The following is a 143,167-nucleotide window of genomic DNA, read 5'->3' on the forward strand; positions in this document are numbered from 1 at the left end:
GCATGCTTGTTCCGAGTGTGACTGCTGGCCGCATGCTTGTTCCGAGTGTGACTGCTGGCCGCATGCTTGTTACGGATGTGACTGCTGGCGCATGCTTGTTCCGGGTGTGACTCCGCTGGCCGCATGCTTGTTCCGGGTGTGACTGCTGGCCGCATGCTTGTTCCGGGTGTGACTGCTGGCTGCATGCTTGTTCCGGGCGTGACTGCTGGCCGCATGCTTGTTCCGGGCGTGACTGTTGGCCGCATGCTTGTTCCGGGCGTGACTGTTGGCCGCATGCTTGTTCCCGGGCGTGACTGCTGGCCGCATGCTTGTTCCGGGCGTGACTGCTGGCCGCATGCTTGTTCCGGGCGTGACTGCTGGCCGCATGCTTGTTCTGGGTGTGACTCCGCTGGCTGCATGCTTGTTCTGGGTGTGACTCCGCTGGCTGCATGCTTGTTCCGGGTGTGACTGGCTGCATGCTTGTTCCGGGTGTGACTGCTGGCCGCATGCTTGTTCCGGGTGTGACTGCTGGCTGCATGCTTGTTCCGGGTGTGACTGCTGGCCGCATGCTTGTTCCGGGCGTGACTGTTGGCCGCATGCTTGTTCCGGGTGTGACTGCTGGCCGCATGCTTGTTCCGGGCGTGACTGCTGGCCGCATGCTTGTTCCGGGCGTGACTGCTGGCTGCATGCTTGGCGGCTTGTTCCGGGTGTGACTGCTGGCTGCCTGCTTGTTCCGGGTGTGACTGCAGGCTGCATGCTTGTTCCTGGTGTGACTGCTGGCTGCATGCTTGTTCTGGGTGTGACTCCGCTGGCTGCATGCTTGTTCTGGGTGTGACTCCGCTGGCTGCATGCTTGTTCCGGGTGTGACTGGCTGCATGCTTGTTCCGGGTGTGACTGCTGGCCGCATGCTTGTTCCGGGTGTGACTGCTGGCCGCATGCTTGTTCCGGGTGTGACTGCTGGCCGCATGCTTGTTCCGGGCGTGACTGCTGGCCGCATGCTTGTTCCGGGCGTGACTGCTGGCCGCATGCTTGTTCCGGGCGTGACTGCTGGCCGCATGCTTGTTCCGGGCGTGACTGCTGGCCGCATGCTTGTTCCGGGCGTGACTGCTGGCCGCATGCTTGTTCCGGGCGTGACTGCTGGCCGCATGCTTGTTCCGGGCGTGACTGCTGGCCGCATGCTTGTTCCGGGCGTGACTGCTGGCCGCATGCTTGTTCCGAGCGTGACTGCTGGCCGCATGCTTGTTCCGAGTGTGACTGCTGGCCGCATGCTTGTTCCGGGTGTGACTGCTGGCCGCATGCTTGTTCCGGACGTGACTGCTGGCCGCATGCTTGTTCCGGGCGTGACTGCTGGCCGCATGCTTGTTCCGGGCGTGACTCCGCTGGCCGCATGCTTGTTCCGGGCGTGACTGCTGGCCGCATGCTTGTTCCGGGCGTGACTGCTGGCCGCATGCTTGTTCCGGGCGTGACTGCTGGCCGCATGCTTGTTCCGGGCGTGACTGTTGGCCGCATGCTTGTTCCGGGTGTGACTGCTGGCCGCATGCTTGTTCCGGGTGTGACTGCTGGCTGCATGCTTGTTCCGGGTGTGACTGCTGGCTGCATGCTTGTTCTGAGTGAGACTCCGCTGGCTGCATGCTTGTTCCGGGGGTGACTGCTGGCTGCATGCTTGTTCCGGGGGTGACTGCTGGCTGCATGCTTGTTCCGGGGGTGACTGCTGGCTGCATGCTTGTTCCGGGGGTGACTGCTGGCCGCATGCTTGTTCCGGGGGTGACTGCTGGCCGCATGCTTGTTCCGGGGGTGACTGCTGGCTGCATGCTTGTTCTGGGGGTGACTGCTGGCTGCATGCTTGTTCCGGGGGTGACTGCTGGCTGCATGCTTGTTCCGGGTGTGACTGGCTGCCCCGCCCTCCCTTCCCCCACCATAGTGGTTATAGGACCCCCTGGAGCTGTTGAAAAAACTTCTCAGATACAATCTCCCAGCAACGAAAGGGTAAAGTAAATGGGGAGGGGCTGAGCAGAACTCCTAGCCAATGGGAGGAAAGCAGCCAATATAGCAGAAGTTGGAGGGATTGTCCATATATGGAGCTGTGGGCGGGGCCTGCAGATCACAGCTGCCAAGTTTGTAAAGAAAAGAAGAAGATTGTGTCAGTTGTGCTGGAGATCCTCTGTGATGGTAAATATATACATTGTGTGTGGGGGAGGGGGGAACTGTCTGTGGGGGGAGGGGGGCACTGTGTGTGTGGGGGGGATGGGGGGGGGGAGAGTGCCAGGACTAAAGATGTAAAAAGTTCTTTTTGTTGCAGTTGTTTTACTATGAACGTATTTAGGGAAATCCTAGCAGCAGAAAATTGTGCTGGGTCATATCAGAACCTCCCACTGCCATAGGTCTTCCCCTCCTCCTGTATCCTGTGTTCCCTCACCTCTTAGATTGTAAGCCTGTTGGGACAGGTCCTCTTCCCTCCCCCTGTATCCTCTCACCTCTTAGATTGTAAGCCTGATGGGACAGGTCGTCTTCCCTCCTCCTGTATCCTGTGTTCCCTCACCTCTTAGATTGTAAGCCTGATGGGACAGGTCCTCTTCCCTCCTCCTGTATCCTGTGTTCCCTCACCTCTTAGATTGTAAGCCTGATGGGACAGGTCCTCTTCCCTCCTACTGTATCCTGTGTTCCCCCATCTCTTAGATTGTAAGCCTGATGGGACAGGTCCTCTTCCCTCCTACTGTATCCTGTGTCCCCTCACCTCTTAGATTGTAAGCCTGATGGGACAGGTCCTCTTCCCTCCTCCTGTATCCTGTGTTCCCTCACCTCTTAGATTGTAAGCCTGATGGGACAGGTCCTCTTCCCTCCTCCTGTATCCTGTGTTCCCTCACCTCTTAGATTGTAAGCCTGATGGGACAGGTCCTCTTCCCTCCTCCTGTATCCTGTGTTCCCTCACCTCTTAGATTGTAAGCCTGATGGGACAGGTCCTCTTCCCTCCTACTGTATCCTGTGTTCCCTCACCTCTTAGATTGTAAGCCTGATGGGACAGGTCCTCTTCCCTCCTACTGTATCCTGTGTTCCCTCACCTCTTAGATTGTAAGCCTGATGGGACTGGTCCTCTTCCCTCCTCCAGTATCCTGTGTCCCCTCACCTCTTAGATTATAAGCCTGATGGGACAGGTCCTCTTCCCTCCTCCTGTATCCTGTGTTCCCTCACCTCTTAGATTGTAAGCCTGATGGGACAGGTCCTCTTCCCTCCTACTGTATCCTGTGTTCCCTCACCTCTTAGATTGTAAGCCTGATGGGACAGGTCCTCTTCCCTCCTACTGTATCCTGTGTCCCCTCACCTCTTATATTGTAAGCCTAATGGGACAGGTCCTCTTCCCTCCTACTGTATCCTTTGTCCTCTCACTTCTTAGATTGTAAGCCTGACGGGACAGGTCCTCTTCCCTCCTACTGTATCCTGCGCCCTTCTCACCTTAATACCTAGTACACACCATACAATTTTCTGTGAGATTTTTCTCTTAGATTTTTTGTAATTAGATTATTTTCTGGAAAGTCCTAGTAGAGACTGGTCATCATAGGCCCATACACACGTCGGATCCTGGTGGATTGTTCAAAACTAGTCTTATCAGCTGAACGACGGACTGTACACGCCCAATTTGGCGTCCGAACGACTGAACGACAGGACGTCCAAAATCTGACGTGTGTATGGGCCTTATGTCTGGTGCATTGTCTTCTGGTTATCTCCTGCTCCGTAGAACAATGCCTAATTGCTCGGCAGATAGATGGTTAGATAGATAATTTCCAACATGTTGGACTGTATCTATCTGGCAGGTAAATCTAAAGCCTCATCTACACGCGTAGATGAGGCTCCGATCCGCCTCTTCCACGTCCTCGCCGCGTACCCGCCGCGTCCCCCGGATTCGATACCCTCTCGTCCCCGCGCCGCGCCGCTTATCTTCCGCTTGATTCCCTGCCATTGTCCTCTCGCGGGGAACGACCAGGGAACCGGTGGTAGCAAGATCCGACCTGTCGGATCTTATCAATCGAGCCGCATCAGCGTGTAGATGAGGCTTAACAGAAAATCTAACAGAAAATTGTATGGTGTGTATCTAGCATATCTTATAGAATAATGGCGGCGCACATAATATTCACACTGTGGGCAGAGTTCTTCACTTAGGGGTGTACTCACTTTTGTTGCCAGCAGGTTAGATATTAATGGCTGTGTGGTGAGTTATTTTGATGGGACAGTAAATTTACACTGTTATACATGCTGTACACTGACTGCTTTACACAGTGTCACATCTGCAGTGCTGTTCCATGAGAAGATCTATATATATAACTAGCTGATTGCCCGGCGTTGCCCGGGTATGTATTTGGCTGGTGTTGGCTCCGCCTACTTTTTCTAACCCTAACACATAATTACTCACTGACCAAGTTTGTGAGCTTTGCGGTCTTTGGTATCAATGATCTGCTTTGAAATGAAACAAATCTGATTGGCTGTGTGTGGCTCCACCCCTTTTCTGAATTTGAACCCCAGTCACACAATAACCAACTGTACCAGGTTTGAGGCCTGTGCCATTAACAGTTCAAGAATGGTAGCAATTAAATATTCCCCTTGAAAAGCAACAGATGAAGTTTGATTCACTTTTGTAGGCTCCACCCACTTTTCTGAATATTAATCCCAGTAACCAACTGTGCAAAGTTTAAAAACCCTGCCATTAACAGTGTAAGAATGGCTGCAGTGTACATTTTCCCAGTGAAATGTGTAATTGTCTCCACCCACTGATGACCCGGTGTTGCCCGGGTATGTATTTGACTGGTGTTAGCTCCGCCCACTTTCTAACCCTAACACACAAACACTCAATGACCAAGTTTGTGAGCTTTGGGGTCCTTGGCATCAATAATTTGCATATTCCCATAGAAATGAAACAAATCAGATTGGCTGTTTGTGGCTCCACCCCTCTCCAGCATTTGAACCCCAGTCACCCAATGACCAACTGTAGCAGGTTTGAGGCATCTGCTATTAACAGTGTAAAAATGGCAGCAATTTAAATATTCCACTTGAAAATCAACAGGTGAATTTTGATTGGCTATTATAGGCTCCACCCACTTCCCTGAATATCTCAGTCACTCAGTGACCATCTGGGCAAAGATTGGGAACCCTAAAATAAACAGTGTAAGAAGGGCTGCAGTTTACACTTTCCCAGTGAAATTTGGTTTTGGTTCCGCCCACTATTTGTAACCTGGACACACAGTCACTACTCAATGCCCAATTTTGTGAGCTTTGGGGTCCTTGGCATCAATAATTTGTATTTTCCCATGAAATTAAACAAATGTGATTCACTGTTTGTGGCTCTGTCCCCTTTTCTGAATTTGAACCCCAGTGACCCAATGACCAACTGTACCAGGTTTTAGGCTTGTGCCATTAACAGTGCAAGAATTGCAGCAATTTTAATATTCTCCTTGAAAAGTGACATGTGATTTTTGATTGGCATTTTTAGGCTCCACCCACTTTTCTGAATATTAATCCCAGTCACCCAGTAACCAGCTATGCTAAGTTTGAGAACCCTGCCATTAACAGTGAAGAAGGGCTGCAGTTTACAATTTCCCAGAAAAATCTGTTTTTAACTCCACCCACTTTTTATAACCTTGACACACAGTCACTACTCAATGACCAAGTTTGTGAGCTTTTGGGTTCCTGGCATCAAAATTGTGCTAATGGAAGCAGTTTATCCAGCAAAGAAATCTGGTTCTTTTTGGCTCCGCCCCTTTACTGAATTTGAACCCCAAACACTTAACGACCGACTGTAGCAGGTTTGAGGCCTCTGCTATTAACAGTGTGAGAATGGCTGCAGTTTCAATATTCCCCTTGAAAATCAATAGGTGAATTTTGATTGGCTCTTGTAGGCTCCACCTACTTTTCCGAATATTAATCCTAGTCACCCAGTGACCAACTGTGTGAAGTTTGAGGACCCGGCCATTAACAGTGTAAGAAAAGCTGCAGTTTACATTTCCCCATGTAAAAAGTTAGTTGTTTTTGGCTCCGCCCACTATTTCTAATCTTGGCATACAGTCACTTAATGACCAAGTTTATGAGCTTTGGGGTCTTTGGCATCAATAAGTTGCATTTTACCTTTGAAATTAAACAAATCTGATTGGCTGTTTTTGGCCCGCTCCCTTCAGAATTTAAATCCCAGTCTCCCAGTGACTGACTGTAGCAAATGTTAGGCCTCTGCTATTAAGAGTGTATGAATGGCAGCAATGTAAATATTCCCCTTGAAAATCAAAAGGTGAATTTTGATTGGCTGCTGTAGGCTCCACCCACTTTTCTGAACATTAGTCCCAGCCACCCAGTGGCCAACTGTGTCACGTTTGAGAACCCTGCCAATAACAGAATGGCTGAAATCAATCTAACAAATCTGATTGGCTGTTTGTGGCTCCACCCCTTTAGTGCATTTGGACCCCAGTCAGCCAATGACTGACTGTATCAGGTTTGAGGCCTCTGCCACTAACAGTGTAAGAATGGTAGCAATGTGAATATTCCCCTTGAAAATCAATAGGTACATTTTGATTGGCTGTTGTAGGCTCCACCCACATTTCTGAATGTTCATCCCAGTCACCCAGTGGCCAATTGTGTAAAGTATGAGAACCCTGCAATGTAAAAAATGAAGTTGTTGGCACCGCCCACTTTTTCTAACCTTGACATACAGTCACTCAATTATCAAGTTTATCAGCTTTGGGTTCCTTGGTATCAATACTTTGTATATTCCCATTGAAAAATAAACAAATCTGGCTGTTTGTGGCTCTGCCCCCTTCCTGAATTTGGGCCCCAGTCACCCAGTGACCAACTGTACCAGGTTTGAGGCATCTGCTTTTACCAGTATAAGAGAATGGTAGCAGATGAAATATTCCCTTTGAAAATCAAATGGGGAATTTTTATTGGCTGTTGTAGGCTCCACCCACCTTCCAAAATCTTAATCTGTCACCCAATGACCAACTGTGCAAAGTTTGAGAACCCTGCCATTAACGGTGTAAGAATGGCTGCAGTTTATATTTTCCCAGTAAAAGTTGTTTTGGCTCCGCCCACTTTTTGTAACCTCTACACACAGTCACTCAATGACCAAGTTTGTGAGCTGTCAGGTTCCTGGCATCAAAAATGTGTGAATGGAAGCAGTTTATCCACCAAGGAAATCTGATTGGCTGTATGTGGCCCCGCCCCTTTAGTGAATTTGGACCCCAGTCACCCAATGACCGGCTGTAGCAAGTTTGAAGCCTCTGCAATTAAAAGTGTAAGAATAGCAGCAGTTTAAATATTCCCCTTGAAAATCAATAGGTGAATTTTGATTGGCTGTTGTAGGCTCCACCCATTTTCTTGAATCTTAATCGCATTCACCCAGTGACCAAGTGTGGCAAGTTTGAGAACTCTGTGATTAACAGTCTAAGAATGGCTGCAGTTTACATTTTCCCATTTAAAATGAACGGCTGAAATTTGATTGGCTGTTTTATGATCCACCCACTTTTCCTGGATTTGTAACCTCGGTCACCAAGTGACCAACTGTGCCATGTGTGGGGACTCTGGCTTGATTACTGTGAGAATGGCAGCCTTTTACATTTTTTCCATTGACTTGAATGGGTGGAATCTGATTTGCTGTTTGTAGCTCCGCCCAGGTGTGCAGGGGGGCCGCGAGACCCCCAGAACATATCATCCCAGGTAGTAAGGGATCTGTGTACCAAGTTTCGTTCAAATCGGTCAAGCCGTTTTCGCGTGATCGCGGCACACACACACACACACACACACACACACACATACATACATCCGATTTTATATATATAGATAGACTAAGTGCCTCAACCTTCAAACAAGAAGAAGAAGTACTTTGCATAAGAAAATTTATGCGTGCTCAAACACCAAGTTTAAGGCCTCTTTTCCATGGACTGTTGAGCTGTGCTCAGCAAGCAGTTACCAGGCAGCAGCAAGCAGTTACCAGGCAGCAGCGAGCAGTTACCAGGCAGCAGCGAGCAGATACCAGGCAGCAGCGAGCAGATACCAGGCAGCAGCGAGCAGATACCAGGCAGCAGCGAGCAGATACCAGGCAGCAGCGAGCAGATACCAGGCAGCAGCGAGCAGATACCAGGCAGCAGCGAGCAGATACCAGGCAGCAGCGAGCAGATACCAGGCAGCAGCCAGCAGTTACCAGGCAGCAGCCAGCAGTTACCAGGCAGCAGCGGCAGCGAGCAGTTACCAGGCAGCAGCGAGCAGTTACCAGGCAGCAGCGAGCAGTTACCAGGCAGCAGTGAGCAGATGCCAGGCAGCAGCAAGCAGTTACCAGGCAGCAGTGAGCAGTTGTGAGAGTTTGAGAGGCATTTCACTGCCTATCAACAGTCCATGGAAAAGAGGCCTTACCCTAGCAAGTCTGACTTTGCAAATCTGGCCTAATTGGCTATTCATGAGGCAATGCTCATGCAAATGCATGCACAAACCAATACCACAAAGCAGTCACCCTGCTACACAGGGATGAGCAGAAATTACGCCAGTGCGAATTTACGCATCGTAGTTTGCATCTACGCATTGTAGTTCGTAGGTGAAGTTGCAGAACTACGCTTATGAATTTAGGCGTAGCGAAGTACCGCTACGCATAGCTTACGCTTACTATTCGCAGTTAACATGTGTATTGCGTAGTGAACTACGTATGCATTACTTGTGTCTATTTTTCCGCGTACGATTGTATGCTTACAAATTTACGCATTGCAAAGGGGAATGTACGCATAGAAGAGTTCCCGGGATAAGCATCTAAAGAGGAATTAATGCGTAACATTTCCTGCATACAGGCATAAGCATCTGCATATACTACGCTTCACACTACGCGTAATTGCGTATTTTAACGCGTATTCTACGAAATGCATACGAAGCGAATATTAGATTTCGAAGCCGTAGTTTGGCGAAGCGTAATTGCGTAAAACTACGCGTAGTTCCATCGTAGCGAAGTTGGCTGACTACGACCATCCCTGCTGCTACATGCTACATTAGCACTATCCAGGAGCACCACGGGGAGGATTCCCAATGCCCTCTTTATATACAACCCGGGGGATCGCAGGGTCCCAGGCTCTCTCACTGCCCGGAAACCACAGCGGCACCCCGGAGGGGGAGGCTGGGTGGCGCAGACAACCCCCCCCCCAAGTGTGGCCAGCGCCGGGGAGAGCCGTCCGCACCCACCTCCCAATATTAAAAACAGGCACTTACCTTGCGTTCTGCTACATGCGCATTAACTTGGGGGCACCACATGAGAAAGGAGTGAAGCATGGGTCACCCCGAGCTTTAGAGCTCAGGGCTGGCTCACATACAACACTCCAGAGGAGGGGGGGGGGGGGGGGGGGGAGGACAGGTGCACTCACTCCAGGGTTCACACCACCGGAGCAAGCCATCCACCACCTGCCTCCAAAGGATACAAACTGCACAAAATGCTTTCCATGAGAAAATTAATGCGCATGTTGCAGAACCCAATGGACGTTAAGGTAAGTGGCTGTTTTTAATATTAGGAGGTGGGTGCGGACGGCTCTCCCCAGCGCTGGCCACGCTTGGGGGGGGGGGGCAACTGCGCCACCCAGCCTCCCACTCCGGGGTGCCGCTGTGGTTCCCAGGCAGCGAGAGAGCACTTTGCGGTATTGGTTTTTTGACCCTGCATAGTTTGGCATGCGAAAGCAAATGCATATTTGCATGAGCATTGCCTCATGAATAGCCAATTAGGCCAGATTTGGAAAGCCAGACTTGCTAGGGTTAAACTTGGTTTTTGAGCACGCATAATTTTTCTCATGAAGGCCTAGTGCACACCAGAGCGTTTCCGCTGCGGTTTGCGGTTCGCTTGCGGGTGCGGATCCGCTTGGGTAATGTATTTCAATGGGCTGGTGCACACCAGAGCGGGAGGCGTTTTGCAGAAACGCATACTCCCGGGCTGCTGCAGATTTTGGATTGCGGATGCGTTTCTGCCTCAATGTTAAGTAAAGGAAAATTGCAAACCGCTCTGAAAAACGGCACTTCAGAGCGGTTTTGCAGGCGTTTTTGTTACAGAAGCTGTTCAGTAACAGCTTTACTGTAACAATACATGAAATCTACTACACCAAAACCGCTACACAAAACCGCAAAACGCTAGCTGAAACGCTGCAGAAAAAGAAGAAAAAGCGTTTCAAAATCTGCTAGCATTTTGCGGATCTGCTAGCGGTTTTTGGTGTGCACCAGGCCGGAAAGCATTTTTTGCAGTCGTATCCTCTGGAGGCAGGTGGTGGATGGCTTGCTCTGGTGGTGTGAGCCCTGGAGTGAGTTGTCTGCTCCTGTCTTCCCCCCCCCCCCCCCTCTGGAGTGCTGTATGTGAGCCAGCCCTGAGCTCTAAAGCTCGGGGTGACCCATGCTTCACTCCTTTCTCATGTGGTGCCCCCAAATTAATGTGCATGTTGCAGAATGCAATGGACGTTAAGGTAAGTGCCTGTTTTTAATATTGGGAGGTGGGTGCGGACGGCTCTCCCCGGTGCTGACCACACTTGGAGGGGGGGTTGTCCACGCCACCCAGCCTCCCCCTCCGGGGTGCCGCTGTGGTTCCCAGGCAGTGAGAGAGTCTGGGACCCCGCGTTCCCCCCCGGTTGTATGGGGGCATTGGGAAGCCTCCCCGTGGCGCTCCTGGATAGTGCTAATGTAGCAGGAACTAATTCCCGCAGGGCAATCGCTTTGCGGTATTGGTTTTTGGACCCTGCATAGTTTGGCATGCGAAAGCAAATGCATATTTGCATGAGCATTGCCTCATGAATAGCCAATTAGGCCGGATTTGCAAAGCCAGACTTGATAGGGTTAAACTTGGTGTTTGAGCACGCATACATTTTCTCATGGAAAGCCTACTTCTTCTTGCTTCAAGGTTGAGGCACGTACTCTATTAGATAGATAGATGCGGCGTATGCTACGACGCGGGTTGGCTAGTATACAATATTTACACTGTTATACAAGCTGTATACTGACTGCTTTACACAGTGTCACATCTGCAGTGCTGTCCCATGAGAAGATATCATACAATATTTACACTGTTATACAAGCTGTACACTGACTGCTTTACATTGTATCACAGCGTCACATCTGCAGTGCTGTCCCATGAGAAGATATCATACAATATTACACTGTTATACAAGCTGTACACTGACTGCTTTACATTGTATCACAGTGTCACATCTGCAGTGTTGTCCCATGAGAAGATATCATACAATATTTACACTGTTATACAAGCTGTACACTGACTGCTTTACATTGTATCACAGCGTCACATCTGCAGTGCTGTCCCATGAGAAGATATCATACAATATTTACACTGTTATACAAGCTGTACACTGACTGCTTTACATTGTATCACAGCGTCACATCTGCAGTGCTGTCCCATGAGAAGATATCATACAATATTTACACTGTTATACAAGCTGTACACTGACTGCTTTACATTGTATCACAGAGTCACATCTGGACTGCTGTCCCATGAGAAGGTATCATACAATATTTACACTGTTATACAAGCTGTACACTGACTGCTTTACATTGTATCACAGCGTCACATCTGCAGTGTTGTCCCATGAGAAGATATCATACAATATTTACACTGTTATACAAGCTGTGCACTGACTGCTTTACATTGTATCACAGCGTCCCATCTGCAGTGCTGTCCCATGAGAAGATATCATACAATATTTACACTGTTATACAAGCTGTGCACTGACTGCTTTACATTGTATCACAGTGTCACATGTGCAGTGCTGTCCCATGAGAAGATATCATACAATATTTACACTGTTATACAAGCTGTATACTGACTGCTTTACATTGTATCACAGCGTCACATGTGCAGTGTTGTCCCATGAGAAGATATCATACAATATTTACACTGTTATACAAGCTGTACACTGACTGCTTTACATTGTATCAGAGTGTCACATCTGCAGTGCTGTCCCATGAGAAGATATCATACAATATTTACACTGTTATACAAGCTGTACACTGACTGCTTTACATTGTATCACAGTGTCACATCTGCAGTGTTGTCCCATGAGAAGATACCATACAATATTACACTGTTATACAAGCTGTGCACTGACTGCTTTACATTGTATCACAGCGTCACATGTGCAGTGCTGTCCCATGAGAAGATATCATACAATATTTACACTGTTATACAAGCTGTACACTGACTGCTTTACATTGTATCACAGCGTCACATCTGCACTGCTGTCCCATGAGAAGATATCATACAATATTTACACTGTTATACAAGCTGTGCACTGACTGCTTTACATTGTATCACAGCGTCCCATCTGCAGTGCTGTCCCATGAGAAGATATCATACAATATTTACACTGTTATACAAGCTGTACACTGACTGCTTTACATTGTATCACAGCGTCACATCTGCACTGCTGTCCCATGAGAAGATATCATACAATATTTACACTGTTATACAAGCTGTGCACTGACTGCTTTACATTGTATCACAGCGTCCCATCTGCAGTGCTGTCCCATGAGAAGATATCATACAATATTTACACTGTTATACAAGCTGTACACTGACTGCTTTACATTGTGTCACAGCGTCACATCTGCAGTGCTGTCCCATGAGAAGATATCATACAATATTTACACTGTTATACAAGCTGTACACTGACTGCTTTACATTGTATCACAGCGTCACATGTGCTGTGCTGTCCCATGAGAAGATATCATACAATATTTACACTGTTATACAAGCTGTACACTGACTGCTTTACATTGTATCAGAGTGTCACATCTGCAGTGTTGTCCCATGAGAAGATATCATACAATATTACACTGTTATTATACAAGCTGTGCACTGACTGCTTTACATTGTATCACAGCGTCACATCTGGACTGATGTCCCATGAGAAGATATCATACAATATTTACACTGTTATACAAGCTGTACACTGACTGCTTTACATTGTATCACAGTGTCACATCTGCAGTGTTGTCCCATGAGAAGATACCATACAATATTACACTGTTATACAAGCTGTACACTGACTGCTTTACATTGTATCACAGTGTCACATCTGCAGTGTTGTCCCATGAGAAGATATCATACAATATTACACTGTTATACAAGCTGTGCACTGACTGCTTTACATTGTATCACAGCGTCACATCTACACTGCTGTCCCATGAGAAGATATCATACAATATTTACACTGTTATACAAGCTGTACACTGACTGCTTTACATTGTATCACAGCGTCACATCTGCACTGCTGTCCCATGAGAAGATATCATACAATATTTACACTGTTATACAAGCTGTGCACTGACTGCTTTACATTGTATCACAGCGTCCCATCTGCAGTGCTGTCCCATGAGAAGATATCATACAATATTTACACTGTTATACAAGCTGTGCACTGACTGCTTTACATTGTATCACAGCGTCCCATCTGCAGTGCTGTCCCATGAGAAGATATCATACAATATTACACAGTTGTACAAGCTGCACACTGACTGCTTTACATTGTATCACAGTGTCACATCTGCAGTGTTGTCCCATGAGAAGATATCATACTATATTTACACTGATAACAGTACACAAGCTGTACACTGACTGCTTTACATTGTGTCACAGTGTCACATCTGCAGTGTTGTCCCATGAGAAGATATCATACAATATTACACTGTTATACAAGCTGTACACTGACTGCTTTACATTGTATCACAGTGTAACATCTGCAGTGCTGTCCCATGAGAAGATATCATACAATATTACACTGTTATACAAGCTGTACACTGACTGCTTTACATTGTATCACAGTGTCACATCTGCAGTGCTGGCCCATGAGAAGATATCATACAATATTACACTGTTATACAAGCTGTACACTGACTACTTTACATTGTATCACAGCGTCACATGTGCAGTGTTGTCCCATGAGAAGATATCATACAATATTTACACTGTTATACTAGCTGTACACTCAGGGGTGCTCGGATACCACTTTTCAAAATCCGAATTGATCCGGATACCCAGATATCCGGAACCGGATCGGATATCCGAATCTGAACGTTCAGATATCCGGCAAGTGCCACTTGACTGGTGGCATGTGACACGTGGCAAGTGACACGTGCCGAGTGACAGTCAGACAGCAGAGGAGAAGACACTGTCACACTAGCACTGCTCACAGCACAGCAGTTCTGTAGAAAGCTAACACAGTAGTACTACTACTCTAACAACTACTACCGGTAGCACACTGACTGCAGTACTACAGTACTAACTACACAATAACACAGTAATCCTATCCCCTAATCCCTAACTTAAGGCTATTAGCTGGCCAGCAGGCAGCAGCTGGCCTGGTCTGTGCACAGCACAGACACATCGAAGCTGCCTGCAGAACACACTCTGACTTTCATACAATGACATTGTCACACTTACCATTCCAGTTCCCTGCGACAGTCTCGGGTTTGTCCCGGGGTCCTTAGGCCTTGTGTGTGCTTCCTGTTTGGTGGCGCGCGACGTTGCAGTGTGCGCGCATGCGCGCAAACTGTTGCGCGAGATTCTGCGCGCGCACTGCGCATGCGCAGGGTGTTAATTCCGGCACCAAAACTTTGTATATAAGCAGCACTGGCCACTACTCCAGTGCTGCTCATTCTGACAGCTTGGCGTAAGCCCCTTGGAAACTCTGTTTGCTGTACTTCTGATTGATCCCTGGTTTGACCTTGTGACCCCGACCTCTGCTGATTGCCCCGACTCTTGGATTGTGACTTTACTCTGCCTGTCTGCCCCCCTGCCCTGACTCTTGGATTGTGACCTCGCTCTGCTTGTCTGACGCCTGCCCCGACCCCTGGACTGTGACCCGACTACGCTGTTACCACTTGCCCTGGACCTCTGGCTACTGTCTGACTACGTCTGCCTCTTCTCACACATTAGCGTCGTTGTTCTCCTGACCACTAGCTGAGGTTATCCCAGTAGTGACCTGGTTGGGCACTAGGCAGCGAAATCCTGCACTCCTCTCAAGGGGTTGTGGGCGAAGACCCGTGGTCACTTAGATCCCACTACTGGGTAAACCCTCTTCCATCAGTGGAAAAGTCAACAGCGCCTGAAGATCACCGAAGTCGACGTTAACAGACATCAATCAAGCTAATTAACGATTTAACAATAGTGTAGTGATAGTGAAGGGGTTAATCACTGAACAGCTTATCACTGTGTACAGCCCTTGCTACTAGGCCCAGCAGCACTGCAGCACACACTCTGACTGTCACACTATGACATCAATCACGCTAATTAACGATTTCACAATAGTGTAGTGATAGTAGTGAAGCGGTTAATCACTGAACAGCTTTAGGTTTATAACCGTGTACAGCCCCCTTGCTAAGCCAGCAGCACTGGAGCATGTCTCTCTGAGCATTCAGCAAGCTAAAGGCCCATACTCACGAGTGACATTTGTCGCCGCAACACGCGGCGCGCGCGTGTTGCGGCGACAGGTCGCCCGTGAGTATGGGCCGCCGCACGCGCGCGCACCCCGAACTGTCGCCCGTCGCTCATGTTGGCGACAGTCGCCGCTGCCCCCCCGCCGCAACTGTCGCTAGTCCGCGTGAGTACGCGGACTAGCGACAGCAACCTCCATGTAGGTACATGGAGCTTCCGGCGGGGGGAGGAGGAACGTCAGCGACAGCTTCCGCCTTGCCGCTGGTCCCTCTTCCGCGTGTGTACGCGGAGGGACCTGGCGAGAAGCTGTCGCCGGCCTGTCGCCCACACGCTCACGTGTGCTGGCGACAGGCCACATTTCTCGCCCGTGAGTATGGGCCATAAGACGATATGTCTCATCATGGCAGCCCTCCTTATTATACAGGGGGGCTGGCCAGTATTCCTTTCTTTGATTGGGTGCCAGGGCTTAGGCTAGGAGGCCTCTGATTGGCTCAATGAGGTCAGGTGGGGCTGGTCAGGGTTCCCCTCTGTGATTGGTTGCTAGGGCTTCTGCTGGGAGCCCTCTGATTGGCTCCAGGACGTCATCTCCTTAGTTACAGTATTTCGGATCCGGATATCTGGGTTATGCAGCCTGATATCCGCAGATAGCAATCCGGATTTCTAGAGGAATCCGATCCGGATAGCGTAAAAATGTTCGGATATCCGGGTTACCCGGATAAGCATCCCTGTGTACACTGACTGCTTTACATTGTATCACAGCGTCACATCTGCAGTGCTGTCCCAGGAGAAGATATCATACAATATTACACTGTTATACAAGCTGTACACTGACTGCTTTATATTGTATCACAGCGTCACATCTGCAGTGTTGTCCCATGAGAAGAGATCATACAATATTACACTGTTATACAAGCTGTACACTGACTGCTTTACATTGTGTCACAGTGTCACATCTGCAGTGCTGTCCCATGAGAAGATATCATACAATATTACACTGTTATACAAGCTGTACACTGACTGCTTTACATTGTATCACAGCGTCACATCTGCAGTGCTGTCCCATGAGAAGATATCATACAATATTTACACTGTTATACAAGCTGTACACTGACTGCTTTACATTGTATCACAGTGTCACATCTGCAGTGTTGTCCCATGAGAAGGTATCATACAATATTTACACTGTTATACAAGCTGTACACTGACTGCTTTACATTGTATCACAGTGTCACATCTGCAGTGTTGTCCCATGAGAAGGTATCATACAATATTTACACTGTTATACAAGCTGTACACTGACTGCTTTACATTGTGTCACAGCGTCACATCTGCAGTGTTGTCCCATGAGAAGGTATCATACAATATTTACACTGTTATACAAGCTGTACACTGACTGCTTTACATTGTGTCACAGCGTCACATCTGCAGTGTTGTCCCATGAGAAGGTATCATACAATATTTACACTGTTATACAAGCTGTACACTGACTGCTTTACATTGTATCACAGTATCACATCTGCAGTGCTGTCCCATGAGAAGATATCATACAATATTACACTGTTATACAAGCTGTACACTGACTGCTTTACATTGTGTCACAGCGTCACATCTGCAGTGCTGTCCCAGGAGAAGATATCATACAATATTTACACTGTTATACAAGCTGTACACTGACTGCTTTACATTGTGTCACAGTGTCACATCTGCAGTGTTGTCCCATGAGAAGAGATCATACAATATTACACTGTTATACAAGCTGTACACTGACTGCATTACATTGTATCACAGCATCACATCTGCAGTGCTGTCCCATGAGAAGATATCATACAATATTACACTGTTATACAAGCTGTACACTGACTGCTTTACATTGTATCACAGCGTCACATGTGCAGTGCTGTCCCATGAGAAGATATCATACAATATTTACACTGTTATACAAGCTGTACACTGACTGCTTTACATTGTATCACAGTGTCACATCTGCAGTGCTGTCCCATGAGAAGATATCATACAATATTTACACTGTTATACAAGCTGCACACTGACTGCTTTACATTGTATCACAGTGTCACATCTGCAGTGCTGTCCCAGGAGAAGATATCATACAATATTTACACTGTTATACAAGCTGCACACTGACTGCTTTACATTGTATCACAGCGTCACATCTGCACTGCTGTCCCATGAGAAGATATCATACAATATTACACTGTTATACAAGCTGTACACTGACTGCTTTACATTGTATCACAGCGTCACATCTGCACTGCTGTCCCATGAGAAGATATCATACAATATTACACTGTTATACAAACTGTACACTGACTGCTTTACATTGTATCACAGCGTCACATCTGCAGTGTTGTCCCATGAGAAGATATCATACAATATTACACTGTTATATAAGCTGTACACTGACTGCTTTACATTGTATCACAGTGTCACATCTGCAGTGCTGTCCCAGGAGAAGATATCATACAATATTTACACTGTTATACAAGCTGCACACTGACTGCTTTACATTGTATCACAGCGTCACATCTGCACTGCTGTCCCATGAGAAGATATCATACAATATTACACTGTTATACAAGCTGTACACTGACTGCTTTACATTGTATCACAGCGTCACATCTGCACTGCTGTCCCATGAGAAGATATCATACAATATTACACTGTTATACAAGCTGTACACTGACTGCTTTACATTGTATCACAGTGTCACATCTGGAGTGCTGTCCCATGAGAAGATATCATACAATATTTACACTGTTATACAAGCTGTACACTGACTGCTTTACATTGTATCACAGCGTCACATCTGCAGTGCTGTCCCATGAGAAGATATCATACAATATTACACTGTTATACAAGCTGTACACTGACTGCTTTACATTGTGTCACAGCGTCACATCTGCAGTGCTGTCCCATGAGATGATATCATACAATATTACACTGTTATACAAGCTGTACACTGACTGCTTTACATTGTATCACAGTGTCACATCTGCAGTGCTGTCCCATGAAAAGATATCATACAATATTACACTGTTATACAAGCTGTACACTGACTGCTTTACATTGTATCACAGTGTCACATCTGCAGTGCTGTCCCATGAAAAGATATCATACAATATTTACACTGTTATACAAGCTGTACACTGACTGCCTTACATTGTGTCACAGTGTCACATCTGCAGTGTTGTCCTATGAGAAGATATCATACAATATTACACTGTTATACAAGCTGTACACTGACTGCCTTACATTGTGTCACAGTGTCACATCTGCAGTGTTGTCCTATGAGAAGATATCATACAATATTACACTGTTATACAAGCTGTACACTGACTGCCTTACATTGTATCACAGCGTCACCTCTGCAGCGTTGTCCCATGAGAAGATATCACACAATATTTACACTGTTATACAAGCTGTACACTGACTGCCTTACATTGTGTCACAGCGTCACATCTGCAGTGCTGTCCCATGAGAAGATATCATACAATATTACACTGTTATACAAGCTGTACACTGACTGCTTTACATTGTGTCACAGCGTCACATCTGCAGTGCTGTCCCATGAGATGATATCATACAATATTACACTGTTATACAAGCTGTACACTGACTGCTTTACATTGTATCACAGTGTCACATCTGCAGTGCTGTCCCATGAAAAGATATCATACAATATTACACTGTTATACAAGCTGTACACTGACTGCTTTACATTGTATCACAGTGTCACATCTGCAGTGTTGTCCCATGAGAAGATATCATACAATATTACACTGTTATACAAGCTGTACACTGACTGCTTTACATTGTATCACAGTGTCACATCTGCAGTGTTGTCCCATGAGAAGATATCATACAATATTACACTGTTATACAAGCTGTACACTGACTGCTTTACATTGTATCACAGTGTCACATCTGCCGTGCTATCCCATGAGAAGATATCATACAATATTACACTGTTATTATACAAGCTGTACACTGACTGCTTTACATTGTATCACAGCGTCACATCTGCAGTGCTGTCCCATGAGAAGATATGCAATATCTACACAAGGTTACCTCACTTTTGTGTGATACGGTAACATTAGCTTGTCAGCCTGATGAGAAAGGTCCTCTTGCTCTTGTCCCACGTTGTAATATGATGTATTCACTGTGTAATGAGTTGGTGGTGCATAATGTGCCACGCCCTCTGTGACAATGACTTCCCTCCAACCTCTGTAGGGGGCGTGTCCTTCACAGTCACATATGGTGGCGGTGTATAATGTTCCACGCCCTCAGTGACAATGACTTCCCTCCAGCCTCTGTAGTGGGCGTGTCCTCCACAGTCACATATGGAGGTGGTGTATAATGTGCCACGCCCTCAGTGACAATGACTTCCCTCCAGCCTCTGTAGGGGGCGTGTCCTTCACAGTCACATATGGAGGCGGTGTATAATGTGCCACGCCCTCAGTGACAATGACTTCCCTCCAGCCTCTGTAGGGGGCGTGTCCTTCACAGTCACATATGGTGGTGTATAATGTGCCACGCCCTCAGTGACAATGACTTCCCTCCAGCCTCTGTAGGGGGCGTGTCCTCCACAGTCACATATGTTGGTGGTGCATAATGTGCCACGCCCTCAGTGATGATGACTTCCCTCCAGCCTCTGTAGGGGGCGTGTCCTCCACAGTCACATATGGTGACAGTGTATAATGTGCCACGCCCTCAGTGACAATGACTTCCCTCCAGCCTCTGTAGGGGGCGTGTCCTCCACAGTCACATATGTTGGTGGTGCATAATGTGCCACGCCCTCAGTGATGATGACTTCCCTCCAGCCTCTGTAGGGGGCGTGTCCTCCACAGTCACATGTGGTGGCGGTGTATAATGTGCCACGCCCTCAGTGACAATGACTTCCCTCCAGCCTCTGTAGGGGGCGTGTCCTCCACAGTCACATATGGTGGCAGTGTATAATGTGCCACGCCCTCAGTGACAATGACTTCTCTCCAGCCTCTGTAGGGGGCGTGTCCTCCACAGTCACATATGGTGGCAGTGTATAATGTGCCACGCCCTCAGTGACAATGACTTCTCTCCAGCCTCTGTAGGGGGCGTGTCCTCCACAGTCACATATGGTGGTGGTGTATAATGTGCCGCGCCCTCAGTGACAATGACTTCTCTCCAGCCTCTGTAGGGGGCGTGTCCTTCACAGTCACATATGGTGGTGTATAATATGCCACGCCCTCTGTGACAATGACTTCCCTCCAGCCTCTGTAGGGGGCGTGTCCTCCACAGTCACATATGTTGGTGGTGCATAATGTGCCACGCCCTCAGTGATGATGACTTCCCTCCAGCCTCTGTAGGGGGCGTGTCCTCCACAGTCACATATGGTGGCAGTGTATAATGTGCCACGCCCTCTGTGACAATGACTTCCCTCCAGCCTCTGTAGGGGGCGTGTCCTCCACAGTCACATATGGTGGCGGTGTATAATGTGCCACGCCCTCAGTGACAATGACTTCCCTCCAGCCTCTGTAGGGGGCGTGTCCTCCAGTCACATATGGTGGCGGTGTATAATGTGCCACGCCCTCAGTGACAATGACTTCTCTCCAGCCTCTGTAGGGGGCGTGTCCTCCAGTCACATATGGTGGCGGTGTATAATGTGCCACACCCTCAGTGACAATGACTTCTCTCCAGCTTCTGTAGGGGGCGTGTCCTTCACAGTCACATATGGTGGTGTATAATATGCCACGCCCTCTGTGACAATGACTTCCCTCCAGCCTCTGTAGGGGGCGTGTCCTCCACAGTCACATATGTTGGCGGTGTATAATGTGCCACGCCCTCAGTGATGATGTCTTCCCTCCAGCCTCTGTAGGGGGCGTGTCCTCCACAGTCACATGTGGTGGCGGTGTATAATGTGCCACGCCCTCTGTGACAATGACTTCCCTCCATCCTCTGTAGGGGGCGTGTCCTCCACAGTCACATATGGAGGCGGTGTATAATGTGCCACGCCCTCAGTGACAATGACTTCCCTCCAGCCTCTGTAGGGGACGTGTCCTCCACAGTCACATATGGTGGCGGTGTATAATGTGCCACGCCCTCTGTGACATTGACTTCTCTCCAGTCTCTGTAGGGGGCGTGTCCTCCACAGTCACATATGTTGGCGGTGTATAATGTGCCACGCCCTCAGTGACAATGACTTCCCTCCAGCCTCTGTAGGGGGCGTGTCCTCCACAGTCACATATGGAGGCGGTGTATAATGTGCCACGCCCTCAGTGACAATGACTTCCCTCCAGCCTCTGTAGGGGGCGTGTCCTCCACAGTCACATATGTTGGCGGTGTATAATGTGCCACGCCCTCAGTGATGATGTCTTCCCTCCAGCCTCTGTAGGGGGCGTGTCCTCCAGTCACATATGGTGGCGGTGTATAATGTGCCACGCCCTCTGTGACAATGACTTCCCTCCAGCCTCTGTAGGGGGCGTGTCCTCCACAGTCACATATGGAGGCGGTGTATAATGTGCCACGCCCTCAGTGACAATGACTTCCCTCCAGCCTCTGTAGGGGGCGTGTCCTCCACAGTCACATATGTTGGCGGTGTATAATGTGCCACGCCCTCAGTGATGATGTCTTCCCTCCAGCCTCTGTAGGGGGCGTGTCCTCCAGTCACATATGGTGGCGGTGTATAATGTGCCACGCCCTCTGTGACAATGACTTCCCTCCAGCCTCTGTAGGGGGCGTGTCCTCCACAGTCACATATGGTGGCGGTGTATAATGTTCCACGCCCTCAGTGACAATGACTTCCCTCCAGCCTCTGTAGGGGGCGTGTCCTCCACAGTCACATATGGTGGCGGTGTATAATGTGCCACGCCCTCTGTGACAATGACTTCCCTCCAGCCTCTGTAGGGGACGTGTCCTCCACAGTCACATATGGTGGCGGTGTATAATGTGCCACGCCCTCTGTGACAATGACTTCCCTCCAGCCTCTGTAGGGGACGTGTCCTCCACAGTCACATATGTTGGCGGTGTATAATGTGCCACGCCCTCTGTGACATTGACTTCTCTCCAGCCTCTGTAGGGGGTGTGTCCTCTGCAGTCACATATGGTGGCGGTGTATAATGTGCCACGCCCTCTGTGACAATGACTTCCCTCCAGCCTCTGTAGGGGGCGTGTCCTCCACAGTCACATATGGTGGCGGTGTATAATGTGCCACGCCCTCAGTGACAATGACTTCCCTCCAGCCTCTGTAGGGGGTGTGTCCTCCAGTCACATATGTTGGCGGTGTATAATGTTCCACGCCCTCAGTGACAATGACTTCCCTCCAGCCTCTGTAGGGGGCGTGTCCTCCAGTCACATATGGAGGCGGTGTATAATGTGCCACACCCTCAGTGACAATTACTTCCCTCCAGCCTCTGTAGGGGGCGTGTCCTCCACAGTCACATGTGGTGGCGGTGTATAATATGCCACGCCCTCAGCGACAATGACTTCCCTCCAGCCTCTGTAGGGGGCGTGTCCTCCACAGTCACATGTGGTGGCGGTGTATAATGTGCCACGCCCTCAGTGACAATGACTTCCCTCCAGCCTCTGTAGGGGGCGTGTCCTCCACAGTCACATATGGTGGCGGTGTATAATGTGCCACGCCCTCAGTGACAATGACTTCCCTCCAGCCTCTGTAGGGGGCGTGTCCTCCACAGTCACATATGGTGGCAGTGTATAATGTGCCACGCCCTCAGTGACAATGACTTCCCTCCAGCCTCTGTAGGGGGCGTGTCCTCCAGTCACATATGGAGGCGGTGTATAATGTGCCACGCCCTCAGTGACAATGACTTCCCTCCAGCCTCTGTAGGGGGCGTGTCCTCCACAGTCACATATGTTGGCGGTGTATAATGTGCCACGCCCTCAGTGATGATGACTTCCCTCCAGCCTCTGTAGGGGGCGTGTCCTCCAGTCACATATGGTGGCGGTGTATAATGTGCCACACCCTCAGTGATGATGACTTCCCTCCAGCCTCTGTAGGGGGCGTGTCCTCCAGTCACATATGTTGGCGGTGTATAATGTGCCACGCCCTCAGTGATGATGACTTCCCTCCATCCTCTGTAGGGGGCGTGTCCTCCACAGTCACATATGGTGGCGGTGTATAATGTGCCACGCCCTCAGTGACAATGACTTCCCTCCAGCCTCTGTAGGGGGCGTGGCCTCCACAGTCACATATGGTGGCAGTGTATAATGTGCCACACCCTCAGTGACAATGACTTCCCTCCAGCCTCTGTAGGGGGCGTGTCCTCCAGTCACATATGGTGGCGGTGTATAATGTGCCACGCCCTCTGTGACAATGACTTCCCTCCAGCCTCTGTAGGGGGCGTGTCCTCCATAGTCACATATGTTGGCGGTGTATAATGTGCCACGCCCTCTGTGACATTGACTTCCCTCCAGCCTCTGTAGGGGGCGTGTCCTCCACAGTCACATATGTTGGTGGTGTATAATATTCCACGCCCTCAGTGACAATGACTTCCCTCCAGCCTCTGTAGGGGGTGTGTCCTCCAGTCACATATGTTGGCGGTGTATAATGTTCCACGCCCTCAGTGACAATGACTTCCCTCCAGCCTCTGTAGGGGGCGTGTCCTCCACAGTCACATATGGTGGCGGTGTATAATGTGCCACACCCTCAGTGACAATTACTTCCCTCCAGCCTCTGTAGGGGGCGTGTCCTCCACAGTCACATGTGGTGGCGGTGTATAATATGCCACGCCCTCAGCGACAATGACTTCCCTCCAGCCTCTGTAGGGGGCGTGTCCTCCACAGTCACATGTGGTGGCGGTGTATAATGTGCCACGCCCTCAGTGACAATGACTTCCCTCCAGCCTCTGTAGGGGGCGTGTCCTCCACAGTCACATATGGTGGTGGTGTATAATATGCCACGCCCTCAGTGACAATGACTTCCCTCCAACCTCTGTAGGGGGCGTGTCCTCCACAGTCACATATGATGGTGGTGTATAATGTGCCACGCCCTCAGTGACAATGACTTCCCTCCAGCCTCTGTAGGGGGCGTGTCCTCCACAGTCACATATGGTGGCGGTGTATAATGTGCCACGCCCTCAGTGACAATGACTTCCCTCCAGCCTCTGTAGGGGGCGTGTCCTCCAGTCACATATGGAGGCGGTGTATAATGTGCCACGCCCTCAGTGACAATGACTTCCCTCCAGCCTCTGTAGGGGGCGTGTCCTCCACAGTCACATATGTTGGTGGTGTATAATATGCCACGCCCTCAGTGACAATGACTTCCCTCCAGCCTCTGTAGGGGGCGTGTCCTCCACAGTCACATATGATGGTGGTGTATAATGTGCCACGCCCTCAGTGACAATGACTTCCCTCCAGCCTCTGTAGGGGGCGTGTCCTCCACAGTCACATATGGTGGCGGTGTATAATGTGCCACGCCCTCAGTGACAATGACTTCCCTCCAGCCTCTGTAGGGGGCGTGTCCTCCAGTCACATATGGAGGCGGTGTATAATGTGCCACGCCCTCAGTGACAATGACTTCCCTCCAGCCTCTGTAGGGGGCGTGTCCTCCACAGTCACATATGTTGGTGGTGTATAATATGCCACGCCCTCAGTGACAATGACTTCCCTCCAGCCTCTGTAGGGGGCGTGTCCTCCAGTCACATATGGAGGCGGTGTATAATGTGCCACGCCCTCAGTGACAATGACTTCCCTCCAGCCTCTGTAGGGGGCGTGTCCTCCACAGTCACATATGTTGGTGGTGTATAATATGCCACGCCCTCAGTGACAATGACTTCCCTCCAGCCTCTGTAGGGGGCGTGTCCTCCAGTCACATATGGAGGCGGTGTATAATGTGCCACGCCCTCAGTCACAATGACTTCCCTCCAGCCTCTGTAGGGGGCGTGTCCTCCAGTCACGTATGGTGGTGGTGAATAATGTGCCACGCCCTCAGTGATGATGACTTCCCTCCAGCCTCTGTAGGGGGCGTGTCCTCCACAGTCACATATGTTGGTGGTGCATAATGTGCCACGCCCTCAGTGATGATGACTTCCCTCCAGCCTCTGTAGGGGGCGTGTCCTCCACAGTCACATATGGTGGCGGTGTATAATGTGCCACGCCCTCAGTTACCATGACTTCCCTCCAACCTCTGTAGGGGGCGTGTCCTCCACAGTCACATATGATGGTGGTGTATAATTTGCCACGCCCTCAGTCACAATGACTTCTCTCCAGCCTCTGTAGGGGGTGTGTCCTCCAGTCACATATGGTGGCGGTGTATAATGTTCCACGCCCTCAGTGACAATGACTTCCCTCCAGCCTCTGTAGGGGGCGTGTCCTCCAGTCACATATGGTGGCGGTGTATAATGTGCCACGCCCTCAGTGATGACTTCTCTCCAGCCTCTGTAGGGGGCGTGTCCTCCACAGTCACATATGGTGGCGGTGTATAATGTGCCACGCCCTCAGTGACAATGACTTCCCTCCAGCCTCTGTAGGGGGCGTGTCCTCCACAGTCACATATGGTGGCGGTGTATAATGTGCCACGCCTTCAGTGATGATGACTTCCCTCCAGCCTCTGTAGGGGGTGTGTCCTCCACAGTCACATATGGTGGCAGTGTATAATGTGCCACGCCCTAAGTTACCATGACTTCCCTCCAGCCTCTGTAGGGGGCGTGTCCTCCACAGTCACATATGGTGGCGGTGTATAATGTGCCACGCCCTCAGTGACAATGACTTCCCTCCAACCTCTGTAGGGGGTGTGTCCTCCACAGTCACATATGGTGGCAGTGTATAATGTGCCACGCCTTCAGTGACAATGACTTCCCTCCAGCCTCTGTAGGGGGCGTGTCCTCTGTAGTCACATATGGTGGCGGTGCATATATGCCACGCCCTCAGTGACAATGACTTCCCTCCAGCCTCTGTAGGGGGCGTGTCCTCCAGTCACATATGGTGGCGGTGTATAATGTGCCACGCCCTCAGTGACAATGACTTCCCTCCAGTCTCTGTAGGGGGCGTGTCCTCCACAGTCACATATGGTGGTGGTGTATAATGTGCCACGCCCTCAGTGACAATGACTTCCCTCCAGCCTCTGTAGGGGGCGTGTCCTCCACAGTCACATATGGAGGTGGTGTATAATGTGCCATGCCCTCAGTGACAATGACTTCCCTCCAGCCTCTGTAGGGGGCGTGTCCTCTGTAGTCACATATGGTGGCGGTGCATAATATGCCACGCCCTCAGTGACAATGACTTCCCTCCAGCCTCTGTAGGGGGCGTGTCCTCCACAGTCACACATGGAGGCGGTGTATAATGTGCCACGCCCTCAGTGACAATGACTTCCCTCCAGCCTCTGTAGGGGGCGTGTCCTCCACAGTCACATATGGTGGCGGTGCATAATATGCCACGCCCTCAGTGACAATGACTTCCCTCCAGCCTCTGTAGGGGACGTGTCCTCCACAGTCACATATGGAGGCGGTGTATAATGTGCCACGCCCTCAGTGACAATGACTTCCCTCCAGCCTCTGTAGGGGGTGTGTCCTCTGCAGTCACATATGTTGGCGGTGTATAATGTGCCACTCCCTCAGTTACCATGACTTCCCTCCAGCCTCTGTAGGGGGTGTGTCCTCCACAGTCACAAATGGTGGCGGTGTATAATGTGCCACGCCTTCAGTGACAATGACTTCCCTCCAGCCTCTGTAGGGGGCGTGTCCTCCACAGTCACATATGGTGGCGGTGTATAATGTTCCACGCCCTCAGTGACAATGCCTTCCCTCCAGCCTCTGTGGGGGCGTGTCTTCTGCAGTCACATGTTTATGGGCATGTCCTCCGCAGACACAAGGTTGCTGCTTGACTTCGGTTCATTTGTATCTCTTTATCCCTTTTCTTCGCAGCCTCAAAGTGACCGAAGTTCCCTGATGGCCTCGAAGGGGCGTGTGAGGGGCGGAGCAGCAAACTGAAGACACGCCTCCCAGTGGAGTGCACAACAGAGGTATGTATCACCGAAACACCTCAGCTTCTGAGAGAGATCAGCTTACCACAGTCAGTTAGTCAGTGTGTGTCAGTGTGATGTTGCTGTCGCTTACAGTACGCAGTCAAAATCTGACCGGTTTTGGACTAGTCTAGCTCCTCATGGGGGATGTTTAGTATTTCCTTTATTTTTTACAAAGCACTCTATGGAAGGGATCTATACAAAGATGCCGGCCTCCTTACTCACTTGCACGCTATTCTGGCATTGACTAAGCAGTTCAGTGAGTGCTTCTTTAACTGCTTTGGGGACCGCCAGTAGTATAATCTATGTGGCATGTGGCTTCTGAGAACTGATGTGGCTGCTGAGGCCTGATGGGGCTCCTGTGTGGCTGCTGAGGCCTGATGGGGCTCCTGTGTGGCTGCTGAGGCCTGATGGGGCTCCCGTGTGGCTGCTGAGGCCTGATGGGGCTCCCGTGTGGCTGCTGAGGCCTGATGTGGCTCCCGTGTGGCAGCTGAGAACTGATGTGGCTGCTGAGGCCGGATGTGGCTCCCATGTGGCTGCTGAGGCCTGATGTGGCTCCAGTGTGGCTGCTGAGGCCTGATGTGGCTCGCATGTGGCTGCTGAGAACTGATGTGGCTGCTGAGGCCTGATGTGGTTCCCATGTGGCTGCTGATGCCTGATGTGGCTCCAGTGTGGCTGCTGAGGCCTGATGTGGCTCGCATGTGGCTGCTGAGAACTGATGTGGCTGCTGAGGCCTGATGTGGTTCCCATGTGGCTGCTGAGAACTGATGTGGCTGCTGAGGCCGGATGTGGCTCCCATGTGGCTGCTGATGCCTCATGTTGCTCCCATGTGGCTGCTGAGGCCTGATGTGGTTGCCATGTGGCTGCTGAGGACTGATGTGGCTCCCATGTGGCTTCTGATACCTGATGTGGCTCCCATGTGGCTGCTGAAGCCTGATGTGGCTCCCATGTGGCTGCTGATGCCTGATGTGGCTCCCATGTGGCTGCTGATGCCTGATATGGCTCCCATGTGGCTGCTGATGCCTGATGTGGCTGCTGAGGCTGGATGTGGCTCCCATGTGGCTGCTGAAGCCTGATGTGGCTCCCGTGTGACTGCTGAGGACTGATGTGGCTCCAGTGTGGCTGCTGAGGCCAGATGGGGCTGTTGAGGCCGGATGTGGCTCCCATGTGGCTGCTGAAGCCTGATGTGGCTCCCGTGTGACTGCTGAGGCCATATGTGGCTCCCGTGTGGCTGCTGAGGCCAGATGGGGCTCCCGTGTAGCTGCTGAGGCCTGATGTGGCCCCCATGTGGCTGCTGAGGCCTGATGTGGCTCCCATGTGGCTGCTGAGGCCTGATGTGGCTCCCATGTGGCTGCTGAGGCCTGATGTGGCTCCCATGTGGCTGCTGAGGCCTGATGTGGCTCCCGTGTGGCTGCTGAGGTCGGATGTGGCTCCCATGTTGCTGCTGAGAACTGATGTGGCTCCAGTGTGGCTATTGAGGCCTGATGTGGCTCCCATGTGGCTGCTGAGGCCTGATGTGGCTCCCGTGTGGCTATTGAGGCCTGATGTGGCTCCCGTGTGGCTGCTGAGGCCTGATGTGGCCCCCATGTGGCTGCTGAGGCCTGATGTGGCTCCCATGTGGCTGCTGAGGCCTGATGTGGCTCCCATGTGGCTATTGAGGCCTGATGTGGCTCCCATGTGGCTGCTGAGGACTGATGTGGCTCCCGTGTGGCTGCTGAGGCCTGATGTGGCCCCCATGTGGCTGCTGAGGCCTGATGTGGCTCCCATGTGGCTGCTGAGGCCTGATGTGGCCCCCATGTGGCTGCTGAGGCCTGATGTGGCTCCCATGTGGCTGCTGAGAACTGATGTGGCTGCTGAGGCCTGATGTGGTTCCCATGTGGCTGCTGAGAACTGATGTGGCTGCTGAGGCCGGATGTGGCTCCCATGTGGCTGCTGATGCCTCATGTTGCTCCCATGTGGCTGCTGAGGCCTGATGTGGTTGCCATGTGGCTGCTGAGGACTGATGTGGCTCCCATGTGGCTTCTGATACCTGATGTGGCTCCCATGTGGCTGCTGAAGCCTGATGTGGCTCCCATGTGGCTGCTGATGCCTGATGTGGCTCCCATGTGGCTGCTGATGCCTGATATGGCTCCCATGTGGCTGCTGATGCCTGATGTGGCTGCTGAGGCTGGATGTGGCTCCCATGTGGCTGCTGAAGCCTGATGTGGCTCCCGTGTGACTGCTGAGGACTGATGTGGCTCCAGTGTGGCTGCTGAGGCCAGATGGGGCTGTTGAGGCCGGATGTGGCTCCCATGTGGCTGCTGAAGCCTGATGTGGCTCCCGTGTGACTGCTGAGGCCATATGTGGCTCCCGTGTGGCTGCTGAGGCCAGATGGGGCTCCCGTGTAGCTGCTGAGGCCTGATGTGGCCCCCATGTGGCTGCTGAGACCTGATGTGGCTCCCATGTGGCTGCTGAGGCCTGATGTGGCTCCCATGTGGCTGCTGAGGCCTGATGTGGCTCCCATGTGGCTGCTGAGGCCTGATGTGGCTCCCGTGTGGCTGCTGAGGTCGGATGTGGCTCCCATGTAGCTGCTGAGAACTGATGTGGCTCCAGTGTGGCTATTGAGGCCTGATGTGGCTCCCATGTGGCTGCTGAGGCCTGATGTGGCTCCCGTGTGGCTATTGAGGCCTGATGTGGCTCCCGTGTGGCTGCTGAGGCCTGATGTGGCCCCCATGTGGCTGCTGAGGCCTGATGTGGCTCCCATGTGGCTGCTGAGGCCTGATGTGGCTCCCATGTGGCTATTGAGGCCTGATGTGGCTCCCATGTGGCTGCTGAGGACTGATGTGGCTCCCGTGTGGCTGCTGAGGCCTTATGTGGCCCCCATGTGGCTGCTGAGGCCTGATGTGGCTCCCATGTGGCTGCTGAGGCCTGATGTGGCTCCCATGTGGCTGCTGAGGCCTGATGTGGCTCCCATGTGGCTGCTGAGGCCTGATGTGGCTCCCGTGTGGCTGCTGAGGCCTGATGTGGCTCCCGTGTGGCTATTGAGGCCTGATGTGGCTCCCATGTGGCTGCTGAGGCCTGATGTGGCTCCCATGTGGCTGCTGAGGCCTGATGTGGCTCCCATGTGGCTGCTGAGGCCTGATGTGGCTCCCATGTGGCTGCTGAGGCCAGATGTGGCTCTCATGTGGCTGCTGAGGCCAGATGTGGCTGCTGAGAACTCATCTGGCTGCTGAGGCCTGATGTGGATCCCATGTGGCTGCTGAGAACTGATGTGGCTGCTGAGGCCTGATATGGCTCCCGTGTGGTTGCTGAGGCCCGGATGTGGCTCCTGTGTGTCTGCTGAGGCCGGATGTGGCTGCTGAGACCTGATGTGGCTCCCATGTGGCTGCTGAGGCCTGATGTGGTTCCCATGTGGCTGCTGAGGCCTGATGTGGCTGCTGAGGCCGGATGTGGCTCCCATGTGGCTGCTGAGGCCGGATGTGGCTCCCATGTGGCTGCTGAGGACAGATATGGCTCCCATGTGGCTGCTGATGCCTGATGTGGTTCCCATGTGGCTGCTGATACCTGATGTGGCTCCCATGTGGCTGCTGAAGCCTGATGTGGCTCCCATGTGGCTGCTGATGCCTGATGTGGCTCCCATGTGGCTGCTGATGCCTGATATGGCTCCCATGTGGCTGCTGATGCCTGATGTGGCTGCTGAGGCTGGATGTGGCTCCCATGTGGCTGCTGAAGCCTGATGTGGCTCCCGTGTGACTGCTGAGGACTGATGTGGCTCCAGTGTGGCTGCTGAGGCCAGATGGGGCTGTTGAGGCCGGATGTGGCTCCCATGTGGCTGCTGAAGCCTGATGTGGCTCCCGTGTGACTGCTGAGGCCATATGTGGCTCCCGTGTGGCTGCTGAGGCCAGATGGGGCTCCCGTGTAGCTGCTGAGGCCTGATGTGGCCCCCATGTGGCTGCTGAGGCCTGATGTGGCTCCCATGTGGCTGCTGAGGCCTGATGTGGCTCCCATGTGGCTGCTGAGGCCTGATGTGGCTCCCATGTGGCTGCTGAGGCCTGATGTGGCTCCCGTGTGGCTGCTGAGGTCGGATGTGGCTCCCATGTTGCTGCTGAGAACTGATGTGGCTCCAGTGTGGCTATTGAGGCCTGATGTGGCTCCCATGTGGCTGCTGAGGCCTGATGTGGCTCCCGTGTGGCTATTGAGGCCTGATGTGGCTCCCGTGTGGCTGCTGAGGCCTGATGTGGCCCCCATGTGGCTGCTGAGGCCTGATGTGGCTCCCATGTGGCTGCTGAGGCCTGATGTGGCTCCCATGTGGCTATTGAGGCCTGATGTGGCTCCCATGTGGCTGCTGAGGACTGATGTGGCTCCCGTGTGGCTGCTGAGGCCTTATGTGGCCCCCATGTGGCTGCTGAGGCCTGATGTGGCTCCCATGTGGCTGCTGAGGCCTGATGTGGCCCCCATGTGGCTGCTGAGGCCTGATGTGGCTCCCATGTGGCTGCTGAGGCCTGATGTGGCTCCCGTGTGGCTGCTGAGGCCTGATGTGGCTCCCGTGTGGCTATTGAGGCCTGATGTGGCTCCCGTGTGGCTGCTGAGGCCTGATGTGGCTCCCATGTGGCTGCTGAGGCCTGATGTGGCTCCCATGTGGCTGCTGAGGCCTGATGTGGCTCCCATGTGGCTGCTGAGGCCTGATGTGGCTCCCATGTGGCTGCTGAGGCCAGATGTGGCTCTCATGTGGCTGCTGAGGCCAGATGTGGCTGCTGAGAACTCATCTGGCTGCTGAGGCCTGATGTGGATCCCATGTGGCTGCTGAGAACTGATGTGGCTGCTGAGGCCTGATATGGCTCCCGTGTGTCTGCTGAGGCCGGATGTGGCTGCTGAGACCTGATGTGGCTCCCATGTGGCTGCTGAGGCCTGATGTGGTTCCCATGTGGCTGCTGAGGCCTGATGTGGCTGCTGAGGCCGGATGTGGCTCCCATGTGGCTGCTGAGGCCGGATGTGGCTCCCATGTGGCTGCTGAGGACAGATATGGCTCCCATGTGGCTGCTGATGCCTGATGTGGTTCCCATGTGTCTGCTGAGACCTGATGTGGCTGCTGATGCCTGATGTGGCTGCTGAGACCAGATGTGGTCCCCATGTGGCTGCTGAGGCTGGATGTGGCTCCCATGTTGCTGCTGAGGCTGGATGTGGCTCCCGTGTGGCTGCTGAAGCCTGATGTAGCTCCCGTGTGGCTGCTGAGGCCTGATGTGGATCTCATGTGGCTGCTGAGGCGGATGTGGCTCTCATGTGGCTGCTGAGGCCGGATGTGGCTGCTGAGGCCGGATGTGGCTGCTGAGGCCGGATGTGGCTCCCGTATGGCTGCTGAGACCAGATGTGGCCCCCATGTGGCTGCTGAGGCCGGATGTGGCTCTCATGTGGCTGCTGATGCCTGATGTGGTTCCCATGTAGCTGCTGAGACCAGATGTGGCCCCCATGTGGCTGCTGAGGCCGGATGTCGCTCTCGTGTGGCTGCTGAAGCCTGATGTGGCTCCCGTGTGGCTGCTGAGGCCAGATGGGGCTGTTGAGGCCTGATGTGGCTCTCATGTGGCTGCTGAGGACTGATGTGGCTCCTGTGTGGCTGCTGAGGACTGATGTGGCTCCCGTGTGGCTGCTGAGACCTGATGTGGCTCCTGTGTGGCTGCTGAGGACTGATGTGGCTCCAATGTGGCTGCTGAGGCCTGATATGGCTCCTGTGTGGTTGCTGAGGCCCGGATGTGGCTGCTGATGCCTGATGTGGCTCCCATGTGGCTGCTGAGGACTGATGTGGCTCCCGTGTGGCTGCTGAGGCCGTATGTGGCTCCCGTGTGGCTGCTGAGGCCGGATGTGGCTGCTGAGGCCGTATGTGGCTCCTGTGTGGCTGCTGAGGCCCGGATGTTGCTCCCGTGTGGTTGCTGAGGCCCGGATGTTGCTCCCGTGTGGTTGCTGAGGCCGGGGGTGCAGGCAGTGGTTTCTCTGGGTGCCGATGGGGGAAGGTGGGCGGGGTGCTACGAGTGCTGGGGGGGGGGGGGTGCAAGCAGTGGTTGCTCTGTGTGCCGATGGGGGGAAGGTGGGCAGGGTGCTGGCCGGGGGATACAGGCGGTGGTTCTCTGGGTGCCGATGAAGAAGGTGGGTGGGGTGCTACGGGTGCTGGCCGGGGTGGTGCAGGTGGTGGTTTCTCTGGGTGACGATGGAGGTAAGGTGGGCGGGGTGCTACGGGTGGTGCAGGCGGTGGGTGCTCTGGGTGGCGATGGAGGGAAGGTGGGTGGGGTGCTGGCTGGGGGGGGGGGGAGGGTGGTGCAGGCGGGGTTTGTTCTAGGTGCCGATGGGGGGAAGGTATGCAGGATACCCACACTGCTGGCCGGGGGAGAGGGAGACTTCAGGCCCAAACAGGTGCTATGTGGTGATCAGGTTTGGCTTTAATTGGCTGTAATTGTATCATGCGGGCAGCTCTGTCCACTGTCCAGCCATGCCTCTCCTCCCACTGTCCAGCCATGCCTCTCCTCCCACTGTCCAGCCACAACTCTCCTTCCACTGTCCAGCCACACCCACTGTCCAGCCACGCCTTTCCTCCCACTGTCCAGCCACAACTCTCCTTCTACTATCCAGCCACACCCACTGTCCAGCCACACCTCTCCTTCCACTGTCCAGCCACACCCACTGTCCAGCCACACCTCTCCTTCCACTGTCCAGTCACACCCACTGTCCAGCCACAACTCTCCTTCCACTGTCCAGACACACCTCTCCTTCCACTGTCCAGCCACACCCACTGTCCAGCCACACCCACTGTCCAGCCACACCTCTCCTTCCGCTGTCCAGCCACACCCACTGTCCAGACACACCTCTCCTTCCACTGTCCAGACACACCTCTCCTTCCACTGTCTAGCCACACCCACTGTCCAGCCACACCTCTCCTTCCACTGTCCAGCCACACCCACTGTCCAGCCACACCTCTCCTTCCACTGTCCAGACACACCCACTGTCCAGCCACACCTCTCCTTCCACTGTCCAGCCACACCCACTGTCCAGCCACACCTCTCCTTCCACTTTCCAGCCACACCTCTCCTTCCACTGTCCAGCCACACCCAATGTCCAGCCACATCTCTCCTTCCACTGTCCAGCCACATCTCTCCTTCCACTGTCCAGCCACACCTCTCCTTCCACTGTCCAGCCACACCTCTCCTTCCACTTTCCAGCCACACCTCTCCTTCCACTGTCCAGCCACACCTCTCCTTCCACTGTCCAGCCACACCCACTATCCAGCCACACCTCTCCTTCCACTGTCCAGCCACACTTCTGCTTTCACTGTCCAGCCACGCCTGTCCTTCCACTGTCCAGCCACACCTCTCCTTCCACTGTCTAGCCACACCCACTATCCAGCCACACCTCTCCTTCCACTGTCCAGCCACACTTCTCCTTTTACTGTCCAGCCACGCCTCTCCTTCCCCTGTCCAGCCACACCCACTATCCAGTCACACCTCTTTCCACTGTCCAGCCACATCTCTCCTTCTACTGTCCAGCCACACCTCTCCTTCCACTTTTTAGCCACACTTCTCCTTCCACTTTCCAGCCACACCTCTCCTTCCACTGTCCAGCCACACCTCTCCAGCTTGTGGCTGCGTGGTACCGGCACCATGCTTGTGGCCGCGTGGTATCGGCTCTGTGCTTGTGGCTGCGTGGTATCGGCTCTGTGCTTGTGGCCGCGTGGTATCGGCTCTGTGCTTGTGGCTGCGTGGTGTCGGCTCTGTGCTTGTGGCTGCGTGGTACTGGCTCTGTGCTTGTGGCTGCGTGGTACCGGCAGCGTGCTTGTGGCTGCGTGGTACCGGCAGCGTGCTTGTGGCTGCGTGGTACCGGCAGCGTGCTTGTGGCTGCGTGGTACCGGCACCGTGCTTGTGGCTGCGTGGTACTGGCACCGTGCTTGTGGCTGCGTGGAACTGGCTCTGTGCTTGTGGCTGCGTGGTACCGGCACCATGCTTGTGGCTGCATGGCACTGGCTCTACTTTTGGCTGGGTGGCACTGGCTCTGTGCTTGTGGCTGCGTGGCACTGGCTCTGTGCTTGTGGCCACGTGGTACTGGCTCTGTGCTTGTGGCCACGTGGTACTGGCTCTGTGCTTGTGGCTGTGTGGTACCGACACCGTGCTTGTGGCTGCGTGGTACTGGCTCTGTGCTTGTGGCTGCGTGGTACTGGCTCTGTGCTTGTGGCTGTGTGGTACTGGCTCTGTGCTTGTGGCTGCGTGGTACCGGCACCATGCTTGTGGCTGCGTGGCACTGGCTCTACTTTTGGCTGGGTGGCACTGGCTCTGTGCTTGTGGCTGCGTGGCACTGGCTCTGTGATTGTGGCTGCGTGGCACTGGCTCTGTGCTTGTGGCTGCGTGGTACCAGCATCGTGCTTGTGGCTGCGTGGCACTGGCTCTGTGCTTGTGGCTGCGTGGTACCGGCACCGTGCTTGTGGCTGCATGGCACTGGCTCTGTGCTTGTGGCTGCGTGGCACTGGCTCTGTGCTTGTGGCTGCATGGTACCGGCTCTGTGCTTGTGGCTGCGTGGTACTGGCTCTGTGCTTTTGGCCACGTGGCACTGGCTCTGTGCTTGTGGCTGCGTGGTACCGGCTCTGTGCTTGTGGCTGCGTGGTACCGGCACCGTGCTTGTGGCTGCGTGGCACTGGCTCTGTGCTTGTGGCTGCGTGGCACTGGCTCTGTGCTTGTGGCTGCGTGGCACTGGCTCTGTGCTTGTGGCTGCGTGGTACCGGCTCTGTGCTTGTGGCTGCGTGGTACTGGCTCTGTGCTTGTGGCTGTGTGGCACTGGCTCTGTGCTTGTGGCTGAGTGGTACTGGCTCTGTGCTTGTGGCTGTGTGGCACTGGCTCTGTGCTTGTGGCTGCGTGGTATCGGCTCTGTGCTTGTGGCTGCGTGGTACTGGCTCTGTGCTTGTGGCTGCGTGGTACCGGCTCTGTGCTTGTGGCTGCGTGGCACTGGCTCTGTGCTTTTGGCCGCGTGGCACTGGCTCTGTGCTTTTGGCCGCGTGGCACTGGCTCTGTGCTTGTGGCTGCGTGGTACCGGCTCTGTGCTTGTGGCTGCGTGGCACTGGCTCTGTGCTTGTGGCTGCGTGGCACTGGCTCTGTGCTTGTGGCTGCGTGGTACCGGCTCTGTGCTTGTGGCTGCATGGCACTGGCTCTGTGCTTGTGGCTGCGTGGTACTGGCTCTGTGCTTTTGGCCGCGTGGCACTGGCTCTGTGCTTGTGGCTGCGTGGTACTGGCTCTGTGCTTGTGGCTGCGTGGCACTGGCTCTGTGCTTGTGGCTGCATGGTACTGGCTCTGGGCTTGTGGCTGCGTGGTACTGGCTCTGTGCTTGTGGCTGCGTGGCACTGGCTCTGTGCTTGTGGCTGCGTGGCACTGGCTCTGTGCTTGTGGCTGCATGGTACTGGCTCTGTTGTGGCTGCGTGGTACTGGCACCGTGCTTGTGGCTGCGTGGCACTGGCTCTGTGCTTGTGGCTGCGTGGCACTGGCTCTGTGCTTGTGGCTGCGTGGTACTGGCTCTGTGCTTGTGGCTGCGTGGTACTGGCTCTGTGCTTGTGGCTGCGTGGCACTGGCTCTACTTGTGGCTGCGTGGCACTGGCTCTGTGCTTGTGGCTGGGTGGCACCGGCTCTGTGCTTGTGGCTGCGTGGTACCGGCACCGTGCTTGTGGCTTCGTGGTACTGGCTCTGTGCTTGTGGCTTTGTGGTACCGGCACCATGCTTGTGGCTGCGTGGCACTGGCTCTGTGCTTGTGGCTGCGTGGTACCGGCACCATGTTTGTGGCCGCGTGGTATCGGCTCTGTGCTTGTGGTTGCGTGGTACTGGCTCTGTGCTTGTGGCTGCGTGGTACTGGCTCTGTGCTTGTGGCTGCGTGGTACTGGCTCTGTGCTTGTGGCTGCGTGGTACTGGCTCTGTGCTTGTGGCTGCATGGTACCGGCACTGTGCTTGTGGCTGCGTGGCACTGGCTCTGTGCTTGTGGCTGCGTGGTACCGGCTCTGTGCTTGTGGCTGCGTGGCACTGGCTCTGTGCTTGTGGTTGCGTGGTACTGGCTCTGTGCTTGTGGTTGCGTGGTACTGGCTCTGGGCTTGTGGCTGGGTGGCACTGGCTCTGTGCTTGTGGCTGCGTGGTACTGGCTCTGTGCTTGTGGTTGCGTGGTACTGGCTCTGGGCTTGTGGCTGCGTGGTACTGGCTCTGTGCTTGTGGCTGCGTGGCACTGGCTCTGTGCTTGTGGCTGCGTGGCACTGGCTCTGTGCTTGTGGCTGCATGGTACTGGCTCTGTTGTGGCTGCGTGGTACTGGCACCGTGCTTGTGGCTGCGTGGCACTGGCTCTGTGCTTGTGGCTGCGTGGTACTGGCTCTGTGCTTGTGGCTGCGTGGCACTGGCTCTGTGCTTGTGGCTGCATGGCACTGACACTGTGCTTGTGGCTGCGTGGTACTGGCTCTGTGCTTGTGGCTGCGTGGCACTGGCTCTACTTGTGGCTGCGTGGCACTGGCTCTGTGCTTGTGGCTGGGTGGCACCGGCTCTGTGCTTGTGGCTGCGTGGTACCGGCACCGTGCTTGTGGCTTCGTGGTACTGGCTCTGTGCTTGTGGCTTTGTGGTACCGGCACCATGCTTGTGGCTGTGTGGCACTGGCTCTGTGCTTGTGGCTGCGTGGTACCGGCACCATGCTTGTGGCTGCGTGGCACTGGCTTTGTGCTTGTGGCTGCGTGGTACTGGCTCTGTGCTTGTGGCTGCGTGGTACTGGCTCTGTGCTTGTGGCTGCGTGGTACTGGCTCTGTGCTTGTGGCTGCGTGGTACTGGCTCTGTGCTTGTGGCTGCGTGGTACTGGCTCTGTGCTTGTGGCTGCGTGGCACTGGCTCTGTGCTTGTGGCTGCGTGGTACCGGCTCTGTGCTTGTGGCTGCGTGGCACTGGCTCTGTGCTTGTGGCTGCGTGGCACTGGCTCTGTGCTTGTGGCTGCGTTGTACCGGCTCTGTGCTTGTGGCTGCGTGGCACTGGCTCTGTGCTTGTGGCTGCATGGTACCGGCTCTGTGCTTGTGGCCGCGTGGTACTGGCTCTGTGCTTTTGGCCGCGTGGCACTGGCTCTGTGCTTGTGGCTGCGTGGTACCGGCTCTGTGCTTGTGGCTGCGTGGTACTGGCTCTGTGCTTTTGGCCGCGTGGCACTGGCTCTGTGCTTGTGGCTGGGTGGCACCGGCTCTGTGCTTGTGGCTGCGTGGTACCGGCACCGTGCTTGTGGCTTCGTGGTACCGGCACCGTGCTTGAGGCTGCGTGGCACTGGCTCTGTGCTTGTGGCTGGGTGGCACCGGCTCTGTGCTTGTGGCTGCGTGGTACCGGCACCATGCTTGTGGCTGCGTGGCACTGGCTCTGTGCTTGTGGCTGCGTGGTACCGGCACCATGTTTGTGGCCGCGTGGTATCGGCTCTGTGCTTGTGGTTGCGTGGTACTGGCTCTGTGCTTGTGGCTGCGTGGTACTGGCTCTGTGCTTGTGGCTGCGTGGTACTGGCTCTGTGCTTGTGGCTGCGTGGTACTGGCTCTGTGCTTGTGGCTGCGTGGTACTGGCTCTGTGCTTGTGGCTGCGTGGTACTGGCTCTGTGCTTGTGGCTGCGTGGTACTGGCTCTGTGCTTGTGGCTGCGTGGTACTGGCTCTGTGCTTGTGGCTGCGTGGTACCGGCACCGTGCTTGTGGCTGCGTGGCACTGGCTCTGGGCTTGTGGCTGCGTGGTACTGGCTCTGTGCTTGTGGCTGCATGGTACCGGCACTGTGCTTGTGGCTGCGTGGCACTGGCTCTGTGCTTGTGGCTGCGTGGTACCGGCTCTGTGCTTGTGGCTGCGTGGCACTGGCTCTGTGCTTGTGGCTGCGTGGTACCGGCTCTGTGCTTGTGGCTGCGTGGTACTGGCTCTGTGCTTGTGGCTGCGTGGCACTGGCTCTGTGCTTGTGGCTGCGTGGCACTGGCTCTGTGCTTGTGGCTGCGTGCTACCGGCTCTGTGCTTGTGGCTGCGTGGTACTGGCTCTGTGCTTTTGGCCGCGTGGCACTGGCTCTGTGCTTGTGGCTGCGTGGTACCGGCTCTGTGCTTGTGGCTGCGTGGTACTGGCTCTGTGCTTTTGGCCGCGTGGCACTGGCTCTGTGCTTGTGGCTGCGTGGTACTGGCTCTGTGCTTGTGGCCGCGTGGCACTGGCTCTGTGCTTTTGGCCGCGTGGCACTGGCTCTGTGCTTTTGGCCGCGTGGCACTGGCTCTGTGCTTGTGGCTGTGTGGCACTGGCTCTGTGCTTTTGGCCGCGTGGCACTGGCTCTGTGCTTGTGGCTGTGTGGCACTGGCTCTGTGCTTGTGGCTGCGTGGTACCGGCACCGTGCTTGTGGCTGCGTGGTACTGGCTCTGTGCTTGTGGCTGCGTGGTACTGGCTCTGTGCTTGTGGCTGCATGGTACTGGCTCTGTTGTGGCTGCGTGGTACTGGCTCTGTTGTGGCTGCGTGGTACTGGCTCTGTTGTGGCTGTGTGGTACCGGCTCTGTGCTTGTGGCTGCGTGGTACTGGCTCTGTGCTTTTGGCCGCGTGGCACTGGCTCTGTGCTTGTGGCTGCGTGGTACTGGCTCTGTGCTTGTGGCCGCGTGGCACTGGCTCTGTGCTTGTGGCCGCGTGGCACTGGCTCTGTGCTTTTGGCTGCGTGGTACCGGCACCGTGCTTGTGGCTGCGTGGTACTGGCTCTGTGCTTGTGGCTGCGTGGTACTGGCTCTGTGCTTGTGGCTGTGTGGCACTGGCTCTGTGCTTGTGGCTGCGTGGTACCGGCACCGTGCTTGTGGCTGCGTGGTACTGGCTCTGGGCTTGTGGCTGTGTGGTACTGGCTCTGTGCTTGTGGCTGCGTGGTACTGGCTCTGTGCTTGTGGCTGCATGGTACTGGCTCTGTGCTTGTGGCTGCGTGGTACTGGCTCTGTTGTGGCTGCGTGGTACTGGCTCTGTTGTGGCTGCGTGGTACTGGCTCTGTTGTGGCTGCATGGTACTGGCTCTGTTGTGGCTGCGTGGTACTGGCTCTGTGCTTGTGGCTGCGTGGTACTGGCTCTGTGCTTGTGGCTGCGTGGTACTGGCTCTGTGCTTGTGGCCGCGTGGCACTGGCTCTGTGCTTGTGGCTGCGTGGTACTGGCTCTGTGCTTGTGGCTGCGCGGTACTGGCTCTGTGCTTGTGGCTGCATGGTACTGGCTCTGTGCTTGTGGCTGCGTGGTACTGGCTCTGTTGTGGCTGCGTGGTACTGGCTCTGTTGTGGCTGCGTGGTACCGGCACCGTGCTTGTGGCTGCGTGGTACTGGCTCTGTGCTTGTGGCCGCGTGGCACTGGCTCTGTGCTTGTGGCTGCGTGGTACTGGCTCTGTGCTTGTGGCTGCGCGGTACTGGCTCTGTGCTTGTGGCTGCATGGTACTGGCTCTGTGCTTGTGGCTGCGTGGTACTGGCTCTGTTGTGGCTGCGTGGTACTGGCTCTGTTGTGGCTGCGTGGTACTGGCTCTGTTGTGGCTGCATGGTACTGGCTCTGTTGTGGCTGCGTGGTACTGGCTCTGTGCTTGTGGCTGCGTGGTACTGGCTCTGTGCTTGTGGCTGCGTGGTACTGGCTCTGTGCTTGTGGCTGCGTGGTACCGGCACCGTGCTTGTGGCTGCGTGGTACTGGCTCTGTGCTTTTGGCCGCGTGGCACTGGCTCTGTGCTTGTGGCTGTGTGGCACTGGCTCTGTGCTTGTGGCTGCGTGGTACCGGCACCGTGCTTGTGGCTGCATGGTACTGGCTCTGGGCTTGTGGCTGCGTGGCACTGGCTCTGTGCTTGTGGCTGCGTGGTACCGGCTCTGTGCTTGTGGCTGCGTGGTACCGGCTCTGTGCTTGTGGCTGCGTGGCACTGGCTCTGTGCTTGTGGCTGCGTGGTACCGGCTCTGTGCTTGTGGCTACGTGGTACCGGCACCATGTTTGTGGCCGCGTGGTATCGGCTCTGTGCTTGTGGTTGCGTGGTACTGGCTCTGTGCTTGTGGCTGTGTGGTACTGGCTCTGTGCTTGTGGCTGCGTGGTACCGGCACCGTGCTTGTGGCTGCGTGGCACCGGCTCTGTGCTTGGGGCTGCGTGGTACTGGCTCTGTGCTTGTGGCTGGGTGGCACCGGCTCTGTGCTTGTGGCTGCGTGGTACCGGCACCGTGCTTGTGGCTTCGTGGTACTGGCTCTGTGCTTGTGGCTTTGTGGTACCGGCACCATGCTTGTGGCTGCGTGGCACTGGCTCTGTGCTTGTGGCTGCGTGGTACCGGCACCATGTTTGTGGCCGCGTGGTATCGGCTCTGTGCTTGTGGTTGCGTGGTACTGGCTCTGTGCTTGTGGCTGCGTGGTACTGGCTCTGTGCTTGTGGCTGCGTGGTACTGGCTCTGTGCTTGTGGCTGCGTGGTACTGGCTCTGTGCTTGTGGCTGCGTGGTACTGGCTCTGTGCTTGTGGCTGCGTGGTACTGGCTCTGTGCTTGTGGCTGCGTGGTACTGGCTCTGTGCTTGAGGCTGCGTGGTGTACTGGCTCTGTGCTTGTGGCTGCATGGTACCGGCACTGTGCTTGTGGCTGCGTGGCACTGGCTCTGTGCTTGTGGCTGCGTGGTACCGGCTCTGTGCTTGTGGCTGCGTGGCACTGGCTCTGTGCTTGTGGCTGCGTGGTACCGGCTCTGTGCTTGTGGCTGCGTGGTACTGGCTGTGTGCTTTTGGCCGCGTGGCACTGGCTCTGTGCTTGTGGCTGCGTGGTACTGGCTCTGTGCTTGTGGCCGCGTGGCACTGGCTCTGTGCTTGTGGCTGCGTGGCACTGGCTCTGTGCTTGTGGCTGCGTGGTACTGGCTCTGTGCTTGTGGCTGCGTGGTACCGGCTCTGTGCTTGTGGCACTGGCTCTGTGCTTGTGGCTGCGTGGTACTGGCTCTGTGCTTGTGGCTGCGTGGTGTACTGGCTCTGTGCTTGTGGCTGCATGGTACCGGCACTGTGCTTGTGGCTGCGTGGCACTGGCTCTGTGCTTGTGGCTGTGTGGTACCGGCTCTGTGCTTGTGGCTGCGTGGCACTGGCTCTGTGCTTGTGGCTGCGTGGTACCGGCTCTGTGCTTGTGGCTGCGTGGTACTGGCTGTGTGCTTTTGGCCGCGTGGCACTGGCTCTGTGCTTGTGGCTGCGTGGTACTGGCTCTGTGCTTGTGGCTGCGTGGCACTGGCTCTGTGCTTGTGGCTGCGTGGCACTGGCTCTGTGCTTGTGGCTGCGTGGTACTGGCTCTGTGCTTGTGGCTGCGTGGCACTGGCTCTGTGCTTGTGGCTGCGTGGTACTGGCTCTGTGCTTGTGGCTGCGTGGTACTGGCTCTGTGCTTGTGGCTGCGTGGTACTGGCTCTGTGCTTGTGGCTGCGTGGTACTGGCTCTGTGCTTGTGGCTGCGTGGTACCGGCACCGTGCTTGTGGCTGCGTGGCACTGGCTCTGGGCTTGTGGCTGCGTGGTACTGGCTCTGTGCTTGTGGCTGCATGGTACTGGCACTGTGCTTGTGGCTGCGTGGCACTGGCTCTGTGCTTGTGGCTGCGTGGTACCGGCTCTGTGCTTGTGGCTGCGTGGCACTGGCTCTGTGCTTGTGGCTGCGTGGTACCGGCTCTGTGCTTGTGGCTGCGTGGTACTGGCTCTGTGCTTGTGGCTGCGTGGCACTGGCTCTGTGCTTGTGGCTGCGTGGTACCGGCTCTGTGCTTGTGGCTGCGTGGTACCGGCACCATGTTTGTGGCCGCGTGGTATCGGCTCTGTGCTTGTGGTTGCATGGTACTGGCTCTGTGCTTGTGGCTGTGTGGTACTGGCTCTGTGCTTGTGGCTGCGTGGTACCGGCACCGTGCTTGTGGCTGCGTGGCACCGGCTCTGTGCTTGTGGATGCGTGGTACTGGCTCTGTGCTTGTGGCTGGGTGGCACCGGCTCTGTGCTTGTGGCTGCGTGGTACCGGCACCGTGCTTGTGGCTTCGTGGTACTGGCTCTGTGCTTGTGGCTTTGTGGTACCGGCACCATGCTTGTGGCTGCGCGGCACTGGCTCTGTGCTTGTGGCTGCGTGGTACCGGCACCATGTTTGTGGCCGCGTGGTATCGGCTCTGTGCTTGTGGTTGCGTGGTACTGGCTCTGTGCTTGTGGCTGCGTGGTACTGGCTCTGTGCTTGTGGCTGCGTGGTACTGGCTCTGTGCTTGTGGCTGCGTGGTGTACTGGCTCTGTGCTTGTGGCTGCATGGTACCGGCACTGTGCTTGTGGCTGCGTGGCACTGGCTCTGTGCTTGTGGCTGCGTGGTACCGGCTCTGTGCTTGTGGCTGCGTGGCACTGGCTCTGTGCTTGTGGCTGCGTGGTACCGGCTCTGTGCTTGTGGCTGCGTGGTACTGGCTGTGTGCTTTTGGCCGCGTGGCACTGGCTCTGTGCTTGTGGCTGCGTGGTACTGGCTCTGTGCTTGTGGCTGCGTGGCACTGGCTCTGTGCTTGTGGCTGCGTGGCACTGGCTCTGTGCTTGTGGCTGCGTGGTACTGGCTCTGTGCTTGTGGCTGCGTGGTACCGGCTCTGTGCTTGTGGTACTGGCTCTGTGCTTGTGGCTGCGTGGTACTGGCTCTGTGCTTGTGGCTGCGTGGTGTACTGGCTCTGTGCTTGTGGCTGCATGGTACCGGCACTGTGCTTGTGGCTGCGTGGCACTGGCTCTGTGCTTGTGGCTGCGTGGTACCGGCTCTGTGCTTGTGGCTGCGTGGCACTGGCTCTGTGCTTGTGGCTGCGTGGTACCGGCTCTGTGCTTGTGGCTGCGTGGTACTGGCTGTGTGCTTTTGGCCGCGTGGCACTGGCTCTGTGCTTGTGGCTGCGTGGTACTGGCTCTGTGCTTGTGGCTGCGTGGCACTGGCTCTGTGCTTGTGGCTGCGTGGCACTGGCTCTGTGCTTGTGGCTGCGTGGTACTGGCTCTGTGCTTGTGGCTGCGTGGTACTGGCTCTGTGCTTGTGGCCGCGTGGTATCGGCTCTGTGCTTGTGGCTGCATGGTACTGGCTCTGTGCTTGTGGCTGCGTGGTACTGGCTCTGTGCTTGTGGCTGCGTGGTACCGGCACCGTGCTTGTGGCTGCGTGGTACCGGCACCATGTTTGTGGCCGCGTGGTATCAGCTCTGTGCTTGTGGTTGCGTGGTACCGGCACCGTGCTTGTGGCTGCGTGGTACCGGCACCATGTTTGTTGCCGCGTGGCATCGGCTCTGTGCTTGTGGTTGCGTGGTACTGGCTCTGGGCTTGTGGCTGCGTGGTACTGGCTCTGGGCTTGTGGCTGCGTGGTACCGGCACCATGCTTGTGGCTGCGTGGCACTGGATCTGTGCTTGTGGCTGCGTGGCACTGGCTCTGTGCTTGTGGCTGCGTTGTACTGGCTCTGTGCTTGTGGCTGCGTGGTACTGGCTCTGTGCTTGTGGCTGTGTGGCACTGGCTCTGTGCTTGTGGCTGCGTGGTACCGGCACCGTGCTTGTGGCTGCGTGGCACTGGCTCTGTGCTTGTGGCTGCGTGGTACCGGCACCATGTTTGTGGCCGCGTGGTATCGGCTCTGTGCTTGTGGTTGCGTGGTACTGGCTCTGTGCTTGTGGCTGCGTGGTACTGGCTCTGTGCTTGTGGCTGCGTGGTACTGGCTCTGTGCTTGTGGCTGCGTGGTACTGGCTCTGTGCTTGTGGCTGCGTGGTACTGGCTCTGTGCTTGTGGCTGCGTGGTACTGGCTCTGTGCTTGTGGCTGCGTGGTACTGGCTCTGTGCTTGTGGCTGCGTGGTACCGGCACCGTGCTTGTGGCTGCGTGGCACTGGCTCTGGGCTTGTGGCTGCGTGGTACTGGCTCTGTGCTTGTGGCTGCATGGTACCGGCACTGTGCTTGTGGCTGCGTGGCACTGGCTCTGTGCTTGTGGCTGCGTGGTACCGGCTCTGTGCTTGTGGCTGCGTGGCACTGGCTCTGTGCTTGTGGCTGCGTGGTACCGGCTCTGTGCTTGTGGCTGCGTGGTACTGGCTCTGTGCTTGTGGCTGCGTGGCACTGGCTCTGTGCTTGTGGCTGCGTGGCACTGGCTCTGTGCTTGTGGCTGCGTGGTACCGGCTCTGTGCTTGTGGCTGCGTGGTACTGGCTCTGTGCTTTTGGCTGCGTGGCACTGGCTCTGTGCTTGTGGCTGCGTGGTACCGGCTCTGTGCTTGTGGCTGCGTGGTACTGGCTCTGTGCTTTTGGCCGCGTGGCACTGGCTCTGTGCTTGTGGCTGCGTGGTACTGGCTCTGTGCTTGTGGCCGCGTGGCACTGTCTCTATGCTTGTGGCCGCGTGGCACTGGCTCTGTGCTTGTGGCTGCGTGGTACTGGCTCTGTGCTTGTGGCTGCGCGGTACTGGCTCTGTGCTTGTGGCTGCATGGTACTGGCTCTGTGCTTGTGGCTGCGTGGTACTGGCTCTGTTGTGGCTGCGTGGTACTGGCTCTGTTGTGGCTGCGTGGTACTGGCTCTGTTGTGGCTGCATGGTACTGGCTCTGTTGTGGCTGCGTGGTACTGGCTCTGTGCTTGTGGCTGCGTGGTACTGGCTCTGTGCTTGTGGCTGCGTGGTACTGGCTCTGTGCTTGTGGCTGCGTGGTACCGGCACCGTGCTTGTGGCTGCGTGGTACTGGCTCTGTGCTTTTGGCCGCGTGGCACTGGCTCTGTGCTTGTGGCTGTGTGGCACTGGCTCTGTGCTTGTGGCTGCGTGGTACCGGCACCGTGCTTGTGGCTGCGTGGTACTGGCTCTGGGCTTGTGGCTGTGTGGTACTGGCTCTGTGCTTGTGGCTGCGTGGTACTGGCTCTGTGCTTGTGGCTGCGTGGCACTGGCTCTGTGCTTGTGGCTGCGTGGTACTGGCTCTGTGCTTGTGGCTGCGTGGCACTGGCTCTGTGCTTGTGGCTGCGTGGCACTGGCTCTGTGCTTGTGGCTGCATGGCACTGACACTGTGCTTGTGGCTGCGTGGTACTGGCTCTGTGCTTGTGGCTGCGTGGCACTGGCTCTACTTGTGGCTGCGTGGCACTGGCTCTGTGCTTGTGGCTGGGTGGCACCGGCTCTGTGCTTGTGGCTGCGTGGTACCGGCACCGTGCTTGTGGCTTCGTGGTACTGGCTCTGTGCTTGTGGCTTTGTGGTACCGGCACCATGCTTGTGGCTGCGTGGCACTGGCTCTGTGCTTGTGGCTGCGTGGTACCGGCACCATGTTTGTGGCCGCGTGGTATCGGCTCTGTGCTTGTGGTTGCATGGTACCGGCACTGTGCTTGTGGCTGCGTGGTACTGGCTCTGTGCTTGTGGCTGTGTGGCACTGGCTCTGTGCTTGTGGCTGCGTGGTACTGGCTCTGTGCTTGTGGCTGCGTGGTACTGGCTCTGTGCTTGTGGCTGCGTGGTACTGGCTCTGTGCTTGTGGCTGCGTGGTACTGGCTCTGTGCTTGTGGCTGCGTGGTACCGGCACCGTGCTTGTGGCTGCGTGGCACTGGCTCTGGGCTTGTGGCTGCGTGGTACTGGCTCTGTGCTTGTGGCTGCATGGTACCGGCACTGTGCTTGTGGCTGCGTGGCACTGGCTCTGTGCTTGTGGCTGCGTGGTACCGGCTCTGTGCTTGTGGCTGCGTGGCACTGGCTCTGTGCTTGTGGCTGCGTGGTACCGGCTCTGTGCTTGTGGCTGCGTGGTACTGGCTCTGTGCTTGTGGCTGCGTGGCACTGGCTCTGTGCTTGTGGCTGCGTGGTACCGGCTCTGTGCTTGTGGCTGCGTGGTACCGGCACCATGTTTGTGGCCGCGTGGTATCGGCTCTGTGCTTGTGGTTGCGTGGTACTGGCTCTGTGCTTGTGGCTGTGTGGTACTGGCTCTGTGCTTGTGGCTGCGTGGTACCGGCACCGTGCTTGTGGCTGCGTGGCACCGGCTCTGTGCTTGTGGCTGCGTGGTACCGGCTCTGTGCTTGTGGCTGGGTGGCACCGGCTCTGTGCTTGTGGCTGCGTGGTACCGGCACCGTGCTTGTGGCTTCGTGGTACTGGCTCTGTGCTTGTGGCTTTGTGGTACCGGCACCATGCTTGTGGCTGTGTGGCACTGGCTCTGTGCTTGTGGCTGCGTGGTACCGGCACCATGTTTGTGGCCGTGTGGTATCGGCTCTGTGCTTGTGGTTGCGTGGTACTGGCTCTGTGCTTGTGGCTGCGTGGTACTGGCTCTGTGCTTGTGGCTGCGTGGTACTGGCTCTGTGCTTGTGGCTGCGTGGTACTGGCTCTGTGCTTGTGGCTGCGTGGTACTGGCTCTGTGCTTGTGGCTGCGTGGTACTGGCTCTGTGCTTGTGGCTGCGTGGTACTGGCTCTGTGCTTGTGGCTGCGTGGTACTGGCTCTGTGCTTGTGGCTGCGTGGTGTACTGGCTCTGTGCTTGTGGCTGCATGGTACCGGCACTGTGCTTGTGGCTGCGTGGCACTGGCTCTGTGCTTGTGGCTGCGTGGTACCGGCTCTGTGCTTGTGGCTGCGTGGCACTGGCTCTGTGCTTGTGGCTGCGTGGTACCGGCTCTGTGCTTGTGGCTGCGTGGTACTGGCTCTGTGCTTGTGGCTGCGTGGTACTGGCTCTGTGCTTGTGGCTGCGTGGTACTGGCTCTGTTGTGGCTGCATGGTACCGGCACTGTGCTTGTGGCTGCGTGGTACTGGCTCTGTGCTTGTGGCTGTGTGGCACTGGCTCTGTGCTTGTGGCTGCGTGGTACTGGCTCTGTGCTTGTGGCTGCGTGGTACTGGCTCTGTGCTTGTGGCTGCGTGGTACTGGCTCTGTGCTTGTGGCTGCGTGGTACTGGCTCTGTGCTTGTGGCTGCGTGGTACCGGCACCGTGCTTGTGGCTGCGTGGCACTGGCTCTGGGCTTGTGGCTGCGTGGTACTGGCTCTGTGCTTGTGGCTGCATGGTACCGGCACTGTGCTTGTGGCTGCGTGGCACTGGCTCTGTGCTTGTGGCTGCGTGGTACCGGCTCTGTGCTTGTGGCTGCGTGGCACTGGCTCTGTGCTTGTGGCTGCGTGGTACCGGCTCTGTGCTTGTGGCTGCGTGGTACTGGCTCTGTGCTTGTGGCTGCGTGGCACTGGCTCTGTGCTTGTGGCTGCGTGGTACCGGCTCTGTGCTTGTGGCTGCGTGGTACCGGCACCATGTTTGTGGCCGCGTGGTATCGGCTCTGTGCTTGTGGTTGCGTGGTACTGGCTCTGTGCTTGTGGCTGTGTGGTACTGGCTCTGTGCTTGTGGCTGCGTGGTACCGGCACCGTGCTTGTGGCTGCGTGGCACCGGCTCTGTGCTTGTGGCTGCGTGGTACCGGCTCTGTGCTTGTGGCTGGGTTGCACCGGCTCTGTGCTTGTGGCTGCGTGGTACCGGCACCGTGCTTGTGGCTTCGTGGTACTGGCTCTGTGCTTGTGGCTTTGTGGTACCGGCACCATGCTTGTGGCTGTGTGGCACTGGCTCTGTGCTTGTGGCTGCGTGGTACCGGCACCATGTTTGTGGCCGTGTGGTATCGGCTCTGTGCTTGTGGTTGTGTGGTACTGGCTCTGTGCTTGTGGCTGCGTGGTACTGGCTCTGTGCTTGTGGCTGCGTGGTACTGGCTCTGTGCTTGTGGCTGCGTGGTACTGGCTCTGTGCTTGTGGCTGCGTGGTACTGGCTCTGTGCTTGTGGCTGCGTGGTACTGGCTCTGTGCTTGTGGCTGCGTGGTACTGGCTCTGTGCTTGTGGCTGCGTGGTGTACTGGCTCTGTGCTTGTGGCTGCATGGTACCGGCACTGTGCTTGTGGCTGCGTGGCACTGGCTCTGTGCTTGTGGCTGCGTGGTACCGGCTCTGTGCTTGTGGCTGCGTGGCACTGGCTCTGTGCTTGTGGCTGCGTGGTACCGGCTCTGTGCTTGTGGCTGCGTGGTACTGGCTCTGTGCTTGTGGCTGCGTGGTACTGGCTCTGTGCTTGTGGCTGCGTGGTACTGGCTCTGTTGTGGCTGCATGGTACCGGCACTGTGCTTGTGGCTGCGTGGTACTGGCTCTGTGCTTGTGGCTGTGTGGCACTGGCTCTGTGCTTGTGGCTGCGTGGTACTGGCTCTGTGCTTGTGGCTGCGTGGTACTGGCTCTGTGCTTGTGGCTGCGTGGTACTGGCTCTGTGCTTGTGGCTGCGTGGTACTGGCTCTGTGCTTGTGGCTGCGTGGTACCGGCACCGTGCTTGTGGCTGCGTGGCACTGGCTCTGGGCTTGTGGCTGCGTGGTACTGGCTCTGTGCTTGTGGCTGCATGGTACCGGCACTGTGCTTGTGGCTGCGTGGCACTGGCTCTGTGCTTGTGGCTGCGTGGTACCGGCTCTGTGCTTGTGGCTGCGTGGCACTGGCTCTGTGCTTGTGGCTGCGTGGTACCGGCTCTGTGCTTGTGGCTGCGTGGTACTGGCTCTGTGCTTGTGGCTGCGTGGCACTGGCTCTGTGCTTGTGGCTGCGTGGTACTGGCTCTGTGCTTGTGGCTGCGTGGCACTGGCTCTGTGCTTGTGGCTGCGTGGTACCGGCTCTGTGCTTGTGGCTGCGTGGCACTGGCTCTGTGCTTGTGGCTGCATGGTACCGGCACTGTGCTTGTGGCTGCGTGGCACTGGCTCTGTGCTTGTGGCTGCGTGGTACCGGCTCTGTGCTTGTGGCTGCGTGGCACTGGCTCTGTGCTTGTGGCTGCGTGGTACCGGCTCTGTGCTTGTGGCTGCGTGGTACTGGCTCTGTGCTTGTGGCTGCGTGGCACTGGCTCTGTGCTTGTGGCTGCGTGGTACTGGCTCTGTGCTTGTGGCTGCGTGGCACTGGCTCTGTGCTTGTGGCTGCGTGGTACTGGCTCTGTGCTTGTGGCTGCGTGGCACTGGCTCTGTGCTTGTGGCTGCGCGGTACCGGCTCTGTGCTTGTGGCTGCGCGGTACTGGCTCTGTTGTGGCTGCATGGTACCGGCACTGTGCTTGTGGCTGCGTGGTACCGGCACTGTGCTTGTGGCTGCGTGGTACCGGCACTGTGCTTGTGGCTGCGTGGTACCGGCACTGTGCTTGTGGCTGCGTGGCACTGGCTCTGTGCTTGTGGCTGCGTGGTACCGGCTCTGTGCTTGTGGCTGCGTGGCACTGGCTCTGTGCTTGTGGCTGCATGGTACCGGCACTGTGCTTGTGGCTGCGTGGCACTGGCTCTGTGCTTGTGGCTGCGTGGTACCGGCTCTGTGCTTGTGGCTGCGTGGCACTGGCTCTGTGCTTGTGGCTGCGTGGTACCGGCTCTGTGCTTGTGGCTGCGTGGTACTGGCTCTGTGCTTGTGGCTGCGTGGCACTGGCTCTGTGCTTGTGGCTGCGTGGTACTGGCTCTGTGCTTGTGGCTGCGTGGCACTGGCTCTGTGCTTGTGGCTGCGTGGTACCGGCTCTGTGCTTGTGGCTGCGTGGTACTGGCTGTGTGCTTTTGGCCGCGTGGCACTGGCTCTGTGCTTGTGGCTGCGTGGTACTGGCTCTGTGCTTGTGGCTGCGTGGTACTGGCTCTGTGCTTGTGGCTGCGTGGTACTGGCTCTGTGCTTGTGGCTGCGTGGCACTGGCTCTGTGCTTGTGGCTGCGTGGCACTGGCTCTGTGCTTGTGGCTGCGTGGTACTGGCTCTGTGCTTGTGGCTGCGTGGCACTGGCTCTGTGCTTGTGGCTGCGTGGTACCGGCTCTGTGCTTGTGGCTGCGTGGCACTGGCTCTGTGCTTGTGGCTGCGTGGTACTGGCTCTGTGCTTGTGGCTGCGTGGCACTGGCTCTGTGCTTGTGGCTGCGTGGTACTGGCTCTGTGCTTGTGGCTGCGTGGCACTGGCTCTGTGCTTGTGGCTGCGTGGTACCGGCTCTGTGCTTGTGGCTGCGTGGTACTGGCTGTGTGCTTTTGGCCGCGTGGCACTGGCTCTGTGCTTGTGGCTGCGTGGTACTGGCTCTGTGCTTGTGGCTGCGTGGTACTGGCTCTGTGCTTGTGGCTGCGTGGTACTGGCTCTGTGCTTGTGGCTGCGTGGCACTGGCTCTGTGCTTGTGGCTGCGTGGCACTGGCTCTGTGCTTGTGGCTGCGTGGTACTGGCTCTGTGCTTGTGGCTGCGTGGCACTGGCTCTGTGCTTGTGGCTGCGTGGTACCGGCTCTGTGCTTGTGGCTGCGTGGTACTGGCTCTGTGCTTGTGGTTGCGTGGCACTGGCTCTGTGCTTGTGGCTGCGTGGTACCGGCTCTGTGCTTGTGGCTGCGTGGCACTGGCTCTGTGCTTGTGGCTGCGTGGTACTGGCTCTGTGCTTGTGGCTGCGTGGTACTGGCTCTGTGCTTGTGGCTGCGTGGTACCGGCTCTGTGCTTGTGGCTGCGTGGTACTGGCTCTGTGCTTGTGGCTGCGTGGTACTGGCTCTGTGCTTGTGGCTGCGTGGTACTGGCTCTGTGCTTGTGGCTGCGTGGTACTGGCTCTGTGCTTGTGGCTGCGTGGTACTGGCTCTGTGCTTGTGGCTGCGTGGTACTGGCTCTGTGGTTGTGGCTGCGTGGTACTGGCTCTGTGCTTGTGGCTGCGTGGTACTGGCTCTGTGCTTGTGGCTGCATGGTACCGGCACTGTGCTTGTGGCTGCGTGGTACTCGCTCTGTGCTTGTGGCTGCGTGGTACTGGCTCTGTGCTTGTGGCTGCGTGGTACCGGCACTGTGCTTGTGGCTGCATGGTACCGGCACTGTGCTTGTGGCTGCGCGGTACTGGCTCTGTTGTGGCTGCGTGGTACCGGCACTGTGCTTGTGGCTGCGTGGTACTGGCTCTGTGCTTGTGGCTGCGTGGTACCGGCTCTGTGCTTGTGGCTGCGTGGCACTGGCTCTGTGCTTGTGGCTGCGTGGTACTGGCTCTGTGCTTGTGGCTGCGTGGCACTGGCTCTGTGCTTGTGGCTGCGTGGTACCGGCTCTGTGCTTGTGGCTGCGTGGCACTGGCTCTGTGCTTGTGGCTGCGTGGTACCGGCTCTGTGCTTGTGGCTGCGTGGTACTGGCTCTGTGCTTGTGGCTGCGTGGCACTGGCTCTGTGCTTGTGGCTGCGTGGTACTGGCTCTGTGCTTGTGGCTGCGTGGCACTGGCTCTGTGCTTGTGGCTGCGTGGTACCGGCTCTGTGCTTGTGGCTGCGTGGCACTGGCTCTGTGCTTGTGGCTGCATGGTACCGGCACTGTGCTTGTGGCTGCGTGGCACTGGCTCTGTGCTTGTGGCTGCGTGGTACCGGCTCTGTGCTTGTGGCTGCGTGGCACTGGCTCTGTGCTTGTGGCTGCGTGGTACCGGCTCTGTGCTTGTGGCTGCGTGGTACTGGCTCTGTGCTTGTGGCTGCGTGGCACTGGCTCTGTGCTTGTGGCTGCGTGGTACTGGCTCTGTGCTTGTGGCTGCGTGGCACTGGCTCTGTGCTTGTGGCTGCGTGGTACTGGCTCTGTGCTTGTGGCTGCGTGGCACTGGCTCTGTGCTTGTGGCTGCGCGGTACCGGCTCTGTGCTTGTGGCTGCGCGGTACTGGCTCTGTTGTGGCTGCATGGTACCGGCACTGTGCTTGTGGCTGCGTGGTACCGGCACTGTGCTTGTGGCTGCGTGGTACCGGCACTGTGCTTGTGGCTGCGTGGTACCGGCACTGTGCTTGTGGCTGCGTGGCACTGGCTCTGTGCTTGTGGCTGCGTGGTACCGGCTCTGTGCTTGTGGCTGCGTGGCACTGGCTCTGTGCTTGTGGCTGCATGGTACCGGCACTGTGCTTGTGGCTGCGTGGCACTGGCTCTGTGCTTGTGGCTGCGTGGTACCGGCTCTGTGCTTGTGGCTGCGTGGCACTGGCTCTGTGCTTGTGGCTGCGTGGTACCGGCTCTGTGCTTGTGGCTGCGTGGTACTGGCTCTGTGCTTGTGGCTGCGTGGCACTGGCTCTGTGCTTGTGGCTGCGTGGCACTGGCTCTGTGCTTGTGGCTGCGTGGTACCGGCTCTGTGCTTGTGGCTGCGTGGTACTGGCTGTGTGCTTTTGGCCGCGTGGCACTGGCTCTGTGCTTGTGGCTGCGTGGTACTGGCTCTGTGCTTGTGGCTGCGTGGTACTGGCTCTGTGCTTGTGGCTGCGTGGTACTGGCTCTGTGCTTGTGGCTGCGTGGCACTGGCTCTGTGCTTGTGGCTGCGTGGCACTGGCTCTGTGCTTGTGGCTGCGTGGTACTGGCTCTGTGCTTGTGGCTGCGTGGCACTGGCTCTGTGCTTGTGGTTGCGTGGTACCGGCTCTGTGCTTGTGGCTGCGTGGCACTGGCTCTGTGCTTGTGGCTGCGTGGTACTGGCTCTGTGCTTGTGGCTGCGTGGCACTGGCTCTGTGCTTGTGGCTGCGTGGTACTGGCTCTGTTCTTGTGGCTGCGTGGCACTGGCTCTGTGCTTGTGGCTGCGTGGTACCGGCTCTGTGCTTGTGGCTGCGTGGTACTGGCTGTGTGCTTTTGGCCGCGTGGCACTGGCTCTGTGCTTGTGGCTGCGTGGTACTGGCTCTGTGCTTGTGGCTGCGTGGTACTGGCTCTGTGCTTGTGGCTGCGTGGTACTGGCTCTGTGCTTGTGGCTGCGTGGCACTGGCTCTGTGCTTGTGGCTGCGTGGCACTGGCTCTGTGCTTGTGGCTGCGTGGCACTGGCTCTGTGCTTGTGGCTGCGTGGTACTGGCTCTGTGCTTGTGGCTGCGTGGCACTGGCTCTGTGCTTGTGGCTGCGTGGTACCGGCTCTGTGCTTGTGGCTGCGTGGTACTGGCTCTGTGCTTGTGGTTGCGTGGCACTGGCTCTGTGCTTGTGGCTGCGTGGTACCGGCTCTGTGCTTGTGGCTGCGTGGCACTGGCTCTGTGCTTGTGGCTGCGTGGTACTGGCTCTGTGCTTGTGGCTGCGTGGTACTGGCTCTGTGCTTGTGGCTGCGTGGTACCGGCTCTGTGCTTGTGGCTGCGTGGTACTGGCTCTGTGCTTGTGGCTGCGTGGTACTGGCTCTGTGCTTGTGGCTGCGTGGTACTGGCTCTGTGCTTGTGGCTGCGTGGTACTGGCTCTGTGCTTGTGGCTGCGTGGTACTGGCTCTGTGCTTGTGGCTGCGTGGTACTGGCTCTGTGCTTGTGGCTGCGTGGTACTGGCTCTGTGCTTGTGGCTGCGTGGTACTGGCTCTGTGCTTGTGGCTGCATGGTACCGGCACTGTGCTTGTGGCTGCGTGGTACTGGCTCTGTGCTTGTGGCTGCGTGGTACTGGCTCTGTGCTTGTGGCTGCGTGGTACCGGCACTGTGCTTGTGGCTGCATGGTACCGGCACTGTGCTTGTGGCTGCGCGGTACTGGCTCTGTTGTGGCTGCGTGGTACCGGCACTGTGCTTGTGGCTGCGTGGTACTGGCTCTGGGCTTGTGGCTGCGTGGTACCGGCTCTGTGCTTGTGGCTGCGTGGCACTGGCTCTGTGCTTGTGGCTGCGTGGTACTGGCTCTGTGCTTGTGGCTGCGTGGCACTGGCTCTGTGCTTGTGGCTGCGTGGTACCGGCTCTGTGCTTGTGGCTGCGTGGCACTGGCTCTGTGCTTGTGGCTGCGTGGTACCGGCTCTGTGCTTGTGGCTGCGTGGTACTGGCTCTGTGCTTGTGGCTGCGTGGCACTGGCTCTGTGCTTGTGGCTGCGTGGTACTGGCTCTGTGCTTGTGGCTGCGTGGCACTGGCTCTGTGCTTGTGGCTGCGTGGTACCGGCTCTGTGCTTGTGGCTGCGTGGCACTGGCTCTGTGCTTGTGGCTGCATGGTACCGGCACTGTGCTTGTGGCTGCGTGGCACTGGCTCTGTGCTTGTGGCTGCGTGGTACCGGCTCTGTGCTTGTGGCTGCGTGGCACTGGCTCTGTGCTTGTGGCTGCGTGGTACCGGCTCTGTGCTTGTGGCTGCGTGGTACTGGCTCTGTGCTTGTGGCTGCGTGGCACTGGCTCTGTGCTTGTGGCTGCGTGGTACTGGCTCTGTGCTTGTGGCTGCGTGGCACTGGCTCTGTGCTTGTGGCTGCGTGGTACTGGCTCTGTGCTTGTGGCTGCGTGGCACTGGCTCTGTGCTTGTGGCTGCGCGGTACCGGCTCTGTGCTTGTGGCTGCGCGGTACTGGCTCTGTTGTGGCTGCATGGTACCGGCACTGTGCTTGTGGCTGCGTGGTACCGGCACTGTGCTTGTGGCTGCGTGGTACCGGCACTGTGCTTGTGGCTGCGTGGTACCGGCACTGTGCTTGTGGCTGCGTGGCACTGGCTCTGTGCTTGTGGCTGCGTGGTACCGGCTCTGTGCTTGTGGCTGCGTGGCACTGGCTCTGTGCTTGTGGCTGCATGGTACCGGCACTGTGCTTGTGGCTGCGTGGCACTGGCTCTGTGCTTGTGGCTGCGTGGTACCGGCTCTGTGCTTGTGGCTGCGTGGCACTGGCTCTGTGCTTGTGGCTGCGTGGTACCGGCTCTGTGCTTGTGGCTGCGTGGTACTGGCTCTGTGCTTGTGGCTGCGTGGCACTGGCTCTGTGCTTGTGGCTGCGTGGTACTGGCTCTGTGCTTGTGGCTGCGTGGCACTGGCTCTGTGCTTGTGGCTGCGTGGTACCGGCTCTGTGCTTGTGGCTGCGTGGTACTGGCTGTGTGCTTTTGGCCGCGTGGCACTGGCTCTGTGCTTGTGGCTGCGTGGTACTGGCTCTGTGCTTGTGGCTGCGTGGTACTGGCTCTGTGCTTGTGGCTGCGTGGTACTGGCTCTGTGCTTGTGGCTGCGTGGCACTGGCTCTGTGCTTGTGGCTGCGTGGCACTGGCTCTGTGCTTGTGGCTGCGTGGTACTGGCTCTGTGCTTGTGGCTGCGTGGCACTGGCTCTGTGCTTGTGGCTGCGTGGTACCGGCTCTGTGCTTGTGGCTGCGTGGCACTGGCTCTGTGCTTGTGGCTGCGTGGTACTGGCTCTGTGCTTGTGGCTGCGTGGCACTGGCTCTGTGCTTGTGGCTGCGTGGTACTGGCTCTGTGCTTGTGGCTGCGTGGCACTGGCTCTGTGCTTGTGGCTGCGTGGTACCGGCTCTGTGCTTGTGGCTGCGTGGTACTGGCTGTGTGCTTTTGGCCGCGTGGCACTGGCTCTGTGCTTGTGGCTGCGTGGTACTGGCTCTGTGCTTGTGGCTGCGTGGTACTGGCTCTGTGCTTGTGGCTGCGTGGTACTGGCTCTGTGCTTGTGGCTGCGTGGCACTGGCTCTGTGCTTGTGGCTGCGTGGCACTGGCTCTGTGCTTGTGGCTGCGTGGTACTGGCTCTGTGCTTGTGGCTGCGTGGCACTGGCTCTGTGCTTGTGGCTGCGTGGTACCGGCTCTGTGCTTGTGGCTGCGTGGTACTGGCTCTGTGCTTGTGGTTGCGTGGCACTGGCTCTGTGCTTGTGGCTGCGTGGTACCGGCTCTGTGCTTGTGGCTGCGTGGCACTGGCTCTGTGCTTGTGGCTGCGTGGTACTGGCTCTGTGCTTGTGGCTGCGTGGTACTGGCTCTGTGCTTGTGGCTGCGTGGTACCGGCTCTGTGCTTGTGGCTGCGTGGTACTGGCTCTGTGCTTGTGGCTGCGTGGTACTGGCTCTGTGCTTGTGGCTGCGTGGTACTGGCTCTGTGCTTGTGGCTGCGTGGTACTGGCTCTGTGCTTGTGGCTGCGTGGTACTGGCTCTGTGCTTGTGGCTGCGTGGTACTGGCTCTGTGCTTGTGGCTGCGTGGTACTGGCTCTGTGCTTGTGGCTGCGTGGTACTGGCTCTGTGCTTGTGGCTGCATGGTACCGGCACTGTGCTTGTGGCTGCGTGGTACTGGCTCTGTGCTTGTGGCTGCGTGGTACTGGCTCTGTGCTTGTGGCTGCGTGGTACCGGCACTGTGCTTGTGGCTGCATGGTACCGGCACTGTGCTTGTGGCTGCGCGGTACTGGCTCTGTTGTGGCTGCGTGGTACCGGCACTGTGCTTGTGGCTGCGTGGTACTGGCTCTGGGCTTGTGGCTGCGTGGTAACGGTTCTATACAGAGCTGGTACCACGCTGGCACCATGCAACCACAAACACAGAGCTGGTACCACACATCAGAATGTTGCTCATATAGTGTAGTTTTTGGCAATATTTGTATCTGATATTTCAGAAATGTGTAGTTTTTCTCTCTGGGATGTGGCAGGTTAGGGAGAGGGTGACGTTGGCCAGCTGAGGTGTAGCTTTTCTCCCAACTATACTCCGGTTATCGGTAACATTACTTATGCGTTATTAAACATTAACTTTTTATTTAGCTAGATTGCCAGATTGTTTAGCTTGTGCAACGGAGGTAGGAAAATCCTGGAAACTATCTGTATATTTCTTCAGTTTTTATCCACATCACAACCAAGGCTTGCATATACCTTCAGCTCCTCCAGACACACTGCGGCACCACCGGACACACTGCGGCACCACCGGACACACTGCGGCACCACCGGACACACGGCAGCACCTCCAGACACACTGCAGCTCCTCCAGACACACTGCAGCACCTCCAGACACACGGCAGCTCCTCCAGACACACGGCAGCACCTCCAGACACACTGCGGCACCACCGGACACACTGCGGCACCACCGGACACACTGCGGCACCACCGGACACACTGCGGCACCACCGGACACACGGCAGCACCTCCAGACACACGGCAGCTCCTCCAGACACACGGCAGCACCTCCAGACACACGGCAGCACCTCCAGACACACGGCAGCTCCTCCAGACACACGGCAGCACCTCCAGACACACGGCAGCTCCTCCAGACACACGGCAGCACCTCCAGACACACGGCAGCTCCTCCAGACACACGGCAGCACCTCCAGACACACGGCAGCACCTCCAGACACACGGCAGCTCCTCCAGACACACGGCAGCACCTCCAGACACACGGCAGCTCCTCCAGACACACGGCAGCACCTCCAGACACACGGCAGCTCCTCCAGACACACGGCAGCACCTCCAGACACACGGCAGCTCCTCCAGACACACGGCAGCACCTCCAGACACACGGCAGCACCTCCAGACACACGGCAGCACCTCCAGACACACGGCAGCTCCTCCAGACACACGGCAGCTCCTCCAGACACACGGCAGCACCTCCAGACACACGGCAGCACCTCCAGACACACGGCAGCACCTCCAGACACACGGCAGCTCCTCCAGACACACGGCAGCTCCTCCAGACACACGGCAGCTCCTCCAGACACACGGCAGCACCTCCAGACACACGGCAGCACCTCCAGACACACGGCAGCTCCTCCAGACACACTGCAGCTCCTCCAGACACACGGCAGCACCTCCAGACACACGGCAGCACCTCCAGACACACTGCGGCACCTCCAGACACGCTGCGGCACCACCGGACACACTGCGGCACCTCCAGACACACGGCAGCACCTCCAGACACACGGCAGCTCCTCCAGACACACGGCAGCTCCTCCAGACACACTGCGGCACCTCCAGACACACTGCGGCACCACCGGACACACTGCGGCACCACCGGACACACTGCGGCACCACCGGACACACTGCGGCACCACCGGACACACGGCAGCTCCTCCAGACACACGGCAGCACCTCCAGACACACGGCAGCTCCTCCAGACACACGGCAGCACCTCCAGACACACGGCAGCACCTCCAGACACACGGCAGCTCCTCCAGACACACGGCAGCTCCTCCAGACACACTGCGGCACCTCCAGACACACGGCAGCTCCTCCAGACACACTGCGGCACCTCCAGACACGCTGCGGCACCACCGGACACACTGCGGCACCACCGGACACACTGCAGCTCCTCCAGACACACGGCAGCTCCTCCAGACACACGGCAGCTCCTCCAGACACACTGCGGCACCTCCAGACACACTGCGGCACCACCGGACACACTGCGGCACCACCGGACACACTGCGGCACCACCGGACACACTGCGGCACCACCGGACACACGGCAGCTCCTCCAGACACACGGCAGCACCTCCAGACACACGGCAGCTCCTCCAGACACACGGCAGCACCTCCAGACACACGGCAGCACCTCCAGACACACGGCAGCTCCTCCAGACACACGGCAGCTCCTCCAGACACACGGCGGCACCTCCAGACACACTGCGGCACCTCCAGACACACTGCGGCACCACCGGACACACTGCGGCACCACCGGACACACTGCGGCACCACCGGACACACTGCGGCACCACCGGACACACGGCAGCTCCTCCAGACACACGGCAGCTCCTCCAGACACACTGCGGCACCTCCAGACACACTGCGGCACCACCGGACACACTGCGGCACCACCGGACACACTGCGGCACCACCGGACACACGGCAGCTCCTCCAGACACACGGCAGCACCTCCAGACACACGGCAGCTCCTCCAGACACACGGCAGCACCTCCAGACACACGGCAGCACCTCCAGACACACGGCAGCTCCTCCAGACACACGGCAGCTCCTCCAGACACACGGCAGCACCTCCAGACACACTGCGGCACCTCCAGACACACTGCGGCACCACCGGACACACTGCGGCACCACCGGACACACTGCGGCACCACCGGACACACTGCGGCACCACCGGACACACGGCAGCTCCTCCAGACACACGGCAGCTCCTCCAGACACACTGCGGCACCTCCAGACACACTGCGGCACCACCGGACACACTGCGGCACCACCGGACACACTGCGGCACCACCGGACACACTGCGGCACCACCGGACACACGGCAGCTCCTCCAAACACACGGCAGCACCTCCAGACACACGGCAGCTCCTCCAGACACACGGCAGCACCTCCAGACACACGGCAGCACCTCCAGACACACGGCAGCACCTCCAGACACACGGCAGCACCTCCAGACACACTGCAGCACCTCCAGACACACGGCAGCACCTCCAGACACACGGCAGCACCTCCAGACACACGGCAGCTCCTCCAGACACACGGCAGCTCCTCCAGACACGCTGCAGCACCTCCGGACACACGGCAGCACCTCCAGACACACGGCAGCACCTCCAGACACACTGCGGCACCTCCAGACACGCTGCGGCACCACCGGACACACTGCGGCACCACCGGACACACTGCAGCTCCTCCAGACACACGGCAGCTCCTCCAGACACACGGCAGCACCTCCAGACACACGGCAGCACCTCCAGACACACTGCGGCACCACCGGACACACGGCAGCACCTCCAGACACACGGCAGCACCTCCAGACACACGGCAGCACCTCCAGACACACTGCGGCACCACCGGACACACTGCGGCACCACCGGACACACTGCGGCACCACCGGACACACGGCAGCACCTCCAGACACACGGCAGCACCTCCAGACACACGGCAGCACCTCCAGACACACGGCAGCTCCTCCAGACACACGGCAGCACCTCCAGACACACGGCAGCTCCTCCAGACACACGGCAGCACCTCCAGACACACTGCGGCACCACCGGACACACTGCGGCACCACCGGACACACTGCGGCACCACCAGACACACGGCAGCACCTCCAGACACACTGCGGCACCTCCAGACACACGGCAGCACCTCCAGACACACGGCAGCACCTCCAGACACACTGCGGCACCTCCAGACACACTGCGGCACCACCGGACACACTGCGGCACCACCGGACACACTGCGGCACCACCGGACACACTGCAGCACCTCCAGACACACGGCAGCACCTCCAGACACACGGCAGCACCTCCAGACACACGGCAGCTCCTCCAGACACACTGCAGCACCTCCAGACACACTGCAGCTCCTCCAGACACACGGCAGCACCTCCAGACACACGGCAGCACCTCCAGACACACGGCAGCACCTCCAGACACACTGCAGCTCCTCCAGAAACACTTCAGCACCTCCAGACACGCTGCAGCACCTCCGGACACACTGCGGCACCTCCGGACACGCTGCGGCACCTCCGGACACGCTGCGGCACCTCCATGCAGCACCTCCGGACACACTGCGGCACCTCCAGACACGCTGCGGCACCTCCGGACACGCTGCGGCACCTCCAGACACGCTGCGGCACCTCCGGACACGCTGCGGCACCTCCAGACACGCTGCGGCACCTCCAGACACGCTGCGGCACCTCCAGACACGCTGCGGCACCTCCAGACACTCTGCGGCACCTCCAGACACGCTGCGGCACCTCCAGACACGCTGCGGCACCTCCGGACACGCTGCGGCACCTCCAGACACGCTGCGGCACCTCCAGACACGCTGCGGCACCTCCAGACATGGTGCAGCACCACCGGACACGCTGCAGCACCTCCAGACACGCTGCGGCACCTCCGGACACGCTGCGGCACCTCCAGACACGCTGCGGCACCTCCAGACACGCTGCGGCACCTCCAGACATGGTGCAGCACCACCGGACACATTTCAGCAGCTCCAGACACTCTGCGGCACCTCCGGACACTCTGCGGCACCTCCGGACACTCTGCGGCACCTCCGGACACTCTGCGGCACCTCCGGACACTCTGCGGCACCTCCGGACACTCTGCGGCACCTCCGGACACGCTGCGGCACCTCCGGACACGCTGCGGCACCTCCAGACACGCTGCGGCACCTCCAGACACGCTGCGGCACCTCCAGCCTTTGTGCGGCACCACCGGACACATTTCAGCAGCTCCAGACACACTGCGGCACCTCCAGACACACTGCGGCACCACCGGACACATTTCAGCAGCTCCAGACACACTTTCGGGGTGACGTAGATGTTCAGAAGTAGAAAAAAAACTGATGATTTCAAGTAATTTATATTTTGTGTCTTTCTCAGAATTCACAGGTAGACAATGGAGGTTTCAGAATACAGCCCCCAACGCCACTCCCTGCTGGACGCCATCCACCGCTTCAACACTGCCACAGCTGTCATGGATGAAACCATTATGCTTCCCAGCATGCTCCAGGATATTAGCCCCGCCCAGGAGGAGCAAGAAGACAATATGAATTCCAAAGATGTTCTGGAGAGCCGGAACTTGTATGATTCCTACCTTCTGCTGAAGTCTCTAAGGCACGATATGAAGTGGGGTGTTCACCCAGAAAACTACCCCGCCGAGGAACCCTGCCCTGCCAAAGGTGAGTCCACCTCGGAGGAGGAAACCGGAGACCTCGTGGACCAATTCCAGCATCACTTACAGGGACTTCTGTCTGTCCTGACAAAGCTAACCAAAAAGGCCAACCTCTTGACCAACTGCTACAAGAAGGAGGTTGAGGTCGGCAACTTGGCCAGTAGTCCGCACTCTAGAAGCATCTATTATTAGCCACGTTTATGTGGACTTTACGGGAAGACCTTCAGTGGATGATCTCAGCGGACATCTCTCGACCTCCACTGAAGGTTATTATTAGCAGAGAACTGCAGCTCGCAGATAAGCAAAGCCAACCTATATTGGTTTCTGGAGAATCTGTCTATTCCAAAACCAAAATGCCAAGTCTTTATCTAATGCCAGGTTTCATGATGTTATTATAAAATAAAACAAAATGTAACCTTTTTGTAGCTTTCTTTTTGGATAAATGTTCTGTTGCCCATGGCTGGTTCCCAGCCTAGACTGATGCATTCTGGGTTTGCAGCCAGGATGAATTGGCCCCGCCTCTTCCTTATGGACAGTTCAGCATTACTTCTGTTTCTTGTCAAGTCATTTTCACAAGGAAAGCCTTATTAGGTGTAGCCCAGGTGGCTGTCTATATTCAGCCAGTCAGAGGACTGGTGGGAGGGGCCTAGGAGAGGTCCAGTTATATGTAACATTGTCTGCCGACTCCTCTGCTTCTGGCTTTCCTGGCGACTGCAGCTCTTCAGCCAATCAGAGGAGCGGTAGGAGGGGCCTAGGAGACTGCAGCTCTTCAGCCAATCAGATGACTGGTGGGAGGGTCCTAGGAGACTGCAGCTCTTCAGCCAATCAGAGGACTGGTAGGAGTGGCCTAGGAGATGCCCAGTTATTGGCTGCCGGCTCCTCTGCTTCTGGCTTTTCTGGAGACTGTCTACCTTCAGCCAATAAGAGGACTGGTGGGAGGAGCCCAGGAGACTGCAGCTTTTCAGCCAATCAGAGGACTGGTGGGAGGAGCCCAGGAGACTGCAGCTTTTCAGCCAGAGGACTGGTGGGAGGGGCCCAGGAGAGGCCCAGTTAGGTGTAACATTGGCTGCCAGTTCCTCTGCTCCTGGCTTTTCTGGAGACTGTCTATATTCAGCCAATCAGAGGACTGGTGGGAGGGGCCAGTTAGGTGTAACATTGGCTGCCGGCTCCTCTGCTCCTGGCTTTCCTGGAGACTGTCTATATTCAGCCAATCAGAGGACTGGTGGGAGGGGCCAGTTAGGTGTAACATTGGCTGCCGGCTCCTCTGCTCCTGGCTTTCCTGGAGACTGTCTACCTTCAGCCAATCAGAGGACTGGTGGGAGGGGCCAGTTAGGTGTAACATTGGCTGCCGGCTCCTCTGCTCCTGGCTTTCCTGGAGACTGTCTATATTCAGCCAATCAGAGGACTGGTGGGAGTGGCCAGTTAGGTGTAACATTGGCTGCCGGCTCCTCTGCTCCTGGCTTTCCTGGAGACTGTCTACCTTCAGCCAATCAGAGGACTGGTGGGAGGGGCCAGTTAGGTGTAACATTGGCTGCCGGCTCCTCTGCTCCTGGCTTTCCTGGAGACTATTGAAGAAGTGAAAATGGGCCCGGCTGGATTTGGAGGCAGTGAGCTCTCAGGATTTGCCTCTCTTGGGAGTTTGGAGATTTTCCAGGCATGGGGCAGTTTATAGTCCCTCTGTCTGTGGGGACCGGTATATGGAGAGCTCCCACATAGTCCTCTCTGCTCCTGGCTGTGTCTTATCTGGGCTCTTGTTAGGGCCAGTGTATGCGGATTTAGGGGAGCAGAGAGCCGACCACTTCCTTAACCTTTTGGGGACCGACGTAGGTTGAATCTACATCCAGCAGGTGGTGCTGCCGCCCTGGGGACACCTGACCACCCAGGGGGACCAAAGCAAAGTGCCCACAGTAGGGTCCTGGCTGCCTGACCCCCCCCCCCCCCCCCTGCATGTAAAATACCTGGTCCTTAAGGAGGGGTAGACAGCCGGTCCCGAAGGGGTTAAAGGCACAAGGCGTTTCTTGGTCTTCATTGTGCAGCATGGCTTTACAGTGGGGTGAATCAGGGCTGCTGCTCTGTAGGTGGGTCCAGTAGGACAGCGCTCTCTTCTGTATCTCTGTAGTGGGAGGAGTCAGGGCTGCTGCTCGGTAGGTGGGCCCAGTAGGACAGCGCTCTCTTCTGTATCTCTGTAGTGGGAGGAGTCAGGGCTGCTGCTCTGTAGGTGGGCCCAGTAGGACAGCCCTCTCTTCTGTATCTTTGTAGTGGGGGAGTCAGGGCTGCTGCTCTGTAGGTGGGCCCAGTAGGACAGCGCTCTCTTCTGTATCTCTGTAGTGGGAGGAGTCAGGGCTGCTGCTCTGTAGGTGGGCCCAGTAGGACAGCGCTCTCTTCTGTATCTCTGTAGTGGGGGGCAGGGCTGCTGCTCTGTAGGTGGGTCCAGTAGGACAGCACTCTCTCTTCTGTGTCTCTGTAGTGGGGGGCAGGGCTGCTGCTCTGTAGGTGGGCCCAGTAGGACAGCGCTCTCTTCTGTATCTCTGTAGTGGGGGGCAGGGCTGCTGCTCGGTAGGTGGGCCCAGTAGGACAGCGCTCTCTTCTGTATCTCTGTAGTGGGAGGAGTCAGGGCTGCTGCTCGGTAGGTGGGCCCAGTAGGACAGCACTCTCTCTTCTGTGTCTCTGTAGTGGGGGGCAGGGCTGCTGCTCTGTAGGTGGGCCTAGTAGGACAGCGCTCTCTTCTGTATCTCTGTAGTGGGGGGCAGGGCTGCTGCTCTGTAGGTGGGCCCAGTAGGACAGCGCTCTCTTCCGTATCTCTGTAGTGGGGGGCAGGGCTGCTGCTCTGTAGGTGGGCCCAGTAGGACAGCGCTCTCTTCTGTATCTCTGTAATGGGAGGAGTCAGGGCTGCTGCTCTGTAGGTGGGCCCAGTAGGACAGCACTCTCTTCTGTATCTCTGTAGTGGGAGGAGTCAGGGCTGCTGCTCGGTAGGTGGGCCCAGTAGGACAGCGCTCTCTTCTGTATCTCTGTAGTGGGAGGAGTCAGGGCTGCTGCTCTGTAGGTGGGCCCAGTAGGACAGCACTCTCTTCTGTATCTCTGTAGTGGGAGGAGTCAGGGCTGCTGCTCTGTAGGTGGGCCCAGTAGGACAGCGCTCTCTTCTGTATCTCTGTAGTGGGGGGAGTCAGGGCTGCTGCTCTGTAGGTGGGCCCAGTAGGACAGCACTCTCTTCTGTATCTCTGTAGTGGGGGGAGTCAGGGCTGCTGCTCTGTAGGTGGGCCCAGTAGGACAGCACTCTCTTCTGTATCTCTGTAGTGGGAGGAGTCAGGGCTGCTGCTCGGTAGGTGGGCCAAGTAGGACAGCGCTCTCTTCTGTATCTCTGTAGTGGGAGGAGTCAGGGCTGCTGCTCTGCAGGTGGGCCAATAGGACAGCACTCTCTTCTGTATCTCTGTAGTGGGAGGAGTCAGGGCTGCTGCTCGGTAGGTGGGCCCAGTAGGACAGCGCTCTCTTCTGTATCTCTGTAGTGGGGGGAGTCAGGGCTGCTGCTCTGTAGGTGGGCCCAGTAGGACAGCACTCTCTTCTGTATCTCTGTAGTGGGAGGAGTCAGGGCTGCTGCTCGGTAGGTGGGCCCAGTAGGACAGCGCTCTCTTCTGTATCTCTGTAGTGGGAGGAGTCAGGGCTGCTGCTCTGCAGGTGGGCCAATAGGACAGCACTCTCTTCTGTATCTCTGTAGTGGGAGGAGTCAGGGCTGCTGCTCGGTAGGTGGGCCCAGTAGGACAGCACTCTCTCTTCTGTATCTCTGTAGTGGGAGGAGTCAGGGCTGCTGCTCGGTAGGTGGGCCCAGTAGGACAGCGCTCTCTTCTGTATCTCTGTAGTGGGGGGCAGGGCTGCTGCTCTGTAGGTGGGCCCAGTAGGACAGCACTCTCTTCTGTATCTCTGTAGTGGGAGGAGTCAGGGCTGCTGCTCTGTAGGTGGGCCCAGTAGGACAGCACTCTCTCTTCTGTATCTCTGTAGTGGGGGGCAGGGCTGCTGCTCTGTAGGTGGGCCCAGTAGGACAGCGCTCTCTTCTGTATCTCTGTAGTGGGGGGCAGGGCTGCTGCTCTGTAGGTGGGCCCAGTAGGACAGCGCTCTCTTCTGTATCTCTGTAGTGGGGGGCAGGGCTGCTGCTCTGTAGGTGGGCCCAGTAGGACAGCGCTCTCTTCTGTATCTCTGTAGTGGGGGGCAGGGCTGCTGCTCTGTAGGTGGGCCCAGTAGGACAGCGCTCTCTTCTGTATCTCTGTAGTGGGGGGCAGGGCTGCTGCTCTGTAGGTGGGCCCAGTAGGACAGCACTCTCTTCTGTATCTCTGTAGTGGGAGGAGTCAGGGCTGCTGCTCTGTAGATGGGCCCAGTAGGACAGCACTCTCTTCTGTATCTCTGTAGTGGGGGGCAGGGCTGCTGCTTTGTAGGTGGGCCCAGTAGGACAGCACTCTCTTCTGTATCTCTGTAGTGGGGGGCAGGGCTGCTGCTTTGTAGGTGGGCCCAGTAGGACAGCGCTCTCTTCTGTATCTCTGTAGTGGGGGGCAGGGCTGCTGCTCTGTAGGTGGGCCCAGTAGGACGGCGCTCTCTTCTGTATCTCTGTAGTGGGGGGCTGGGCTGCTGCTCTGCAGGTGGGCCCAGTAGGACAACACTCTCTCCTGTATCTCTGTAGTGGGAGGAGTCAGGGCTGCTGCTCTGTAGGTGGGCCCAGTAGGACAGCACTCTCTTCTGTATCTCTGTAGTGGGAGGAGTCAGGGCTGCTGCTCTGTAGGTGGGCCCAGTAGGACAGCGCTCTCTTCTGTATCTCTGTAGTGGGAGGAGTCAGGGCTGCTGCTCGGTAGGTGGGCCCAGTAGGACAGCGCTCTCTTCTGTATCACTGTAGTGGGGGGCAGGGCTCCTGCTCTGTAGGTGGGCCCAGTAGGACAGCGCTCTCTTCTGTATCTCTGTAGTGGGAGGAGTCAGGGCTGCTCTGTAGGTGGGCCCAGTAGGACAGCACTCTCTTCTGTATCTCTGTAGTGGGAGGAGTCAGGGCTGCTGCTCGGTAGGTGGGCCCAGTAGGACAGCACTCTCTCTTCTGTATCTCTGTAGTGGGAGGAGTCAGGGCTGCTGCTCTGTAGGTGGGCCCAGTAGGACAGCGCTCTCTTCTGTATCTCTGTAGTGGGAGGAGTCAGGGCTGCTGCTCTGTAGGTGGGCCCAGTAGGACAGCACTCTCTTCTGTATCTCTGTAGTGGGGGGCAGGGCTGCTGCTCGGTAGGTGGGCCCAGTAGGACAGCACTCTCTCTTCTGTATCTCTGTAGTGGGAGGAGTCAGGGCTGCTGCTCGGTAGGTGGGCCCAGTAGGATAGCACTCTCTTCTGTATCTCTGTAGTGGGGAGAGTCAGGGCTGCTGCTCTGTAGGTGGGCCCAGTAGGACAGCACTCTCTTCTGTATCTCTGTAGTGGGAGGAGTCAGGGCTGCTGCTCTGTAGGTGGGCCCAGTAGGACAGCACTCTCTTCTGTATCTCTGTAGTGGAAGGAGTCAGGGCTGCTGCTCTGTAGGTGGGCCCAGTAGGACAGCACTCTCTTCTGTATCTCTGTAGTGGGGGGAGTCAGGGCTGCTGCTCTGTAGGTGGGCCCAGTAGGACAGCCCTCTCTTCTGTATCTCTGTAGTGGGAGGAGTCAGGGCTGCTGCTCTGTAGGTGGGCCCAGTAGGACAGCACTCTCTTCTGTATCTCTGTAGTGGGAGGAGTCAGGGCTGCTGCTCGGTAGGTGGGCCCATTAGGACAGCACTCTCTTCTGTATCTCTGTAGTGGGAGGAGTCAGGGCTGCTGCGCTGTAGGTGGGCCCAGTAGGACAGCACTCTCTTCTGTATCTCTGTAGTGGGAGGAGTCAGGGCTGCTGCTCTGTAGGTGGGCCCAGTAGGACAGCGCTCTCTTCTGTATCTCTGTAGTGGGGGGCAGGGCTCCTGCTCTGTAGGTGGGCCCAGTAGGACAGCACTCTCTTCTGTATCTCTGTAGTGGGGGGCAGGGCTTCTGCTCGGTAGGTGGGCCCAGTAGGACAACACTCTCTTCTGTATCTCTGTAGTGGGAGGAGTCAGGGCTGCTGCTCTGTAGGTGGGCCCAGTAGGACAGCACTCTCTCCTGTATCTCTGTAGTGGGAGGAGTCAGGGCTGCTGCTCTGTAGGTGGGCCCAGTAGGACAGCGCTCTCTTCTGTATCTCTGTAGTGGGAGGAGTCAGGGCTGCTGCTCTGTAGATGGGCCCAGTAGGAAAGCTCTCTCTTCTGTATCTCTGTAGTGGGAGGAGTCAGGGCTGCTGCTCTGTAGGTGGGCCCAGTAGGACAGCACTCTCTTCTGTATCTCTGTAGTGGGAGGAGTCAGGGCTGCTGCGCTGTAGGTGGGCCCAGTAGGACAGCACTCTCTTCTGTATCTCTGTAGTGGGAGGAGTCAGGGCTGCTGCTCTGTAGGTGGGCCCAGTAGGACAGCACTCTCTTCTGTATCTCTGTAGTGGGAGGAGTCAGGGCTGCTGCTCGGTAGGTGGGCCCAGTAGGACAGCGCTCTCTTCTGTATCTCTAGTGGGAGGAGTCAGGGCTGCTGCTCTGTAGGTGGGCCCAGTAGGACAGCACTCTCTTCTGTATCTCTGTAGTGGGGGGCAGGGCTGCTGCTCTGTAGGTGGGCCCAGTAGGACAGCGCTCTCTTCTGTATCTCTGTAGTGGGGGGCAGGGCTGCTGCTCTGTAGGTGGGCCCAGTAGGACAGCGCTCTCTTCTGTATCTCTGTAGTGGGGGGCAGGGCTGCTGCTCTGTAGGTGGGCCCAGTAGGACAGCGCTCTCTTCTATATCTCTGTAGTGGGGGGCAGGGCTGCTGCTCTGTAGGTGGGCCCAGTAGGACAGCGCTCTCTTCTGTATCTCTGTAGTGGGGGGCAGGGCTGCTGCTCTGTAGATGGGCCCAGTAGGACAGCACTCTCTTCTGTATCTCTGTAGTGGGAGGAGTCAGGGCTCCTGTTCTGTAGGTGGGCCCAGTAGGACAGCGCTCTCTTCTGTATCTCTGTAGTGGGGGGCAGGGCTGCTGCTCTGTAGGTGGGCCCAGTAGGACAGCGCTCTCTTCTGTATCTCTGTAGTGGGGGGCAGGGCTGCTGCTCTGTAGGTGGGCCCAGTAGGACAGCGCTCTCTTCTGTATCTCTGTAGTGGGGGGCAGGGCTGCTGCTCTGTAGGTGGGCCCAGTAGGACAGCACTCTCTTCTGTATCTCTGTAGTGGGAGGAGTCAGGGCTGCTGCTCTGTAGGTGGGCCCAGTAGGACAGCCCTCTCCTCTGTATCTCTGTAGTGGGGGGCAGGGCTGCTGCTCTGTAGGTGGGCCCAGTAGGACAGCACTCTCTTCTGTATCTCTGTAGTGGGGGGCAGGGCTGCTGCTTTGTAGGTGGGCCCAGTAGGACAGCGCTCTCTTCTGTATCTCTGTAGTGGGGGGCAGGGCTGCTGCTTTGTAGGTGGGCCCAATAGGACAGCGCTCTCTTCTGTGTCTCTGTAGTGGGGGGCAGGGCTGCTGCTCTGTAGATGGGCCCAGTAGGACAGCACTCTCTTCTGTATCTCTGTAGTGGGGGGCAGGGCTGCTGCTCTGTTGGTGGGCCCAGTAGGACAGCACTCTCTTCTGTATCTCTGTAGTGGGGGGCAGGGCTGCTGCTCTGTAGGTGGGCCCAGTAGGACAGCACTCTCTTCTGTATCTCTGTAGTGGGAGGAGTCAGGGCTGCTGCTCTGTAGGTGGGCCCAGTAGGACAGCGCTCTCTTCTGTATCTCTGTAGTGGGAGGAGTCAGGGCTGCTGCTCGGTAGGTGGGCCCAGTAGGACAGCACTCTCTCTTCTGTATCTCTGTAGTGGGGGGAGTCAGGGCTGCTGCTCTGTAGGTGGGCCCAGTAGGACAGCGCTCTCTTCTGTATCTCTGTAGTGGGGGGCTGGGCTGCTGCTCTGCAGGTGGGCCCAGTAGGACAGCACTCTCTTCTGTATCTCTGTAGTGGGGGGCAGGGCTGCTGCTCTGTAGGTGGGCCCAGTAGGACAGCGCTCTCTTCTGTATCTCTGTAGTGGGAGGAGTCAGGGCTGCTGCTCTGTAGGTGGGCCCAGTAGGACAGCACTCTCTCTTCTGTATCTCTGTAGTGGGAGGAGTCAGGGCTGCTGCTCGGTAGGTGGGCCCAGTAGGACAGCACTCTCTTCTGTATCTCTGTAGTGGGGGGAGTCAGGGCTGCTGCTCTGTAGGTGGGCCCAGTAGGACAGCACTCTCTCTTCTGTATCTCTGTAGTGGGAGCAGTCAGGGCTGCTGCTCTGTAGGTGGGCCCAGTAGGACAGCACTCTCTCTTCTGTATCTCTGTAGTGGGAGGAGTCAGGGCTGCTGCTCTGTAGGTGGGCCCAGTAGGACAGCACTCTCTCTTCTGTATCTCTGTAGTGGGAGGAGTCAGGGCTGCTGCTCGGTAGGTGGGCCCAGTAGGACAGCACTCTCTCTTCTGTATCTCTGTAGTGGGAGGAGTCAGGGCTGCTGCTCTGTAGGTGGGCCCAGTAGGACAGCGCTCTCTTCTGTATCTCTGTAGTGGGGGGCAGGGCTGCTGCTCTGTAGGTGGGCCCAGTAGGACAGCGCTCTCTTCTGTATCTCTGTAGTGGGGGGCAGGGCTGCTGCTCTGTAGGTGGGCCCAGTAGGACAGCGCTCTCTTCTGTATCTCTGTAGTGGGGGGCAGGGCTGCTGCTCTGTAGATGGGCCCAGTAGGACAGCACTCTCTTCTGTATCTCTGTAGTGGGGGGCAGGGCTGCTGCTCTGTAGGTGGGCCCAGTAGGACAGCACTCTCTTCTGTATCTCTGTAGTGGGGGGCAGGGCTGCTGCTTTGTAGGTGGGCCCAGTAGGACAGCACTCTCTTCTGTATCTCTGTAGTGGGGGGCAGGGCTGCTGCTTTGTAGGTGGGCCCAGTAGGACAGCACTCTCTTCTGTATCTCTGTAGTGGGGGGCAGGGCTGCTTCTCTGTAGGTGGGCCCAGTAGGACAGCACTCTCTTCTGTATCGCTGTAGTGGGGGGCAGGGCTGCTGCTTTGTAGGTGGGCCCAGTAGGACAGCACTCTCTTCTGTATCTCTGTAGTGGGGGGCAGGGCTGCTGCTTTGTAGGTGGGCCCAGTAGGACAGCACTCTCGGGGCCGGATTTCTGGCAAGATCACAAAGGCCATGGCCTTGGATGGTAAATGCAGAAGGGCGGCAGGGCTTGGAAAGATAAAAGGTCACAAGTCAAAGCAAATCATCTCTTCTGGTCCCCAGTGATTTGGACCAGCCCTGGCACAGAGGACAAAGAAGCAGCGCATGCTCTGGCCACTCGCGCTCCCTGTCACCTGTCTGTGGCTCTGACTGCAGCCAGTCACACAGAGGACAAAGAAGCAGCGCGTGCTCTGGCCACTCGCGCTCCCTGTCACCTGTATGTGGCTCTGACTGCAGCCAGTCGCACAGAGGACAAAGAAGCAGTGCATGCTCTGGCCACTCACGCTCCCTGTCACCTGTATGTGGCTCTGACTGCAGCCAGTCGCACAGAGGACAAAGAAGCAGCGCATGCTCTGGCCACTCCCGCTCCCTGCCACCTGTTTGTGGCTCTGACTGCACCCAGTCGCACAGAGGACAAAGAAGCAGTGCATGCTCTGGCCACTCCCGCTCCCTGTCACCTGTATGTGGCTCTGACTGCAGCGAGTCACACAGAAGACAAAGAAGCAGCGCATGCTCTGGCCACTCGCGCTCCCTGTCACCTGTTTGTGGCTTCGACTGCAGCCAGTCGCACAGAGGACAAAGAAACAGCGCATGCTCGGGCCACTCGCGCTCCCTGACACCTGTTTGTGGCTCCGACTGCAGCCAGTCGCACAGCGGACAAAGAAGCAGCGCATGCTCTGGCCACTCGCACTCCCGGCCACCTGTTTGTGGCTCCGACTGCAGCCAGTCGCACAGAGAACAAAGAAGCAGCGCATGCTCGGGCCACTTGCGCTCCCTGACACCTGTTTGTCCTCTGAGCGAATGGCTGCAGTCAGAGCCACAAAGAAGCAGGGCATGCTCTGGTCACTCGCACTCCCTGTCACCTATCTGTGGCTCTGACTGCAGCCAGTCGCACAGAGGACAAAGAAGCAGCGCATGCTCGGGCCACTCGTGCTCCCTGCCACCTGTTTGTGGCTCTGACTGCAGCCAGTCGCACAGAGGATAAAGAAGCAGCGCATGCTCGGGCCACTCGCGCTCCCTGCCACCTGTTTGTGGCTCTGACTGCAGCCAGTCGCACCGAGGATAAAGAAGCAGCGCATGCTCGGGCCACTCGCGCTCCCTGCCACCTGTTTGTGGCTCTGACTGCAGCCAGTCGCACAGAGGATAAAGAAGCAGCGCATGCTCGGGCCACTCGCGCTCCCTGCCACCTGTTTGTGGCTCTGACTGCAGCCAGTCGCACAGAGGATAAAGAAGCAGCGCATGCTCGGGCCACTCGCGCTCCCTGCCACCTGTCTGTGGCTCTGACTGCAGCCAGTCGCACAGAGGACAAAGAAGCACGCATGCTCTGGCCACTCGCACTGCCTGTCACCTGTTTGTGGCTCTGACTGCAGCCAGTCGCACAGAGGACAAAGAAGCAGCGCATGCTCTGGCCACTCGCGCTCCCTGTCACCTGTCTGTGGCTCCGACTGCAGCCAGTCTCACAGAGGACAAAGAAGCAGCGCGTGCTCTGGCCACTCGCGCTCCCTGTCACCTGTCTGTGGCTCTGACTGCAGCCAGTCGCACAGAGGACAAAGAAGCAGCACATGCTCTGGCCACTCGCACTCCCTGCCACCTGTCTGTGGCTCTGACTGCAGCCAGTCGCACAGAGGACAAAGAAGCAGCGCATGCTCTGGCCACTCGCACTGCCTGTCACCTGTTTGTGGCTCTGACTGCAGCCAGTCGCACAGAGGACAAAGAAGCAGCGCATGCTCTGGCCACTCGCGCTCCCTGTCACCTGTCTGTGGCTCCGACTGCAGCCAGTCTCACAGAGGACAAAGAAGCAGCGCATGCTCTGGCCACTCGCGCTCCCTGTCACCTGTCTGTGGCTCCGACTGCAGCCAGTCTCACAGAGGACAAAGAAGCAGCGCGTGCTCTGGCCACTCGCGCTCCCTGTCACCTGTCTGTGGCTCCGACTGCAGCCAGCCTCACAGAGGACAAAGAAGCAGTGCATGCTCTGGCCACTCGCGCTCCCTGCCATCTGTCTGTGGCTCTGACTGCAGTCAGTCGCACAGAGGACAAAGAAGCAGCGCATGCTCTGGCCACTCGCACTCCCTGCCACCTGTTTGTGGCTCCGACTGCAGCCAGTCGCACAGAGGACAAAGAAGCAGCGCATGCTCTGGCCACTCCCGCTCCCTGCCACCTGTTTGTGGCTCCGACTGCAGCCAGTCGCACAGAGGACAAAGAAGCAGCGCATGCTCTGGCCACTCGCACTCCCTGCCACCTGTTTGTGGCTCCGACTGCAGCCAGTCGCATAGAGGACAAAGAAGCAGCGCATGCTCTGGCCACTCGCACTTCCTGTCACCTGTTTGTGGCTCTGACTGCAGCCAGCCACACAGAGGACAAAGAAGCGGCGCATGCTCTGGCCACTCGCACTCCCTGCCACCTGTTTGTGGCTCCGACTGCAGCCAGTCTCACAGAGGACAAAGAAGCAGCGCATGCTCTGGCCACTCTCGCTCCCTGCCACCTGTTTGTGGCTCCGACTGCAGCCAGTCGCACAGAGGACAAAGAAGCAGCGCATGCTCTGGCCACTCGCACTCCCTGCCACCTGTTTGTGGCTCCGACTGCAGCCAATCGCATAGAGGACAAAGAAGCAGCGCATGCTCTGGCCACTCGCACTTCCTGTCACCTGTTTGTGGCTCTGACTGCAGCCAGCCGCACAGAGGACAAAGAAGCAGCGCATGCTCTGGCCACTCACGCTCCCTGTCACTTGTCTGTGGCTCTGACTGCAGCCAGTCGCACAGAGGACAAAGAAGCAGCGCATGCTCTGGCCACTCACACTTCCTGTCACCTGTTTGTGGCTCCGACTGCAGCCAGCAGCACAGAGGACAAAGAAGCAGCACATGCTCTGGCCACTCGCGCTCCCTGTCACTTGTCTGTGGCTCTGACTGCAACCAGCCGCACAGAGGACAAAGAAGCAGCGCATGCTCTGGCCACTCGCGCTCCCTGTCACTTGTCTGTGGCTCCGACTGCAGCCAGTCGCACAGAGGACAAAGAAGCAGCGCATACTTTGGCCACTCACGCTCCTTGTCACCTGTTTGTGGCTCCGACTGCAGCCAGTCGCACAGAGGACAAAGAAGCAGAGCATGCTCTGGCCACTCGCACTTCCTGTCACCTGTTTGTGGCTCTGACTGCAGCGAGTCACACAGAAGACAAAGAAGCAGTGCATGCTCTGGCCACTCGCACTTCCTGTCACCTGTTTGTGGCTCTGACTGCAGCCAGTCGCACAGAGGACAAAGAAGCAGCACATGCTCTGGCCACTCGCACTCCCTGCCACCTGTCTGTGGCTCTGACTGCAGCCAGTCTCACAGAGGACAAAGAAGCAGCGCATGCTCTGGCCACTCGCGCTCCCTGTCACCTGTCTGTGACTCCGACTGCAGCCAGTCGCACAGAGGACAAAGAAGCAGTGCATGCTCTGGCCACTCGCGCTCCCTGCCACCTGTTTGTGGCTCTGACTGCAGCCAGTCTCACAGAGGATAAAGAAGCAGCGCATGCTCGGGCCACTCGCGCTCCCTGCCACCTGTTTGTGGCTCTGACTGCAGCCCGTCGCACAGAGGATAAAGAAGCAGTGCATGCTCTGGCCACTCGCGCTCCCTGCCACCTGTCTGTGGCTCTGACTGCAGCCAGTCGCACAGAGGACAAAGAAACAGCGCATGCTCTGGTTACTCGCGCTCCCTGCCACCTGTTTGTGGCTCCGACTGCAGCCAGTCGCACAGAGGACAAAGAAGCAGCGCATGCTCTGGCCACTCGCTCTCCCTGCCACCTGTTTGTGGCTCCGACTGCAGCCAGTCGATAGAGGACAAAGAAGCAGCGCATGCTCTGGCCACTCGCACTTCCTGTCACCTGTTTGTGGCTCTGACTGCAGCCAGCCGCACAGAGGACAAAGAAGCAGCGCATGCTCTGGCCACTCGCGCTCCCTGTCACTTGTCTGTGGCTCTGACTGCAGCCAGTCGCACAGAGGACAAAGAAGCAGCGCATGCTCTGGCCACTCACACCTGTTTGTGGCTCTGACTGCAGCCAGCCGCACAGAGGACAAAGAAGCAGCGCATGCTCTGGCCACTCGCGCTCCCTGTCACTTGTCTGTGGCTCTGACTGCAGCCAGTCGCACAGAGGACAAAGAAGCAGCGCATGCTCTGGCCACTCACACCTGTTTGTGGCTCTGACTGCAGCCAGCCGCACAGATGACAAAGAAGCAGCGCATGCTCTGGCCACTCGCGCTCCCTGTCACTTGTCTGTGGCTCCGACTGCAGCCAGTCGCACAGAGGACAAAGAAGCAGCGCATAATCTGGCCACTCACGCTCCTTGTCACCTGTTTGTGGCTCCGACTGCAGCCAGTCGCACAGAAGACAAAGAAGCAGCGCATGCTCTGGCCACTCGCACTTCCTGTCACCTGTTTGTGGCTCTGACTGCAGCGAGTCACACAGAAGACAAAGAAGCAGCGCATGCTCTGGCCACTCGCACTTCCTGTCACCTGTTTGTGGCTCTGACTGCAGCCAGTCGCACAGAGGACAAAGAAGCAGCGCATGCACTGGCCACTCGCGCTCCCTGTCACCTGTCTGTGGCTCTGACTGCAGCCAGTCGCACAGAGGACAAAGAAGCAGCACATGCTCTGGCCACTCGCGCTCCCTGTCACCTGTCTGTGGCTCTGACTGCAGCCAGTCGCACAGAGGACAAAGAAGCAGTGCATGCTCTGGCCACTCGTGCTCCCTGCCACCTGTTTGTGGCTCTGACTGCAGCCAGTCGCACAGAGGACAAAGAAGCAGCGCATGCTCTGGCCACTCGCGCTCCCTGTCACCTGTCTGTGGCTCTGACTGCAGCCAGTCGCACAGAGGACAAAGAAGCAGCGCATGCTCTGGCCACTCGCACTCCCTGTCACCTGTTTGTGGCTCTGACTGCAGCCAGTCGCACAGAGGACAAAGAAGCAGCACATGCTCTGGCCACTCGCGCTCCCTGCCATCTGTCTGTGGCTCTGACTGCAGCCAGTCGCACAGAGGACAAAGAAGCAGTGCATGCTCTGGCCACTCGCGCTCCTTGTCACCTGTCTGTGGCTCTGACTGCAGCCAGTCGCACAGAGGACAAAGAAGCAGCGCATGCTCTGGCCACTCACGCTCCCTGCCACCTGTCTGTGGCTCTGACTGCAGCTAGTCACACAGAGGATAAAGAAGCAGCGCATGCTCTGGCCACTCGCGCTCCCTGCCACCTGTCTGTGGCTCTGACTGCAGCCAGTCGCACAGAGGACAAAGAAGCAGTGCATGCTCTGGCCACTCGCGCTCCCTGCCACCTGTCTGTGGCTCTGACTGCAGCCGGTCGCACAGAGGACAAAGAAGCAGCGCATGCTCTGGCCACTCGCACTCCCTGCCACCTGTCTGTGGCTCTGACTGTAGCCAGTCGCACAGAGGACAAAGAAGCAGCGCATGCTCTGGCCACTCGCGCTCCCTGCCACCTGTCTGTGGCTCTGACTGCAGCCAGTCGCACAGAGGACAAAGAAGCAGCGCATGCTCTGGCCACTCGCGCTCCCTGTCACTTGTCTGTGGCTCCGACTGCAGCCAGTCGCACAGAGGACAAAGAAGCAGCGCATACTCTGGCCACTCACGCTCCTTGTCACCTGTTTGTGGCTCCGACTGCAGCCGGTCGCACAGAGGACAAAGAAGCAGCGCATGCTCTGGCCACTCGCGCTCCCTGCCACCTGTATGTGGCTCTGACTGCAGCCAGTCTCACAGAGGACAAAGAAGCAGCGCATGCTCTGGCCACTCGCACTCCCTCCCACCTGTCTGTGGCTCTGACTGCAGCCAGTCGCACAGAGGACAAAGAAGCAGCGCATGCTCTGGCCACTCGCGCTCCCTGTCACTTGTCTGTGGCTCCGACTGCAGCCAGTCGCACAGAGGACAAAGAAGCAGCGCATACTCTGGCCACTCACGCTCCTTGTCACCTGTTGGTGGCTCCGACTGCAGCCGGTCGCACAGAGGACAAAGAAGCAGAGCATGCTCTGGCCACTCGCACTTCCTGTCACCTGTTTGTGGCTCTGACTGCAGCGAGTCACACAGAAGACAAAGAAGCAGTGCATGCTCTGGCCACTCGCACTTCCTGTCACCTGTTTGTGGCTCTGACTGCAGCCAGTCGCACAGAGGACAAAGAAGCAGCACATGCTCTGGCCACTCGCACTCCCTGCCACCTGTCTGTGGCTCTGACTGCAGCCAGTCACACAGAGGACAAAGAAGCAGCGCATGCTCTGGCCACTCGCGCTCCCTGTCACCTGTCTGTGGCTCTGACTGCAGCCAGTCGCACAGAGGACAAAGAAGCAGCGCATGCTCTGGCCACTCGCGCTCCCTGTCACCTTTCAGTGGCTCCGACTGCAGACAGTCGCACAGAGGACAAAGAAGCAGCGCATACTCTGGCCACTCGTGCTCCCTGCCACCTGTCTGTGGCTCTGACTGCAGCCAGTCTCACAGAGGACAAAGAAGCAGTGCATGTCCTGGCCACTCGCGCTCCCTGTCACCTGTCTGTGGCTGTGACTGCAGCCAGTCGCACAGAGGACAAAGAAGCAGCGCATGCTCTGGCCACTCGCGCTCCCTGCCACCTGTATGTGGCTCTGACTGCAGCCAGTCTCACAGAGGACAAAGAAGCAGCGCATGCTCTGGCCACTCGCGCTCCCTGTCACCTGTCTGTGGCTCTGACTGCAGCCAGTCGCACAGAGGACAAAGAAGCAGTGCATGCTCTGGCCACTCGTGCTCCCTGCCACCTGTTTGTGGCTCTGACTGCAGCCAGTCGCACAGAGGACAAAGAAGCAGCGCATGCTCTGGCCACTCGCGCTCCCTGTCACCTGTCTGTGGCTCTGACTGCAGCCAGTCGCACAGAGGACAAAGAAGCAGCGCATGCTCTGGCCACTCGCACTCCCTGTCACCTGTTTGTGGCTCTGACTGCAGCCAGTCGCACAGAGGACAAAGAAGCAGCACATGCTCTGGCCACTCGCGCTCCCTGCCATCTGTCTGTGGCTCTGACTGCAGCCAGTCGCACAGAGGACAAAGAAGCAGTGCATGCTCTGGCCACTCGCGCTCCTTGTCACCTGTCTGTGGCTCTGACTGCAGCCAGTCGCACAGAGGACAAAGAAGCAGCGCATGCTCTGGCCACTCACGCTCCCTGCCACCTGTCTGTGGCTCTGACTGCAGCTAGTCACACAGAGGATAAAGAAGCAGCGCATGCTCTGGCCACTCGCGCTCCCTGCCACCTGTCTGTGGCTCTGACTGCAGCCAGTCGCACAGAGGACAAAGAAGCAGTGCATGCTCTGGCCACTCGCGCTCCCTGCCACCTGTCTGTGGCTCTGACTGCAGCCGGTCGCACAGAGGACAAAGAAGCAGCGCATGCTCTGGCCACTCGCACTCCCTGCCACCTGTCTGTGGCTCTGACTGTAGCCAGTCGCACAGAGGACAAAGAAGCAGCGCATGCTCTGGCCACTCGCGCTCCCTGCCACCTGTCTGTGGCTCTGACTGCAGCCAGTCGCACAGAGGACAAAGAAGCAGCGCATGCTCTGGCCACTCGCGCTCCCTGTCACTTGTCTGTGGCTCCGACTGCAGCCAGTCGCACAGAGGACAAAGAAGCAGCGCATACTCTGGCCACTCACGCTCCTTGTCACCTGTTTGTGGCTCCGACTGCAGCCGGTCGCACAGAGGACAAAGAAGCAGCGCATGCTCTGGCCACTCGCGCTCCCTGCCACCTGTATGTGGCTCTGACTGCAGCCAGTCTCACAGAGGACAAAGAAGCAGCGCATGCTCTGGCCACTCGCACTCCCTCCCACCTGTCTGTGGCTCTGACTGCAGCCAGTCGCACAGAGGACAAAGAAGCAGCGCATGCTCTGGCCACTCGCGCTCCCTGCCACCTGTATGTGGCTCTGACTGCAGCCAGTCTCACAGAGGACAAAGAAGCAGTGCATGCTCTGGCCACTCGCACTCCCTGCCACCTGTCTGTGGATCTGACTGCAGCCAGTCGCACAGAGGACAAAGAAGCAGCGCATGCTCTGGCCACTCGCGCTCCCTGTCACTTGTCTGTGGCTCCGACTGCAGCCGGTCGCACAGAGGACAAAGAAGCAGAGCATGCTCTGGCCACTCGCACTTCCTGTCACCTGTTTGTGGCTCTGACTGCAGCGAGTCACACAGAAGACAAAGAAGCAGTGCATGCTCTGGCCACTCGCACTTCCTGTCACCTGTTTGTGGCTCTGACTGCAGCCAGTCGCACAGAGGACAAAGAAGCAGCACATGCTCTGGCCACTCGCACTCCCTGCCACCTGTCTGTGGCTCTGACTGCAGCCAGTCACACAGAGGACAAAGAAGCAGCGCATGCTCTGGCCACTCGCGCTCCCTGTCACCTGTCTGTGGCTCTGACTGCAGCCAGTCGCACAGAGGACAAAGAAGCAGCGCATGCTCTGGCCACTCGCGCTCCCTGTCACCTTTCAGTGGCTCCGACTGCAGACAGTCGCACAGAGGACAAAGAAGCAGCGCATGCTCTGGCCACTCGCGCTCCCTGCCACCTGTATGTGGCTCTGACTGCAGCCAGTCTCACAGAGGACAAAGAAGCAGTGCATGTCCTGTCCACTCGCGCTCCCTGTCACCTGTCTGTGGCTGTGACTGCAGCCAGTCGCACAGAGGACAAAGAAGCAGTGCATGCTCGGGCCACTCGCGCTCCCTGCCACCTGTTTGTGGCTCTGACTGCAGCCAGTCGCACAGAGGATAAAGAAGCAGCGCATGCTCGGGCCACTCGCGCTCCCTGCCACCTGTTTGTGGCTATGACTGCAGCCAGTCGCACAGAGGATAAAGAAGCAGCGCATGCTCTGGCCACTCGCTCTCCCTGCCACCTGTTTGTGGCTCCGACTGCAGCCAGTCGCATAGAGGACAAAGAAGCAGCGCATGCTCTTGCCACTCGCACTTCCTGTCACCTGTTTGTGGCTCTGACTGCAGCCAGCCGCACAGAGGACAAAGAAGCAGCGCATGCTCTGGCCACTCGCGCTCCCTGTCACTTGTCTGTGGCTCTGACTGCAGCCAGTCGCACAGAGGACAAAGAAGCAGCGCATGCTCTGGCCACTCACACTTCCTGTCACCTGTTTGTGGCTCTGACTGCAGCCAGCCGCACAGAGGACAAAGAAGCAGCACATGCTCTGGCCACTCGCGCTCCCTGTCACTTGTCTGTGGCTCTGACTGCAGCCAGCCGCACAGATGACAAAGAAGCAGCGCATGCTCTGGCCACTCGCGCTCCCTGTCACTTGTCTGTGGCTCCGACTGCAGCCAGTCGCACAGAGGACAAAGAAGCAGCGCATACTCTGGCCACTCACGCTCCTTGTCACCTGTTTGTGGCTCCGACTGCAGCCAGTCGCACAGAGGACAAAGAAGCAGCGCATGCTCTGGCCACTCGCACTTCCTGTCACCTGTTTGTGGCTCTGACTGCAGCGAGTCACACAGAAGACAAAGAAGCAGCGCATGCTCTGGCCACTCGCGCTCCCTGTCACTTGTCTGTGGCTCCGACTGCAGCGAGTCACACAGAAGACAAAGAAGCAGCGCATGCTCTGGCCACTCGCGCTCCCTGTCACTTGTCTGTGGCTCCGACTGCAGCCAGTCGCACAGAGGACAAAGAAGCAGCGCATACTCTGGCCACTCACGCTCCTTGTCACCTGTTTGTGGCTCCGACTGCAGCCAGTCGCACAGAGGACAAAGAAGCAGCGCATGCTCTGGCCACTCGCACTTCCTGTCACCTGTTTGTGGCTCTGACTGCAGCCAGTCGCACAGAGGACAAAGAAGCAGCGCATGCTCTGGCCACTCGCGCTCCCTGCCACCTGTCTGTGGCTCTGACTGCAGCCAGTCGCACAGAGGACAAAGAAGCAGCGCATGCTCTGGCCACTCGCACTCCCTGTCACCTGTTTGTGGCTCTGACTGCAGCCAGTCGCACAGAGGACAAAGAAGCAGCACATGCTCTGGCCACTCGCGCTCCCTGCCATCTGTCTGTGGCTCTGACTGCAGCCAGTCACACAGAGGATAAAGAAGCAGCGCATGCTCTGGCCACTCGCACTCCCTGTCACCTGTTTGTGACTCTGACTGCAGCCAGTCGCACAGAGGACAAAGAAGCAGCGCATGCTCTGGCCACTCGCACTCCCTGCCACCTGTCTGTGGCTCTGACTGCAGCCAGTCGCACAGAGGACAAAGAAGCAGCGCATGCTCTGGCCAATCGCGCTCCCTGCCACCTGTCTGTGGCTCTGACTGCAGCCGGTCGCACAGAGGACAAAGAAGCAGCGCATGCTCTGGCCACTCGCACTCCCTGCCACCTGTCTGTGGCTCTGACTGCAGCCGGTCGCACAGAGGACAAAGAAGCAGCGCATGCTCTGGCCACTCGCGCTCCCTGCCACCTGTCTGTGGCTCTGACTGCAGCCGGTCGCACAGAGGACAAAGAAGCAGCGCATGCTCTGGCCACTCGCACTCCCTGCCACCTGTCTGTGGCTCTGACTGCAGCCAGTCGCACAGAGGACAAAGAAGCAGCACATGCTCTGGCCACTCGCACTCCCTGCCACCTGTCTGTGGCTCTGACTGCAGCCAGTCACACAGAGGACAAAGAAGCAGCGCATGCTCTGGCCACTCGCGCTCCCTGTCACCTGTCTGTGGCTCTGACTGCAGCCAGTCGCACAGAGGACAAAGAAGCAGCGCATGCTCTGGCCACTCGCGCTCCCTGTCACCTTTCAGTGGCTCCGACTGCAGACAGTCGCACAGAGGACAAAGAAGCAGCGCATACTCTGGCCACTCGTGCTCCCTGCCACCTGTCTGTGGCTCTGACTGCAGCCAGTCTCACAGAGGACAAAGAAGCAGTGCATGTCCTGGCCACTCGCGCTCCCTGTCACCTGTCTGTGGCTGTGACTGCAGCCAGTCGCACAGAGGACAAAGAAGCAGCGCATGCTCTGGCCACTCGCGCTCCCTGTCACCTGTCTGTGGCTCCGACTGCAGCCAGTCGCACAGAGGACAAAGAAGCAGTGCATGCTCTGGCCACTCGCGCTCCCTGCCACCTGTCTGTGGCTCTGACTGCAGCCGGTCGCACAGAGGACAAAGAAGCAGCGCATGCTCTGGCCACTCGCACTCCCTGCCACCTGTCTGTGGCTCTGACTGCAGCCAGTCGCACAGAGGACAAAGAAGCAGCGCATGCTCTGGCCACTCGCGCTCCCTGCCACCTGTCTGTGGCTCTGACTGCAGCCAGTCGCACAGAGGACAAAGAAGCAGTGCATGCTCTGGCCACTCGCGCTCCCTGCCACCTGTCTGTGGCTCTGACTGCAGCCAGTCGCACAGAGGACAAAGAAGCAGCGCATGCTCTGGCCACTCGCGCTCCCTGTCACTTGTCTGTGGCTCCGACTGCAGCCAGTCGCACAGAGGACAAAGAAGCAGCGCATACTCTGGCCACTCACGCTCCCTGTCACCTGTCTGTGGCTCCGACTGCAGCCAGTCTCACAGAGGACAAAGAAGCAGCGCATGCTCTGGCCACTCGCACTCCCTGCCACCTGTCTGTGGCTCTGACTGCAGCCAGTCGCACAGAGGACAAAGAAGCAGCGCATGCTCTGGCCACTCGCGCTCCCTGTCACTTGTCTGTGGCTCCGACTGCAGCCAGTCGCACAGAGGACAAAGAAGCAGCGCATACTCTGGCCACTCACGCTCCTTGTCACCTGTTGGTGGCTCCGACTGCAGCCGGTCGCACAGAGGACAAAGAAGCAGAGCATGCTCTGGCCACTCGCACTTCCTGTCACCTGTTTGTGGCTCTGACTGCAGCGAGTCACACAGAAGACAAAGAAGCAGTGCATGCTCTGGCCACTCGCTCTTCCTGTCACCTGTTTGTGGCTCTGACTGCAGCCAGTCGCACAGAGGACAAAGAAGCAGCACATGCTCTGGCCACTCGCACTCCCTGCCACCTGTCTGTGGCTCTGACTGCAGCCAGTCACACAGAGGACAAAGAAGCAGCGCATGCTCTGGCCACTCGCGCTCCCTGTCACCTGTCTGTGGCTCTGACTGCAGCCAGTCGCACAGAGGACAAAGAAGCAGCGCATGCTCTGGCCACTCGCGCTCCCTGTCACCTTTCAGTGGCTCCGACTGCAGACAGTCGCACAGAGGACAAAGAAGCAGCGCATACTCTGGCCACTCGTGCTCCCTGCCACCTGTCTGTGGCTCTGACTGCAGCCAGTCTCACAGAGGACAAAGAAGCAGCGCATACTCTGGCCACTCGTGCTCCCTGCCACCTGTCTGTGGCTCTGACTGCAGCCAGTCTCACAGAGGACAAAGAAGCAGCGCATACTCTGGCCACTCGCGCTCCCTGTCACCTGTCTGTGGCTGTGACTGCAGCCAGTCGCACAGAGGACAAAGAAGCAGCGCATGCTCTGGCCACTCGCGCTCCCTGCCACCTGTATGTGGCTCTGACTGCAGCCAGTCTCACAGAGGACAAAGAAGCAGCGCATGCTCTGGCCACTCGCACTCCCTGCCACCTGTCTGTGGCTCTGACTGCAGCCAGTCGCACAGAGGACAAAGAAGCAGCGCATGCTCTGGCCACTCGCGCTCCCTGTCACCTGTCTGTGGCTCCGACTGCAGCCAGTCGCACAGAGGACAAAGAAGCAGTGCATGCTCTGGCCACTCGCGCTCCCTGCCACCTGTTTGTGGCTCTGACTGCAGCCAGTCGCACAGAGGACAAAGAAGCAGCGCATGCTCTGGCCACTCGCGCTCCCTGTCACTTGTCTGTGGCTCCGACTGCAGCCAGTCGCACAGAGGACAAAGAAGCAGCGCATACTCTGGCCACTCACGCTCCTTGTCACCTGTTTGTGGCTCCGACTTCAGCCGGTCGCACAGAGGACAAAGAAGCAGCGCATGCTCTGGCCACTCGCTCTCCCTGCCACCTGTTTGTGGCTCCGACTGCAGCCAGTCGCATAGAGGACAAAGAAGCAGCGCATGCTCTTGCCACTCGCACTTCCTGTCACCTGTTTGTGGCTCTGACTGCAGCCAGCCGCACAGAGGACAAAGAAGCAGTACATGCTCTGGCCACTCGCGCTCCCTGTCACTTGTCTGTGGCTCTGACTGCAGCCAGTCGCACAGAGGACAAAGAAGCAGCGCATGCTCTGGCCACTCACACTTCCTGTCACCTGTTTGTGGCTCTGACTGCAGCCAGCCGCACAGAGGACAAAGAAGCAGTACATGCTCTGGCCACTCGCGCTCCCTGTCACTTGTCTGTGGCTCTGACTGCAGCCAGCCGCACAGATGACAAAGAAGCAGCGCATGCTCTGGCCACTCGCGCTCCCTGTCACTTGTCTGTGGCTCCGACTGCAGCCAGTCGCACAGAGGACAAAGAAGCAGCGCATGCTCTGGCCACTCGCACTTCCTGTCACCTGTTTGTGGCTCTGACTGCAGCGAGTCACACAGAAGACAAAGAAGCAGCGCATGCTCTGGCCACTCGCACTTCCTGTCACCTGTTTGTGGCTCTGACTGCAGCCAGTCGCACAGAGGACAAAGAAGCAGCGCATGCTCTGGCCACTCGCACTCCCTGTCACCTGTTTGTGGCTCTGACTGCAGCCAGTCGCACAGAGGACAAAGAAGCAGCACATGCTCTGGCCACTCGCGCTCCCTGCCATCTGTCTGTGGCTCTGACTGCAGCCAGTCGCACAGAGGATAAAGAAGCAGCGCATGCTCTGGCCACTCGCGCTCCCTGCCACCTGTTTGTGGCTCTGACTGCAGCCAGTCGCACAGAGGACAAAGAAGCAGCGCATGCTCTGGCCACTCGCACTCCCTGCCACCTGTCTGTGGCTCTGACTGCAGCCAGTCGCACAGAGGACAAAGAAGCAGCATGCTCTGGCCGCTCGGACTCCCTGCCACCTGTCTGTGGCTCTGACTGCAGGCAGTCACACAGAGGACAAAGAAGCAGCATGCTCTGGCCGCTCGCACTCCCTGCCACCTGTCTGTGGCTCTGACTGCAGGCAGTCACACAGAGGACAAAGAAGCAGCGCATGCTCTGGCCACTCGCGCTCCTGGTCACCTGTCTGTGGCTCTGACTGCAGCCAGTCGCACAGAGGAGAAAGAAGCAGCGCATGCTCTGGCCACTCGCGCTCCCTGTCACTTGTCTGTGGCTCCGACTGCAGCCAGTCGCACAGAGGACAAAGAAGCAGCGCATGCTCTGGCCACTTGCACTTCCTGTCACCTGTTAGTGGCTCTGACTGCAGCGAGTCACACAGAAGACAAAGAAGCAGCGCATGCTCTGGCCACTCGCACTTCCTGTCACCTGTTTGTGGCTCTGACTGCAGCCAGTCGCACAGAGGACAAAGAAGCAGCGCATGCTCTGGCCACTCGCGCTCCCTGTCACCTGTCTGTGGCTCTGACTGCAGCCAGTCGCACAGAGGACAAAGAAGCAGCGCATGCTCTGGCCACTCGCACTCCCTGTCACCTGTTTGTGGCTCTAACTGCAGCCAGTCGCACAGAGGACAAAGAAGCAGCACATGCTCTGGCCACTCGCGCTCCCTGCCATCTGTCTGTGGCTCTGACTGCAGCCAGTCGCACAGAGGATAAAGAAGCAGCGCATGCTCTGGCCACTCGCGCTCCCTGCCACCTGTTTGTGGCTCTGACTGCAGCCAGTCGCACAGAGGACAAAGAAGCAGCGCATGCTCTGGCCACTCGCACTCCCTGCCACCTGTCTGTGGCTCTGACTGCAGCCAGTCGCACAGAGGACAAAGAAGCAGCATGCTCTGGCCGCTCGCACTCCCTGCCACCTGTCTGTGGCTCTGACTGCAGGCAGTCACACAGAGGACAAAGAAGCAGCATGCTCTGGCCGCTCGCACTCCCTGCCACCTGTCTGTGGCTCTGACTGCAGGCAGTCACACAGAGGACAAAGAAGCAGCGCATGCTCTGGCCACTCGCGCTCCTGGTCACCTGTCTGTGGCTCCGACTGCAGCCATTCTCACAGAGGACAAAGAAGCAGCACATGCTCTGGCCACTTGCGCTCCCTGTCACCTGTCTGTGGCTGTGACTGCAGCCAGTCACACAGAGGACAAAGAAGCAGCACATGCTCTGGCCACTCACGCTCCCTGTCACCTGTCTGTGGCTCTGACTGCAGCCAGTCGCACAGAGGACAAAGAAGCAGTGCATGCTCTGGCCACTCGCGCTCCCTGACACCTGTCTGTGGCTCTGACTGCAGCCAGTCGCACAGAGGACAAAGAAGCAGCGCATGCTCTGGCCACTCGCACTCCCTGACACCTGTCTGTGGCTCTGACTGCAGCCAGTCGCACAGAGGACAAAGAAGCAGCGCATGCTCTGGCCACTCGCACTCCCTGCCACCTGTCTGTGGCTCTGACTGCAGCCAGTCTCACAGAGGACAAAGAAGCAGCACATGCTCTGGCCACTCGCGCTCCCTGCCACCTGTTTGTGGCTCTGACTGCAGCCAGTCGCACAGAGGACAAAGAAGCAGCGCATGCTCTGGCCACTCGCACTCCCTGCCACCTGTCTGTGGCTCTGACTGCAGCCAGTCGCACAGAGGACAAAGAAGCAGCGCATGCTCTGGCCACTCGCGCTCCCTGCCACCTGTCTGTGGCTCTGACTGCAGCCAGTCGCACAGAGGACAAAGAAGCAGCGCATGCTTTGGTCACTCATGCTCCGACACCTGTCTGTGGCTCTGACTGCAGCCAGTCGCACAGAGGACAAAGAAGCAGCGCATGCTCTGGCCACTCGCGCTCCCTGTCACCTGTATGTGGCTCTGACTGCAGCCAGTCGCACAGAGGACAAAGAAGCAGCGCATGCTCTGGCCACTCGCACTCCCTGCCACCTGTCTGTGGCTCTGACTGCAGCCAGTCGCACAGAGGACAAAGAAGCAGCGCATGCTCTGGCCACTCGCGCTCCCTGCCACCTGTTTGTGGCTCTGACTGCAGCCAGTCGCACAGAGGACAAAGAAGCAGCGCATGCTCTGGCTACTCACGCTCCCTGTCAGTCACCTGTCTGTGGCTCTGACTGCAGCCAGTCGCACAGAGGACAAAGAAGCAGCGCATGCTCTGGCCACTCACGCTCCCTGCCACCTGTCTGTGGCTCTGACTGCAGCCAGTTGCACAGAGGACAAAGAAGCAGCGCATGCTCTGGCCACTCGCGCTCCCTGCCACCTGTTTGTGGCTCTGACTGCAGCCAGTCGCACAGAGGACAAAGAAGCAGCGCATGCTCTGGCCACTCGCGCTCCCTGTCAGTCACCTGTCTGTGGCTCTGACTGCAGCCAGTCGCACAGAGGACAAAGAAGCAGCGCATGCTCTGGCCACTCACGCTCCCTGCCACCTGTCTGTGGCTCTGACTGCAGCCAGCCGCACAGAGGACAAAGAAGCAGTGCATGCTCTGGCCACTCGTGCTCCCTGCCACCTGTTTGTGGCTCTGACTGCAGCCAGTCGCACAGAGTACAAAGAAGCAGCGCATGCTCTGGCCACTCGCACTGCCCTGCCCCCTGTTTGTGGCTCCGACTGCAGCCAGCCGCACAGAGGACAAAGAAGCAGTGCATGCTCTGGCCACTCGCGCTCCCTGCCACCTGTTTGTGGCTCTGACTGCAGCCAGTCGCACAGAGTACAAAGAAGCAGCGCATGCTCTGGCCACTCGCACTGCCCTGCCCCCTGTTTGTGGCTCCGACTGCAGCCAGCCGCACAGAGGACAAAGAAGCAGTGCATGCTCTGGCCACTCGCGCTCCCTGCCACCTGTCTGTGGCTCTGACTGCAGCCAGCCGCACAGAGGACAAAGAAGCAGTGCATGCTCTGGCCACTCGCGCTCCCTGCCACCTGTCTGTGGCTCTGACTGCAGCCAGCCGCACAGAGGACAAAGAAGCAGTGCATGCTCTGGCCACTCGCGCTCCCTGCCACCTGTTTGTGGCTCTGACTGCAGCCAGTCGCACAGAGTACAAAGAAGCAGCGCATGCTCTGGCCACTCGCACTGCCCTGCCCCCTGTTTGTGGCTCCGACTGCAGCCAGCCGCACAGAGGACAAAGAAGCAGTGCATGCTCTGGCCACTCGCGCTCCCTGCCACCTGTTTGTGGCTCTGACTGCAGCCAGTCGCACAGAGTACAAAGAAGCAGCGCATGCTCTGGCCACTCGCACTGCCCTGCCCCCTGTTTGTGGCTCCGACTGCAGCCAGCCGCACAGAGGACAAAGAAGCAGTGCATGCTCTGGCCACTCGCGCTCCCTGCCACCTGTCTGTGGCTCTGACTGCAGCCAGCCGCACAGAGGACAAAGAAGCAGTGCATGCTCTGGCCACTCGCGCTCCCTGCCACCTGTCTGTGGCTCTGACTGCAGCCAGCCGCACAGAGGACAAAGAAGCAGTGCATGCTCTGGCCACTCGCGCTCCCTGTAATTTCACGCTCCTGCCCAGATGTGCACAGCAACCGAGGCGGGGGTGTTATTGGTATGTGTAGTTGGTAAGTGCTGTTCATACACAAGCGTCATTTCTAAACTATGCATGCCCATAACATTATCCCCTGACCCTCTCTATCTCTCCTCGGATCTCTCCCCCCCCCCCCCCCCCCCCGATCTCTCTCTCCCTCCCCCCCAGCTATCTCTCCCCCAGTTATTCCCCCCCCCCCCCGGATCTCTCTCTCCCCCCAGCTGTTTCTCCCCGTGGATCTCTCCCCCCCCCCCCCCCCCCCCCTCCCCGATCTCTCTCTCTCTCTCCCTATCTCTCTCCAGCTCTTTTTTTAATATCTTTTGACCTTCATACTACATGGAGGGGGTGAATCTGGTCAGTAATTGGCCAATCATAATTGACAGTGTGTATCAGGCTTAAGATGTAACTAGAAGTAACATGAGGCTGCAGCTCTGATGAGAGGTTCTGAGGCCACAACTGGCTGCCTTTCTGAGGAGTTTGTTTACACTCAGAGGCAGCGGCTCCACGAGCTGCGAAACGCCAACGCCGAGAATCGCTTGTTGTTGTTCTGAAGTCACAGAGGAAGTGGTGCAGCAGCTGCGGGAGATCCGCCTAGCAACAGCCGTATCTCTGCCGCCCAGAATCCCTTTCCTGCCAGCTGCCTGCTGATTGGCTGCTCACACATTAACCTTTTCTTATCAGCTTCTGCCACTCTGCTGCCAGCTCCGCTTGTTTACCCAGAAATGCCACGCTGTTAACCCCTTCATCTCTGCGGGAACCTCCAGACCATACATGACCTCCGCTTCTGCTGACTTCACTATAGTCTAATGTCCTATCATATTGTTATTATGTATTTATATAGCACTGACATCTTCTGCAGCACTGTACAGAGTACATAGTCATGTCACTGACTGTCCTCAGAGGAGCTCACACTCTAATCCTGCCATAGTCATAGTGTAATGTCCTACCATATTATTATTATGTATTTATATAGCACTGACATCTTCTGCAGCACATTACAGAGTACATAGTCATGTCACTGACTGTCCTCAGAGGAGCTCACACTCTAATCCTACCATAGTCATAGTGTAATGTCCTACCATATTATTATGTATTTATATTGCACTGACATCTCCTGCAGCACATTACAGAGTACATAGTCATGTCACTGACTGTCCTCAGAGGAGCTCACACTCTAATCCTGCCATAGTCATAGTCTAATGTCCTACCATATTATTATTATGTATTTATATAGCACTGACATCTTCTGCAGCGCTGTACAGAGTACATAGTCATGTCACTGACTGTCCTCAGAGGAGCTCACACTCTAATCCTACCATAGTCATAGTCTAATGCCCTACCATATTATTATTATATATTTATATAGCACTGACACCTTCTGCAGCACATTACAGAGTACATAGTCATGTCACTGACTGTCCTCAGAGGAGCTCACACTCTAATCCTACCATAGTCATAGTCTAATGCCCTACCATATTATTATTATATATTTATATAGCACTGACACCTTCTGCAGCACATTACAGAGTACATAGTCATGTCACTGACTGTCCTCAGAGGAGCTCACACTCTAATCCTACCATAGTCATAGTCTAATGTCCTACCATATTATTATTATGTATTTATATAGCACTGACATCTTCTGCAGCACTGTACAGAGTACACAGTCATGTCACTGACTGTCCTCAGAGGAGCTCACAGTCTAATCCTACCATAGTCATAGTCTAATGTCCTACCATATTATTATTATGTATTTATATAGCACTGACATCTTCTGCAGCACTGTACAGAGTACACAGTCATGTCACTGACTGTCCTCAGAGGAGCTCACAGTCTAATCCTACCATAGTCATAGCCAAATGTCCAACCATATTATTATTATGTATTTATATAGCACTGACATCTCCTGCAGCACATTACAGAGTACATAGTCATGTCACTGACTGTCCTCAGAGGAGCTCACACTCTAATCCTGCCATAGTCATAGTCTAATGTCCTACCATATTATTATTATGTATTTATATAGCACTGACATCCTCTGCAGCACATTACAGAGTACATAGTCATGTCACTGACTGTCCTCAGAGGAGCTCACACTCTAATCCTACAATAGTCATAGTCTAATGTCCTACCATATGATTATTCTGTATTTATATAGCACTGACATCTCCTGCAGCACATTACAGAGTACATAGTCATGTCACTGACTGTCCTCAGAGGAGCTCACACTCTAATCCTACCATAGTCCTAGTATAATGTCCTACCATATTATTATTCTATATTTATATAGCACTGACATCTCCTGCGGCACATTACAGAGTACATAGTCATGTCACTGACTGTCCTCAGAGGAGCTCACACTCTAATCCTACCATAGTCATAGTCTAATGTCCTACAATATTATATTATGTATTTATATAGCACTGACATCTTCTGCAGCACATTACAGAGTACATAGTCATGTCACTGACTGTCCTCAGAGGAGCTCACACTCTAATCCTACAATAGTCATAGTCTAATGTCCTACCATATTATTATTATGTATTTATATAGCACTGACATCTTCTGCAGCACTGTACAGAGTACACAGTCATGTCACTGACTGTCCTCAGAGGAGCTCACACTGTAATCCTACCATAGTCATAGTATAATGTCCTACCACATTATTATTATGTATTTATATACCACTGACATCTTCTGCAGCACATTACAGAGTACATAGTCATGTCACTGACTGTCCTCAGAGGAGCTCACAATCTAATCCCTACCATAGTCATAGTCTAATGTCCTACCACATTATTATTATGTATTTATATAGCAGTGACATCTTCTGCAGCACTGCACAGAGTACATAGTCATGTCACTGACTGTCCTCAGAGGAGCTCACACTCTAATCCTACCATAGTCATAGTCTAATGTCCTACCATATTATTATTATGTATTTATACAGCACTGACATCTTCTGCAGCACATTACAGAGTACATAGTCATATCACTGACTGTCCTCAGAGGAGCTCACACTCTAATCCTACCATAATCATAACCTAATGTCCTACCATATTCATGCTCGGGACGGAATTATGGATGGTCGGAAATGCCAATTTCCGATTCCGTGGTAAATCTGCATTCCGCCATTGCCAAATACCGATTCCGCTTTCCGCTACCAATTTCCGCATTCCAATGGTTTTCCGTAGGGATGCTCATTCGGATTCCGCGGAAATGCAATTTCCGAAATTCCGATCGGAAATTGCATTTCCGCATCGGAATGCGGAAATCGGTAATGCAAGTGCGTTAGGCGGAAATTTCCGCCGGAAATCGCGGAAATTCCGCCCGACTTTAACATCGATTTTCTCAAAAACTATAAGGTCTTTTTGAAAACTTTGTTTTGCATCTTGTTCAGGAGATTCGGTTTAATAAACCCTGAAAATTTGGTGTTTCTAGGACTTACGGGGGCTTTGCTATTAACCGCTAAAGTTGGCGGATTTTTCCTGTAATATAAATGCAGAAAAGAGGCAGATGCAGATTTTCTGCATTTTACATTACAGTAAAAATCCGCTGACTTTAGCGGTTAATAGCAAAGCCCCCGTAAGTCCTAGAAACACCAAATGTTCAGGGTTTATTAAACCGAATCTCCTGAACAAGATGCAAAACAAAGTTTTCAAAAAGACCTTATAGTTTTTGAGAAAATCGATGTTAAAGTCGGGCGGAATTTCCGCGATTTCCGGCGGAAATTTCCGCCTAACGCACTTGCATTACCGATTTCCGCATTCCGATGCGGAAATGCAATTTCCGATCGGAATTTCGGAAATTGCATTTCCGCGGAATCCGAATGAGCATCCCTACGGAAAACCACAGAACAAGGTGGTAATCCCGAGTCAGGCTCGGGACGGAAAACCACAGAACAGGGTGGTAATCCCGAGTCAGGCTCGGGACGGAAAACCACAGAACAGGGTGGTAATCCGGAGTCAGGCTCGGGACGGAAAGCCACAGAACAGGGTGGTAATCCCGAGTCAGGCTCGGGACGGAAAACCACAGAACAGGGTGGTAATCCGGAGTCAGGCTCGGGACGGAAAGCCACAGAACAGGGTGGTAATCCGGAGTCAGGCTCGGGACGGAAAGCCACAGAACAGGGTGGTAATCCCGAGTCAGGCTCGGGACGGAAAACCACAGAACAGGGTGGTAATCCGGAGTCAGGCTCGGGACGGAAAGCCACAGAACAGGGTGGTAATCCCGAGTCAGGCTCAGGACGGAAAACCACAGAACAAGGTGGTAATCCCGAGTCAGGCTCGGGACGGAAAACCACAGAACAGGGTGGTAATCCGGAGTCAGGCTCGGGACGGAAAGCCACAGAACAGGGTGGTAATCCCGAGTCAGGCTCAGGATGGAAAGCCACAGAACAGGACGGTAATCTCGAGTCAGGCTCGGGACGGAAAGCCACAGAACAGGGTGGTAATCCCGAGTCAGGCTCGGGACGGAAAGCCACTGCACAGGGTGGTAATCCCGAGTCAGGCTGGGGACGGAAAGCCACAGAACATGGTGGTAATCCCGAGTCAGGTTGGGAATAGAAAGCCGCAGAACAGGGCGGTAATCCTGAGTCAGGCTGGAGACAGAAAGCCACAGAACAGGGCGGTAATCCTGAGTCAGGCTCGGGATGGAAAGCCACAGAACAGGGTGGTAATCCCGAGTCAGGCTCGGGACGGAAAGCCACAGAACAGGGCGGTAATCCCGAGTCAGGCTCAGGATGGAAAGCCACAGAACAGGGCGGTAATCCTGAGTCAGGCTGGGGACGGAAAGCCACAGAACAGGGTGGTAATCCCGAGTCAGGCTCAGGATGGAAAGCCACAGAACATGGTGGTAATCCCGAGTCAGGCTCGGGACGGAAAGCCACAGAACAGGGTGGTAATCCCGAGTCAGGCTGGGGACAGAAAACCACTGCACAGGGTGGTAATCCCGAGTCAGGCTCGGGACGGAAAGCCGCAGAACAGGGTGGTAATCCCGAGTCAGGCTCGGGACAGAAAGACACAGAACAGGGCGGTAATCCTGAGTCAGGCTCGGGACAGAAAGCCACAGAACAGGGTGGTAATCCCGAGTCAGGCTCTGGACGGAAAGCCACTGCACAGGGTGGTAATCCCGAGTCAGGCTCGGGCCGGAAAGCCACAGTAGAGGGTGGTAATCCCGAGTCAGGCTCGGGCCGGAAAGCCACAGTAGAGGGTGGTAATCCCAAATCAGGCTCGGGAAGGAAAGCCACAGAACAGGGCGGTAATCCCGAGTCAGGCTCGGGACGGAAAGCCACAGTAGAGGGCGGTAATCCCGAGTCTGAGTGAGTTATGTGCAGGAGCTGCTGCAGAACTCTCTGAGGTATGTTTTTCTTCTTGTTTTTAGGGTCTAAAAGCTTATGAAAAAATTGCACGGCTTTTTAGAACTTCGATCTGGAAATAATCATAACGCCAGGGAGGTTCATTTAATTATAAAATGTATGAATTATGAGGCATTATGGATTGTCAGGGTTAAGGTGGCCATACACTGATAGATTTGCAGCAGATTCCACCATCAGATAGATTTGTGTCAGATGCCGGTCAGGTCCAATCTGCTTTCTGTATAGGAGGATCGGTTTGAATAAAGTGAAGCTAGAAACCAGCGATCTGTTTCCAAAGGTTCAGTTTTACACTTTGTTTGATGCAAATAGTATTTATATTGTCAGGTCCAATCTGACAGGAATCTATCTGATGTGTGGCACACAAGCAACAGATTTCCAAATAGATGGAAATTGATTAGAAATCGATCGGTCGATCGCTCATGCTTCCTGCTGCATCGATTTCTTGCGGATTGAATTGGCCATATATTGATGGCAGATATTGACCAGTGTATGGGTACCTTTGCAGTGAGTGTGGCTGCACCTTCCTGCAGGACAGCTGTGTAACCAGAGATCGCCTCGGTTTCCCCTTCCAAGCTGGTGGCCGTACATCAGGCAACTTGGCGGCCGATCCACCTTCTGATTCCATTATTATAATCTAATTGGATGAAAATCGCTGCCGCCCAGTGCGTGCCCAACCCTCAATTTTGTGACACAAAAATTGGTCTCATTGTCGATCGCTCATGCTGCGAGATGTTGGCCGACTTGCTCGATAGGTGCGTGGCGGGAACAGCGTGCAATTTAGCGAGAAACGCGGCTAAACCCCCGACACTGTCCCCCCTAATGCAAGATGTGCCCCGTGTGAAGTATACATTACGTGTCCGCGGCCTGCGCTTGTCCCTCCGCTGCTCCGGGAGCGTATTCCCCTCTCTGAACACACACGCTCCATGTGGTTTCCTAGTAAGGACATCCCTGTGATGTCACACACATGCGCCTTTACTAGGAACCCATGTGGTGCGCATGTGTATGCCGGAGGAAGCCAGCGGGGGACAAGCGCAGGCCGCGGACAGGTAATGTATACTTTACAAGGGGCAGCGGGGGGACATGTTACATTCGGGGACAGTGTCAGGGCGGCGAGGCGGCGGATGCAGCGGGCTCGGACGATTCCAGATCGATTTCAGCACGTGCAGCTGACAGATCTCTCTCTTATCAGATTGGATTAGAGGGAGATTTGCCTCTTGGTGGAATCTGCCCATACATTGCTAGATGTAGCTTGCAGTCCTCCCCGTCTGGTATTCAGCTGCTTTTACCATTTCTGACAAGGCTGATGGATGTTTTTATGTTCAGCAGGGTGCTGAGAAGCTGCAGGACGGCCCTGATAACAATGAATCTGATGACGGCTGCAATTTGCCTGACACAGCAGAGGAAGCTTTATGTTGGTTACACACGTTACGTTTTTTTCCCGATCGATTCCCTGCTCGATCGTTTTATCTTCCCCTCTACACAGGCAGCGCTGGACACAGAAACGGATCCGATCTGCAACGGACAAGTGTGGAGCGACCTGATTGTCAGCTCTGGCTGCTTGTCACACTGGCACCGATATACAGAATGACGTATTCCGTTATGAAATATGGTGTATGTGTCACAGAAGACCCCTTTGTTGTGACTCTTAGGCCTTGTTCACACTGCATACATTTCTGTCCGCGCTTCGGGAACGTGTGCAGGAGGCCGACACCCACGACATCAGAGGTGCGTAGACTGCACTGTCTGACGCTCTCACTGCATGCGTTTCTGTCCGCGTTTCAGGAACGTGTGCAGGAGGCCGACACCCACGACATCAGAGGTGCATAGACTGCACTGTGTGACGCTCACACTGCATGCGTTTCTGTCCGCGTTTCAGGAACGTGTGCAGGAGGCCGACACCCACGACATCAGAGGTGCGTAGACTGCACTGTCTGACGCTCTCACTGCATGCGTTTCTGTCCGCGCTTCGGGAACGTGTGCAGGAGGCCGACACCCACGACATCAGAGGTGCATAGACTGCACTGTGTGACGCTCACACTGCATGCGTTTCTGTCCGCGTTTCAGGAACGTGTGCAGGAGGCCGACACCCACGACATCAGAGGTGCATAGACTGCACTGTGTGACGCTCACACTGCATGCGTTTCTGTCCGCGTTTCAGGAACGTGTGCAGGAGGCCGACACCCACGACATCAGAGGTGCGTAGACTGCACTGTCTGACGCTCTCAATGCATGCGTTTCTGTCCGCGCTTCGGGAACGTGTGCAGGAGGCCGACACCCACGACATCAGAGGTGCATAGACTGCACTGTGTGACGCTCACACTGCATGCGTTTCTGTCCGCGCTTCGGGAACGTGTGCAGGAGGCCGACACCCACGACATCAGAGGTGCGTAGACTGCACTGTGTGACGCTCTCACTGCATGCGTTTCTGTCCGCGCTTCGGGAACGTGTGCAGGAGGCCGACACCCACGACATCAGACTGCATAGACTGCACTGTCTGACGCTCTCACTGCATGCGTTTCTGTCCGCGTTTCATGAACGTGTGCAGGAGGCGACACCCACCACATCAGAGGTGCATAGACTGCACTGTCTGACGCTCACACTGCATGCGTTTCTGTCCGCGCTTCGGGAACGTGTGCAGGAGGCCGACACCCACGACATCAGAGGTGCATAGACTGCACTGTGTGACGCTCTCACTGCATGCGTTTCTGTCCGCGCTTCGGGAACGTGTGCAGGAGGCCGACACCCACAACATCAGAGGTGCGTAGACTGCACTGTGTGACGCTCTCACTGCATGCGTTTCTGTCTGCGTTTCAGGAACGTGTGCAGGAGGCCGACACCCACCACATCAGAGGTGCATAGACTGCACTGTGTGACGCTCTCACTGCATGCGTTCCGTACCAGTGCGTTCCGGGAACGTGTGCAGGAGGCCGACACCCACGACATCAGAGGTGCGTAGACTGCACTGTGTGACGCTCTCACTGCATGCGTTTCTGTCTGCGTTTCAGGAACGTGTGCAGGAGGCCGTCACCCACCACATCAGAGGTGCATAGACTGCACTGTGTGACGCTCTCACTGCACGCGTTTCTGTCCGCGCTTCGGGAACGTGTGCAGGAGGCCGACACCCACCACATCAGAGGTGCATAGACTGCACTGTGTGACGCTCTCACTGCACGCGTTTCTGTCCGCGCTTCGGGAACGTGTGCAGGAGGCCGACACCCACGACATCAGACTGCATAGACTGCACTGTGTGACGCTCACACTGCATGCGTTTCTGTCCGCGCTTCGGGAACGTGTGCAGGAGGCCGACACCCACGACATCAGAGGTGCGTAGACTGCACTGTGTGACGCTCTCACTGCATGCGTTTCTGTCTGCGTTTCAGGAACGTGTGCAGGAGGCCGTCACCCACCACATCAGAGGTGCATAGACTGCACTGTGTGACGCTCTCACTGCACGCGTTTCTGTCCGCGCTTCGGGAACGTGTGCAGGAGGCCGACACCCACCACATCAGAGGTGCATAGACTGCACTGTGTGACGCTCTCACTGCACGCGTTTCTGTCCGCGCTTCGGGAACGTGTGCAGGAGGCCGACACCCACGACATCAGACTGCATAGACTGCACTGTGTGACGCTCACACTGCATGCGTTTCTGTCCGCGCTTCGGGAACGTGTGCAGGAGGCCGACACCCACGACATCAGAGGTGCGTAGACTGCACTGTCTGACGCTCTCACTGCATGCGTTTCTGTCCGCGCTTCGGGAACGTGTGCAGGAGGCCGACACCCACGACATCAGAGGTGCGTAGACTGCACTGTCTGACGCTCTCACTGCATGCGTTTCTGTCCGCGCTTCGGGAACGTGTGCAGGAGGCCGACACCCACGACATCAGAGGTGCGTAGACTGCACTGTCTGACGCTCACACTGCATGCGTTTCTGTCCGCGCTTCGGGAACGTGTGCAGGAGGCCGACACCCACGACATCAGAGGTGCGTAGACTGCACTGTCTGACGCTCACACTGCATGCGTTTCTGTCCGCGCTTCGGGAACGTGTGCAGGAGGCCGACACCCACGACATCAGAGGTGCGTAGACTGCACTGTGTGACGCTCTCACTGCATGCGTTTCTGTCCGCGCTTCGGGAACGTGTGCAGGAGGCCGACACCCACGACATCAGAGGTGCGTAGACTGCACTGTCTGACGCTCTCACTGCATGCGTTTCTGTCCGCGCTTCGGGAACGTGTGCAGGAGGCCAACACCCACGACATCAGAGGTGCATAGACTGCACTGTCTGACGCTCTCACTGCATGCGTTTCTGTCCGCGCTTCGGGAACGTGTGCAGGAGGCCGACACCCACAACATCAGAGGTGCGTAGACTGCACTGTGTGACGCTCACACTGCATGCGTTTCTGTCCGCGCTTCGGGAACGTGTGCAGGAGGCCGACACCCACGACATCAGAGGTGCATAGACTGCACTGTGTGACGCTCACACTGCATGCGTTTCTGTCCGCGTTTCAGGAACGTGTGCAGGAGGCCGACACCCACGACATCAGAGGTGCGTAGACTGCACTGTCTGACGCTCTCACTGCATGCGTTTCTGTCCGCGCTTCGGGAACGTGTGCAGGAGGCCGACACCCACGACATCAGAGGTGCATAGACTGCACTGTCTGACGCTCTCACTGCATGCGTTTCTGTCCGCGCTTCGGGAACGTGTGCAGGAGGCCGACACCCACGACATCAGAGGTGCATAGACAGCACTGTCTGACGCTCACACTGCATGCGTTTCTGTCCGCGCTTCGGGAACGTGTGCAGGAGGCCGACACCCACGACATCAGAGGTGCGTAGACTGCACTGTGTGACGCTCTCACTGCATGCGTTTCTGTCCGCGCTTCGGGAACGTGTGCAGGAGGCCGACACCCACGACATCAGAGGTGCATAGACTGCACTGTGTGACGCTCACACTGCATGCGTTTCTGTCCGCGTTTCAGGAACGTGTGCAGGAGGCCGACACCCACGACATCAGAGGTGCGTAGACTGCACTGTCTGACGCTCTCACTGCATGCGTTTCTGTCCGCGCTTCGGGAACGTGTGCAGGAGGCCGACACCCACGACATCAGAGGTGCATAGACAGCACTGTCTGACGCTCACACTGCATGCGTTTCTGTCCGCGCTTCGGGAACGTGTGCAGGAGGCCGACACCCACGACATCAGAGGTGCATAGACAGCACTGTCTGACGCTCACACTGCATGCGTTTCTGTCCGCGCTTCGGGAACGTGTGCAGGAGGCCGACACCCACGACATCAGACTGCATAGACTGCACTGTCTGACGCTCTCACTGCATGCGTTTCTGTCTGCGCTTCGGGAACGTGTGCAGGAGGCCGACACCCACGACATCAGAGGTGCATAGACTGCACTGTCTGACGCTCACACTGCACGCGTTTCTGTCCGCGCTTCGGGAACGTGTGCAGGAGGCCGACACCCACGACATCAGACTGCATAGACTGCACTGTGTGACGCTCTCACTGCACGCGTTTCTGTCCGCGCTTCGGGAACGTGTGCAGGAGGCGACACCCACCACATCAGAGGTGCATAGACTGCACTGTGTGACGCTCTCACTGCATGCGTTTCTGTCCGCGCTTCGGGAACGTGTGCAGGAAGCCGACACCCACGACATCAGAGGTGCGTAGACTGCACTGTGTGACGCTCTCACTGCATGCGTTTCTGTCTGCGTTTCAGGAACGTGTGCAGGAGGCCGTCACCCACGACATCAGAGGTGCATAGACTGCACTGTCTGACGCTCACACTGCATGCGTTCCTGTCCGCGCTTCGGGAACGTGTGCAGGAGGCCGACACCCACGACATCAGAGGTGCGTAGACTGCACTGTCTGACGCTCTCACTGCATGCGTTTCTGTCCGCGTTTCATGAACGTGTGCAGGAGGCCGACACCCACGACATCAGAGGTGCGTAGACTGCACTGTGTGACGCTCACACTGCATGCGTTTCTGTCCGCGTTTCATGAACGTGTGCAGGAGGCCGTCACCCACGACATCAGAGGTGCATAGACTGCACTGTCTGACGCTCTCACTGCACGCGTTTCTGTCCGCGTTTCATGAACGTGTGCAGGAGGCCGACACCCACGACATCAGAGGTGCATAGACTGCACTGTCTGACGCTCACACTGCATGCGTTTCTGTCCGCGCTTCGGGAACGTGTGCAGGAGGCCGACACCCACGACATCAGAGGTGCATAGACAGCACTGTCTGACGCTCACACTGCATGCGTTTCTGTCCGCGCTTCGGGAACGTGTGCAGGAGGCCGACACCCACGACATCAGAGGTGCATAGACTGCACTGTGTGACGCTCACACTGCATGCGTTTCTGTCCGCGTTTCAGGAACGTGTGCAGGAGGCCGACACCCACGACATCAGAGGTGCGTAGACTGCACTGTCTGACGCTCTCACTGCATGCGTTTCTGTCCGCGCTTCGGGAACGTGTGCAGGAGGCCAACACCCACGACATCAGAGGTGCATAGACTGCACTGTCTGACGCTCTCACTGCATGCGTTTCTGTCCGCGCTTCGGGAACGTGTGCAGGAGGCCGACACCCACAACATCAGAGGTGCGTAGACTGCACTGTGTGACGCTCACACTGCATGCGTTTCTGTCCGCGCTTCGGGAACGTGTGCAGGAGGCCGACACCCACGACATCAGAGGTGCATAGACTGCACTGTGTGACGCTCACACTGCATGCGTTTCTGTCCGCGTTTCAGGAACGTGTGCAGGAGGCCGACACCCACGACATCAGAGGTGCGTAGACTGCACTGTCTGACGCTCTCACTGCATGCGTTTCTGTCCGCGCTTCGGGAACGTGTGCAGGAGGCCGACACCCACGACATCAGAGGTGCATAGACTGCACTGTCTGACGCTCTCACTGCATGCGTTTCTGTCCGCGCTTCGGGAACGTGTGCAGGAGGCCGACACCCACGACATCAGAGGTGCATAGACAGCACTGTCTGACGCTCACACTGCATGCGTTTCTGTCCGCGCTTCGGGAACGTGTGCAGGAGGCCGACACCCACGACATCAGAGGTGCGTAGACTGCACTGTGTGACGCTCTCACTGCATGCGTTTCTGTCCGCGCTTCGGGAACGTGTGCAGGAGGCCGACACCCACGACATCAGAGGTGCATAGACTGCACTGTGTGACGCTCACACTGCATGCGTTTCTGTCCGCGTTTCAGGAACGTGTGCAGGAGGCCGACACCCACGACATCAGAGGTGCGTAGACTGCACTGTCTGACGCTCTCACTGCATGCGTTTCTGTCCGCGCTTCGGGAACGTGTGCAGGAGGCCGACACCCACGACATCAGAGGTGCATAGACAGCACTGTCTGACGCTCACACTGCATGCGTTTCTGTCCGCGCTTCGGGAACGTGTGCAGGAGGCCGACACCCACGACATCAGAGGTGCATAGACAGCACTGTCTGACGCTCACACTGCATGCGTTTCTGTCCGCGCTTCGGGAACGTGTGCAGGAGGCCGACACCCACGACATCAGACTGCATAGACTGCACTGTCTGACGCTCTCACTGCATGCGTTTCTGTCTGCGCTTCGGGAACGTGTGCAGGAGGCCGACACCCACGACATCAGAGGTGCATAGACTGCACTGTCTGACGCTCACACTGCATGCGTTTCTGTCCGCGCTTCGGGAACGTGTGCAGGAGGCCGACACCCACGACATCAGACTGCATAGACTGCACTGTCTGACGCTCTCACTGCATGCGTTTCTGTCTGCGCTTCGGGAACGTGTGCAGGAGGCCGACACCCACGACATCAGAGGTGCATAGACTGCACTGTCTGACGCTCTCACTGCATGCGTTTCTGTCTGCGCTTCGGGAACGTGTGCAGGAGGCCGACACCCACGACATCAGAGGTGCATAGACTGCACTGTCTGACGCTCACACTGCATGCGTTTCTGTCCGCGCTTCGGGAACGTGTGCAGGAGGCGACACCCACCACATCAGAGGTGCATAGACTGCACTGTGTGACGCTCTCACTGCATGCGTTTCTGTCCGCGCTTCGGGAACGTGTGCAGGAAGCCGACACCCACGACATCAGAGGTGCGTAGACTGCACTGTCTGACGCTCTCACTGCATGCGTTTCTGTCCGCGCTTCGGGAACGTGTGCAGGAGGCCGACACCCACGACATCAGAGGTGCATAGACAGCACTGTCTGACGCTCACACTGCATGCGTTTCTGTCCGCGCTTCGGGAACGTGTGCAGGAGGCCGACACCCACGACATCAGACTGCATAGACTGCACTGTCTGACGCTCTCACTGCATGCGTTTCTGTCTGCGCTTCGGGAACGTGTGCAGGAGGCCGACACCCACGACATCAGAGGTGCATAGACTGCACTGTCTGACGCTCACACTGCATGCGTTTCTGTCCGCGTTTCATGAACGTGTGCAGGAGGCGACACCCACCACATCAGAGGTGCATAGACTGCACTGTGTGACGCTCTCACTGCATGCGTTTCTGTCCGCGCTTCGGGAACGTGTGCAGGAAGCCGACACCCACGACATCAGAGGTGCGTAGACTGCACTGTGTGACGCTCTCACTGCATGCGTTTCTGTCCGCGCTTCGGGAACGTGTGCAGGAAGCCGACACCCACGACATCAGAGGTGCATAGACTGCACTGTCTGACGCTCACACTGCATGCGTTTCTGTCCGCGTTTCATGAACGTGTGCAGGAGGCCGACACCCACCACATCAGAGGTGCATAGACTGCACTGTGTGACGCTCTCACTGCATGCGTTTCTGTCCGCGCTTCGGGAACGTGTGCAGGAGGCGACACCCACGATATCAGAGGTGCGTAGACTGCACTGTGTGACGCTCTCACTGCATGCGTTTCTGTCCGCGCTTCGGGAACGTGTGCAGGAGGCGACACCCACGACATCAGAGGTGCATAGACTGCACTGTGTGACGCTCTCACTGCATGCGTTTCTGTCCGCGCTTCGGGAACGTGTGCAGGAGGCGACACCCACGATATCAGAGGTGCATAGACTGCACTGTCTGACGCTCTCACTGCATGCGTTTCTGTCCGCGCTTCGGGAACGTGTGCAGGAGGCGACACCCACGACATCAGAGGTGCATAGACTGCACTGTGTGACGCTCTCACTGCATGCGTTTCTGTCCGCGCTTCGGGAACGTGTGCAGGAGGCGACACCCACGATATCAGAGGTGCATAGACTGCACTGTCTGACGCTCTCACTGCATGCGTTTCTGTCCGCGCTTCGGGAACGTGTGCAGGAGGCCGACACCCACGACATCAGAGGTGCATAGACTGCACTGTCTGACGCTCTCACTGCATGCGTTTCTGTCCGCGCTTCGGGAACGTGTGCAGGAGGCGACACCCACGACATCAGAGGTGCATAGACTGCACTGTGTGACGCTCACACTGCATGCGTTTCTGTCCGCGTTTCAGGAACGTGTGCAGGAGGCCGACACCCACGACATCAGAGGTGCGTAGACAGCACTGTCTGACGCTCACACTGCATGCGTTTCTGTCTGCGCTTCATGAACGTGTGCAGGAGGCCGACACCCACGACATCAGAGGTGCGTAGACTGCACTGTCTGACGCTCTCACTGCATGCGTTTCTGTCCGCGCTTCGGGAACGTGTGCAGGAGGCCGACACCCACGACATCAGAGGTGCATAGACAGCACTGTCTGACGCTCACACTGCATGCGTTCCTGTCCGCGCTTCGGGAACGTGTGCAGGAGGCCGACACCCACGACATCAGAGGTGCATAGACTGCACTGTGTGACGCTCTCACTGCATGCGTTTCTGTCCGCGCTTCGGGAACGTGTGCAGGAGGCCGACACCCACGACCTCAGAGGTGCGTAGACTGCACTGTCTGACGCTCTCACTGCATGCGTTTCTGTCCGCGCTTCGGGAACGTGTGCAGGAGGCCGACACCCACGACATCAGAGGTGCGTAGACTGCACTGTCTGACGCTCACACTGCATGCGTTCCGTACTAGTGCGTTCCGTGAACGTGTGCAGGAGGCGACACCCACGACATCAGAGGTGCATAGACAGCACTGTCTGACGCTCTCACTGCATGCGTTCCGTACCAGTGCGTTCCGTGAACGTGTGCAGGAGGCCGACACCCACGACATCAGAGGTGCATAGACTGCACTGTGTGACGCTCTCACTGCATGCGTTTCTGTCCGCGCTTCGGGAACGTGTGCAGGAGGCGACACCCACGACATCAGAGGTGCATAGACTGCACTGTGTGACGCTCTCACTGCATGCGTTTCTGTCCGCGCTTCGGGAACGTGTGCAGGAGGCGACACCCACGACATCAGAGGTGCATAGACTGCACTGTCTGACGCTCTCACTGCATGCGTTTCTGTCCGCGCTTCGGGAACGTGTGCAGGAGGCCGACACCCACGACATCAGAGGTGCATAGACAGCACTGTGTGACGCTCTCACTGCATGCGTTTCTGTCCGCGCTTCGGGAACGTGTGCAGGAGGCCGACACCCACGACCTCAGAGGTGCGTAGACTGCACTGTCTGACGCTCACACTGCATGCGTTCCTGTCCGCGCTTCGGGAACGTGTGCAGGAGGCCGACACCCACGACATCAGAGGTGCATAGACAGCACTGTGTGACGCTCTCACTGCATGCGTTTCTGTCCGCGCTTCGGGAACGTGTGCAGGAGGCCGACACCCACGACCTCAGAGGTGCATAGACTGCACTGTCTGACGCTCTCACTGCATGCGTTTCTGTCCGTGCTTCGGGAACGTGTGCAGGAGGCCGACACCCACGACATCAGAGGTGCATAGACAGCACTGTCTGACGCTCACACTGCATGCGTTCCTGTCCGCGCTTCGGGAACGTGTGCAGGAGGCCGACACCCACGACATCAGAGGTGCATAGACTGCACTGTGTGACGCTCTCACTGCATGCGTTTCTGTCCGCGCTTCGGGAACGTGTGCAGGAGGCCGACACCCACGACCTCAGAGGTGCGTAGACTGCACTGTCTGACGCTCTCACTGCATGCGTTTCTGTCCGCGCTTCGGGAACGTGTGCAGGAGGCCGACACCCACGACATCAGAGGTGCGTAGACTGCACTGTCTGACGCTCACACTGCATGCGTTCCGTACCAGTGCGTTCCGTGAACGTGTGCAGGAGGCGACACCCACGACATCAGAGGTGCATAGACAGCACTGTCTGACGCTCTCACTGCATGCGTTCCGTACCAGTGCGTTCCGTGAACGTGTGCAGGAGGCCGACACCCACGACATCAGAGGTGCGTAGACTGCACTGTCTGACGCTCTCACTGCATGCGTTTCTGTCCGCGCTTCGGGAACGTGTGCAGGAGGCCGACACCCACGACATCAGAGGTGCGTAGACTGCACTGTCTGACGCTCTCACTGCATGCGTTTCTGTCCGCGCTTCGGGAACGTGTGCAGGAGGCCGACACCCACGACATCAGAGGTGCATAGACAGCACTGTCTGACGCTCACACTGCATGCGTTCCGTACCAGTGCGTTCCGGGAACGTGTGCAGGAGGCCGACACCCACGACATCAGAGGTGCGTAGACTGCACTGTGTGACGCTCTCACTGCATGCGTTCCGTACCAGTGCGTTCCGTGAACATGTGCAGGAGGCCGACACCCACGACATCAGAGGTGCATAGACTGCACTGTGTGACGCTCTCACTGCATGCGTTCCGTACCAGTGCGTTCCGTGAACGTGTGCAGGAGGCCGACACCCACGACATCAGAGGTGCGTAGACTGCACTGTGTGACGCTCTCACTGCACGCGTTCCGTACCAGTGCGTTCCGTGAACGCACCGCTGCACGCATTATTTCCAGAAACGCGCAGCTGACCCATTTCAGTGAATGGGTATCATCCACACAATGCATGCAAACACTGATGGCGTGCGAATGTATGCGTTGCGTTCCGAACGCACGGCTATCCGCGTTTGCTAATGTGAATGTGGCCTAAGGCCTTGTTTACACTTAATCAGTTGCTGCGCGCTTGTTTTCCTTCTCCATAGCAGTGCATTGTGAGAGATTTCAGGTAAAAGGCGGTAAGTGTGAAAGGTGCCAGGAAAACATGGACATTACTTTGCAAATCACTTGTCCTTTCAGTTATGAGGCCACGTTCACATTAGCAAACGCGGACGGCTGAGCGTTCGGAATGCAACACATACATTTGCACGCCATCCGCGTTTGCATGCAGGGACGGATTTGTGCTTATTACCGCCCAAGGCCACTGTCACTAGCCACACCCCTTCAGTACAGGTAGTGAGATGACCCCTCCCTCCAGTATAGGTAGCCAGATGACCCCTCCCCCATTCCCTGTAGTATACATAGCCAGATTGCTCCTCCCCCCTTTCCCTCCAGTATAGGTAGCCAGATGACTCCTCCCCCCTTTCCCTCTAGTATACATAGCCAGATGACCCCTCCCCCATTCCCTGTAGTATACATAGCCAGATTGCTCCTCCCCCCTTTCCCTCCAGTATAGGTAGCCAGATGACCCCTCCCCCATTCCCTCTAGTATACATAGCCAGATGACTCCTCCCCCTTTCCCTCCAGTATAGGTAGCCAGATGACTCCCCCCATTTCCCTCCAGTATAGGTAGCCAGATGACCCCTCCCCCATTCCCTCTAGTATACATAGCCAGATGACTCCTCCCCCTTTCCCTCCAGTATAGGTAGCCAGATGACTCCCTTAATCCCTCCCCCCCTTCCTTCCAGTATAGGTAGCCAGATGACCCCTCCCCCATTCCCTCTAGTATACATAGCCAGATTGCTCCTCCCCCTTTCCCTTCCAGTATAGGTAGCCAGATGACTCCTCCCCTTTCCTTCCAGTATAGGAATCCAGATTACCCCTCCCCCTCCAGTATAGGTAGCCAGACGACTCCTTTCCCTTAATCCCTCCTTTTCCCACCCCCCTTTCAGTATAGGTAGTCAGCTTGCCTTCACACCACAGCAGCCATCAGTGTCACTCATTCCTCTACTCGTCTCCAGTGCAGAAGCCTCCTCTTCCCCTCTGTCTCCAATGCTGCCCAAGTCCATAGCTGCCGGCCACAATGCAAACGTGCACAGAGAGCAAGGTGGCTGCTGCACAGGCGGCTAGCAGCAGAGTACTGCGGTCAGACACTCGCCTGATCTCCCTGCATTGCAGCATGTGCAAGCTTGCAAATGCTGCACCAGTTTAGCCTGCTGCTTTGGTGCCCTTTCTCCTGTGGTGCCCTAGGCCATGGCCTAAATCCGGCCCTGATTGTATGGCTGATACCCATTCACTGAAATGGGTCAGCCACGCGTTTCTGGAAATAATACGTGCAGCAGTGCGCACACCGCACTGGTCCGGCACGCATGCAGTGTGAGCGTCAGACAGTGCAGTCTATGCAGTGTCTGATGTCCTGCGCATCTGCCTCCTGCACACGCTCCCGAAACGCAGATGGGAACGCATGCAGTGTGAACAGGGCCTAACTGAGAGCAACTGATTAAAGGGACACTGTAGGGGGGTCAGGGGAAAATGAGCTGAACTTACCCGGGGCTTCTAATGGTCCCCCGCAGACATCCTGTGCCCGCGCAGCCACTCCCCAATGCTCCGGCCCCGCCTCCGGTTCACTTCTGGAATTTCTGACTTTAAAGTCAGAGAACCACTCCGCCTGCGTTGCCGTGTCCTCGCTCCCGCTGATGTCACCAGGAGTGTACTGCGCAGACACAGACCATACTGGGCTTCTGCTATACACTCCTGTTGACATCAGCATGATCGAGGACACGGCAAAGCAGGCGCAGTGGTTTTCTGACTTTAAAGTCAGAAATTCCAGAAGTGAACTGGAGGCGGGGCCGGAGCATCGGTGAGTGGCTGCGCCAACACAGGATGTCTGCGGGGGGCAGAGCATCGGTGAGTGGCTGTGCGGGCACAGGATGTCTGCGGGGGACCATTAGAAGCCCTGGGTAAGTTCAGCTCATTTTCCCCCGACCCCCTCCAGTATCCCTTTAAGTGTAAATGGGGCCTAAGAGCGAAGCTATCTAATCCTGCACTCCAGAGTTTAACTCTTTGGCTTCAATTCATCAAAGGGTGTTCGATAACAAAACCCCAGTCCTTAAAATACCGCATTCGGTATTTTACACTTCACTGTGCTAATTCATCAATATTTTCCCATGTGCGGTAGAGGTTCGTTAAGTTACCGAACTACTAGGCTTCAATTCATCAAAGGCTGTTCGATAACAGCAGAGTGGTGCAGAGCAGCTTGGAATGTCCCTGTGTTGTTACAAGCTGATAACAATAGAAGGCATCCAGACATCCCTTTGTGATGTAAAGGTGTTATAGTTACTGTTATTTATACTGCCTCTGCTGCTCTGAATCTGTCCATCAGTCTTTCTTAACATTTTATTTATTTGCCACAACGTAGATGAACTTCCTGGAGACATTACAAATGCCATGCTTGGTGATTTCACCACCAGCATCTTTGCATTATCAAACAGGGCCTGAAAGGGTTACACCACCGAAGGGAATCTGGGGATATATTTTGACCCGTTCTCTCTGCTCACTGCTTGGGGGGTCTGAAAGCTCATGTGGAGAAGCCTGTGTGACCTATCAGCGGCACTTGCAGGAGAACAGGGGCTGTTTCTATTGGCTGCCTGCTCCTGCTAATCATGAAAACATTCACACAGAAGGCTTTCGAAGCCTGTAACGACAGGGGAGAGCTTGAGATAAACACCGAATGTGTTATCGAATGTGGGAACCTTGATGAATTAACATTTGTTGAGCACATGTCGGTAATTTATCTCATTGCTCTGTCATTTCAGCTTCTCATTCGGTAACAGCTTTGATGAATTAACATTTTCTAAAGTGCTTCGTTAAGTCAGCTGTTTTCAGCATTACCGAATGCGGTAATGCTTGATGAATTGAAGCCTTTGTGTGAATGAGAGGCCTTAGTGATTCTGTCATTGAACTATGACTGGATGAGGTTATGATGCATTGATATGCAGTATATGGAAGGCGTCACAGAACAGTCAGGTGTGCTGCTGTAACAACCCTGCTAATCAGCAATCGCTATGTCACAACAATGTCCTGACGCTGTCATTCTTCTTTTTATAACCGTACACTGACTGTCTGATATGTCACTGATAGTAATGTTGACACAGGTGACAATGTGTGGGGGTAAGTGACAATCACTTATGCACAATGACAGCGGGCTACCAACCATACACTACACTATATAACAGTATACGGTACACACTACGCTGTATAACAGTATACAGGCGTCCTGTTGCTACAACCAGAGTTGTGGAATCAGTACAAAAATCATCCAACTCTGACTCCTCAGTTTATGAAACCACCGACTCCTCGACTCCGACTCCGGGTACCCAAAACTGCTCTGACTCCTTGACTCTGACTCCTCAGTTTATGAAACCTCCGACTCCAGGTACCCAAAACGGCTCTGATTCCTTGACTCTGACTCCTCAGTTTATGAAGCCATCGACTCCAACTCCAGGTACCCAACATTGCTCCACAGCCCTGGCTACAACACACATCACAATGCAACCACAAAATATCAGTACAGCACCCAGCAGGGGCAATGTCACTACACAAAATGACTTTGTGGCCAAATGGAGTACTGACGGTGCCTAGCTGGTGCACTACAAGTAGCAGGGGACCTAGGAAGCAGCTACACAGCCTATCTAACAGTGTCACTGTATCTGCAGTAGCTCCTCCCCCTACACTGACTATGGGCGGAGTGAAAATTGCCTCCAGGATTGTGCCTTTTATGGGGGTGGCCCGGGTGTGATCAGGTCTGATTGGCTGTCCTGTCCCATCTGACTTCAGGGTGAAAACATGGCCCTATGGGAAAGTATAGAGCGGGCGCGGTCGTCCCAAAGTGTTCGCATGTAACGTAATCACGCCAATGGCGATTGTATTGCTGAGTGCAGTATGTGGATGGACAAGAAGCAGATACAGCCCCAGAACCGGCATATGTTATACAGCAGTCATTAAGGCGCAGTGATGATCAGATATTTGGGGGTTTCCGGGAGGTTCCTCTTTGGAATAAGCTGCAGAACTCTCAGTCTTCCTCTTCCATGAGAACAGGCGGTTCCCTCCGCATTCTGGGGCAGCAGATGTGCAGTCTTGCATTTCCTGCGTCTCCTGGGAATAGGAGGTCTGAGAAAAGCATAATAGGCATATAAATAGACGCTTGTCACCGGCGCACAGCGCGCTGATACTCTAACTGCGAGAGAAAAACGCTGTAGTGTCGCCACCTGCTGGCTGCAGCGGGAACATCCAGCATCGCGCAGACTCCATCTGCATTGTTACAGGGACTATAATGGTCCTTATTACTGTCATTGAGGGGGCAGCTATCCCGAGCAGGGGCGTAGCGATAGTCATAGCAGCCATAGCATCTGCTATGGGGCCCTGGAGCATAGAGGGCCCAGCTGGTACTAAATGTATTCATCATAACTTTCTTGTGATACTCCACCCTTAAACCTTGTCTCAATTCCCATGGAATATGTGCAGTGTTGACTGCATGTGACTGTAAATTGACCAAAAAACTCATATCTATAGGGTAGGCGCAGGTCATATTACTTAAGAGTGCCTACATCTGAGGGCCCCAAAGAAAGTTTTGCTATGGGGCCCCATGATCTCTAGCTACGCCACTGATCCCGAGTGCCCCGCCCCCTATACTGACCTGTCCCTGATCATGTGACCAGCAGGGGGCACCGCATGCAGGTATCCCTCTCCAAGCCCCGCCCCCTATACTGACCTGTCCCTGATCATGTGACCAGCAGGGGGCACCGCATGCAGGTATCCCTCTTCAAGCCCCGCCCTACACTGACCTGTCCCTGATCATGTGACCAGCAGGGGGCACCGCATGCAGGTATCCCTCTCCAAGCCCCGCCCCCTATACTGACCTGTCCCTGATCATGTGACCAGCAAGGGGCACCGCATGCAGGTATCCCTCTCCAAGCCCCGCCCAACACTGACCTGTCCCTGATCATGTGACCAGCAGGGGGCACCGCATGCAGGTATCCCTCTCCAAGCCCCGCCCCCTATACTGACCTGTCCCTGATCATGTGACCAGCAGAGGGCACCGCATGCAGGTATCCCTTTCCAAGCCCCGCCCCCTATACTGACCTGTCCCTGATCATGTGACCAGCAGGGGGCACCGCATGCAGGTATCACTCTCCAAGCCCCGCCCTACACTGACCTGTCCCTGATCATGTGACCAGCAGGGGGCACCGCATGCAGGTATCCCTCTCCAAGCCCCGCCCCCTATACTGACCTGTCCCTGATCATGTGACCAGCAGGGGGCACCGCATGCAGGTATCCCTCTCCAAGCTCCACCCCCCTCCCTACAATGACCTGACCCTGATCATGTGACCAGCAGGGGGCACTGCATGCAGGTATCCCTCTCCAAGCCCCGCCCCCTCCCTACACTGACCTGTCCCTAGCCTAGGAGCTGCATAAGTAAGAGTTTCAATATCAAAACACACTGGGCACATGAAAAGCAGGGGCCCCGGGCTCTGCCACTGCGCCGGGGCCCCACTCCACATGCAATACCAAAAGGGCAGCCTGTCTACCCCCGGGGACAATGGAGAGGACCTGTCCACACTCGGGGGGGCTCCAGTTATTGTACCGGGATGAAGGGAACGAGGTGCCCAGCAGAAGCTGAACGTATTCGCTCTTCCGTATATTGGGTGTAACACATTCTATCCCCTATGGCTGCTCGTTCCCTGTGCCCCCCCAGAGGTGGATCTCTGCACCCGTATAATCCTTCCTGGGGAGGGAAATGTACAAAACAACAAAAACACAAACAAGTACAAAACAGAAAACAAACCAATAAATTAATGAAGTAAAAAGTAGCTGGTTCCACTGGGGCTCGAACCCAGGACCTTCTGCGTGTAAAGCAGACGTGATAACCGCTACACTATGGAACCTGCTGGTGGCTGTGTGTCTGGGGAGTCTGACTTGTGTGTGACTGCGGAGCTCCCCCTGCTGGCTGTTCATGTTATTGTCTCTATCATCTCTGTTAACTGTGTACTGCCTGGAACAGAGCTGCATCTCTCTATGCAGTACCTACTAAAGGGTTATACCCACCAGGAAATGTTCAGTCAGCTCAGTTCTTCAATGCCCAATTTACAGCATGTCCAATCTGCTCCCCATCGAAAAAAGGATCAATCTAGTGCAGTATTCATCTCAAAATCGATTCCTTTCTGGAACGAAAGCAGATTGGACATACTGTAAATTATCTGTCGATCTGACGGGGACATTGCATGGTGTGTAAAAGCCTTATGGGTAGCAAAGAGCAAAACACGCTGCAGCTAGTTTACTATCAGTACAGGCTCAGAGTAACAGCCTATACTGTACATACTGGAGGCCGCAGAGATCAGCACACGCTGCGGCTAGTTTACTATCAGTACAGGCTCAAAGTAACAGCTTATACTGTACACACTGGAGGTAGCAGAGATCAGCACACGCTGCAGCTAGTTTACTATCAGTACAGGCACAGAGTAACACCTTATACTGTACATACTGGAGGCAGCAGAGATCAGCACACACTGCAGCTAGTTTACTATCAGTACAGGCACAGAGTAACATCTTATACTGTACATACTGGAGGCAGCAGAGATCAGCACACACTGCAGCTAGTTTACTATCAGCACAGGCACAGAGTAACACCTTATACTGTACATACTGGAGGCAGCAGAGATCAGCACACACTGCAGCTAGTTTACTATCAGTACAGGCACAGAGTAACATCTTATACTGTACATACTGGAGGTAGCAGAGATCAGCACACACTGCAGCTAGTTTACTATCAGTACAAGCACAGAGTAACATCTTATACTGAACATACTGGAGGCAGCAGAGACCAGCACACACTGCAGCTAGTTTACTATCAGTACAGACGCAGAGTAACAGCTTATACTGTACATACTGGAGGCAGCAGAGATCAGCACACACTGCAGCTAGTTTACTATCAGTACAGGCGCAGAGTAACAGCTTATACTGTACATACTGGAGGCAGCAGAGATCAGCACACACTGCAGCTAGTTTACTATCAGTACAGGCACAGAGTAACATCTTATACTATACATACTGGAGGTAGCAGAGATCAGCACACACTGCAGCTAGTTTACTATCAGTGCAGGCACAGAGTAACAGCTTATACTGTACATACTGGAGGTAGCAGAGATCAGCACACGCTGCAGCTAGTTTACTATCAGTACAGACACAGAGTAACAGCTTATACTGTACATACTGGAGGTAGCAGAGACCAGCACACACTGCAGCTAGTTTACTATCAGTACAGACACAGAGTAACAGCTTATACTGTACATACTGGAGGCAGCAGAGATCAGCACACACTGCAGCTAGTTTACTATCAGTACAGGCGCAGAGTAACAGCTTATACTGTACATACTGGAGGCAGCAGAGGTCAGCACACGCTGCAGCTAGTTTACTATCAGTACAGGCACAGAGTAACAGTTTATACTGTACACACTAGTGGCAGCAGAGATCAGCACACACTGCAGCAAGTTTACTATCAGTACAGGCACAGAGTAACATCTTATACTGTACACACTGGAGGCAGCAGAGATCAGCACACACTGCAGCTAGTTTACTATCAGTACAGACACAGAGTAAAAGCTTATACTGTACATACTGGAGGCAGCAAAGGTCAGCACACGCTGCAGCTAGTTTACTATCAGTACAGGCACAGAGTAACAGTTTATACTGTACATACTGGAGGCAGCAGAGGTCAGCACACACTGCAGCTAGTTTACTATCAGTACAGGCACAGGGTAACAGCTTATACTGTGCACACTAGTGGCAGCAGCGATCAGCACACACTGCAGCTAGTTTACTATCAGCACAGGCACAGAGTAAAAGCGTACACTGTACATACTAGAGGCAGCAGAGTTCAGCACATGCTGCAGCTAGTTTACTATCAGTACAGGCACAGATTAAAAACTTATACTGTACATACTGGAGGCCGCAGAGATCAGCACACGCTGCGGCTAGTTTACTATCAGTACAGACACAGAGTAACAGCTTATACTGTACATACTGGAGGCAGCAGAGATCAGTACAAACTGCATCTAGTTTACTATCAGTACAGGCACAGAGTAACAGCTTATACTGTACATACTAGAGGCAGCAGAGATCAGCACACGCTGCAGCTAGTTTACTATCAGTACAGACACAGAGTAACAGCTTATACTGTACATACTGGAGGCAGCAGAGATCAGCACACACTGCAGCTAGTTTACTATCAGTACAGGCACAGAGTAACAGCTTATACTGTACATATTGGAGTCAGCAGAGATCAGCACACGCTGCAGCTAGTTTACTATCAGTACAGGCGCAGAGTAACAGCTTATACTGTACATACTAGAGGCAGCAGAGATCAGCACACACTGCAGCTAGTTTACTATCAGTACAGGCGCAGAGTAACAGCTTATACTGTACATACTAGAGGCAGCAGAGATCAGCACACGCTGCAGCTAGTTTACTATCAGTACAGACACAGAGTAACAGCTTATACTGTACATACTGGAGGCAGCAGAGATCAGCACACACTGCAGCTAGTTTACTATCAGTACAGGCGCAGAGTAACAGCTTATACTGTACATACTAGAGGCAGCAGAGATCAGCACACGCTGCAGCTAGTTTACTATCAGTACAGACACAGAGTAACAGCTTATACTGTACATACTGGAGGCAGCAGAGACCAGCAAACGCTGCAGCTAGTTTACTATCAGTACAGGCACAGAGTAACAGCTTATACTGTACATACTGGAGGCAGCAGAGGTCAGCACACGCTGCAGCTAGTTTACTATCAGTACAGGCACAGAGTAACAGCTTATACTGTACATACTGGATGCAGCAGAGATCAGCACACGCTGCAGCTAGTTTACTATCAGTACAGGCACAGAGTAACAGCTTATACTGTACATACTGGAGGCAGCAGAGATCAGCACACGCTGCAGCTAGGTTACTATCAGTACAGGCACAGAGTAACAGCTTATACTGTACATACTGGAGGTAGCAGAGATCAGCACATGCTGCAGCTAGTTTACTATCAGTACAGGCATAGAGTAACAGCTTATACTGTACATACTGGAGACAGCAGAGATCAGCACACACTGCAGCTAGTTTACTATCAGTAAAGACACAGAGTAACAGCTTATACTGTACATACTGGAGGTAGCAGAGATCAGCACACGCTGCAGCTAGTTTACTATCAGTACAGGCACAGAGTAACAGTTTATACTGTACATACTGGAGGCAGTAGAGGTCAGCACACACTGCAGCTAGTTTACTATCAGTACAGGCACAGAGTAACAGCTTATAGTGTACACACTAGTGGCAGCAACGATCAGCACACACTGCAGCTAGTTTACTATCAGCACAGGCACAGAGTAAAAGCGTACACTGTACATACTAGAGGCAGCAGAGTTCAGCACATGCTGCAGCTAGTTTACTATCAGTACAGGCACAGATTAAAAACTTATACTGTACATACTGGGGAGAGCAGAGATCAGCACACGCTGCAGCTAATTTACTATCAGTACAGACACAGAGTAGAGTTGGGCCGAACCTCCGATTTTAGGTTCGCGAACCTGGTTCGCGAACTTCCGCGGAAGGTTCGGTTCGCGTTAAAGTTCGCGAACCGCAATAGACTTCAATGGGGATGCGAACTTTGAAAAAAAATAATAATTATGCTGGCCACAAAAGTGATGGAAAAGATGTTTCAAGGGGTCTAACACCTGGAGGGGGGGATGGCGGAGTGGGATACATGCCAAAAGTCCCCGGGAAAAATCTGGATTTGACGCAAAGCAGCGTTTTAAGGGCAGAAATCACATTGAATGCTAAATGACAGGCCTAAAGTGCTTTCAAACATCTTGCATGTGTATACATCAATAGTGGTGCTCAGCAGAGCTCGAATATTCGAGTAGCTCGAATATTCGAGCTCTTTTTCAGCTATTCGAGCTCGGTATTCGAGCTCCGAATAGCTGTAGCTATTCGAATGGGCTATTCGAGAACACTCGAATAGCCCATTCACTATTCGAGCTATTCGAGCAAACCGGCGCTATTCGAGCTCGGTACCGAGCTCGAATAGCGTCATAGCCCAGATTGATGTGCTTAGAGCCAATCAGAGGGCTCCCAGGCCCTCTGACGGCAGCCAATCACAGAGGGGGACCCTGGCCAGCCCCTACCCTATAAATAGCGGCCGCCATGTTCGGGTTTTCCATGCTTGCCTGAGACTTGTACAGAGAGAGATCTGCTCCTTTGTGCTTTGGCTTAGCAAGTGCTCTATTGTGTTCATTTACCTAGCGTTTTTGCTCACCTACACCTGCCATATACACCTGTATTGTTGTTATTTAGATAGACATTGTATTTTAGTTAGTAGCTTGTGTGTTACATTAGAGACAGGCAGCTGCTGCAAGCTTACAGGTTTAGGCCTCAGGGGGGCCTTGCCTCTGTGGGCAGCTGTCCTCTGTTTATTTCTCTCATCATCTATACCAGTATTTCTGCTGTCCTTTACTAATAGTATTGTAGTTATACTGTACTAGGAGTAGGACACTCACTGACTGTCACTGTTTATAGGCTACTAGCTAGCTCCTGCGTGTGTGCACTCACTCACTGTCTGTGTGTACACACACTCTATTTCCTTCTGATTACTGATTGATTATTGTTAGTTGTACTTACTTACTACTTACTCTTACTGTACCCGTAGGGACACTCACTGTCACTGTTCATATAGGCTACTAGCTCCTGCGTGTGCGCACTCACTGTCTGAGTGTACACACACAACACACACTCTATTTCCTTCTGATCGCTGATTGATTATTGTAATTAGTTAGTTCTACTTACTGTTACTACTTACTCTTACTGTACTAGGAGTCTAGGACACTCAGTCACTGTGTTCATAGGCTACTAGCTCCTGCGTGCGTGCACTCACTGTCTGAGTGTACACACACCCACACTCCATTTCCTTCTGATCGCTGATTGATTATTGTTATTAGTTAGTTCTACTTACTGTTACTACTTACTTACTCTTACTGTACTAGGAGTCTAGGACACTCAGTCACTGTGTCCATAGGCTACTAGCTCCTGCGTGCGTGCACTCACTGTCTGAGTGTACACACACCACCCACACTCCATTTCCTTCTGATCGCTGATTGATTATTGTTATTAGTTAGTTCTACTACTTACTGTTACTACTTACTGTACTAGGAGTCTAGGACACTCAGTCACTGTGTCCATAGGCTACTAGCTCCTGCGTGCGTGCACTCACTGTCTGAGTGTACACACACCACCCACACTCCATTTCCTTCTGATCGCTGATTGATTATTGTTATTAGTTAGTTCTACTACTTACTGTTACTACTTACTTACTCTTACTGTACTAGGAGTCTAGGACACCCAGTCACTGTGTCCATAGGCTACTAGCTCCTGCGTGCGTGCACTCACTGTCTGAGTGTACACACACCACCCACACTCCATTTCCTTCTGATCGCTGATTGATTATTGTTATTAGTTAGTTCTACTTACTGTTACTACTTACTTACTCTTACTGTACTAGGAGTCTAGGACACTCAGTCACTGTGTCCATAGGCTACTAGCTCCTGCGTGCGTGCACTCACTGTCTGAGTGTACACACACCACCCACACTCCATTTCCTTCTGATCGCTGATTGATTATTGTTATTAGTTAGTTCTACTACTTACTGTTACTACTTACTGTACTAGGAGTCTAGGACACTCAGTCACTGTGTCCATAGGCTACTAGCTCCTGCGTGCGTGCACTCACTGTCTGAGTGTACACACACCACCCACACTCCATTTCCTTCTGATCGCTGATTGATTATTGTTATTAGTTAGTTCTACTACTTACTGTTACTACTTACTTACTCTTACTGTACTAGGAGTCTAGGACACCCAGTCACTGTGTCCATAGGCTACTAGCTCCTGCGTGCGTGCACTCACTGTCTGAGTGTACACACACCACCCACACTCCATTTCCTTCTGATCGCTGATTGATTATTGTTATTAGTTAGTTCTACTTACTGTTACTACTTACTTACTCTTACCGTACTAGGAGTCTAGGACACTCAGTCACTGTGTCCATAGGCTACTAGCTCCTGCGTGCGTGCACTCACTGTCTGAGTGTACACACACCACCCACACTCCATTTCCTTCTGATCGCTGATTGATTATTGTTATTAGTTAGTTCTACTACTTACTGTTACTACTTACTGTACTAGGAGTCTAGGACACTCAGTCACTGTGTCCATAGGCTACTAGCTCCTGCGTGCGTGCACTCACTGTCTGAGTGTACACACACCACCCACACTCCATTTCCTTCTGATCGCTGATTGATTATTGTTATTAGTTAGTTCTACTACTTACTGTTACTACTTACTTACTCTTACTGTACTAGGAGTCTAGGACACCCAGTCACTGTGTCCATAGGCTACTAGCTCCTGCGTGCGTGCACTCACTGTCTGAGTGTACACACACCACCCACACTCCATTTCCTTCTGATCGCTGATTGATTATTGTTATTAGTTAGTTCTACTTACTGTTACTACTTACTTACTCTTACTGTACTAGGAGTCTAGGACACTCAGTCACTGTGTCCATAGGCTACTAGCTCCTGCGTGCGTGCACTCACTGTCTGAGTGTACACACACACCACCCACACTCCATTTCCTTCTGATCGCTGATTGATTATTGTTATTAGTTAGTTCTACTTACTGTTACTACTTACTTACTCTTACCGTACTAGGAGTCTAGGACACTCAGTCACTGTGTCCATAGGCTACTAGCTCCTGCGTGCGTGCACTCACTGTCTGAGTGTACACACACTAAATTTACTTGTGATTACTACTACTGATTATTGTAACTGCTAGTTGTACTTCCTGACTGTTAATACTTACTTACTGTACTAGGGGACACTCACTCAGTCACCTCACCAACCAACCCACTCCATTAAAGTACCCCACTTTTCACCCGCCCTTTTACAAAACTTTTGTCTATACGCCCAAAACATTGAAGATGTCTGGAAGTGGCAGCCAGCGCGGTTTGGGCAAGGGGAAGGGCAGCAAGGGAATCAGGAAGAGAGGGAGCAGCATTGTGGCAAGCCGCGGCCGCGGGCGCGCCACCATGCACAGTTCCGCAGCAGCAGCAGCAGCGTCAGTGGCTAACATTCCTCCCATAGCCACTGGCCGTGGACGCCTTGGGCGCCGCCCAGGAGGAGCATCTGCAACTCACGCTGCAGAGACACAGCAGCAGCAGCGTGTAGCACCTGCTCCCATTTTCCTCCAGCCGGGTCGGAAACGTCCCATTGAGGAAAAGGATGCAGACACTGTGGTGCAACTCATGACGGAGGATGAGCAGCCCGCCATCAGCTCTGCATCCGAGGCCTCCACCCTCACCACCACCACCACCACCACCCCTGTTCGCAGCAGCCGCCCAGCAGGGTCTGGGGAGGAGGCCAGTTCACCGTCAGTCGCCGACCTCTCATTCAGCACTCTTTTGACCCCAGGCATGATGAGTCAATTGAATGCTGTTGTTGGCGATTTGGAGGAGGAGATGCTGATGGGCACTTTGGGGGAGGAGGGATTGGACAGCAAGACTGTGGCGACAGTCAAGCGTCCCATCCATGCATCAGCAGAGGAGTTTGGGGGGTCATCATCAGAGCAGGACATGTTTCAGGAGGGGCATGATGATGATGACCCGGTGACAGACAGAGACTGGGTGCCAACACATCCAGAGGATGTCGTCCTCAGCAGCTCTGAGGAGGAGGAGGAGGATGCGGTTGTGGGCCTTGCAAGGAGGCGCATCATTGCAAGCATTGGCAGCGTCCCACAGCCTGCTGGTGTCTCAGGCTCAGCAGCAGCAGCAGCAGCATCAGCCAGTACCACCACCAGCCGCACCCAAGACCCCCCCCCCCCCCCCAACCACCACAGGGAAACAGGCAGCAGCGCTTCCATGCCGTAGGGGGATGTTTTTGTCACCAATCTGGCGGTTTTTCACCATGCCCACAGTGTACAGCAAGTACGCCACTTGCAACCACTGTCAGCGGAAGTTGAGCAGAGGTGCAGACCCCTTGAAGTTCAGCACCAGCTCGCTGATCAACCACCTTTCTGCGAAACACTTCCACCAGCATGAGGAGTTCCAGAGGCTGAAGGCATCTGGTGCTGGCAGTGGCACCAATCCCATCACTGCACAGCCTTCAGCAGCAGCAGCAGCAACAGCAGCCACCCGCCCTCCTGCTCCTCCAGCAGCACCAGCAGGAGTGCGGAAACGCCCTGCTCCTCCCCCCTCTGCAACTCCTGCCGCCGACACTGAGGCCTGTTCTGGCAGCCAGTCCTCAGTGGCCTCCTCTGCTCCGTCTGCTGATTCCCGTGCCAGCAAAAAGGCACGCCAGAGCCTTTTGAGCGAGTCCTTCCAGGGGGTGGTTAGGGCTCTGCCTCCCAGCAGCCGTCGCGTGCGGCAGCTGAACGGCTTGCTGGCACGGGCCATGTGCTCCCAACTCCTGCCGTACACGCTCGTGCAGGAGGGGAGCGACATGCGGGCGCTGCTTGCTTGTGCAGCCCCAGACTGGCAGCTCCCCAGCAGACACTTCTTCGCCCGCAAGGCCATTCCTGCACTGCACCGCTTTGTGATGGCCAATGTGGAGCGAGGGCTGGAGCACGCGGTTGGTGAAAGGGTCCACGTCACCATGGACTCCTGGAGCAGCCGCTTCGGGACAGGCCGCTACCTGTCCTTCACTGTCCACTGGGTCAGCTTGGTGGAAGGGGGTGAGGATGGGAGAGCAGCAGCGGGCACAGCAGCAGCAGCAACACAGTGGGTGGTGCCACCCCGCAGGGTCAGGGGAACTGCAGCGGGTTCCTCCGATCCTCTGCCATCCTCCGCCACACCTGGCCAAACCCCCCGCCTCAGCAGCAGTGTGAAGGCCCGCCACTGCCAAGCGCTGCTGCACTTGGTCAGCCTTGGCAAGACCAAGCTGACGGCAGCCCACGTGTTGGCCAAACTCCAGGAGCAGGAGCGGATTTGGCTGACCCCCAGAGGCCTCAGAGTCGGAGAGGTGGTGTCCGACAATGGGGCCAATCTGGTTGCTGCCATAGACAGGGGAAACCTGACCCACATCCCCTGTCTTGCCCACGTGCTGAACCTGGTGGTGCAGAAGTTCCTGCGCACCTACCAGGGGATGGACGAGCTGCTGGAAACGGCAAGGAACGTTGTGCGTCACTTCCGGCGCTCGGCTGCAGCCTGTGCGAGCCTGGAAGACGTGCAAAAGGAGCTGGATCTGCCACGCCATCGGCTGATCATTGACGTTCCGACTCGCTGGAACTCCACCCTGGCGATGTTGGAGCGTCTGGTTGAACAGAAGCACGCTGTCAACCACTACCTTGCCCTGGCCACTGTTTCCGCAGCTCAGAGAAGGGACAAGACCAGCAACATCCCGTCCATCGTCCCCGATGATGACTGGAGGCACATGCAGCAGGTGTGCTTAGTGCTGGCTCCCTTCCTGCAGGCCACAAACATGGTGAGCAGGGACCATGCTATGGTCTGCGAGTGGGTGCCCCTGGTTTCTCTGCTGAACAGGGCACTCGATGCTTTGCTGGCACAGGGAGCGGCAGCCTTGGACCAGCAGGAGCGGCAAGCAGCTGCACAGTCCACCTCTGAGGGGGAGGAGGAGGAGGACTTGGTGGAGGTCCCTGACCTGGCTGCTGATGAGGGGGATCAGCGCAGTGCAGCTGAGTTGGTGCGGGGGTGGAGAGAGGATGAGGCAGCAGAGGAGGAGGATGAGGAGGACAGCACTGACGTCGATGTGCCAGCAGACGTGGCCCGCCTCTTCCCAATGGCAGCGCACATGCTGACGTGCCTGCGCAGGGACCCCAGGGTGATCCAGATGAAGCAGAGGGAGGACATCTGGATCAGCATGATGTTGGACCCACGCCTCAAGGGGAAGTTGAGCCAGTTCCTGCCGCCTGCAGGAGGAGACCCAGCGCAACAAATAAGGAGCTTGCAGCAGGCCCTTGTTGAGCGCTTGGAGGAAGCCTTCCCCCAGCCTTCCACCCCCACTGTCCAGCAGCCAGCACAGAGGCAGCAGCAGGTGCCTGCATCCAGCAGCAGCAAGCGCCCCACAGACCTGCTGTCTCTCAGCCACGAGCTCTACAGGACTGTAGAGGCTCCGGCAGCAGTGACTAGAGAGGAGATGCATGCAGCAGCATCCTCCTCCGGTCACAGCCAGCGCCTGACCCGCATGGTGGCTGACTACATGGGGTCCTACAGCGGGCTTGACAGCGATGCCCCTGTTGATCCCATGGAGTATTGGGTCAAGCGCATGGAGATCTGGAGCGAGCTGGCGCAGTACGCCCTGGAAGTGCTGTCCTGCCCCCCTTCCAGCGTGCTGTCCGAGCGCTGCTTCAGTGCAGCTGGTGGCGTGGTCACCGAGAAACGCTCACGTCTGTCTCACAAGTCTGTGGACAGACTGACGTTTCTCAAGATGAACCAGGCGTGGGTGGAAGGCGAGTTCCTGGCCCCTGTTGTCGGCGAGAGGGGGACATGAACTGGCTGCCGGAACTTAGTACCATCGTTAATGTGCCTTACCACCCTTTACCACCTCCTGGCTCCTGCTCACTAAGCCAGCCTGGTTCACTTTGACTATTACGTCGCCTGCAGCCACACATTTCACACCTACAGTGGGCTGCTGCTGTGTACTGCCCTTCTGCTGTCTGTCTGTGTTTCCCACTGCCAGGGTACACAGAATTACCGTCTGCTGCCACTCTGCCACCAGCTATTACGTCACAACAATAGCTGCTCACACTGCTCCTCCATTCCTCCTGCTGCTGCTGTCTGTCTGTGTTTCCCACTGCCAGGGTACACAGAATTACCTTCTGCTGCCACTCTGCCACCAGCTATTACGTCAAAACAATAGCTATATTGGTTGTAAAACCAAAACCAAAAAAAACCAATAAAAAAAAAAAAAGGTTTAATTTTTCTGAGGTGCCCGGGTTGAAAACTGTGTTGTCCCAGTTGTGTATTGGACACAATGTGGGCTGCACGACCGCTGTCTGGGACCTCCTGTTGTGTTTATTTACAGCCCTGGTATCACCGCTAGGTACCAGGGCTATTATGTCACGCTGCCTACCTGCTGCCACACTCACACTGCTCCTCCATTCCTCCTGCTGCTGCTGTCTGTCTGTGTTTCCCACTGCCAGGGTACACAGAATTACCGTCTGCTGCCACTCTGCCACCAGCTATTACGTCACAACAATAGCTGCTCACACTGCTCCTCCATTCCTCCTGCTGCTGCTGTCTGTCTGTGTTTCCCACTGCCAGGGTACACAGAATTACCTTCTGCTGCCACTCTGCCACCAGCTATTACGTCAAAACAATAGCTATATTGGTTGTAAAACCAAAACCAAAAAAAACCAATAAAAAAAAAAAAAGGTTTAATTTTTCTGAGGTGCCCGGGTTGAAAACTGTGTTGTCCCAGTTGTGTATTGGACACAATGTGGGCTGCACGACCGCTGTCTGGGACCTCCTGTTGTGTTTATTTACAGCCCTGGTATCACCGCTAGGTACCAGGGCTATTATGTCACGCTGCCTACCTGCTGCCACACTCACACTGCTCCTCCATTCCTCCTGCTGCTGCTGTCTGTCTGTGTTTCCCACTGCCAGGGTACACAGAATTACCGTCTGCTGCCACTCTGCCACCAGCTATTACGTCACAACAATAGCTGCTCACACTGCTCCTCCATTCCTCCTGCTGCTGCTGTCTGTCTGTGTTTCCCACTGCCAGGGTACACAGAATTACCTTCTGCTGCCACTCTGCCACCAGCTATTACGTCAAAACAATAGCTATATTGGTTGTAAAACCAAAACCAAAAAAAACCAATAAAAAAAAAAAAAGGTTTAATTTTTCTGAGGTGCCCGGGTTGAAAACTGTGTTGTCCCAGTTGTGTATTGGACACAATGTGGGCTGCACGACCGCTGTCTGGGACCTCCTGTTGTGTTTATTTACAGCCCTGGTATCACCGCTAGGTACCAGGGCTATTATGTCACGGCGAGCTGCCTGCCTCATTGACTGCCTGCTGCCACACACTCATCCTCCTCCTCCTGCTGCTGAATTTACCTCCTGCTGTCTTTGTGTTTCCACTGCCAGGGAGCACATACAATGGCGCTTCCAACATGCGTGCGCCCACCAGCTATTTGTTACGCTCAAAAATAGCTGCATTTCTTTAAAAAAAAATTTGAAAAGAGAAATACGTGAAGAAGAAGAAGAAGACGATATTGAAAAAGAAGGAGAAGGAGAAGATGAAGAAGAAGATGAAGAAGAAGATGAAGAAGAAGAAGATGAAGATGAAGAAGATGAAGATGAAGAAGAAGAAGAAGATGAAGAAGAAGAAGATGAAGAAGAAGATGAAGAAGATGAAGATGAAGAAGAAGAAGAAGATGATGAAGAAGATGAAGAAGAAGAAGAAGAAGATGAAGAAGAAGAAGATGAAGAAGAAGAAGATGAAGAAGAAGATGAAGAAGATGAAGAAGAAGATGAAGAAGATGAAGATGAAGAAGAAGAAGAAGATGATGAAGAAGATGAAGAAGAAGAAGAAGAAGATGAAGAAGATGAAGAAGAAGAAGAAGAAGATGAAGAAGAAGAAGAAGAAGATGAAGAAGATGAAGAAGATGAAGAAGATGAAGAAGAAGATGAAGATGAAGAAGATGAAGATGAAGAAGATGAAGATGAAGAAGATGAAGAAGATGAAGAAGAAGAAGAAGATGAAGAAGAAGAAGAAGAAGATGAAGAAGAAGATGAAGAAGATGAAGATGAAGAAGAAGAAGAAGATGATGAAGAAGAAGAAGAAGAAGAAGAAGAAGATCTAGAAGAAGATTAAGAAAGATAAAGAAGAAGAAGAACAAGTATATACAGTAACACTACACTACTGAACCAAATTAAGGACACAACTTCTCTTTCCACATTTTTTTTTAAAGGAACATCCCCACATAATCACTTGCTGTTGTTACTTGGAAAAAAAGATGTTTCTTGCATCATTCACCCTCAAAACAAGTGTTGGAAGCTATTTTGGGCCAATTCGAATAGTCAGCTCGAATAGTGAGCTCGAATACCGACTCGAATAGTGAGCTCGAAGTCCGAGGTCGAATCGAATAGTAAAAAATATTCGACTCGAATATTCGACTGACCTCGAATAATTTACTATTCGAATTCGACCAAATTCGAATTTTTAAAAGGGGTATTTGAGCACCACTGTACATCAATCAGGTAGTGTAATTAAGGTACTGCTTCACACTGACGCACCAAACTCACCGTGTAACGCACCGCAAACAGCTGTTTGTGTAGTGACGGCCGTGCTGGACTGGTGCGCACCATGGCGAGAGTGCAGGTTTTGGTGGCTTTACAGCCCATATGGTCAGTCACCTGGCTGATGTAGCTGAATGACAGAACAGTGACTGTCCAGCTGATCAAATTTGGTCTGACCACAATGAGGCAACGACCTTATTATATTTTGTGTGCCCCCCATTCATTGTGATACGCAAGCCCCTTCACCACGGCAAGGTAATGATCACGAAGGGGAATGGGCGCATGTACATGCCTTTTCTTTTGTTGTTGCAGCTGCCCGCAGTGCAGCCAGAAATATTAGGCAGTCATGTACACGCACCAGAAAAATTATTACAGCGGCCGCTGCTAGCAGCGGCCTAAAAAATTCAGCAATCCGCCTGGAGTCCCGGACCCTGTTGGTGGTGGCGGAGAAGGTAGTCAAGCGGCCTGCAGGCAGACATGCTGTGTGGAGGGACTGGGAGCGACTTAGTCTTCTTGGGGCAGGCCAGGCAGCCTGGCGGGTTCACTGAACAGGTATGCAGTGGCGGGTCCACTGAACAGAACAGGTATGCAGTGGCGGGTTCACTGAACAGGTATACAGTGGCGGGTCCACTGAACAGAACAGGTATGCAGTGGCGGGTTCACGAAACAGAACAGGTATACAGTGGCGGGTTCACTAAACAGAACAGGTATATAGTGGCGGGTTCACTAAACAGAACAGGTATGCAGTGGTGGGTTCACAGCACAAGTATGCAGTGGTGGGTTCAATGAACAGGTATGCAGTGGCGGGTCCACTGAACAGAACAGGTATGCAGTGGCAGGTTCACTGAACAGGTATGCAGTGGTGGGTTCACAGCACAGGTATGCAGTGGTGGGTTCACTGAACAGGTATGCAGTGGTGGGTTCACAGCACAGGTATGCAGTGGTGGGTTCACAGCACAGGTATGCAGTGGTGGGTTCACAGCACAGGTATGCAGTGGTGGGTTCACAGAACAGGTATGCAGTGGTGGGTTCACAGAACAGGTATGCAGCCAGACAGGAACAAGTTAAGCCTAACTAATCTTTCCCTGAGAGACAGTCTGCAGCAGCTCGCCCTACTCTCACTAATGCAGGCAGCACACGAGTGACCGTAATGGCCGCCGCTGCCTGCCTTATATAAGGGGGGGGTGGGGCTCCAGGGGCTAGTGTAGCCTAATTGGCTACACTGGGCCTGCTGACTGTGATGTAGAGGGTCAAAGTTGACCCTCCATGTGCATTATGGGGCGAACCGAACTTCCGCAAAGGTTCGCCTGCGGGACGCGAACGCGAACCACTGAAGTTCGCATGGAACCGTTCGCAGGCGAACCGTTCGGCCCAACTCTAACACAGAGTAACAGCTTATACTGTACATACTGGAGACAGCAGAGATCAGCACATGCTGCAGCTAGTTTACTATCAGTACAGGCAAAGACTACCAGCTTATACTGTACATACTGGAGGCAGCAGAGATCAGCACACACTGCAGCTAGTTTACTATCAGTACAGGCACAGAGTAACAGCTTATACTGTACATAGTGGAGGTAGCAGAGATCAGCACACGGTGCAGCTAGTTTACCATCAGTACAGGCACAGAGTAACAGCTTATACTGTACATACTGGAGGTAGCAGAGATCAGCACATGCTGCAGATAGTTTACTATCAGTGCAGGCACAGAGTAACAGCTTATACTGTACATACTGGAGGTAGCAGAGATCAGCACACACTGCAGCTAGTTTACTATCAGTACAGGCACAGAGTAACAGCTTATACTGTGCATACTGGAGTTAGCAGAGATCAGCACACACTGCAGCTAGTTTACTATCAGTACAGGCACAGAGTAACAGCTTATACTGTGCATACTGGAGGTAGCAGAGATCAGCACACACTGCAGCTAGTTTACTATCAGTACAGGCACAGAGTAACAGCTTATACTGTACATACTGGAGGTAGCAGAGATCAGCACACACTGCAGCTAGTTTACTATCAGTACAGGCACAGAGTAACAGCTTATACTGTACACACTGGAGGTAGCAGAGATCAGCACACACTGCAGCTAGTTTACTATCAGTACAGGCACAGAGTAACAGCTTATACTGTACATACTGGAGGTAGCAAAGATCAGCACACGCTGCAGATAGTTTACTATCAGTGCAGGCACAGAGTAACAGCTTATACTGTACATACTGGAGGCAGCAGAGATCAGCACACACTGCAGCTAGTTTACTATCAGTACAGGCACAGAGTAACAGCTTATACTGTACATACTGGGGGTAGCAGAGATCAGCACACACTGCAGCTAGTTTACTATCAGTACAGGCACAGAGTAACAGCTTATACTGTGCATACTGGAGGTAGCAGAGATCAGCACACACTGCAGCTAGTTTACTATCAGTAAAGGCACAGAGTAACAGCTTATACTGTGCATACTGGAGTTAGCAGAGATCAGCACACACTGCAGCTAGTTTACTATCAGTACAGGCACAGAGTAACAGCTTATACTGTGCATACTGGAGTTAGCAGAGATCAGCACACACTGCAGCTAGTTTACTATCAGTACAGGCACAGAGTAACAGCTTATACTGTACACACTGGAGGTAGCAGAGATCAGCACACACTGCAGCTAGTTTACTATCAGTACAGGCACAGAGTAACAGCTTATACTGTACATACTGGGGGGAGCAGAGATCAGCACACACTGCAGCTAGTTTACTATCAGTACAGGCACAGAGTAACAGCTTATACTATACATACTGGGGGTAGCAGAGATCAGCACACACTGCAGCTAGTTTACTATCAGTACAGGCACAGAGTAACATCTTACAGCTGAAAGCAGCCTGAAGGGGCGGGGCATAGATAGAGCTGGCTCAGGAGATCAAAGCCAGCAGCTCTGGCAGTACGGCTAGCCTGAGGGGGCAGGGCATAGATAGAGCAGGCTCAGGAGATCACAGCCTGCAGCTCTGGCAGTACGGCTAGCCTAAGGGGGCGGGGCATAGATAGGGCTGGGTCAGGAAATCACAGCCTGAAGCTCTGGCAGTACCGCTATCCTGAGGGGGCGGGGCATAGATAGAGCTGGCTCAGAAAATCACAGCCTGCAGCTCTGGCGGAATGGCTAGCCTGAGGGGGCGGGGCATAGATAGAGCTGGCTCAGAAAATCACATCCTGCAGCTCTGGCGGAATGGCTAGTCTGAGGGGTCGGGGCATAGATAGGGCTGGGTCAGGAGATAACAGCCTCCAGCTCTGGCAGTAAGGCTAGCCTGAGGGGGCGGGGCATAGATAGAGCTGGCTCAGGAGATCAAAACCTGCAGCTCTGGCAGTATGGCTAGCCTAAGGGGGCGGGGCATAGATAGGGCTGGGTGAGGAGATCACAGCCTGCAGCTCTGGCAGTACGGCTAGCCTGAGGGGGCGGGGCATAGATAGGGCTGGCTCAGGAGATCAGAGCCTTCAGCTCTGGCAGTATGGATAGACTGAGGGGGCGGGGCATAGATAGAGCTGGCTCAGGAGATCACAGCCTGCAGCTCTGGTAGAATGGCTAGCCTGAGGGGGCGGGGCATAGATAGAGCTGAGTCAGGAGATCACAACCTGAAGCTCTGGCAGTACCGCTATCCTGAGGGGGCGGGGCATAGATAGAGCTGACTCAGGAGATCACAGCCTGCAGCTCTGGAAGTACGGCTAGCCTGAGGGGGCGGGGCATAGATATGCTGGCTCAGGAGATCACAGCCTGCAACTCTGGAAGTACAGCTAGCCTAAGGGGGCGGGGCATAGATAGAGCTGGGTCAGGAGATCACAACATGCAGCTCTGGCAGTACGGCTAGCCTGAGGGGGCGGGGCATAGATAGAGCTGGCTCAGGAGATCACAGCCTGCAGCTCTGGCAGTACAGCTAGCCTGAGGGGGCGGGGCATACATAGAGCTGGCCCAGGAGATTACAGCCTGCAACTCTGGCAGTATGGCTAGCATGAGGGGGCGGGGCATAGATAAAGTTGAGTCAGGAGATCACAGCCTGCAGCTCTGGCAGTACGGCTAGTCTGAGGGGGCGGGGCATAGATAGAGCTGGGTCAGAAGATCACAGCTTGCAGCTCTGGCAGTACGGCTATACTGAGGGGGCGGGGCATAGTTAGAGCTGGCTCAGGAGATCACAGCCTGCAGCTCTGGCAGTATGGCTAGCCTGAGGGGGTGGGGCATAGATAGAGCTGGCTCAGGAGATCACAGCTTGCAGCTCTGCCAGTACGGCAACCCTGAGGGGGCGGGGCATAGATAGAGCTGGCTCAGGAGATCACAGCCTGCAGCTCTGGCAGTACAGCTAGCCTGGGGGGGCGGGGCATAGATAGGGCTGGGTCAGGAGATCACAGCCTCCAGCTCTGGCAGTTTGTCTAGCCTGAGGGGGCGGGGCATATATAGAGCAGGGTCAGGAGATCACAGCCTGTAGCTCTGGCAGTACTCCTAGCCTGAGGGGGCGGGGCAGAGATAGAGCTGGGTCAGGAGATCACAGCCTGCAGCTCTGGCAGTATGGCGAGTTTGAGGGGGCGGGGCATAGATAGAGCTGGGTCAGGAGATCACAGCCTGCAGCTCTGAAAGTACAGCTAGCCTGAGGGGGCGGGGCATAGATAGAGCTGGGTCAGGAGATCACAGCCTGCAGCTCTGACAGTATGGCTAGCCTGAGGGGGCGGAGCATAGATAGAGCTGGCTCCGGAGAACACAGGCTGCAGCTCAGGCTGTAAGGCTATCCTGAGGGGGCGGGGCATAGAGCTGGCTCAGGAGATCACATCTTGCAGCTCCGGGCAGTACAGATAGCCTGAGGGGGTGGGGCATAGATAGGGCTGGCTCAGGAGATCACATCCAGCAGCTCTGGCAGTACAGCTAGCCTGAGGGGGTGGGGCATAGATTGGGCTGGGTCAGGAGATCTCAGCCTGCAGCTCTGGCAGTACGGCTATCCTGAGGGGGCGGGGCATAGATAGAGCTTGCTCAGGAGATCACAGCCTGCAACTCTGTTAAGCTTGGAGGTGTAATCTCCACAGTCAGCATACAACACATAAGCTGACGTGAAGGAGGTACACACACCAGCACAAGGGATCAGGATATCCCCAGTTTAGTGGAGGAGAGGACTGACTCCAATAGGAGATTGTGGCGCACAGAGCCGGTGCAGATCCGGACAGCCACAAACAACACTTTCGTAATAACGTCTCAGCGCAAAGTAGCGCTGAGCGCATAAACCAGGACTGAGGAGATCAGGACAGGTAGACAGAATGAACGCTTGCTAGCTAGCGATTACTTAGCGACAGCAAGCGTCCAAAACCAGACAGACTGGAATGAGGCAGCCAATGCGATGCGGCGATGGCGTGCCTCACAAAGACAGGACAGGATAGTCAGAAAATAGCAGGATCGAGATAGAAGAACGTAACACAGATAAATATACAATAAGTATGTTTTCCTAGCGTATTAGAATTACAGCTATCAATGAAACTACTTGTAACGTCTGACTAACATATGTATATATCGGCAATGAACCGATATATGACATAAGCAGGAACTCTGACTAAGACTGGAGTAATACAGGGAACAGGACTCAGAAGGATTCGCTATCTCTTCGCAGAGATGAACGCAATCCACAAACAGGACCAGGACAGGATTCAGAAGGATTCGTTATCTCTTCGCAGAGATGAACGCAATCCACAAACAGGACCAGGAACAGGATAACTAGCTCAGCGTGCTGGAACGCTGACTAACGGAACACAGGATATAAACAGTTCGTGTACGTATATATCAGCGACACTGATGTATCAACGTAACACGAATTCAAGGAAAATAACAAAATGCGCAAGTATGCGTATATATTGGCGATGAACCAATATATGACACAAGACAAGCAAGTAACAACTTCTAGAACAAGAGCAGAACTAGGAGGACTCGCTGACCCCTTCGCAGGAGTCAGCGCAGTCCACACGGACCAGGAACGAGGTGGGGCACGAACAGAGTAACAGACAGAATCTGAGACTATGGTAGCCCATGAGACATTGCAGGAAGCAGTTCTTTATACTGAGGTCATCCAATGGGAGCAGACCTGCAGATTCCCACACAAGTGAATGGTAATTAATCACAGGCTGATAGCAGGAAAAGGCAGACAATGATATGCAGCCTGCAGGAAAGGGACTGCCCCTCCACTGCAGCAGACAATGTTTGTTTACACAAGAGCATGTTAAACTGTCATTAATTTCAGAGTGACTGCAGATGGAATCAGCAACTAGTTTAAGTGCAAACCAAACTATGCAAGAAAATGCATGTAATGACATCAGAACTGCTTGGGTTGCAATACCACTGCAGCCAGCAGTAAACGCTGCAGACATGATCATAACAAACTCTGGCAGTACGGCTAGCCTTAGGGGGTGGAGCATAGCTAGAGCTGGGTCAGGAGATCATATCCTGCAGCTCTGGCAGTACAGCTAGCCTGAGGGGGCGGGGCATAGATAGAGCTGGCTCAGGAGATCACAGCCCGCAGCTCTGGCAGTACAGCAAGCCTGAGGGGGCGGGGCATAGATAGAGCTGGCTCAGGGGATCACAGCCTGCAGCTCTGTCAGTGCAGCTAGCCTGAGGGGGCGGGGCATAGATAGAGCTGGCTCAGGAGATCACAACCTGCAGCTTTGATAGTACGGCTTGCCTGAGGGGGCGGGGCATAGATAGAGCTGGCTCAGGAGATCACAGCCTGCAGCTTTGGCAAGATGGCAAGCCTGAGGGGGCGGGGCATAGATAGAGCTGGCTCAGGAGATCACAACCTGCAGCTTTGATAGTGGGGCGGGGCATAGATAGGGCTGGGTGAGGAGATCACAGCCTGCAGCTCTAGCAGTACGGCTAGCCTGAGGGGCAGGGCATGGATAGAGCTGGCTCAGGAGATCACAGCCTGCAGCTCTGGCAGTACGGCTAGCCTGAGGGGGCAGGGCATAGATAGGGCTGGCTCAGGAGATCAGAGCCTTCAGCTCTGGCAGTACGGCTAGCCTGAGGGGGCGGGGCATAGATAGAGCTGGCTCAGGAGATCACAGCTTGCAGCTCTGGCAGTACGGATAGCCTGAGGGGGCGGGGCATAGATAGAGCTAGCTCAGAAGATCACAGCTTGCAGCTCTGGCAGTATGGCTATCCTGAGGGGGCGGGGCATAGATAGAGCTGGGTCAGGAGATCACAACCTGAAGCTCTGGCAGTACCGCTATCCTGAGGGGGCGGGGCATAGATAGAGCTGACTCAGGAGATCACAGCCTGCAGCTCTGGAAGTACGGCTAGCCTGAGGGGGCGGGGCATAGATATGCTGGCTCAGGAGATCACAGCCTGCAACTCTGGAAGTACAGCTACCCTGAGGGGGCGGGGCATAGATAGAGCTGGGTCAAGAGATCACAACCTGTAGCTCTGGCAGTACGGCTAGCCTGAGGGGGCGGGGCATAGATAGAGGTGGCTCAGGAGTTCACAGCCTGCAGTTCTGGCAGTACAGCTAGCCTGAGGGGGCGGGGCATACATAGAGCTGGCCCAGGAGATCACAGCCTGCAACTCTGGCAGTATGGCTAGCCTGAGGGGGCGGGGCATAGATAAAGTTGGGTCAGGAGATCACAGCCTGCAGCTCTGGCAGTATGGCTAGTCTGAGGGGGCGGGGCATAAATAGAGCTGGGTCAGAAGATCACAGCTTGCAGCTCTGGCAGTACGGCTATACTGAGGGGGTGGGGCATAGTTAGAGCTGGCTCAGGAGATCACAGCCTTCAGCTCTGGCAGTATGGCTAGCCTGAGGGGGTGGGGCATAGATAGACCTGGCTCAGGAGATCACATCCTGAAGCTCTGGCAGTACAGCTAGCCTGAGGGGGCGGGGCATAGATAGGGCTGGGTCAGGAGATCACAGCCTCCAGCTCTGGCAATATGTCTAGCCTGAGGGGGCGGGGCATATATAGAGCAGGGTCAGGAGATCACAGGCTGCAGCTCTGGCAGTATGGCGAGTCTGAGGAGGCGGGGCATAGATAGAGCTGGGTCAGGAGATCACAGCCTGCAGCTCTGAAAGTACAGCTAGCCTGAGGGGGCGGGGCATAGATAGAGCTGGGTCAGGAGATCACAGCCTGCAGCTCTGGCAGTATGGCTAGCCTGAGGGGGCGGAGCATAGATAGAGCTGGCTCCGGAGATCACAGGCTGCAGCTCAGGCTGTAAGGCTATCCTGAGGGGGCGGGGCATAGAGCTGAATTAGGAGATCACAGCCTGCAGCTCTGGCAGTAGAGCTAGCCTAAGGGGGTGGGGCATAGATTGGGCTGGGTCAGGAGATCTCAGCCTGCAGCTCTGGCAGTACGGCTAGCCTGAGGGGGCGGGGCATAGATAGTGCTTGCTCAGGAGATCACAGCCTGCAACTCTGGCAGTACGGCTAGCCTGAGGGGGCGGGGCATAGATATGCTGGCTCAGGAGATCACAGCCTGCAGCTCTGACAGTTCAGCTAGCCTGAGGGGGCGGGGCATAGATAGAGCTGGCTCAGGAGATCACAGCCCGCAGCTCTGTCAGTGCAGCTAGCCTGAGGGGGCGGGGCATAGATAGAGCTGGCTCCGGAGATCACAACATGCAGCTCTGGAAGTACGGCTAGCCTGAGGGGGCGGGGCATAGATAGAGCTGGCTCAGGAGATCACAGCCTGCAGCTCCGGCAGGATGGCAAGCCTGAGGGGGCGGGGCATAGATAGAGCTGGCTCAGGAGATCAAAGCCTGCAGCTCTAGCAGTATGGCTAGCCTGAGGGGGCAGGGCATAGATAGAGCTGGCTCAGGAGATCACAGCCTGCAGCTCTGGCAGTAGGGCTAGCCTGAGGAGGCGGGGCATAGATAGAGCTGGCTCAGGAGATCACAGCCTGCAGCTCTGACAGTATGGCTAGCCTGAGGGGGCGGGGCATAGATAGAGCTGGCTCAGGAGATCACAGCCTGCAGCTCTAGCAGTACAGCTAGCCTGAGGGGGCGGGGCATAGATAGAGCTGGCTCAGGAGATCACAGCATGCAGCTCTGGCAGTATGGCTAGCCTGAGGGGGCGGGGCATAGATAGAGCTGGGTCAGGAGATCACAGGTTGCAGCTCTGGCAGTACGGCTATACTGAGGGGGTGGGGCATAGTTAGAGCTGGCTCAGGAGATCACAGCCTGCAGCTCTGGCAGTATGGATAGCCTGAGGGGGCGGGGCATAGATAGAGCTGGGTCAGGAGATCACAGCATGCAGCTCTGGCAGTATGGATAGCCTGAGGGGGCGGGGCATAGATAGAGCTGGCTCAGGAGATCACAGCATGCAGCTCTGGCAGTATGGATAGCCTGAGGGGGCGGGGCATAGATAGAGCTGGCTCAGGAGATCACAGCCTGCAGCTCTGGCAGGATGGCAAGCCTGAGGGGGCGGGGCATAGATAGAGCTGGCTCAGGAGATCAAAGCCTGCAGCTCTAGCAGTATGGCTAGCCTGAGGGGGCGGGGCATAGATAGAGCTGGCTCAGGAGATCACAGCCTGCAGCTCTGGCAGTATGGATAGCCTGAGGGGGCGGGGCATAGATAGAGCTGGGTCAGGAGATCACAGCCTGCAGCTCTGGCAGTATGGATAGCCTGAGGGGGCGGGGCATAGATAGAGCTGGCTCAGGAGATCACAGATTGCAGCTCTGGCAGTACAACTAGCCTGAGGGGGCGGGGCATAGATAGAGCTGGCTCAGGAGATCACAGCCTGCAGCTCTGGCAGTATGGATAGCCTGAGGGGGCGGGGCATAGTTAGAGCTGGCTCAGGAGATCACAGCCTGCAGCTCTGGCAGTATGGCTAGCCTGAGGGGGCGGGGCATAGATAGAGCTGGGTCAGGAGATCACAGGTTGCAGCTCTGGCAGTACGGCTATACTGAGGGGGCGGGGCATAGTTAGAGCTGGCTCAGGAGATCACAGCCTGCAGCTCTGGCAGTATGGATAGCCTGAGGGGGCGGGGCATAGATAGAGCTGGGTCAGGAGATCACAGCCTGCAGCTCTGGCAGTATGGATAGCCTGAGGGGGCGGGGCATAGATAGAGCTGGCTGAGGAGATCACAGGTTGCAGCTCTGGCTGTACAACTAGCCTGAGGGGGCGGGGCATAGATAGAGCTGGCTCAGGAGATCACAGCCTGTAGCTCTGGCAGTATGGATAGCCTGAGGGGGCGGGGCATAGTTAGAGCTGGCTCAGGAGATCACAGCCTGCAGCTCTGGCAGTATGGCTAGCCTGAGGGGGCGGGGCATAGATAGAGCTGGGTCAGGAGATCACAGGTTGCAGCTCTGGCAGTACTGCTATACTGAGGGGGCGGGGCATAGTTAGAGCTGGCTCAGGAGATCACAGCCTGCAGCTCTGGCAGTATGGATAGCCTGAGGGGGCGGGGCATAGATAGAGCTGGGTCAGGAGATCACAGCCTGCAGCTCTGGCAGTATGGATAGCCTGAGGGGGCGGGGCATAGATAGAGCTGGTTTAGGAGATCACAGGTTGCAGCTCTGGCAGTACAACTAGCCTGAGGGGGCGGGGCATAGATAGAGCTGGCTCAGGAGATCACAGCCTGCAGCTCTGGCAGTATGGATAGCCTGAGGGGGCGGGGCATAGTTAGAGCTGGCTCAGGAGATCACAGCTTGCAGCTCTGGCAGTATGGCTAGCCTGAGGGGGCGGGGCATAGATAGAGCTGGGTCAGGAGATCACAGGTTGCAGCTCTGGCAGTACGGCTATACTGAGGGGGCGGGGCATAGTTAGAGCTGGCTCAGGAGATCACAGCCTGCAGCTCTGGCAGTATGGATAGCCTGAGGGGGCGGGGCATAGTTAGAGCTGGCTCAGGAGATCACAGCCTGCAGCTCTGGCAGTATGGCTAGCCTGAGGGGGCGGGGCATAGATAGAGCTGGGTCAGGAGATCACAGGTTGCAGCTCTGGCAGTACGGCTATACTGAGGGGGCGGGGCATAGTTAGATCTGGCTCAGGAGATCACAGCCTGCAGCTCTGGCAGTATGGATAGCCTGAGGGGGCGGGGCATAGATAGAGCTGGGTCAGGAGATCACAGCTTGCAGCTCTGGCAGTACAGCTATACTGAGGGGGCGGGGCATAGTTAGAGCTGGCTCAGGAGATCACAGCCTGCAGCTCTGGCAGTATGGATAGCCTGAGGGGGCGGGGCATAGATAGAGCTGGCTCAGGAGATCACAGGTTGCAGCTCTGGCAGTACAACTAGCCTGAGGGGGCGGGGCATAGATAGAGCTGGCTCAGGAGATCACAGCCTGCAGCTCTGGCAGTATGGATAGCCTGAGGGGGCGGGGCATAGATACAGCTGGGTCAGGAGATCACATCCTGGTGCTTTTACAGTATTTTTTTAATTTAGTACTTATTTCGCCCCGCACCCTCGGGCTAGCCATACTGACAGAGCTGCTGGCTGTGATCTCCTGACTGAGCCAGCTCTATCTATGACCCGCCCCCTCAGGCTAGTTGTACTGCCAGAGCTGCAACCTGTGATCTTCTGAGCCAGCCCTATCTATGCCCCGCCCCCTCAGGCTAGCCATTCACCTGAACCCAACTTTATCTATGCCCCGCCCCTTCAGGCTAGCCCTACTGCCAGAGCTGGAGGCTGTGATCTCCTGAGCCAGCTCTATCTATGCCCCGCCCCCTCAGGCTAGCTGTACTTTCAGAGCTGCAGGCTGTGATCTCCTGAGCCAGCTCTATCTATGCCCCGCCCCCTCAGGCTAGCTGTTCTGCCAGAGCAGCTGGCTGTGATCTTCTGAGCTAGCTCTATCTATGCCCCGCCCCCTCAGGCTAGCCGTACTGCTAGAGCTGCAGGCTGTGATCTGCTGATCCAGCTCTAACTTTGCCCCGCCTCCTCAGGCTAGCCATACTGCCAGAGCTGCAAACTGTGATCTCCTGAGCCAGCTCTATCTATGCCCCGCCCCCTCAGGCTAGCTGACCTGCCAGAGCTGCAGGCTGTGATCTTCTGCGCCAGCTCTATCTATGACCCGCCCCCTCAGGCTAGCCATACTGCTACAGCTGCAGGCTGTGATCTCCTGAGCCAGCTCTATCAATGCCCCGCCCCCTCAGGCTAGCCATACTGCTAGAGCTGCAGGCTGTGATCTCCTGAGCCAGCTCTATCTATGCCCCGCCCCCTCAGGCTAGCCATACTGCCAGAACTGCAGGCTGTGATCTCCTGAGTCAGCTCTATCTATGCCCCGCCCCCTCAGGCTAGCCCTACTGCCAGAGCTGGAAGCTGTGATCTCCTGACCAAGCTCTATGTATGCCCCGCCCCCTCAGGCTTGCTTTACTGCCAGAGCTGCAAGCTGTGATCTTATGAACCAGCTCTATCTATGCCCCGCCCCCTCAGGCTAGCCGTACTGCTAGAGCTGCAGGCTGTGATCTCCTGAGCCAGCTCTATCTATGCCCCGCCCCCTCAGGCAATCCATACTGTCAGAGCTGCAAGATGTGATCTCCTGAGCCAGGTCTATCTATGCCCCGCCCCCTCAGGCTAGACATACTGCCAGAGCTGCAGGCTGTGATCTTCTGAGCTAGCTCTATCTATGCCCTGCCCCCTCAGGCTAGCCGTACTGGCAGAGCTGCAGGCTGTGATCTGTTGAGCCAACTCTATCTATGCCCCGCCCCCTCAGGCTACATGTACTGCCAGAGCTGCGGCTGTGATCTCCTGAGCCAGCTCTATCTATGCCCCGCCCTCTCAGGCTAGCTGTACTGCCAGAGCTGCGGGCTGTGATCTCCTGAGCCAGCTCTATCTATGCCCCGCCCTCTCAGGCTAGCCATACTGCTAGAGCTGCAGGATGTGATCTCCTGACCCAGCTCTATCTTTGCCCAACCCCCTCAGGCTAGACATACTGCCAGAGCTGCAGGATGTGATCTCCTGACCCAGCTTTATCTTTGCTCCGCCCCCTCAGGCTAGCCGTACTGCCAGAGCTGCAGGTTGTGATCTCCTGACCCAGCTCTATCTTTGCCCCGCCCCCTCAGGCTAGACATACTGCCAGAGCTGCAGCATGTGATCTCCTGACCCAGCTTTATCTTTTCTCCGCCCCCTCAGGCTAGCCGTACTGCCAGAGCTGCAGGTTGTGATCTCCTGACCCAGCTCTATCTTTGCCCCGCCCCCTCAGGCTAGACATACTGCAAGAGCTGCAGGCTGTGATCTCCTGAGCCAGCTCTATATATGCCCCGCCCCCTCAGGCTAGCTGTACTGACAGAGCTGCAGGCTGTGATCTCCTGAGCCAGCTCTATATATGCCCCGCCCCCTCAGGCTAGCTGTACTGCCTGAGCTGCAGGCTTTGATCTCCTGGCCCTGCTCTATCTATGCCCCGCCCCCTCAGGCTAGCTGACCTGCCAGAGCTGCTGGCTGTGATCTCCTGAGCCAGCTCAATCTATGTCCCGCCCCCTCAGGCTAGCCATACTGTCAGAGGTGCAGGCTGTGATCTCCTCAGCCAGCTCTATCTATGCCCCGCCCCCTCAGGGTAGCTGTACTGCCAGAGCTGCAGGTTGTGATCTCCTGAGCCAGCTCTTTCTATGCCCCGCCCCCTCAGGCTAGCTGTACTGCCAGAGCTACAGGCTGTGATGTCCTAAACAGCTCTATCTATGCCCCGCCCCCTCAGGCTAGCTGTACTGCCAGAGCTGCACGCTTTGATTTTCTGACCCAGCTCTATCTATGCCCCGCCCCCTTAAGTCTAGCCATACTGCCAGAGCTGCAGGCTGTGATCTCCTGAGCCAGGTCTATCTATGCCCCGCCCCCTCAGGCTAGGCGTACTGCTAGAGTTGCAGGCTGTGATCTTCTGAGCCAGCTCTATCTATGCCCCGCCCCCTCAGGCTAGGAGTACTGCTAGAGTTGCAGGCTGGGATCTCCTGCGCCAGCTCTATCTATGCCCCGCCCCCTCAGGCTAGCCCTACTGCCAGAGCTGCCGGCTGTGGTCTCCTGACCCAGCTCTATCAATGCCCCGCCCCCTCAGGCTAGCCATTCTGCCGGAGCTTTAGGTTGTGATCTCCTGAACCAGCTCTATCTATGCCCCGCGCCCTTAGGCTAGCTGTACTTTCAGAGCTGCAGGCTGTGATTTCCTGAGCCAGCTCTATCTATGCCCCGCCCCCTCAGGCTAGCTGTTCAGCCAGAGCTGCAGGCTGTGATCTCCTGACCCAGCTCTATCTATGCCCCGCCCCTTCAGGCTAGCCATTCTGCCAGAGCAGCTGGCTGTGATCTCCTGAGCTAGCTCCATCTATGTCCCGCCCCCTCAGGCTAGCTGTACTGCCAGAGCTGCAGGTTGTGATCTCCTGAGCCAGCTCTATCTATGCCCTGCCCCCTCAGGCTAGCCGTACTGCCAGAGCTGCAAGCTGTGATCTCCTGAGTCAGCTCTATCTATGCCCCACCCCCTCAGGGTAGCTGTACTTCCAGAGCTGCAGGCTGTGATCTCCTGACCCAGCTCTATCTATGCCCCGCCCTTTAGGCTAGCTGTACTTCCAGAGCTGCAGGCTGTGATCTCCTGACCCAGCTCTATCCATGCCCCGCCCGTCAGGAGAGCAGTACTGCCAGAGCTGCAGGCTTTGATCTCCTGGCCGAGCTCTATCTATGCCCCGCCCCCTCAGGCTAGCCGTACTTCCACAGCACCAGGCTGTGATCTCCTGAGCCAGCTCTATCTATGCCCCGCCCCCTCAGGCTAGCAGTACTGCCAGAGCTGCAGGCTGTGATCTCCTGACCCAGTTCTCTCTATGCTCCGCCCCCTCAGGCTAGCCATACTTCCAGAGCTACAGGCTGTGATCTCCTGAGCCAGCTCTATCTTTGCCCCGCCCCCTGAGGCTAACCATTCTGCTAGAGCTGCAAGCTATGATCCCCTGACCCAGCTCAATCTATTCCCCGCCCCCTCAGGTGAGCCATACTGCCAGTGTGATCTCCTGAGCCAGCTTTATCTATGCCCAGCCCCCTCAGGCTAGCCGTACTACGAGAGCTGCAGGCTGTGATCTCCTGACCCAACCCTATCTATGCCCCACCCCTTCAGGCGTGCCATGCTGCCAGAGCTGCGGGCTGTGATCTCCTGAGCCAGCTCTATCTATGCCCTGCCCCCTCAGGCTAGCCGTACAGCCAGAGCTGCAGGCTGTGATCTCCTGAGCCAGCTCTATCTATGCCCCTCCCCCTCAGGCTAGCCATACTGCCAGAGCTGCAGGCTGTGATCTCCTCAGCCTGCTCTATCTATGCCCCACCCCCTCAGGCTAGCCGTACTGCCAGAGTTTAAGGCTGTGATCTCCTGAGCCAGCTCTATCTATGCCCCGCCCCCTCAGGCTAGGAGTACTGCCAGAGCTGCAGGCTGTGATCTCCTGACCCAGCTCTATCTATGCCCCGCCCCTTCAGGCTAGCCATTCTGCCAGAGCAGCTGGCTGTGATCTCCAAAGCTAGCTCTATCTATGTCCCGCCCCCTCAGGCTAGCTGTACTGCCAGAGCTGCGGGTTGTGATCTCCTGAGTCAGCTCTATCTATGCCCCGCCCCCTCAGGCTAGCCGTACTGCCAGAGCTGCAAGCTGTGATCTCCTGAGTCAGCTCTATCTATGCCCCGCCCCCTCAGGCTAGCCGTACTGCCAGAGCTGCAGGCTGTGATCTCCTGAGTCAGCTCTATCTATGCCCCGCCCCCTCAGGGTAGCTGTTTTTCCAGAGCTGCAGGCTGTGATCTCCTGACCCAGCTCTATCTATGACCCGCCCCCTCAGGCTAGCCATACTTCCACAGCTACAGGCTGTGATCTCCTGAGCCAGCTCTATCTATGCCCCGCCCTCTCAGGCTAGCAGTACTGCCAGAGCTGCAGGCTGTGATCTCCTGAGTCAGCTCTATCTATGCCCCGCCCCCTCAGGGTAGCTGTTTTTCCAGAGCTGCAGGCTGTGATCTCCTGACCCAGCTCTATCTATGACCCGCCCCCTCAGGCTAGCCATACTTCCACAGCTACAGGCTGTGATCTCCTGAGCCAGCTCTATCTATGCCCCGCCCTCTCAGGCTAGCAGTACTGCCAGAGCTGCAGGCTGTGATCTCCTGACCCAGTTCTCTCTATGCTCCGCCCCCTCAGGCTAGCCATACTTCCAGAGCTACAGGCTGTAATATCCTGAGCAAACAATATCCATGCCCCGCCCCCTCAGGCTAGCTGTACTGCCAGAGCTGCAAGTTGTGATCTCCTGAGCCAGCTCTATCTTTGCCCCGCCCCCTGAGGCTAACCATTCTGCTAGAGCTGCAGGCTGTGATCCCCTGACCCAGCTCTATCTATGCCCTGCCCCCTCAGGTGAGCCATACTGCCAGAGTTGCAGGCTGTGATCTCCTGAGCCAGCTTTATCTATGCCCCGCCCCCTCAGGCTAGCCGTACTACCAGAGCTGCAGGCTGTGATCTCCTGACCCAACCCTATCTATGCCCCACCCCTTCAGGCGTGCCATGCTGCCAGAGCTGCGGGCTGTGATCTCCTGAGCCAGCTCTATCTATGCCCCGCCCCCTCAGGCTAGCCATACTGCCAGAGCTGCAGGCTGTGATCTTCTGAGCCATTTCTATCTATGCCCCGCCCCCTCAGGCTAGCTGTACTTCCAGAGCTGCAGGCTGTGATCTCCAGAGCCAGCTCTATGTATGCCCCTCCCCCTCAGGCTAGCGGTACTGCCAGAGCTGCAAGCTGTGATCTCCTGAGTCAGCTATATATATGCGCAGCACCCTCAGGCTAGCCATACTGCCAGAGCTTCAGAATGTGATCTCCTGACCCAGCTCTATCTATGCCCCGCCCCCTCAGGCTATCTGTACTGCCCGGAGCTGCAGGCTGTGATCTCCTGAGCCAGCTCTATCTATGCCCCGCCTCCTCAGGCTAGCTGTACTGCCAGAGCTGCAGGCTGTGACCTCCTGGCCCAGCTCTACCAATGCCCCGCCCATCAGGCTAGCTGACCCGCCAGAGCTGCTAGCTGTGATCTCCTGAGCCAGCTCCATCTATGCCCCGCCCCCTCAGAATAGCCGTACTGCCAGAGGTGCAGGCTGTGATCTCCTGAGCCAGCTCTATTTATGCCCCGCCCCCTCAGGCTAGCCATACTGCCAAAGCTGCAGGCTGTGATCTCCTGAGCCAGCTCTATCTATGCCCCTCATCCTCAGGCTAGCCATACTTCCAGAGCGGCAGACTGTGATCTCCTCAGCCTGCTCTATCTATGCCCCGCCCCCTCAGGCTAGCCGTACTGCCAGAGCTTCAGGCTGTGATCTCCTGAGCCAGCCCTATCTATGCCCCGCCCCCTCAGGCTAGCCATACTGCCAGAGCTGCAGGCTGTGATCTCCTGAGCCAGCTCTACCTATGCCCCGCCCCCTCAGGCTAGGAGTAGTGCCAGAGCTGCAGGCTGTGATCTCCTGAGCCAGCTCTATCTATGCCCCGCCCCCTCAGGCTAGGAGTACTGCCAGAGCTGCACGCTGTGATTTTCTGACCCAGCTCTATCTATGCCCCGCCCCCTTAAGTCTAGCCATACTGCCAGAGCTGCAGGCTGTGATCTCCTGAGCAAGCTTTATCTATGCCCCGCCCCCTC

The 143,167-nt window shown here is 56.0% G+C and overlaps 1 protein-coding gene and 1 non-coding gene across 2 annotated transcripts; one reads left to right on the forward strand and one right to left on the reverse strand.

Annotated features, from left to right (window-relative positions):
- The first annotated feature begins 2,073 nt into the window (after nucleotides 1-2,073).
- LOC137528020 (mid1-interacting protein 1-B-like) lies at nucleotides 2,074-62,751 on the forward strand. The gene is made up of 3 exons (XM_068249241.1): nucleotides 2,074-2,148; nucleotides 27,274-27,371; nucleotides 62,041-62,751. Exon 3 carries the CDS (start codon nucleotides 62,057-62,059, stop codon nucleotides 62,522-62,524), a length of 468 nt encoding a protein of 155 aa, XP_068105342.1. The 5' UTR covers nucleotides 2,074-2,148; nucleotides 27,274-27,371; nucleotides 62,041-62,056; the 3' UTR covers nucleotides 62,525-62,751.
- A 49,421-nt stretch (nucleotides 62,752-112,172) lies between these two features.
- On the reverse strand, nucleotides 112,173-112,245 carry TRNAV-UAC (transfer RNA valine (anticodon UAC)). Its single transcript has one exon. It is a non-coding gene; the product is annotated as a tRNA-Val (tRNA).
- Nucleotides 112,246-143,167: the final 30,922 nt, after the last annotated feature.

This window comes from Hyperolius riggenbachi, chromosome 8 (assembly GCF_040937935.1).
Source record: "Hyperolius riggenbachi isolate aHypRig1 chromosome 8, aHypRig1.pri, whole genome shotgun sequence".
Lineage (NCBI taxonomy): Eukaryota > Metazoa > Chordata > Amphibia > Anura > Hyperoliidae > Hyperolius > Hyperolius riggenbachi.

Bases quoted from the DNA above. Each gene is read 5' to 3' on its own strand.
- LOC137528020 (XM_068249241.1), top strand. From the start codon at position 62,057: ATGGAGGTTTCAGAATACAGCCCCCAACGCCACTCCCTGCTGGACGCC.